Source organism: Aquarana catesbeiana, linkage group LG07 (assembly GCF_042186555.1).
Source record: "Aquarana catesbeiana isolate 2022-GZ linkage group LG07, ASM4218655v1, whole genome shotgun sequence".
NCBI classification, from domain to species: domain Eukaryota; kingdom Metazoa; phylum Chordata; class Amphibia; order Anura; family Ranidae; genus Aquarana; species Aquarana catesbeiana.
In genome coordinates, this window is record NC_133330.1 from 203,103,213 (window position 1) to 203,247,391 (window position 144,179).

Here is a 144,179-nt window from a genome sequence, read left to right on the forward strand (position 1 = left end):
GAAGTGTATAGTCGGTAATAGAAGCCTGCCGGCTCTACTATTGTCAAATTTGACCCATCGGAAGTTAATTCATAAGCCTTTCCCATCCATAGACACCACACTACTAGCGTGGAACAACCTGCATGCTGTGGTACCTCAAGATACTAAAGATAAATGCACAAACTTTCCACTGCAGATATTCGAACACGTTATACCGAATTTTAATGTTCAGCCATGGATAAGAGAAGAGATACAGACCTATAGAGAACTGGGTACCAAATACCCCAAACCCACTTAATTCCCCTAAATCCAACTCACCTACTTTCATAAAAACAACCCCAATATACACTATAATATCCACAGGGAAACATGGACACGCTTGAATTCTGACCGAGACAGCACAAAAGGACTGTCGTAGTTTTATGACAGGCTACAATATCCACTTCAGCCCCGGAAGGATTTACCCCCTTCCTGACCAGAGCACTTTTTACAATTTGGCACTGCGTCGCTTTAACTGCTAATTGCGCGGTCATGAAATGCTGTACCCAAACAAAATTTGCGTCCTTTTCTTCCCACAAATAGAGCTTTCTTTTGATGGTATTTGATCACCTCTGTCATTTTTATTTTTTGCGCTATAAACGGAAAAAGACCGAAAATTTTGAAAAAAAATGATATTTTCTACTTTTTGTTATAAAAAAATCCAATAAACTCAATTTTAGTCATACATTTAGGCCAAAATCTATTCGGCCACATGTCTTTGGTAAAAAAAATGTCAATAAGCGTATATTTATTGGTTTGCGCAAAAGTTATAGCGTCTACAAACTAGGGTACATTTTCTGGAATTTACACAGCTTTTAGTTTATGACTGCCTATGTCAATTCTTGGGGTGCTAAAATGGCAGGGCAGTACAAACCCCCCCCAAATGACCCCATTTTGGAAAGTAAACACCCCAAGGAAATTGCTGAGAGGCATGTTGAACCCATTGAATATTTATTTTTTTTGTCCCAAGTGATTGAATAATGACAAAAAAAAAAAAAATTAAAAAAAAAAAAAAAATTTACAAAAAGTTGTCACTAAATGATATATTGCTCACACAGGCCATGGGAATATGTGGAATTGCACCCCAAATTACATTCAGCTGCTTTCCTGAGTACAGGGATACCACATGTGTGGGACTTTTTGGGAGCCTAGCCGCGTACGGGGCCCCGAAAACCAAGCACCGCCTTCAGGATTTCTAAGGGCATACATTTTTGATTTCACTCCTCACTACCTATCACAGTTTTGAAGGCCATAAAATGCCAAGATGGCACAAAACCCCCCAAAATGACCCCATTTTGGAAAGTAGACACCCCAAGCTATTTGCTGAGAGGCATGTTGAGTCCATGGAATATTTTATTTTTTGACACAAGTTGCGGGAATGTGACAATTTTTTTTTTTTTGCACAAAGTTGTCACTAAATGATATATTGCTCACACAGACCATGGGCATATGTGGAATTGCACCCCAAAATACATTTAGCTGCTTCTCCTGAGTATGGGGATACCACATGTGTGGGACTTTTTGGGAGCTTAGCCGCGTACGGGGCCCCAAAAACCAAGCACCGCCTTCAGGATTTCTAAGGGCATAAATTTTTGATTTCACTCCTCACTACCTATCACAGTTTTGAAGGCCATGAAATGCCAAGATGGCACAAAACCCCCCAAATGACCCCATTTTGGAAAGTAGACACCCCAAGCTATTTGCTGAGAGGCATGTTGAGTCCATGGAATATTTTATATTTTGACACAAGTTGCGGGAAAGTGACAATTTTTTTATTTTTTTTTGCACAAAGTTGTCACTAAATGATATATTGCTCAAACATGCCATGGGCATATGTGGAATTACACCCCAAAATACATTCTGCTGCTTCTCCTGAGTACGGGGATACCACATGTGTGGGACTTTTTGGGAGCCTAGCTGCGTACGGGGCCCTGAAAACCAAGCACCGCCTTCAGGATTTCTAAGGGCATACATTTTTGATTTCACTCCTCACTACCTATCACAGTTTTGAAGGCCATAAAATGCCAAGATGGCACAAACCCCCCCCAAATGACCCCATTTTGGAAAGTAGACACCCCAAGCTATTTGCTGAGAGGCATGTTGAGTCCATGGAATATTTTATTTTTTGACACAAGTTGTGGGAAAGTGACAATTTTTTTTTTTTTTTTGCACAAAGTTGTCACTAAATGATATATTGCTCAAACATGCCATGGGCATACGTGGAATTACACCCCAAAATACATTTAGCTGCTTCTCCTGAGTATGGGGATACCACATGTGTGGGACTTTTTGGGAGCCTAGCTTCATACGGGGCCCTGAAATCCAATCACCGCCTTCAGGATTTCTAAGGGCGTAAATTTTTGATTTCACTCCTCACTACCCATCACAGTTTCGAAGGCCATAAAATGCCAAGATAGCACAAAACCCCCAAAATGACCCCATTTTGGAAAGTAGATACCCCAAGCTATTTGCTGAGAGGCATGGTGAGTATTTTGCAGCTCCCATTTGTTTTTGAAAATGAAGAAGGACAAGAAAAACGTATTTTTTTTTCTTTTTTCAATTTTCAAAAGTTTGTGACAAAAAGTGAGGTCTGCAAAATACTCACTATACCTCTCAGCAAATATCTTTGGGTGTCTATTTTCCAAAATGGGGTCATTTGGGGGGGGGGGTTTGTGCCATCTGGGCATTCCATGGCCTCCGAAACTGTGATAGGCAGTGAAGAGTGAAATCAAAAATTTACGCCCTTAGAAAGCCTGAAGGCGGTGCTTGGTTTTCGGGGTCCCGTACGCGGCTAGGCTCCCAAAAAGTCTCACACATATGGTATCCCCGTACTCAGGAGAAGCAACAGAATGTATTTTGGGGTGTAATTTCACATATTCCCATGGCATGTTTGAGCAATATATCATTTAGTGACAACTTTGTGCAAAAAAAAAAAAAAAAAAAATGTGTCTTTTTCCCGCAACTTGTGTCACAATATAAAATATTCCATGGACTCGACATGCCTCTCAGCAAATAGCTTGGGGTGTCTACTTTCCAAAATGGGGTCATTTGGGGGGGGGTTTTGAACTGTCCTGGCATTTTATGCACAACATTTAGAAGCTTATGTCACACATCACCCACTCTTCTAACCACTTGAATACAAAGCCCTTTCTGTACATGAAAAAATTATTTTTTTGCAAAAAAATTACTTTGAACCCCCAAACATTATATATTTTTTTAAAGCAAATGCCCTACAGATTAAAATGGTGGGTGTTTCATTTTTTTTTTCACACAGTATTTGCGCAGCGATTTTTCAAACGCATTTTTTGGGGAAAAAAACACACTTTTTAAAATTTTAATACAGTAAAACACACTATATTGCCCAAATGTTTGATGAAATAAAAAAGATGATCTTAGGCCGAGTACATGGATACCAAACATGACATGCTTTAAAATTGCGCACAAACGTGCAGTGGCGACAAACTAAATACATTTTTAAAAGCCTTTAAAAGCCTTTACAGGTTACCACTTTAGATTTACAGAGGTCTACTGCTAAAATTACTGCCCTCGATCTGACCTTCGCGGTGATACCTCACATGCATGGTGCAATTGCTGTTTACATTTGACGCCAGACCGACGCTTGCGTTCACCTTTGTGCGAGAGCAGGGGTGGACAGGGGTGCTTTTTTTTTTTTTTTCTTTATTTTTTTTTGCTTTTTTATATTATTTTTAAACTGTTCCTTTCATTTTTATTTTTTTTTTAATCATTTTTATTGTTATCTCAGGGAATGTAAATATCCCCTATGATAGCAATAGGTAGTGACAGGTACTCTTTTTAGAAAAAATTGGGGTCTATTAGACCCTAGATCTCTCCTCTGCCCTCAAAGCATCTGACCACACCAAGATCGGTGTGATAAAATGCTTTCCCAATTTCCCAATGGCGCTGTTTACATCCGGCGAAATCTAAGTCATGAAATGCTCGTAGCTATCAGTTTCTTAGGCCATAGAGATGTTTGGAGCCATTCTGGTTTCTGATCAGCTCTATGGTCAGCTGGCTGAATCACTGGCTGCATTCTCAGGTTCCCTGTTGGGACAGGAGAGCCAGAGAAAAACATGGAAGACGGTGGGGGGGGGCATTCCCTCCCACTGCTTGTAAAAGCAGTCTAGAGGCTAATTAGCCACTAGGATTGCTTTTACATGAAAGCCGATCGCTGGCTGAAAAGAATGATACCAAGATGATACCTAAACTTGCAGGCATCATTCTGGTATAACCACTCAAAGTCCAGCAACATACCAGTACGTTGCTGGTCCTTGTTGGGCATACATTGTAAACTTTTTTTTCATGCAGCCTGTGGGCTGAACGAAAAAAAGATATTGATCGGTGGGTATGCCCACCATTAGAATACCTCCCTTCATCCACCCACTTCTAATGATGGGCATACATGCACTGTATATATATGCTGAAGCATGGGGGCATCCTCCCGCAAAAGGCAGGAGCAAATCGCTCCTCCACCCACTGCTGCCCCCACGCTTCGGCATATATGCTGAAGTATGTAACTGTGGTGGTGAAATCACCTCCGACAGCGCTGGAGTCACGGCTTTATGTATCGTGGGAGCAAACGCTGTTGCTGTCAAGATAAATAAATCCGTGCTGCAACTGAATGGCGTACCTGCTAAGCAAACGATGGTTAACAAAAAAACAAAGTAACATTACAGTATAACAGTAATACTTACCATACCTGCAAAGCAAAATACAAAAAAAAACATAGTAAAAAATAAAACATTTAACGCAACCTGTGCCTACCTAAAATATATATATGCCGAAGCATTGGAGCATCCTCCCGCAAAAGGCAGGAGCAAATCGCTCCTCCACCCACTGCTGCCCCCACGCTTCAGCATATATGCTGAAGTATGTAACTGTGGAGGTGAAATCACCTCCGACAGCGCTGGAGTCACGGCTTTATGTATCGTGGGAGCAAACGCTGTTGCTGTCAAGATAAATAAATCCGCTCTGCAGCTGAATGGCGTACCTGAAAACAAAAAAGTGGTTAACAATAAAAAAACAAAGTATAAAAAAATTGCATACCTATAAAGCAAACATGAAAAAAACATAACAATAAAACATTGCAGTATAGAATGCAGAACAATAGAGAGAGAATAGAGAGAGAACAATAAAACAACAACTATTTTTGGTTTTTTTATTTTAAATATTTTTTTGAGTTTTTTTCTTTTTTTTTTAACTTTTTTTTGTTTTTTTTACACTTTTTTTTGTAACTTTAACTTTTTTAACTGGTACCAGGTTTGGGTCTCTCGAAATGCGACAGCATCTTGGGAGACCCTGTGAAAGTGTGTCCTAGTCTGTGCAGTGCTGTACCCTACGCTAATACTCCACTAATGTATGGTAGCGTTCAAAACATTCACCAATGCAAAGACCAGGATTGCCAGGACAGAGGGGACAATAATACCGGGTGTCACGCCTAAATCCGCGCTTGCTGCAGACACGACATCTTCTTTGGGGGGTTCGTTGGGTAGGGGTACTCGGGAGGGCATAAAGAAAATGCCTCTCATGCAGCCGGCTTACTGCATTTGGTTGGGGAAGGTGAGGTAGAGCACCGTCTGGAAACAGAAGGGCTCTGACGATCTCTTCCTGGAATTTAAGGAAGGATCCAGTCTGTCCTGAAGCTCTGTATAGCACATGAGCGTTCAGCAAAGCCAATTGAAATAAATAAACAGACACTTTTTTGTACCAGCGTCTGGCCTTACGGGCAATTAGGTACGGCGCCAACAACTGGTCGTTGAGGTCCACCCCTCCCATATTAAGGTTATATTCGTGGACACAGAGGGGTTTCTCCACAACACCAGTCGCCGTAGGAATTTGGACCGTCGTGTCTGCATGAAGGGAGGTAAGAACGAAAACATTCTTATTGTCCCTCCACTTCATAGCGAGCAAGTTATTACACTGCAAGCAGGCTCTCTCCCCCAGCCTAAGACGGGAATCTACAAGCTGCTGGGGAAAGCCCCGGCGATTAGGTCGCACGGTGCCACATGCTCCAATCTGATGATCAAAAAGGTGGCTAAAAAGTGTGTAATAATTGTCCACGTACAAGTGGTACCCCTTTCCGAATAAGGGTGACACTAAGTCCCACACTATCTTGCCAGCACTTCCTATGCAGTCAGGGCAGTTTGTCGGCTCTACGTGACTATCTTTGCCCTCGTAAACCATAAAACTACATGTATAGCCTGTGGCCCTGTCACAGAGCTTATACATCTTGACCCCGTATCTGGCACGCTTGCTGGAAAGGTACTGTTTGAATGACAAGCGGCCAGAAAACTTAACCAGGGACTCATCAATGCAGACAACTTGATGGGGAGTAAACAAGTCTGCAAAACGTTGGTTGAAGTGGTTTACGAGGGGCCGAATTTTGTAGAGCTGATCGTATCCAGGGTCTCCACGAGGATGACAGAGTTCATTGTCGTTGAAGTGCATGAACCGCAAAATCTGCTCGTATCGTGCCCTGGCCATGGAAGCAGAGAACAAGGGCGAATGGTAAATTGGGTCAGTGGACCAATATGACCGCAACTCACTCTTTTTATTCAAGCCCATGAGGAGGGAAAGGCCCAGAAAGATCTTAAATTCGGAAACCGTAATTGGTTTCCAATCTCTGGCAAGGGAGGACTGGGGATTAGTGGCGATGTGTTGACCAGCGTATAAATTGCTTTGGTCCACAATAGATCTATAGAGATCTTTGGTAAAAAACAGCAAATAAAAAATCCAGTGGCATAAAGTCAACTGTTTCCACCTGAATTCCGGGTTGGCCAGTGAAAGGGGGAAGTACGGGTGCTGCAGAAGTGGTGGGTACCCAATTCGGATTGGCGAATGCAGCAGGAAGGGCACTATGGGCACGACGGGCCTGTGTTCGTCTTCTTGGTGGCAGCGGGACACTACTTGTGCTTGCCACCTCGCCAGCTTGAACTGCACTTATGGGACTCGCCACGTCACCAAGTGTTACTGCAGTGCTGGATGTACGACCAGGGTGTACTAGGCCGCTGGTGCTTGCCAGTTCACCAGAAGGAATAGCGGCACTAGTACTTCTCTGCTCCATACGAGAGCCCTGCGGTTCTTACACTTCAAGGACAGAAGAAGTTTGGGGTCTGGTACGCCTGACCTTAGCAGGGACCACAACTCCGTCATCAGAGCTATCTGTCATGGAGCCGCTGTCCTCATCAGGATCGTTTTCTGAGCCTGAATCTGACAGATGAGTGACTTCCTCTTCACTATCTGTCATGCTCAGAAACGTGTAGGCCTCTTCACTAGTGTACCTTCGATTTGCCATTTTGGGCTCTAAATTTAGGGGTACACTAGTGAGACTCACAGGCAAAAAAGCTCCTGACTGTTAGCGACTGATTCAAAACACTACCAAAAAACTGTTAGCGATCGCAGGGATCAGGCCTGACTCTGCGAACGCTGCAGTTATGTGTGCTTAGTGTTTTGTAAGTGACAGTTATCGATCGATACTGCACTTGGGTGGGCTGGGCTGGGCTGGGCCGAGGAGCAAAACGCAGGTGCTAGCAGGTATCTGGGCTGATCCCGCTAACACTGCGTTTCAGGGAACCCTAAACTGCTGGGGAGTATAGATCTGATCGGATCAGATATCGATCCGCTCAGATACTATAGCACTAAGGGAGGTGTATGCTGCGTGCATGGGTTTTAGCGGTACTGGCACTAACCTGACGCTGCCTGGGGCGACGCAGACCTTATCTGACCATAAAAACGTAACTTATATCACCGCCGGGCAATTAGGGGGTTAAACCTTTATAAGGTAATAAACGGCGGGTGCCCTAAAACTATAATAAACTATAATAAACTATAAAAAATAAACTAACCAGCGTCACCCGTAACAGTTATACGGTGATCGCTGGTGAAAGGGTTAACTAGGGGGCAATCAGGGGGTTAAAACCTTTAGCAGGTAGTATATGGGGGTCCCTGTCGCTCTAAAACACTGACAGCGAACCTATATACTTACCTCCCTAACTAGCGTCACCTGTGTCACTAATACAGCGATCAGAAAAATGATCGCTTAGCGACACTGGTGACGGGGGATGATCACGGGGTTAACCTTTATTAGGGGGGGTTAGGGGGGTACCCCAGACCTAAAGGGGGCTAACCTAACTGCCCTAACACTTATAACTGTCACAAACTGACACCAATGCAAACAAAAAAAAAACTGCTATTGGTGTCAGTGTGACAGGGGGTACAGGGGGGTGATCAGGGGGCGATCGGGGGGTGAAGGGGGGTGAAAAGTGTGCCTGCGTGTTCTACTGGAAGTGTAGTGTTGGTGCAACTTACTTGGATGTCTTCTCTCCTCGGCGCCGGATCGAAAAGACCGGCTGGAGGAGAGATGACATCACTTCCTCTCCCTCTTTTTACATTACAGAGGGAGAGGAAGCATTTGATTCGCTGGGAGCGATTGGGAGGGGGTGGCCATCAATGGATGGCCTCCCCCTGACCTCTCATCGCCCGCGAACAAGAGCCGACCGCCTATGGCACCGGGGGGGCCCGCCTGCGGGAAGGCATCACGTATCAGGTACGTGATTTTGCCTGCCCGTGCCATTCTGCTCACGTATATAGACGTGAGGCGGTCGGCAAGTGGATATAGTGGTGCTTTTCATAAATCCTCAAACATGCAAAACTGGGAAAGGGAGCTGGGTAATCTCTATACACAGAATAATTGGCAAATGGCCATCCATTCCCACTTTCGATACTCCCACTGTGTAAACCACTGGGAATTGCTACTGAAAATACTATATAGAACCTACTTAACTCCAGTAAGACTGGCACAGATTTACCCAGACTCCTCTCCCAATTGCTGGAGGGACTGCGGAGGAATGGGATGCATCCTACATATACTATGGAGCTGCAAGGAAGTCAGAACTTTTTGGAAGGAGGTGTTTTCCCTAATCAATAAAGTTACAGGAGAAGCTATTATACCCTCGCCACAGATGGCACTTCTTAACACAGGAATGCACTTAATCCTAAACAAATATAGATCTCTAATTACTCACATACTAATTGCAGCAAAACTAACCATAACTTCTAAATGGAAATCTAAAGAGACTCATCTGTTGTCAGAAGTTATAAATAGAGTTAAAACACAATACACATATGAAAAATTTTTCGCCATAAAAAGCCATAATATCCCAAAATTTAATATATCTTGGGAATCATGGGTAGCGCAATATCCTACCAATTAGGGATAGGTAAATTACTTGCATTATTAGATACACGTTTAGATGGTACATGTAACTTGTTAACGTTCTTTCTGTTAAACTGTTAAAGTGTTCTTTTTCTTCATTTTTGTATGAGCTTTGGGAGATATACCCAAATACATAATAGATCGATTAGGGAAATTATAACAAATAATTGAAATAGTAAGCAACAGTCATATGGAAGTGTGCATGACACTATTTGTCTGTGCGGGCCAGTGATCTGTGGCACAGTTAGAACCCATTAGGGGTGCCTGGATCGCAGGTGCGACGCCATTACTTAAGATGGTCACAAGGTAAACGCGATCATTTGACTCAGTTAAAGGAACAACTCCTTATTTTTCTTATTAACTTGATTTGGTACTGGATTCCCTGCTGATGAAGAGGTGCAACCTCTGCAGTATTGTACAACTCTCAGATGTATTATGTATTATTTTACTGTTGAATTTTCAATAAAAACTAATTGAAAAGAAAAAGCACTGTTGGGTGTTATTTACTAAAGGAAAATACACTTTGCATTACAAGTGCACTTGAGCCAGCACTGAAACTGCACTTGTAGTGCAAAGTGGATTTGCCCTTAGGAAATAACCCCCATTGTCACTGAAAACACCTATTTTACCTTAACAAAATTTTAGGAGCATTGAAACAATAATCCACACATTCTTGAGTATCAATCTTTTTAATACCAGCACAATCACATGTGCATTTCTAAAAGGTTTTTAAAACAAACCAACATGTTTGTTGTATAACATTTTTTGGGTCACATTAATAAAAGTAGAAATGTCCTTTTAAGGTAAAACAGGCATGTTTCAAACAAACAAGAAATACACAAATCTGGAACTTACAAAGTTCAACTTTTGTATAAATTGAAGGCAATATCAGACATGAGTATTTATAAACTGTGTTTGATATTGCGTTCAGATGGGGTGAAGTCACCCCTGGAAAAGCCAAATTTTGAAGATGCACACAAATTGTCGAATGTCAACATATGCTAGCTGCCATCACGGGGGGATCAAGGGCATGTTTTGTGGGTGCAACCCCTTCCTCTCAGCTACTTTATTATTGAGGAAGGGGTTGCACCCACAAAACACCTACATTGATATCCTGTGATGGCAGATAGCACATGTTGACACACTGTGTGCATCTTCAAAATTTGGCTTTTCTATAAAATGGCAAAAAATGTTAAAAATGTTTACATTACAAATACCAAAAAAAAAGGAATGGATTTGGAGGTGTTTTAAACTCTCCCTAAAACATCAATGATGTTCTTCATCTTTTTTTTTAACATCATTGATGTTTTTCTGGATGTTTTCCAAGTCCCTATTATGCCCCATGATCTCCCAGATCAGGATCTGTGCACTTTCACTGGTGAAATGCCCTGGATCCACAACATCACAATCACCTAAAAATATAGAAACAAAAACATATCATGTATTATAAATCTGCCGGCATCCATCTCTTACCTGAGCCTGTGGTCGCAGACACTCATCTGTTGTGGTGACAATTTCCACCACGTCTCCCTCGTCCCCCTCCTGGCTTTTGGGGATTTCACCTTCTTCATGAAGTGGGGGGTCTGTTGTCTCTTCTGCTGAGTGGTGTCCTCCGAGTCTTTTCTCCCCTATGTAAAAAAAAATAGGTATACTTAGCACACAGATATTTGATGACAGAAATAGGAATATGAAACATATGTGGGGTACAATTGTCTGTTATGGCAGAGTTCCAAGATGAAGAAATATTTTTTTCCTTTGTCAAGCTTGAATACTTACCTGTTTTGTACAAGCTTCACAGATGCAGACACCCCTATAGTATACACTGGAGCACCTGTGTGGGACCCCCTAGTAAAAAGGGTGTTCTGTTGTCCCACACTAGTGCTCCAGTGTCCAGATGTGTAAACTGCTGCTGAGTATCCTCTCCTTACACAGAATCTAGTTTGCATTACATTCTAGTTACAAACCCATCTAGACAACAAAATTATTTTAAGAGAAGTAGGCTAGAAAAAATGTATTCAAATGCATATGGCCAAAACAATGGTGTTTTCCTATTTAAAAGCCAAAATTGGTGGCCTGAGGAGCACTTATCTTAGGGAGCGCAAGAAGGTCATGGATTCCCAGAGATCCGGAGCTGCAGCAGATGACGTTTATGTCCCCAGGCTGTGGTACTATGAGAAACTGCGATTTCTGTCAGACCAGACTGAAGTCAGGGAATCCCTCTCCACTCTTCCTTCCACCCTATCTTCCACCCCAGCTGAGGCTTCCGATGTCCAACCTGGGCTTTCCAGCCAGGAAGAAGTGGAGGAGCCCAGCTGGAGCGAGGTAAAGCATTGTTCTACAGATTTCTGGTCAATAAATAAATGATGTTTACTAGATGTTATTATTGATCATTAATTGCTGATTTAATAAAGTGTTTTACATACCAATAGACAGTAGTGGGCAAAAATAATTGGGACAAGAATGAAAAATGCTGGGCTCAGAATGATAGTCTGTTATATTTGTTAACATTCAATTTGCAACAGTCATGTGATGAAAATTGTGTGTGATTGATGAATAAAAAACTAAAACGATTTCCCTTTTTCATACACAGGAAGACCTCAGCCAGGACGAGGAGGCTCTGGAATGTGGCACACAGGAGGAGGCTGTGGAATGTGGCAGCCAGGAGGAGGCAGGGATTAGTGGCAGCCAGGAGGAGGCGGGGCTAAGTGGCAGCCAGGAGAAGGCCAGGCCCAGTAGGAGCCTGACAGAATCGCAGGTTCCTCCCCTCCGCCTTCCAACCAAAAGACCTAGGAAGGGGAGTAACATGCAGGATTCAGCACTCAGGCTGATACAGGAGGCTTCTGCGTCCCTCAGTGCCACCCCCACTCCTGAAGAGGCCTTTGCCTGCATGGCTGCCACAAAACTGCAGGGCATGCAGGAGGGTCAACGCCTCCTGTTTGAGGACCTTCTTTACAAAACACTAACTAAGGGGGTGAGGGGCAAAATCACACACAAAACCCACCTGTGTGAGTTGGACCATCCTCCTCCTCCTTCTCCTGCCACAACTCCATCACCACAGACACAGCGTGGAAGGAAGCGTGGAAGGAAGACCAGAGAGTGATGACCTGGGTTCAGTCTGGTCTGACAAAAGATGCAGGCTTTTGTATGACCACATCCTGGGAACATACATGTCATCTGCTGCTGTTCATCATCTCTTGGACTTCTGGACTAGACTGCACTCCCTTTAGATATGGACTCCTCAGGCCACCAATTTTGCAGTAAAATAATTGATGTGTGCCCTGGGGGCCAAAGGCTTTGTCAATTTCTGCTGTTTCTCCAGCGTTGCCTCCCTCTTTGTTTGGTTCTGATCCCTTAATAAAGGATTTTGTGTTTCAATTATAATTGCCTATGTGTGTTTTCATCAAAAAGGACAGTTTGTTTGTGAGGAGGCGGGTACATTTTAAAAATACAATGTCAAATTAACAAGAGACACCAACACCAAGCAACCTCCTTGGGATTAAATAATACAAGATAATAATGGTGTTAACTTGACACACAAAACACACACAAAAATATTCAGGATGTAAAATAAAAAAATAAAAAAAAATAACAACACGATCAGGCTTAAAAACAATACAAACCAAAAAAAAAAACATATATCTTTTTTGTCAGATGTGACAAATCAAAATACATTGATGAAATCACGATAAATAATAAAGAAAGAAGTTTGTGAGAAGTCTGTGTGAATATCAGCAGCAAAACTACTTAATTCTTCTAGCATTATAAAGTAGAAGAGAGTGCGCTGTATTAAACAATTTTAAACATTGCAGCCTGACGAAAGTGCTATATCCATTCCAAACGCTAATTTTACCAGACCGAGCTGTTCCGCCTCAGAATTTCTTCTGAGCATGCATGGCACTTTGTGCATCGGGCTCAGGGTGCAGTGCTCCTAACCCCACCCGTTTTAAAACAAATTACAGCCCCAGGCTCTAATCATGTGCTTCTAAAAAAAAAAAGAAAATCCACTGAAATGCATGCGTACAGTGCCCTGCATGTAGATTAGGGGGCTGGACATTTGGATTAGGGGGGGCGGCACCCATGCACCCCTAATGAGTGGCCACCACTGCTCAGATTACATACATTTGTACTTTATAATACAGAATTTATATAGCCATCAACAGTCTGTGCAGCACAAAAAAAAGAGACAGTACAATTCAATACAAGAGAGATTAGAGGGCCCTGCTTGTGAGAACATATAATCTAAAGGGGGGGGGGGCAAGTGATATAAGAGTTAATTAATGTGAGGGATAAGTTGATGGAGAAAATGAAAGTACAATTTATTGGGTGGAAGCAGGATAGGCCTTCCTGAATTGATGAATCTTTAGGGATTACCTAAAGGAAGACAGAAGATGGCCAGAAAGATGAGTAAGGAGTTACAGAGAATGGGACAGCCTCAAGAGAAAATCTTAAGGCGAGCATAGGAGGAGGTGATGAGGGAGCGAAAAAGCAGGAGGTCTTGGGAGGAGCGGAGAGGACGGTTTGGTTTATATTTTGAGACGAGGTTGGCAATGTAGTTGGGGCAGAGTTGTGGATGACTCTTTATGTTTTTGTTAAAATTATGAATTTTATTTGTTGGGAGAGCAGAAGTCAGTGATGGGATTGGGAGCCAAAGGTAGCGGAAACTGAGAGGTTGGTAAGGTGGATGCATCTGGCAGCAGCATTTATGATAAACTATAGGAGGGATAATCCATGTAAAAGTTAGGCAAACATGTAAAACATGTGGAGGTGGGAGATTACCAGGGAGTGAAGTGTGTGGTGTTGTTGATTAATAAGATGTGTATTTTAGAGATGTTACTAAGGTTGAGGCAGTAAGATTTGGACAGCTATTGGATGTGGGGCTGAAAGGAGAGTTCAGGATTACACCTAGCCCCCAGGGGAGGGAATGATACCCTGTTTCCCCGAAAATAAGACATAGCGCGATTGTCGGTGATGGCTGCAATATAAGCCCTACCCCCCAAATAAGCCCTAGTTAAAGTCCTTGAAGGTCTTATTTTCAGGGTAGAGCTTATTTTCGGGGAAACAGGGTAGGGCTTATTTGGGGGTAGGGCTTATATTGCAGCCATCACTGACAATCACGCTAGGTCTTATTTTCGGGGAAACAGGGTAGTTGTGCCAATGACCTCGATAGACAAGTCAGGGGAGGGGGCACATGAATGGATAATTGAAGTGAATACTCACAGAATTTATTCTTATTTGGAAAATGGAACAATCTTTCTATTGCATGTGCACTGTTGGTGGGATAGGAATGAGGTTATGTGCTCAAGGAAAGAAAGATGTCTCACTTCTCTATGTTCTCAATGAGATATCTGCCTGTCCATGGCCCTATTCAGTAACAAGGTTAGCTGTCTGTTTCCTAGCTCTGTTTTATTTGTTTTATTCCTATGTGTACATTTTAGTGTATTTGTAAGAAACTGTATGTATAAGGGGCTAAGTTTATTCACAGCACAATTGAACATTCACTTTAAAACAGCTAAATATATTCCAGGTACAGTTGTGCTCATAAGTTTACATACCCTGGCAGAATTTATGATTTCTCATTTTTCAGAGAATGTGAATGATAACATGAAAACGTTTCTTTCACTCATGGTTAGTGTTTGGCTGAAGCTATTTATTATCAATCAACTGTGTTTACTCTTTTTAAATCATAATGAAAACAGAAATTACCCAAATGACCCTGATCAAAAGTTTACATACCCTGGTGATTTTGGCCTGATAACATGCACACAAGTTGACACAAAGGGGTTTGAATAGCTATTAAAGGTAACCATCCTCACCTGTGATCTGTTTGCATGTAATTAGTGTGTGTGTGTATAAAAGGTCAAAGAGTTTCTGGACTCCTGACAGACCCTTGCATCTTTCATCCAGTGCTGCACTGACGTTTCTGGATTCTGAGTCATGGGGAAAGTAAAAGAATTGTCAAAGGATCTGCGGGAAAGGGTAGTTTAACTGTATAAAACAGGAAAGGGATATAAAAAGATATCCAAGGAATTGAGAATGCCAATCAGGAGTGTTCAAACTCTAATCAAGAAGTGGAAAATGAGGTCAGGTAGACCAAATAAAATTTCAGTCACAACTGCCAGGAAAATTGTTCGGGATGCAAAGAAAAACCCACAAATAACTTCACGTGAAATGCAAAACTCTCTGAAAACATGTGATGTGGCTATTTCAAGATGCACATTTAGGAGGCACTTGAAAAAAGATGGGCTGCATGGTCGAGTTGCCAGAAGAAAGCAATTACTACACAAATGCCACAAAGTATCCCGCTTACAACACCCCAAACAGCACAGAGACAAGCCTCAAACCTTCTCCTACAAAGTCATTTGGAGTGATAAGACCAAAATTGAGCTTTTTGGCCACAACCATAAACGTTACATTTGGAGAGGAGTCAACAAGGCCTATAATGAAAGGTACACCATTCCTAATGTGAAACATGGAGGTAGATCGCTGATGTTTTGGAAAGTGAGAGCTACAAAGGCACATGAAATGTGGTCAAAATTGATGGCAAGATGAATGCAGTATGTTATCAAAACATACTGGAGGAACATTTGCATCCATCAGCCAGGAAGCTGCGCATGGAATGTACTTGGACATTCCAACATGACAATGATCCAAACCACAAGGCAAAGTAGACTTGTCAATGGCTACAGCAGAATAAAGTGAAGGTTCTGGAGTGACGATCTCAGTCTCCTGACCTCAATATCATTGAACCACTCTGGGGAGATCTCAAATGTGCAGTTCATGAAAGACAGCCTAAGAATTTACAGGAACGGGAGGCTTTTTGCCAAAAGTAAGGGGCAGCTTTACCATCTGAGAAGATAAAGAGCCTCATCCTCAAAAAAAAAAAGACTTCAAGCTGCCATTGATGTTAAAGGGGGCAATACATGGTATTAAGAACTGGAGTGTGTACACTTTTGATCAGGGTCATTTGGGTGTTTTCTGTTATCATTATGATTTAACAAGAGTAAACACAGTTTATTGATAATAAATGGATTCAGCCAAACACTAACCATGAGTAAAAGAAAAGTTTTGTGTTATCATTCATATTCTCTGAAAAATGGCCAAGAAATCATAAATTCTGCCAGGGTATGTAAACCTATGAGCACAACTGTATGTTCAAGCAAAAGATGTGCATATTCTTAAAGTGGTTTTCTTTGTAATGCTGCCACAGCCTGGAGAAAAGCCTGTCCCCTGCTGACAGCTGCAAAATGGGACCCCAGCTCTCTGTGGAGAAGCAGTGCAAAGGCCTTTTATTTACAGTGCCTATCTAAGTACCAAGTAAGGGATTCCAGAAATGGATTTATGAAATATTACATGACGCATAGTAATGTATTCTCACTTTGAGTCTTCTATGTGGTTCTGTTTGATGCCAACTATGGCAACTTTATCTTTAAACAATGGAATACAACCCATGAAAAATGATATATACAACTGTGATACAAGTGTTCATGTCTATATTTTATCAACCTTTGCTTTCTGTCCAGGAGATTCACTGGTGACAGTATGACGCCTATCACTTGGATATCTTCTATGTGCTTCTTCTATGTTATCTTACGCAAGAATGTTTTATATTCTCTGCGTATTAAGTATCTATGCAGCATTCATTTATACAGTAAGGTCCTTCTTTTGTTTTACCTGCTCATATATAACTGTGTTTGAAACAATGCTCCATCTGTCATTTTGCCTACAATCCCCATAATTCAGTCTGTCTGATATCCGAATGGCACATGCGCAGACCGGGCGGAGGCCCACCCTGCGAGATCTACAATTTCTTATATCTTAGTAACGACAGCCCGATGTGACTAAGTCACACTGTGCTATTTCTATCATGCTAAGTTATGCCGCACAGTGCAATGTCCAGGTATTTTTACATTTGTGCAGATCAAACGGAGGTCCACTCTGCGCTGCCTACAACCCACAGAATCCATCTTACCACTGATGGCCGAACGTGACCGCGTCATATGATGCTGTCTCATCTGATTACATGATTAGGCATTATAAATAGCCTGTGTGTTCACTGGGACGCTGTGTACAGCACCCGGCTGTCTCCCAGGGGCACACCTATCTACTGCAAATTTAAAGTAAGTACGTGTTCACATATTTCTGTAATTACTATCCACTTTATAAAGTGTACTAATGGCACTACTCTCCTATATTCTATATATATAGGTAGTATGTGCCAGTTCTACTACATATCATTGCTGCTATTTTGAACATTATCAAGCTCTCTCTTGTTGGACTTTGGACCCCTCTATATCCATCTTTTTATCTGGTTACTTCTACTCTTGGATATCTGACGTATGCCTGCCCCTGATAGAGCTATATATATAAAATGAAACAGTAGGTATTTTACTTTTCATACCCCATTTGTGTTTCACTGCTATATGTATTGCTATTTAAAACCAACAGGACGCTGTTTTTTCACAGTTTGTTATAAGCATTGCTATGAATTTGTACATGAGGCTCACTGTCTTGAAGGTGTCTTGCTTTGTCTCTGACGACGTCTTTCTGTTCCAGTGCTCTCTTGGCCAGTTTAGCATAGGTTTTTAATGATATAACATGTCTGTGTAATATATTTGATTTTTTTTATTTTAATTGTAATATATCTCATTTGCAGATAGTGAGATTCGCTTTTGTCTTTTCTTTGTTACAATTTTGAACCTCATCTGTGTCCTGTAGAAGCCTCATGTCGAAACGCGTAGACACATGATGCATAAGGGCTCAATGTACAAATTGTATCATTTTATTCATGTTTTTATCTCCTTTTTTGAACATTGTCCATTAATTAATGTACTTTCTTCAATAAATATTTTGAACAATATTAGTTGTGTTACTTTCCCCATTGTTTTCAATGCCTATAAAGTCCGATTTTTTGGTTACTATTTAGTATCCCCTTTTTCTCATGTTTATGGATGTGGCAATCTGAGTGCTCCTCCTTTTTTTATTTTCCAGTGCAAAGGCCTGACACATTGCAGCTATTCAAGCATCAGGGTTCATTTGGATAGGTGTTGACAGCCATTCTGAGTGTAGACTATGTTTTTTTTTTGCACCTGCATCCACCCAGGCTGTACGCAGGCACCCTGTAATAGCAGATGCAGATGCAATGGCTGCATGGACACAGCTAGACACATCTGCATGTCAAATTTTGTGCAGGAGTGAGTGCATGGATCTGAATGCACACTGTGTGTCAATTTTTTAAATGTAATTTTGTTGTATCGAGTGTGCTGACAGTACCACCCATGGTTTGAATTTTAGTCGATTCAGAAAATCTGCAAAAATTCAAATCATGTATGGCCAGCCCAGGTTTCCCATTTTGCAGAATGCTGGCAGAGGACAGGCATTTCTAATCAAGCCATGGTTGCTTTCTAGAGAAAACAAATTGGAAGATTTGTCACACTGTTTGCTTTAATATACCTGAAATGTACAGTATTTAGCTAACTTAGGCTGAAAGTTCAATTATATGAATGATAAGGATATGACAAAGAGATGTCTCCAAAAGAATAGCCATTAATAGGATCAGCCACAGTGTATCAAAAAATAAGAAAAAACTTTATTTAAAAAATTCAGCCACACAAATTTTCCACCATACTAGTGAGACCAAACCCCCCAGTGCACCTGGTTAAAATTTCAATTACAAATTGACAACGTTGTCACAATATGGCGCCAAACTCAACACTCCACACACACTCATGCATATCCACTAAGAAAGGACTGGAATTACAAAGGTAACTCTTATTTGATTATACAATCTGCACCTGGCATGTCCTATACATGACTTGTGCAGTAGTTCTGTAGATACATTCAGGTGAACAGATATATAAGTCACGCTATGATGGAAAAGCACTAATATAGGTAGTCTTAGACCGGTAAAGCAATTTCATGTGTCAGCGTATAGCATATAGACTGAGGACTAGATGGACTAGGACTAGGTGTGCCAGAGTTGCTGAGGCCATTCTTGGAGTTGCGGCGGAGATCAGAGAACCCAAATTCACCAAGTTGCTCCTTAGGGGGTGGCGCTACATTAGTATATACCCAGTCCAAAGACACCCTCTTCTGGGTCTTCAGACATTTGCTTTGATTTAGTAAAAATCCAGTTCAAGTCAGACATGTATAGAAGTTTCTGATGATCTCTTTATTCAACCCTGCTGAGACAGTCCCTGTTTTCCTTCCTTACAAGTAGGGATGGGTGAACCATTCGGCCCGAGCATAAGTTTGGGCTGAACTTTAATTGTTCGGTCGTTCGGCGAACATCCGAACAAACGGGTCGATCGACCCTTTGTTTGGCTCCCCGAACTAACCACAATGCATTGCAATGCAGAACAGTGCATTGCAAGCCCCGAAGCAGTGAAAGATTCAGCCAATCACGGCACAGAGCACTGTCAGAGTCATGATTGGACACTGTCATCATGATTTTATCCAATCATGGCTCATTCCCACCCCCCAGGATAAAAGTATTATTTCAATGGCAGCCATTTTCAGTGTGATTTTGGTGTGGAGAGAGATAGAACATTGCTCTGTTCAGTGCTATTAGTTAGTTAATGTGGTATACTTTGCTTAAATTGTCAGTGTAGAATATTAGTTTAGTGTCAGTCTAGGGATTGTGTGAGTGTAGTGAGGAGGACCATCATTCAGCTTTGCATAGTGTGCAGCTAGAGTAGGGACAGCTCAGATAGTATCACTGTAGTGTAGTGTGACCGTGTCATTCATACATACATTAGTGTAGAGTAGGGACAGCTCAGATAATTACAGTGTAGTGTAGTGAGACCATGTTAGTAATCTTTACATTAGTGTATAGCTAGAGTAGGGACAGTTCAGATAGTGTCAGTTTAGTGATGGTTGAACACCGTCTATTTGATTGAGTTACTGCCAGTTTAACGCCATTTATTTCTGTGTGCATTACTACCAGTTTAATGCCATGTAGTTCTGTGTGCGTTACTGCCAGTTTAAGGCCATGTAGTTCTGTGTGCGTTACTGCCAGTTTAATGCCATATAGTTCTGTGTGCGTTACTGCCAGTTTAAAGCCATTTATTTCTGTGTGTGTTACTGCCAGTTTAACGCCATATAGTTTTTTGTGCGTTACTGCCAGTTTAACGTCATATAGTTCTGTGTGCGTTACTACCAGTTTAACACCATATAGTTTTGTGTGCATTACTGCCAGTTTAACGCCATATAGTTCTGTGTGCGTTACTGCCAGTTTAACGCCATATAATTTTGTGTGCGTTACTGACAGTTTAACGCCATATAGTTCTGTGTGCGTTACTGCCAGTTTAACGCCATATAGTTCTGTATGTCACTGTATGTTTGGCGCATTATATTGCAGTATATTATAGTGTATCCATGGAGTGTGTCTGTGTAGTGTGAGTACTCAAATTAAAGTGCACCAAACCCCACTTTACATTGATTAAAGTGCATCTACATACAGATTTCCACTTCTTCTTTACATTTGCTTATAAGCACCGCCCCCTCCCTCCCAATAATGTCTGGGAGGACAACAAGGAGAGGCAGATGTTCCCCTGGCACTGTAAGGAGGCCAGCAACAAATGTGTCTAGATGTCAGAAACCTTGAATCAGACTGAGACAGAAGTACAGTTAAATTACACTTGTTTAATAATAATAAAAAATAGGTAAAGAGAGTAAAAGTAGTCAAACCATAGCCAGAGTTCAGGAACTGAAACAGATAGTCAGACAAGCCAAAATGTCAGGGAGCCAGAGATGAGCGTAGTAGAACAGCAAGCAGGATCTGGATCCAGAAGGAATGTCAGCCAAGCAAGTCTGTAACAGGAACACAGGGGAGCGTCTCTAGAGATTTGACCAAGGCAAAGGCAGAGATCCTCTGGAGTGGACGGCTTAAGTAGGCAGGACTGACGAGCAGGATATCATCAACATGTGAGTCACAGTAGAGAGCTGGCAACTAGTCGACAGCTGAGCAGCCAGCTCAGAGAAAGAAGGGCTGAGCCCAGCCCTGACAGTACCCCCTACTCAATGACCCCTACCCCTCAGAGGACCACCAGGCTTGAGGGGAAAACGTCTATGGAAATCACGGAGGAGGACAGGGGCATGTACGTCTGAGGATGAGACCCAAGAGCACTCCTCCAGACCATACCCTTTCCAATGCATCATGTACTGTATGCGCCCACAGAACTTACGGGAGTCAATAATGGACTGTACTTCATACTCCTCATGGTTTTCAACCTGTACAGGGTGAGGACGAGACACAGAGGTGGTAAACCGGTTGCAGACTAAAGGTTTTAATAAGGAGACATGAAATTCATTTGAGATACGCATATAAGAAGGAAGGTCTAATGCATTAACCTTTGGGTTAATCCTGCAAAGAATACAGAAAGGCCCCAAAAAAATGGGATGCAAACTTCAGAGAGGGAACACGAAGTCGGAGGTTGCGAGATGACAGCCAGACCCTGTCCCCAACCTGGTAGGAAGGCACAGGCAGGCGTCTGCGGTCAGCATGGAGTCTGTACCTATCATTAACATGTCGCAAAGCCTCCTGGGCTTGTGTCCAAGTGGAAGAAAGACCATACAGATGCTCCTCTAACGCAGGAATACTCTGCGGAAAAAAATGAGTCAGGCAACATAGAAGGTTGGAAACCATTGCTCGCCCTAAACGGGAAAATTGGGAAGCAGAATTCAAGGCACTATTGTGAGCAAACTCCGCCCTCCGCCTCCCAAGCAAAAATCAAAGCCAATTCCTTAGAAGTGGGCAACTTCTTATGTGGAATACAATGGAACATATTTGAAAACTGGTCGAATATGAAGGAAAAAATGAAGCAACACTAGTGTCGTTTAAATGTTAGAAAGAATTTAACAGAATATGTAAAAAGGAAATCAAGGATGCAAAAATTCAAAACGAACAACAGATTGCAAAAGATAGTAGGACAAACCCCCAAAAATTCTTCAAATACATTAATAGTAAAAAGGTCAGGTCTGAGCATGTAGGCCCTTTACAAAATAATCTAGAGTGGGTGACTGGGGACAAAGAGAAGGCAAATTTATTAAATACTTTCTTCAGCTCTGTGTATACAAAAGAGCATGGCGGAGCTCATGTCCATAATGGGGGTGGTAGTGACACAGCCCCGAATGATTCACAATGGCTCAAAAGTGATATGGTCCAGAATTATTTAGACAGAATAAAGGTGGATAAAGCACCTGGACCTGATGGCATCCACCCACGGATCCTAAAAGAATTGAGCTCTGTAATTTCAAATCCATTGTATCTAATTTTTAGGGACTCATTAATGACGGGAATAGTACCACTGGATTGGCGCAGGGCGAACGTGGTACCTATATTTCAATAGGGATCAAAGTCTTTACTAAGTAACTATAGACCTGTTAGTTTAACTTCTATAGTCGGGAAGATACTGGAGCGTTTAATAAAAGACCACATAGACGAGTTCTTGCTGGAAAAAAACATTTTAAGCAACAGACAGCATGGATTCATGAAAGACAGAAGTTGTCAGACAAACCTGGACAGAGGGGTGGCTGTGGACATGGTATACTTGGATTTTGCCAAAGCGTTCGACACAGTTCCCCACCTGCGGCTCATGTGTAAGGTAAAGTCTACAAGCTTGGAAATATCAGTCTGTAAATGGATTGAAAACTGGCTAAAAGACAGAAATCAGAGAGTAGTGGTTAATGATTCTTACTCTGAATGGGTTATCAGTGGTGTACCCCAAGGTTCAGTGCTGGGACCCTTACTTTTTAATATCTTTATAAATGATATTGGGGCTGGGATCGAAAGTAACTTTTCTGTCTTTGCAGATGACACCAAGCTATGCAGTGGAATAACGTCCTTACAGGATGTCTCCAATTTACAAGCCGACCTCAATGCACTGCCTAATTGGGCAACTATGTGGCAGATGAGGTTTAATGTTGAGAAATGTAAAGTTATGCACTCGGGGGGTAAGAATATGCATGCATCATACATGCTAGGGGGAGTACAACTGGGGGAATCCGTGGTGGAGAAGGATCTAGGGGTTTTGGTAGATCATATGCTCAATAATAGCATGCAATGCCAAGCTGCGGTTTCCAAAGCGAGCAAAGTCCTTTCTTGTATTAAGAGAGGTATAGAATCTAGAGAGAGAGATATAATTTTGCCCCTGTTCAAATCATTAGTAAGACCTGATTTGGAATATGCAGTTCAGTTTTGGGCACCAGTTCTCAAAAAGGATATCGGGGAACTGGAGAAAGTGCAGAGAAGGGCAACCAAACTGATAAAAGGCATGGAGGAGCTCAGCTATGGGGAAAGATTAGAGGAACTGAATTTATTCACTCTTGAGAAGAGGAGAATAAGGGAGGATATGATCAACATGTTTAACTATATAAGTGGTCCATATAGTGAACTTGGTGTTGAGTTATTCTCTCTGCGGTCAACCCAGAGAACAAGGGGGCACTCTTTACGTCTAGAGGAAAAGAGATTTCATCTCCAAATACGGAAAGGTTTCTTCACAGTAAGAGCGGTGAAAATGTGGAATAGACTCCCGCCAGAGGTGGTTCTGGCCAGCTCAGTAGATTGCTTTAAGAAAGGCCTGGATACTTTCCTAAATGTACATAATATAACTGAGCACTAACATTTATAGGTAAAGTTGATCCAGGGAAAATCCGATTGCCTCTTGGGGGATCAGGAAGGATTTTTTTCCCCTGCTGTAGCAAATTGGAACATACTCTGCTGGGGTTTTTGCCTTCCTCTGGATCAACTGAGGGTATACAATTGGGTATATTGGATTGTACGATTTTAAAAAAAAAATTTTTATTTATTGTTTTTAAGGTTGAACTGGATGGATTTGTGTTTTTTTTCAACCTGACTAACCATTTAACTATGTAACTATGTAACTGGTCCACCACCGTAAGGATAACTGTGTTGCCCTGCGAGTTGGGTAACTCCACAATGAAATCCATAGACAGGTGGGTCCAGAGCCTCTCTCCACTGGGTATGGGCTGTAGGAGGCCCACTTGAAGATTTTGTGGAGTCTTACTCTGAGCACACACGGAACAGGAAGCTACGAAGGCAGTTACATCAGCGCGTAGACTAGGCCACCAGAATTGTTGGAAAATGGCCCAAAAGAGTTGATTCTTCCCAGGGTGGCCAGCAGCCTTGGGATAATGGTAAGTCTGGAGCACGGCAGTATGGAGACTATCTGGGACAAAGCAGCGGTCACAAGGTTTCTCAGGAGGATCATGGACCTGAGCAGCAAGAATTTTGTCACCCAACGGAGAAGTGAGACTGGTGTGAACCGTAGCCAGAATACGATCAGGAGGAATCACAGGAACCAGAACAAACTCCATCTTGGAAGTGGAGGAAAATTGTTGTGACAAAGCCTCAACCCTTACACTCTTAGTACCAGGTAAGAATGATACAATGTTGAAAACTGGAGATAACCAGGTGCAAATTACGCCACCTCTGACCTGTATTACCACCTCTGCGCTATGTTAATAAATATCAAAACCCTACCAAAGCTGCCACTTAACAATAAAATGTATATAAACTGAATTCACCAAAGGAAAATTATAGATGAAATAGTGGCGCTTATCCCCAGGTGGGGAGATGCCAGACACTCTTATCCAGCCAGTGAGCTGAATACAGACGTGACTAGAGAAAAAGTGAAAAAACATATATTGCTAAATATCCCAAAAAGTAAAAATTAATATTAAATAAAATAAATTATTCAATAAATTCAATATGAGCTAATATAAATTATAACACTCAGTGAAAGTGATATATAAATATATAAATCTAAGAAAAAATATATAATGAAAATTGAACACAGTAAATATCTATAAAGTCCAAAAACCAATCAATCATAAAAAATAATCGTGAAAATATTTGAAGAAAGTCCAAAAAAAGAGTGAGGGTGACTCCAAAACTGCTCAGATGTGTTTTCAAACATCCACCACACCACTGTGACGTGAATCCACTCCCTGCTGAAATTCAAACTCACCAGCTGTTAAGGCCTCTCACTCTCGTGTTTGGCTTGACAGAGCCTCTAACCCACTTACATGGGGGTTAACATGCAAGCATACACCTCCACTGCTCCATAGGAACACCGCTTTTCTCAGGTTGGTAGTATGACATAAAAATAAAAGAAGCTCCAATAGTGTAATCTCGTTTAAAAGATTTAATCACATATAAAACAACTTGTAATGAACTCACATTTAAAATAAAATAACAGGCAAGTCACTTCACGGCAAATGGAGAACTCCCACAGCACAGCAAACAATAGCAACTGAAATAACAACAGGCAGGCCACGGCGGACCCAGGAGGTGTGTGCTCACGTTCGTCTCACCTGTCCGCAGCACTCGTCCCTTCACTGGAGCTCTTTTAAATGAGATTACACTATTGGAGCTTCTTTTATTTTTATGTCATACTACCAACCTGAGAAAAGCGGTGTTCCTATGGAGCAGTGGAGGTGTATGGTCGCATGTTAACCCCCATGTAAGTGGGTTAGAGGCTCTGTCAGGCCAAACACGAGAGTGAGAGGCCTTAACAGCTGGTGAGTTTGAATTCCAGCAGGGAGTGGATTCACGTCACAGAGGTGTGGTGGATGTTTGAAAACACAGCTGAGCAGTTTTGGAGTCACCCTCACTCTTTTTTTGGACTTTCTTCAAATATTTTCACGATTATTTTTCACGATTGATTGGTTTTTGGACTTTATAGATATTTACTGTGTTCAATTTTCATTATATATTTTTTATTGGATTTATATATTTATATATCACTTTCACTGAGTGTTATAATTTATATTAGCTCATATTGAATTTATTGAATAATTTATTTTATTTAATATTAATTTTTACTTTTTGGGATATTTAGCAATATATGTTTTTTCACTTTTTCTCTAGTCACGTCTGTATTCAGCTCACTGGCTGGATAAGAGTGTCTGGCATCTCCCCACCTGGGGATAAGCGCCACTATTTCATCTATAATTTTCCTTTGGTGAATTCGGCTTATATAAGAATGATACAATGTAATTGAAGCTAGACAAGAAAAGAGCCCATCGCGCCCTTCTGGGAGAGAGGCTGTAACAGGACGTCCCACGCTCCACTTGAGTGCTTTCGTCATATACCACTTCCTCCCAGTCTGAATATAGATATCAGATATTCCAACCGTTAACAAGCACAAAACAAGATGATACTTGTTTACTTGCTGAACATGGACTCTTTATTAGAACCAAAATACAAGTCTTATATACAGAAGAAGAGGAGGTTTCCCCTCCTGCTCATATTACTCTAACAATACACCTGTAACCAGAAACCTAATTAACATGAGTTAATTAACTAATCCCTTAAAGCAGCCGATGTGACTCCGTAACTACACTACACATTATCATACATCTCAACACAGAACTCCTTCATACAATTGCAGGTTTAATTAGCACAAACAACAATGGGTGAAAGACTCTTAGAAGCTGTGGCAAGCCAGACTAGACTCATTTACATTATAGAAGACAACAGACAGGTGGCTGGAGTTGATGACATTAGCATCTAACAGTATGTCAGAAGAAGCCCTCGTTCCGGTCCGGTCATTTCTCACGCATTCCCGGCAGAACGGCGTTTCGGCGCATGCACGTTCGTGGGTTGGCGCTACGGCGCTCGTGCACGCGCATTGGTGCACACCCAACGTGATTCCCTGGGCAGCCTATAAAAGGCGCTCAGAGAATCACACAAGTTGCTGGTTTGTCTCAGCTTCCTGTGTTATCTGAACCTGTATCCTGTATCTCTGCTTGACTACCCGTTGTGACCCGGATTTGCCTTTGGACTTCTCTTTGCCTCTCTCCTGGACCTGACCTCAGCCTGTTTATCGGATTCCCACCAAATCTCCTGTGTTTGACCCTCGGCCTGTTACCTGGACTATCTCCTGTCTCCTAGCCTGACCTTATTACTTGTACCTGGACTCTCCTTATCTTGTCATCCTACCTTGCAGATCCTGCAGTGCCATAGCACCATCCCGTTGTTTGATCCCCAGCCTGGTTCTGGACTTCCCGCCTGTGGTCTCCAGCTGCACCTTGCCTACCAGTACCTGCACAGCGGCTCTTCTCTGCCAAAGACTCCACAAACAAGTCATCCACAGTCCATTGGGGAGCCTGTGCCTCTTCGTGCTGTTCCCTCCCTGTACCAACTCCAGGGGGCGAGCTGCGCTTAGGCGCAAAGGCGAAACCGATCTCGGCATCTTGGCCTCAGTAAGTACTATCAGTGACAGTGGTGACAGTACAAACCAGCCATGTCAGAGGCTGACAGAGCGCGTTCCCCACTGGAGATCCTGTGTCAGCAGGTCTCAGCTCTCACTGAGGCCGTCCAAAAATTGCAAGATGGCTACGCCCAAACTGACAGCCGCCTTCAACAACTTTCCGGACCATCTCCAGCTTCTGCCGCAGCTTCTGTACCTCCCAGTGGAGGTTCCTCTTCTCAGTTACCAACTAATCCCACCGTGGTCATGGCCGCTCCAGAACCCCGGGTTCCCACACCAGAGCGATTCTCCGGCAATCATAAAAAGTTCAGGGCTTTTAAAAATGCTTGCTCCCTGTATTTGGCTCTGCAACCCAGGACCTTTTCTTCGGATGTGGTAAAAGTTGGCTTCATCATTTCTCTCTTGGCTGATGAACCGCAAGCTTGGGCTCATAGCCTAATGGAACAGAGGAACCCCATACTGAATTCAGTAGACACCTTCTTCGAAGGTATGGCACAACTTTACGACGACCCCCAGCGCACGGCCACGGCCGAAGCCTTATTGCATAACCTAAGCCAAGGACGAAGACCAGTAGAAGACTATATCGTAGAGTTTCGGAAGTGTTCAGCTGATACTGGCTGGAATGAACCTGCTCTCAAATACCAGTTCCATCAAGGGCTTTCTGAAGCATTGAAGGATGAGCTGGCCAGGATCGAGACCCCTGATTCCCTGGAAGACCTCATCCAAATCACCACTAAACTGGATCGTCGCATGCGGGAGCGACGTGCAGAGCGCTTCCAGACTCCTCGCCCTACCTGGATGATGCCTAAACCGACTTCTATCCATCCACCTTACACGGCTCCACCAGTCCCTACCACTCCCGAAGCTGAGTCGATGCAGCTTGGTCTAGTCCGTGCCCCACTCACTTCAGAGGAGAGACTACATAGGCGCCAGGGCAATCTGTGCCTTTATTGTGGGGGTTCTGGACATTTCCTCCATTCCTGTCCCGTGAGACCCAGTAAGTCCTACCTACGGTCTGCTATTAACCAACAAGTTTCCGGTTCTTCTCAGCCTTATGTTACTCTTTTTGTTTCCTTGCAGCTTCCGGAAAAGGAGGTTCACCTACCCGCTATAGTTGACTCCGGAGCGTGTAGCTGTTTTTTGGATGCCTCACTAGCCGCAAGCTTGCACGTTCCTTTAACCACCAAGAACCAAAGTCTACAGATCCACCTAGCCGATGGGTCTCTGCCTCGCTCTGGGCCTGTCACTCAGGAAACCAGACCCATCCTCACCACCACTGATACAGGCCACCAAGAATACCTGCGCTTTGATATCATCTCTTCTCAGATGTTCCCCATTATCTTGGGACTCCCATGGCTCCAAGCCCATGAACCACAGATTAATTGGAATAAAAAAGAAGTCTCTTTCTCATCCCAATATTGCTCCAGACATTGCCTTCTCCCGGCCCCAGCCTCTATTTCTACCATTGCAACCATATCCGATAGTCTTCAACATGTACCCACAAGCTACCTGGAATTCAGAGATGTATTTGATAAACAACAGGCTGACTGTCTACCACCCCATCGGCCTTATGATTGCCCCATAGACCTTTTGCCGGGCGCTGAAATCCCTTTTGGTCACATTTTTCCTTTGTCCGAAACAAAATTAAAGACTCTCGAAACATACATTGATGAAAATCTTGAGAAAGGGTTCATTCGCTCCTCCTCATCACCGTCCGGAGCTGGTATTTTCTTTGTGGAGAAAAAAGATGGATCCCTCCGACCTTGCACTGATTACAGGGAATTAAACAAAATCACCATCAAGAATCGGTACCCGCTTCTTCTCATTCCGGAACTATTCCAACGTTTCAGATCCGCCCGCATCTTTTCCAAACTAGACTTGCGTGGCGTATACAATCTCATCCGGATCCGAGCGGGTGATAAATGGAAGACTGCCTTTAGATCCAGGTTTGGACACTATGAATACCTGGTAATGCCATTTGGATTTTGCAATGCCCCGGCCACGTTCCAACACCTTGTGAACGATATCTTTCGCGAATATCTTGACAACTTCCTAGTAGTCTACCTAGATGACATTCTCATTTTCTCAGCTACCATGGAACTTCATCATTTGGACTTTGCAATGCCCCGGCCACGTTCCAACACCTTGTGAACGATATCTTTCGGGAATATCTTGACAACTTCCTAGTAGTCTACCTAGATGACATTCTCATTTTCTCAGCTACCATGGAACTTCATCGGGCACATGTCAAACTGGTTCTCTTGATCCTCAGAAAACACAAACTATACCTTAAGGCGGAGAAATGCAAATTCGAAAAGACTGCAGTGCAATTTTTAGGATTCATAATCTCAATTGACTGCGTCCCAATGGACCCCCAGAAGGTCAAAGCAATCCAAGAATGGACAGCCCCTGTAGATAGAAAAGGGATACAACGGTTCTTAGGTTTCTCAAACTTTTACTGAGGATTTATTGTAGGATTCTCAGCCATCGTAGCCCCCATCACTCAACTAACACGCCAGCATACTCGTTTTCAATGGTCTCTGGAGGCTCAGGAAGCGTTCTTAAAATTGAAAGCACTATTCTCGTCTGCACCAGTCTTACGACACCCGGATCCAGCCTTGCCTTTCATTCTGGAAGTCGATGCCTCAGAGACCGCTACTGGTGCCATTCTCTCACAAAGACAAGGGCCCAAGGCTCTACTGCATCCCGTGGCTTTTGCGTCCCGGAAATTAAGCGTCTCCGAAAGAAACTATGATGTAGGCGATAGAGAGTTATTGGCCATCAAATTCGCCTTGGAGGAGTGGAGGTATTTGCTTGAAGGGGCGTCCAATCCTATCATGATATTTACTGACCACAAGAACCTGGAATACCTGCGAACAGCTAAACGTCTAAGACCCAGGCAAGCCCGATGGGCCCTCTTCTTTTCCCGATTTAACTTCCACATCTCTTATAGACCAGGGTCAAAGAACGGAAAAGCGGACGCACTCTCAAGGATGTTCCATGAAACTTCCCAGGTAACAGAGCCAAGCACCATCCTGTCTCCGCAAAATTTCCTCCTAGTTACTTAAGGGGACCTAATGTCCGCAATAAAATCCGCATCCGCTCAATACCATAGAAGATACCCCACGTATCTTCTATGGAAAAACGCAATGATCTATTTTGGTCTCATGGAAAAATCTTCGTCCCGCTGGAATCTAGGCTCCTAACCTTACAGTCCTTTCATGACCACAAGCTAGCAGGCCATTTTGGGTCACAAAAAAACATGGAACTGGTCTCATGTTCCTTCTGGTGGCCGGGCTGGAGACAAGACTGCAAGAACTATGTTTCTTCCTGCATTCCCTGCCAGCACAGCAAGGGCTCAAATACAAAGTCGTGGGGCCTGCTTAAACCCTTGTCCATCCCTGAACGCCCATGGGTGGAAATCTCCATGGACTTTATTGTGGATTTGCCTCCATCAGGGGGGTTCACGACTATTTTTGTCGTAATTGATCGACTTTCAAAAATGGCACACTTCCTGCCCATGGTGGGTACTCCCTCTGCCTCCGCTACTGCTAACTTGTTTTTTAAGGAAATTATCAGGCTTCATGGTACCCCAGTGAGCATTACCTCTGACAGAGGGGTTCAATTCACTTCAAAATTCTGGAGAGAATTATGCAAGACCTTGGAAATAAGGATTTGTCTGTCCTCCGCCTATCATCCTCAAAGTAACGGCCAGATGGAGAGGACAAACCAAGCCCTGGAACAATACCTCCGATGCTTCTGTTCCGATTCCCAGGATGAATGGTCCTCTCTCCTGCCATATGCAGAATTCGCATATAACAACTCCATCCATTCCGCTACCAACCAGACACCTTTCTGGTCTAATTTTGGATTCCACCCTTCCTTTCTCCCAGTTTCCATCCCTGAATTATCTGTCCCTGCTGTGCAGGACCGAGTAAACTCTATCCAGGCAAATTTCCAAAGGATCAAAGCAGCAATGCAAAAGGCTCAGGATGACTATCAAAAGTACTACAACAGGGGAAAGAAGGAGAACCCGGCTTTTAAAGTAGGCGAGGAAGTGTGGCTATCAACTATCCATCTCAGACTGCCAATTCCCTCCCGGAAACTGGGGCCAAAGTTTATAGGTCCTTTTAAAATAAAAAGGATATTCAACCCAGTGGCCTTTGAATTAGCTCTTCCATGCATCTCTCTTAAAACCTATTGTTCCCAGCCCTTTTTCTAACAGAGAGAAACCTCCACCGCCACCGGTCCTAATCGACGGAGAAGACGAGTTTGAGGTAGAAAAAATTCTAAATTGCAGAAAAAATAGTAGACAACTTCAGTACTTGATCAAATGGAAGGGGTATCCTCCTGAGGATAACTCCTGGGAACCAGCCAGGAATCTACATGCTCCACGGCTTCTCCAGGCATTTCACCGAGAGCATCCAGAACTGATGTCAACCATGGGTGTCCAGAGACGACCCCTCGGGGGGGGGGGGCACTGTCAGAAGAAGCCCTCGTTCCGGTCCGGTCGTTTCTCACGCATTCCCGGCGGAACGGCGTTTTGGCGCATATGCGTTCGCGGCTCGGTGCTACGGCGCTCGCGCACGCGCATTGGTGCACACCCAACGTGATTCCCTGGGCAGCCTATAAAAGGCGCTCAGAGAATCACACAGGTTGCTGGTTTGTCTCAGCTTCCTGTGTTATCTGAACCTGTATCCTGTATCTCTGCTTGACTACCCGTTGTGACCCAGATTTGCCTATGGACTTCTCTTTGCCTCTCTCCTGGACCTGACCTCGGCCTGTTTATCGGATTCCCACCAAATCTCCTGTGTTTGACCCTCGGCCTGTTACCTGGACTATCTCCTGTCTCCTAGCCTGACCTTATTGCTTGTACCTGGACTCTCCTTATCTTGTCATCCTACCTTGCAGATCCTGCAGTGCCATAGCACCATCCCGTTGTTTGATCCCCAGCCTGGTTCTGGACTTCCCGCCTGTGGTCTCCAGCTGCACCTTGCCTACCAGTACCTGCACAGCGGCTCTTCTCTGCCAAAGACTCCACAAACAAGTCATCCGCAGTCCATTGGGGAGCCTGTGCCTCTTCGTGCCGTTCCCTCCCTGTACCCACTCCAGGGGGCGAGCTGCGCTTAGTCACAAAGGCGAAACCGCTCTCGGCATCTCGGCCTCGGTGAGTACTATCAGTGACAGTGGTGACACAGTATGTGTCCCAGCAGTATGAATCAGTCACTATTTCTAATATGGCATATACAGGGTTCCCAGAATCTATGTGTCTTGGGGGGATATGGACCTGAATCCAAAGTAACACCACCTCAAGGGTCCCCAGTCATACAGCTCACAAAGAGCACCATTCCCCCCCAGATGCCAGGGCCCATGATCGGTAGGCAAGAGGCTAGCATTTAGTCCCCTCCAAAAGCCTCTGTCCTGGCTAGTCTGTCACAGAGGCGTTTAGCCTCAGACAAGAATGTGAGATTCTTATGGTCAGTAAGAATGAGAACCGGCACAGTGGTACCTTTCGAGCAGATGTCTCCATTCTTTCAGGTCCAAAAATGATCGTTAACAGCTCTCTGTCACCAATCTCGCAATTGCACACCGCAGGTGACAATTTCTTGGAAAAGTAGCCACAAGGATACATAGCACTCTCAGAGGTAGGACGTTGAGACAGAAGGGCGCCAACTCCAGTCTCAGAAGCATCAACCTCAAGGTTAAAAGGTAACGTAGGATCAGGATGTGCCAACACAGGAGAAGAAACAAAGGCAGCCTTGAGACTCTCAAAGGCCTTAATGGACTCTGGAGACCAACTCTGTGGGTTACCTTCCTTTCTGGTCATATCAGTCAGGGGCTTGACTAGAGATGAGAAGTTTCGAACAAATTTCCGATATTAGTTGGCAAAGCCAAAAAAACGCTGCAGAAGACGTAACCCCGCGGGTCGGGGCCACTGTAGGACTGCTGAAAGTTTCTTTGGGTCCATCAAAAAACCAGCAGTGGAAATGACATTACCCAGCAATTTAACCCGTTCACAATGAAATTTGCACTTCTCCAATTCACAACAGAGATTGTTCTCTCTTATTTTCTGAAGCACACAACAGACATCTGTGTGGTGGCTCTCCAGGGACTTGGAAAATATGAGGATATCATTGAGATAAACCACCACACAACTGCAACAAATCTCAGAGGACATAGTTAATAAATTCCTGGAAAACTGCCGGAGCCTTACAAAGGCCAAAAGGCATTACGAGGTACTCATAATGGCCTGTTACCTTGAAGTGGTCAAATAACATCGTGATCAACGGAATCAGATAGGCATTCTTAATCGTGAAAGGATTAAGACCCCTATAATCAATACAAGGTCTCAGTTCACCACTCTTCTTCTTCACAATGAAGGAACCACCACCAGCAGGAGACGAGGATTTGCGGATGAAAACTCGAGAAAGTGTGTCTGCAACATACTTCTCCATGGCCTTATCCTCCAAGACCGACAAAGGGTAAACCTGGCCACGAGGTGGTATGTCACCAGGTTGAAGGTCAATTGTGCAACCATACGACCAGCGTGGAGGCAAACTACCGGCTTGACCTTTGTCAAAGATATCGCTAGTCGGGGTACTCCTCCAGCAGGGAGGAAATTGAAGAGGTGCACATGTCTTACTGCATTGTGGCACCAGGAGAGAACCTCAGCACGGAGCCAATCAAAAGAGGGGTTGTGCCTCTGTAACCGAGGATAACCAATAACCAGTGGAAACTTAGGTGAGAAAATAACTTGGAATTGGATTATCTCATGGTGAAGAGCCCCTACGGCCATGGACAATAGAACAGTCTCATGAGTCAAATGGGCAGGCTGTAGAGGTCTTCTATCAAGAACCTCAATGGCAAGTGGAGTGTCACTCAGCTGCAGCAGAATCGAGTGCGTCAATACAAAGGCAGTATCAATGAACAGGCCTGCAGCCCCAGAGTCGATTAGAGCCTGTATCTCGACGGATGACTCAGCCCAAGAAAGGGTAACTAAAACCAGAGGCTTATCCTTTTGGATAGCTGGGGACGAAACAATGGTCCTGTGACAGGACCTCAAGGTTCCGGCGTTCCCTCAACGGGTAGGAAAAGACTTCAAAAAGTGACCTGCCTGGCCACAATAAAGGCACAATCTCTCCCTCCTCCTAAGGGTTCTTTCATCCGCAGAGACACGTGAAGCCCAAGTGCATGGGTTCATCTTCACAGACGGACTCGGTACCAGGAGGCATGGAAGGTGAGGGACTGCAAAGTTCGGAGACAAATGTACAGGAGGCTTCTGCAAGCGCTCCTTAAAAGGGAGTCTTTCTTTGAGTCTGGAGTCAACGAGGATGGCAAACGTGATCAACTTCCCCAGCTCAGTAGGTTTATCTTGGGCTGTTATCTCATCCTTGATGGTATCTGAGAGACCATGAGAAAAAGCAGCCACGAGGGCATCGTTGTTCCAATCAACCTCTGCTGCCAGAGTACGGAATTCAATGGCGTAATCGGTAACAGTTCTTGTACTCTGAAGGACATAAGGCACTTGGCAGCGTACGTCAAATACCCTTTTAAAAGAAGCCACAAAATCAGGGTAACTCAAGACAACAGTTCTCCCATAGAGGGTTTGCCCAGGCCAAGGCTCTCTCAGAAAGCAGATATCATGAAACCTAGTTTGCTTCTGTATGTGAGAAAAACGCCTGGGGCAGCATCTCAAAGTACATCTCAACCTGGTTGAGAAACCCTCTGCATTGGACTGAATCGCCCCCAAATTGCTGGGGAAGCGGTGATCCTGCTCTTCCAATCTGGAAAGAATATTACCAACAAGTGGATTGACTACATCTTCTGAATTCATGGCCTTCACCTACTGTCAGAAACCATGAATCAAACTGAGACAGAAGTACAGTTAAATCTCACTTGTTTAATAATAATAAAAAAGGTAAACAGAGTAAACATAGTCAAAACATAGCCAGAGTTCAGGAACCGGAACGGATAGTCAGACAAGCCAAAACGTCAGGTAGCCAGAGATGAGCGTAGTAGAACAGCAAGAAGGATCTGGAGCCAGAAGGAATGTCAGCCAAGCAAGTCTTTAACAAGAACACAGGAGAGCATCTCTAGAGATTTGACCAAGGCTAAGGCAGAGATCATCTGGAGTGGATGGCTTAAGTAGGCAGGACTGACGAGCAGGATATCATCAACAGGTGAGTCACTGTGGAGAGATAGGAGCTGGCAATTAGCCGACAGCTGAGCAGCCAGCTTTGAGAAGGAGGGGTTGAGCCCAGCCCTGACACCAGAGGCAAAAGTTGACATGGTGGCAGGGCATAATTTCATCTGTTTAGTGAGTTTCCCGGGCTATCCAGCCACAGCATGCAGAGGAGGTGGTGGACTGGCTTACTAAACCTTCTTCATCCTCTGTCACGCAAGCAGAGACAAGTGTGCCATCCTCTGCAGTTGCCAGAGTGGATAAACCTACCTCCTTGTCCACATCTATTCCTTCCACAAGCCCAAAATCAGCCATGGAGGAGTCAGCTGAGTTATTTGACCAAAGCATCAGCCACTTGCTCCTTGATGATGCCCAGCCATTACTGTATTCAGATGTTGGTTCTGAGGTTGAGGATGACAGGAACATGAGCCTAGAGAGAGGGGAGAATACGGGTAGACAAATTGGCATTCATGTTCCCCCAGCTGCAGCGTATTGCCACGTTGTCTCCAGTGGTAATGATGATGATGAAAATGGAGGAGATGGAGATGATGATGATGATGATGATGTCATTGATGTGACTTGGGTGCCAGATAGAGCAGAGGAGGAAACTGAAGGTGAGGCGACACAACCCCAAGGAGGCCGACATCAAGAAAGATTAGAGAGCAGCCAACTTATTCCATCACATTCTGCAGCTGTTATCTTCCAGCCCACTCCCCAAAGCTCAGCTGTCTGGGCCTTTTTCAGCACATCTGCAGCAGATTGCACTATCAGCAAACTGTGTCTCAGGCACATAAAACGTGGCAAAAACACCAGCCATTTGGGTACCACATGCTTAACAAGGCATTTAACGTCCAGCCACTCAGCCCGATGGCAAGAGCACCTAAAAACCACACAAAAGGGGCACAAATCTGTCCCTCCTCCTCCTCCTTACCCACTTCATCCTGCCCCTGCTATACCGAGACCATTACCTCTCAGCAGCCTCCACTGACAGGGATGATGGTATAGCACAGGGTGTCCCAGGTCCTAGCAGCACATCTGCCAGCAGCACATCACCAGCTGTAGACTGTAGCCGGAAAATTTCTCTGCCCCATCTGCTGCAGCAGAAAAAAAATACAGTCCCTGCCACCTACATGCCCAGTATCTAAATGCAAGCTTGTCAAAGCTGTTTGCTCTCCAACTTCTAACTTTCAGCCTGGTGGATTCTGCCCCCTTCTGTGAATTTGCACAATGTGCTGTACCACAATGGCAGGTTCCCAGTCGCTACTACTTTTCACATAAGGCCATTCCATCTCTCTACAATCATGTGGAAGGGAATGTTCTGGCATCGTTGGGCAAGGCAGTCAGCTGTAAAATCCACTTTACTGCTGACACGTGGTCCAGCAAGCATGGGCAGGGACAATATATTTTGTTCACAGCACACTGGGTAATGCTGCTTGCAACTTGAAAGGATGCAGTACAGGGCTCGGTGCTGCAGCTTTTTGTGCCCCCACATCTCCATACAGCTGGTGGTGATGATGCCAGACCTGTGATCTCTACCCCCTCCTCCTCCTCCACTTCCATGCCCTCCTCTGCAGAATTGTCTTATGAACATTAGCTACCCCCTAAGCGTTCAAAGGGCTGTTCCCAAAGTCAGGCTAAAAGGTGCCATGCAGCGCTTTAGCTGGTGTGTTTAGAGGACAGGAACCACACCGGAGCAGAGATTCTTGCAGTTCTGCAGGGACAGGCCCAGAGGTGGTTCACACCACGCCAGCTGGAGCCAGGAATTGTGGTGTGCGATAATGGCTCAAACCTCCTGTCCACCCTTAGACAGGGAAAGTTGACACATGTGCCATGCCTGGCACATGTCCTCAATTTGGTGGTGCAGTATTTCCTAAATATGTACCCAGGGTTGCAAGATGTGCTAAAGCTGGTCAGAAGAGTCTGTAGCCATTTCAGGCAGTCATACACAGCCAGTTCTTGGTTGGTTGAAATTCAGCGGGAAATCCACCTGCCCCTAAACGCCTGATTTGTAACATGCCCACCAGGTGGAACTTGACTTTGTCAATGCTGCAGTGGCTATACATGCAGCAGAGGGCTGCCAGCGAGTACCTGTGCAAATATGGCACGACAACAGGCTCAGGCCGCCTCAGCTTTTTTTTCCCTACGCCAATGGCTCATCATAAAGAATGCATGCACCGTATTGTTACCATTTGAGGAGGCCACAAGGATGGTGAGCTGTGACAGTGCATGCATCAGTGACACAATCCCTGTTGTGTTCCTGCTGGAGCAGACTCTGCATGGCACTATGGACAGGGCACTGGAGGCAGAGCAGCAGGAGGAAGAGGAGGACTTCCTTTCTTCTCAAGACCCACTTTATCCAGACACCATTATTCCTATGTCAAAGAACACACAGGAGGAGAGAGGGGAGGAGGATGAGGAGGAGGAGGATTCTGGCACTTTCATAGGCTTCAAAGAAGAGGAAGACATGCGTAAATCTGTAAGCGACGGCTTTCCAACCCCAGGACCCTTGGGAGTAGTACGTGGCTGGGAGGAGGAAGTTCTAGATGCTGTCATTCTGACTGACCCTGAGGAGTCTGCTTCTCAAGCTTTGGCAAATTTGAGGCGCATGGGCAACCTCATGCTTCAAAGCCTCCTGAAAGGACCCAAGAATACATGGCATAAAGGAGGATGATTACTGGTTGGCAACCGTCCTTTACCACTGTTCAAAGGGAAAGGTCTCAGAACTCATCCCGTCCCCACAGAGAGTGCAGAAGATAACATCTCTTGAGGACACGTTAAAGAGGATTTTATTGAACGTTTTTCCTCCACTCCAATAGGTTACAGTGTTGGGGAAAACGTCATTTTGAGTCTTCTGTTGGTCAAGAGAGGAGCGTTGGAGAAGTCATCCACCTAAATGAGGCATTTCAGAATTTTTTTAGTCCTCGCCGCCCAGGGCTGTCAGCTTCCACATCCCATCAGCAGTATCTGCATCACATGGTGGACAATTAGCTTGGAGGCCAAAACAGAGATGGAGAGCTTTCCAGCTGACGATCCACTGACTTACTAGGTAATGAGAATAGACCACTGGCCAGAACTTGAATAGTATGCAATTGAGCTGTTGGGCTGCCCTGCATCCAGCATGCTTTCAGAAAGCACATTCAGTGCTACAGGAGGTTTTGTTACTGATCATAGAACGCGTCTGTCCACAGGCTCCATGGACCGTTTGACTTTTATAAAAAATGAATCAGTTTTTTTGGTATAGGTTTTATGGGCACAATTAACACCCAAAGACCATTTTTTCTGCACCTGTTTGACAGGTGTATATCATTGCAATTTTTTGCAGCAAGGCCAATTCTTGCTTTCATCAAGAATACCTCTATAGGGTTACGGTTGGAAGGTGCCACCAACACCCAAAGACCAATTTTTCTGCATCTGTTTGACAGGTGCATATCATTGCAATTTTTTACAGCAAGGCCAATTCTTGCTTTCATCAAGATTACCTCTATAGGGTTACGGTGGGAAGGCCCCACCGACACCCAAAAAATTTTTACATACCCGTTACTTCTATACAAAGTCAAAGTGACACCAGAATGCATCCAGAAAATCTCTAATCTTGTTCCCAGTGCACTCCATTTTGGCCTCATCATAAACACTGACTCCCCAGCTGTTGCTGAGAAAAATAAAGGCAGCTTGCAGGGAAAATTTCATTTTTTTTTTGGCTTTATAAATGCAATTATTGCTGCAGCCGATTCTAGACATGGTACAGATCTGCCACTTTACAGGTAGACTAAGGGGACCCCCCAGGCACTATATTGGAAGGAAATTTTCATTTTTATGCTTTCACTTTAAAAATCAAAAATTCAATGCTCATTTAAAAATGACGTTTTTCATAAACTTTTTTTTTTTTATTGATACATGTCCCCCAGGGCAGGACCCGGACCCATATAACCATTGTATGCCCAATTACTTGCATATAAGCCTTCAAAATGGGCACTTTGGATTTTTGATGTTCAGGTCCCATTGACTTGGGCAATGGGGTTCGTTATTCGGGTCCAAACTTTTGCGGTGTTCGAAAGTTCTGGTGCGAACCGAACAGGGGTCCGTTCGGCCCATTCCTACTTACAAGTAGTGAGAATGCTCTCTAGTACAATCTGATTTCACCAGGATCCAAATCACACCCTCCCAGGGAGGGTGCTCAGTCTCTTTGTTTCTCTGAGTTCTCACCTGCTTGTGTTTAGCTATGGCAGGGATCCATCCAGCAGCAGCAGCTCCATCCCTTTCCCACACACCTGCTTGCTTGCAGGACCAGCCCCTCACATACAGACATACAGTATAGCATTGCACAGTGCATGATGGCAGAAGCCTCTGATCAGCCCTTTTTTCCTGGACAGCTCATGTAAACTTTGGCACACGCACCACTCCCCTCCACTTTAACCTTGTGGTGCTCTCTCTCAGCTACTTAGCACAGGGAAATGGTTGCAGTAGCACATGGTCCCCACAGTTGCTTCCTCCCTGCATTCTGCAGGCTGGTGGCACAATTGAGCTCCCTTTATCCAGCAGCCTAGTTCACTGTTTCCTTCCTCTGTTGCATCAGCCAATCACCGTCCTCCAGACCCAGGCAAGAAGGCTGCCCTGCACTGAAAATGCTCCATAGAAGAGCATTACAAAGTTGTATCCTTAAAGATGGCTGCTGTATTTCTGCATTAATGAATATTCAGCATAAGCCCGGGCACACTGCGGATAATACCATACTTGCCAACGGTCACAGATTTGCCATGACAGTCCTGCTTGTTAGTAAGCTGTCCCACTATGGCTGTGTCCTGGGCTGTGTACTGAGATCACAGCTTTAGGCATAAATTATGCTATAAGCTGCACCTAAACATAGTCTGACCGTTTAAATTGTCATTGCAGCCAGATACCAGATGGGACAGAAAATGCTTGAGCTCAGTGATTGCAGGCACCGGAAGCAAGCTCAATGGCTCTCCAAGCAATGAATGAACAATGTCACACCACTGGGTGATGTTTAAGAAGTAGTGGGCAACGGAAATCTACTGCTTAAGCTCTGCCCACTGTTGTGACATCACTTATATTAGGAGAGAGGCGGAGCTCACTCCCTGTGCCTTCAATCAAAAAGCGGGACTCTCTCCTACTGCTGGGCTTTACACTGAGCTACAGTGTACCTGCAGATCCAACACCGAGACTTCAGTCCAGCACAGGTGGGGGAATATTTGTATTGCTCTAGAGGCAGTTTTATAAAGCAGTTTCTGCTCTGCTAGAAGAACAATTGACACTGTCAGACTGTTCAACATTCAGCAGAGCAAAATATATCTGTATAGAAGAGAATAGCTGTGTTTCCTTGTCAGTGGTCGAACATCTACAGTAAACAGTGACAATATTGTTACATTGTAAAACAAGTTTACTATAAAGAACGACTGAAAAGATGACATCTGCCTCTGATTTGTAGGGATTGCTTCAAGTGCAAAATGGTCCCTGGTAGGGCCCCTGTGTGTTTCAGTGGAACTTCACCCTTAAGGTGAACTTTGGAACTTTTTATGGGGGGGAGGTATCTACTGTTGACAGTTACGCAAACACCTAGACAACTGCACCAGAAGTTTGGCACCCCCTCCCTGCCCGCAGCCTTCTGGGACATGTTACAGGCCCCAGAAGGCTGTGGGGCCATTCACACATGCTCAGTGGGGAACAAGCTGTGGAGCTGCAAGGAGTCACAGCCAGCTTCCCACACTAAACATGCCTGCACCAGGGACCTGAAGACCAGCAGAGAAACTGGCCTGGATGAGGACGGTGCTTGATCCCTGGACAAGCAAGTGTCCTTTTTTTAAAGTTAACAGCTACAGTATTTGCAGCTGCTGACTGTTTTTTTTTTCAAGCAGGGTAAAGAACTATTAAGGGCTCGGTTCCCATTGCTGCAATGTCAGACGTCGCATGTGACTCACACCGCACTGCTGTGCAAATCACACACAATGTCTGTGCAGTTTGTATGGATGAATTTGCATCGCATTCAGACCAAACTTGTGCAGGACCCTTTCTTTGGTCTGCACCAGAATCGGATCTCATGGTTGTTTACACTCATGCGATCCCATTCCTGTCCTAATTGACAGTTCACACTGCGATATGCAAACTGATCTGGGGGGTGTCATTAACTTTGCATTGAAACTCCCAGCTGTTCGCATAGTGCAGTGTGAAGTGTCAGCAGGAGACATGCGATGCGGCTATCCATACTGGATTCGCAGGGTTCCCGCATGGCTGCAGTGTGAACCGAGCCTTAAGGTGTGTGCATACATGTACTGTAAATCAAAACAAAGAAATACAACACTAATTAAACATATAAATATAGTAAATCCCTACTTATCAACAGTGCACAAATATAAACATAAATATTTCACAAAGCAGACAACTGCAACATTGCTTTCCAAGAATCACAGTACTAAAAGGTGTCCATTGCTCCAAATCAGCAGCATAAACCAATAAAATATCATGTCCACCACTGATATAAAAAATTGTACAAAATGCTATGAACCCTATGAAGAGGTGGGCGTAAACTGACTTTTGTCCGTTTACACGCACCTATCTTTGGGTCCTATCAGGCTAGCTAAATAAACAGGCAAAGGATTTTTCCTTTTAAGTTGTGGCAGATCAGATTGGAGGTAGGCTGATGTAAACCAACAGTGAAGTCTGTTTACACACGGCTGCCCAAAGAGCTGACAGCTGTCCACCCGTGTCCACTCTGCAAAAAATGGCAAGTCCTGTTTTGCTCGGATCAACAGAGGATCTGTGAGCTGATCCCCTGTGATTGGAATCTGGCCTGTGTGAAAGGTGCCTCAAAGTATAAAATATTGCACTCACATGGAAATGTGCCTGTCCTGGCACTCAAATCAAGGCTCGGTCCTTGACCAGTGTAGATCAGATGTCTCATTCTTTGATGTTTGCCCAACCATTCGTACTCACTCCCCTTAAAATGACATAAATTAATGAGACCACACATGAACTGAAATACAAATGGCCATAGCAGCCTTTTATTAACAAAAACAACTTATTAAAATTAACATTATTTTTACCTCAACATCTGAAAAACAACTTACAGTCCTCAGCCTATTGGTCTTTGACGGCACCCAGAATTCAAAAAATGTTACACTTATACACTGCGGGACCTTTTACCATAATAGGCCCCCAGCCGTGACACACCATCGCAGAGACAACCCACACCTGCAGTGCAACCATTACCATACTCCAGCTAACCTTAGTTAACTGGAATACGCCACAGGGGCACATACCACTGATGAGTCACAACACTTCCATCTCTAACGTATTTTCTTCCACCGTCAAAAGACCAACCACCACCACCGCCAACAAGGATGACACCTTACCTTGAGGGCCCCTCCTCACCCACATTGCATGTTGAATTCCATTCTGTAACCCCAGGAACCATAAATCTATACCCACTGCGGATAAATGGACCCCATCTGGTTTACAGACTCTCCGGTACGTTCCCTGCCTTTTTTTAAAAGAACGGGACACGGGATGTGAACCTCCACACCCGGAGCATTTGTGTTTAAAATGACAGGAGTTCCTAAACTTGTAAGAGCCCTCATTGTACTGCCAACAGAAACCCTACTTCTTAGTGGCCAGTTGTCCAGGGAAAGCTGCACTAGCAGCCCCTTCTGGAAAAAACTGGTTCAGAGGCCGCGCCGAGGACATGAGCCACATCCAGAGGCTGATGTCCTTGTGGACAGACGTCCCTCCACTGCTGAAACTGTTCATCATATTGCAGCCAAGCAGATCCCCGTATACTCTATGGGCCTCATCGACAGCATCCATATAACAAAAGAGCACTAAACAGTGCTCTGGGTTCTTTTCCCCTATGACACTCGCCATAATGGCAAATGCCTGTAGCCAATTGATGAAAGTCTTTGCAATCAATCTGTACCACCACTTTTCCTCATCCTCCTTCTTATTTGAGTTATCATGCTTAACCCTTTCCAGGTTTAATTAATCAAGAGGTAGCAGGGAGAAGATCTCTACGTACTCACCCTTGCAAATCTTATACCTGTTTCAAGTGTGCCCCTAACAGCCCTTCAAAGCACACATAAGCCTCGCACTTTGCTGCGTCGCCAATCCATACCACGTCCACCTTTCCTGGAACCTCATGTGACGTTCCGGCCTTCTCCGCCAATGCCGCAACTGCAGCCACTGGAGCTGGGGGAGATACTATGGGCCCCATGGTAGAGGGCGCTACCACCGTAACCAGGGGTAGGGGGGTACCCCACTGGGCCCCGTCCCTATCCCACCCGAAACTACTCTGCCACCCGGCTGGACCCATGGCGCCACCTGTGGGTCATTACCCCTGTTTCCCCCTGCAAACCATTGCATTAAATCCCACAGCCCCCCCTAACAAATCTCGTAGCTGCGAGGTGGAACATCCACCACCTGTGGGCCTGACGCAGAACCTGACGCTACTTGCGACGTGGCTCCGTTAGGGACTACCACGCTCTCATCAACAACCCCCAACAGGCTACTCAATACATTGCTAACAGAGCTCTTAAGTAAATGAACAGACTTACCAGGCCGACCAGGGATGCCCCCAACAGCCACCGCTCCAGAATCCCTCAATGCTGGATGTCCCTGCGATTCCTCCTCTTCAGAGCAGGACAGCTCACCCTCTGACCTCACGTCTGGAATCTGTTGTTCTTCTCTTTTAAGCATCCCAGGAGAGGAGGGCCTGGATGCTGTGGATCCATACCGTATTTGGCTCCTCCTCCCAGTACTGGATTCACCCACCAATGTGCTGCTCAGACTGCCCACATGTCCAGGACCCGGGGCCTGCCTTTTCTCCACCTTTTTGTTGCACTTCCCACCCCTCTCTCTTCTGGCAGGGGCTGCTGCTGACACACTGGAGCCGCCGTCCACGTCAGGTAATTGCCCTGCGGCTGCGACATTGCTCCTCCCATGCCGAGACCCCCCACCCAAAGCATCAGAGGGGGAGGAGTCTGCTGGCTTCAGACAGTGACGCCTATGACGAGGATTCCATCCAGGCCCACCACCCACAGAAGCCGTTGGTCGCTTTGCCGTTGGTCCTGATGGGTCCCGCGCAGGGCTCCTGCATGGGCGCAAAGCTCAGGGGAGGATCCGGGGGAAAAACGATCCGGTGGCCGAGACCACCGAGCACATGGGATGTCCTGCCCCCCCACTGCCAACCTGGATGCCTAGAATGCTAATTTGTAGTCCTGTGAGCCTCCAGGTAATTGACCAAATCTGGTCTCCAAAATAGTGTATCTTTCCAAATGATCAGCTGCTAACGTTACGCATGTCTCATAACCATGCAAATAGTTAAACCAAATAGTACACACGCTGCGCTTATCAAAATAAAAATGTAAGAAATTTCTACTAAAATATTAATAAAGTAATATTGCGCTTAACATACAAAATATACAAAATCTATTAATACTATACATTAATGTGCAATAAACTTCAATGAATGAATAAATAGGTAAAAGTGCTCCAATCAGTCTGTGTATTGCAAATATTATATAAAGCTTGTGCAATTTTCAAACATTAATAGATAATTCAAAACAAACAACCAGGTGATTTAGTGTTGCATCCATGCATTTCAGTGCTGCATCTATGCAATATGGTGTTAGTGCAATGTTCAAACAATAAAAAGTTAAAAAATACAAAAAAACGCATCCATGCGATTTGGTGCTACATCCATGTGATTCTATGCAATTCAGTGCTGTGTTGCTGTGCAATAATCAAATTAATGGTCCGATTTAGTGTTGCATCCATGCATTTCAGTGCTGCATCTTTGCAATACAGTGTTGGTGCAACGTTCAAACAATAAAAAATTATAAAAAATTAAGAAATAAAAAAAAACACACCCATGCGATTTGGTGCTGCATCTATGTTATTCTATGCAATTCAGTGCTGTGTTGCTGTGCAATGATCACATTAACAGTCCACAGATCTTCCACAATCCATTCACGTGTTATTGTGAACACAAACTAAAGTGCTGTGCGCTCATACAAGTGCTCCCCCCCCAGGTGACAGCCCCTCACCTTAGGGCGTGTGACCTTGCAATTAAGCTTGGTCCAAATGCGCCTTAGAACCTCTATGGGTTCGATGTTATATGCAGGGTCCTGGATAGATTTGCACTGGTGCCTCTGTTCCTCACAGCAGTCCCGTTTGCACCTCAATATATCAACACAAAAAGGACTTCATGGCACAGTATGTACTAAATTTATTAAAATCATAAACAAATCCCGCAATGGGTACTCACAGTAACAAGGTGCTTAAGGGTGCCACACTAAAACAGCAGAAATGAACGGGCAAGAGCGGCCGGTATGGGGTGGCATGCTAATCTTTCCCAACAGGTTGTATAACGTTCCGTCCTGTCTCCTTCCCCTAGGAATATATGCACCATATTGCATAGATGCAGCACTGAAATGCATGGATGCAACATTAAATCGCATGGATGTTTGTTTTGAATTATCTACTAATGTTTGAAAATTGCATAAGCTTTGTGAAATATTTGCAATACACAGGCTGATTGGAGCACTTTTACCTATTTATTCATTCATTGAAGTTTATTGCACATTAATGTATAGTATTAATAGATTTTGTATATTTTGTATGTTAAGCACAATATCACTTTATTAATGTTTAGTAGAAATTTCTTACATTTTTATTTTGATAAGAGCAGTGTGTGTACTGTTTGGTTTAACCCGGATGCCTGGTCCTCCAAAAGGGCTGACATCTGGCTTTGCAGACACTCTGGACCCTTGGAAGCTGCAGCAGCTCTCAGCTGGGCCAGGATCCTATCCACATCAGCCATGTGTCTCGTTGTGACCAGCAGCAGCGTGGACTAAACTTTGTCACCTGTCCCTCCACTGCTGCCCGGGAGACTCCGCCTCCCCTTAAAATAAACTCCAAAGACCCCTCCTCATCATGTTGCTCCCTACCAATCCCCTACTCTCCACCTACATACATAGTTGCTTCCCCTTCTCATTCTGTCATACCGGCCCTTCACTATCTTTGCATTTTATTTCTCTCGCTCCAGGCCTTACTGTAATGCAGCCAGTTCCACCAGCCCCTTTGATCAACAAGAGCAACAGCCACAGCTCTCTTAATAAACAGTGACTGCACTGTAATATATCTGTCTGGATGCAGTCATTATTCAACTGATAATTTTCCATATGGCTCCTTCAATTTTGAAGCCAGCATTTGTTGAGCTGTGTGGTGATGATATGGCTACCCATGGCTCAAATTTCAGAAGAAGCCCTGTATCGCAAGCCTAAAAATTGTATCTAGCTAAACAAATACATAAATAATGTTCACTAATGAACAAAAAAAAACCAGAACATTCCATAGCTCAACTCACCAACTAGTCTGCTGACCAACCAAATCAACTTATCCAACAGTCTGCGTGAAAAACAGGGTTTTAGTTAGCACACATTTGCAAATGAATGTGTAAGCTGCAAGGCTACGCTACTGAATTTATGAGCTTCTCCACAGTGGGAGCACATGCATTCAATGGATAGATGAGGGCAGGTGGGCCTGGAGGCAGCCCAATCCCCCTTCGAGGAACAGGACCACACTGGATATCCAGCATGTAGCATAGTGGCAGCAAAGGTATTGGAATCGGATGTGTGTTCTCACCTATATGATCTGATTCCTGTGCGAGTTCACAGTTCGGATCTGGGGGTGTCATTAACATTGTAATGACAACCACAGCGGTTTGCAGAGGGCAGTGTGAACTGCCTGCGGGAGAGATGCGATGCAGGAACAGGCGTTGGAATTGTGCTGGTTCCCACATCGCACAAGTGTAAACCTAGGCTCAGGGCTTGTTTACACATGTGGTGCCCTCTGAAGAGCAATCCATGTTTGGATTGCTCTTCAGAGGGAATTTGACAGGCAGTGAGGAGGTGTTATATCACCTCCTCATCACCTGTTTAAACCCCACAGCAGCAACCCACAACTGAATGCATTGCACAGGAATACAGGAAACCCCCATTCACTTGGATGGGCCACATTCAGCAGGCATTACTGCTCGCTGAACCCAACAGTGCAGACAGTTTTTGCCACACTGTGATGCAAAGCATTTTGGCTATTGTGTGTGTACTTCCCCCCTCTGCTGCCTTTGCAGCTTAAGAGGAACAGTTGGGTAGCAGTAAAAACACAACTCAACCTTTATTTTTTACTGTCCCCCAACCACAAGTGTAACGAAGTCGCAGAGCACTCTGAAGAGTGATGCACAGTTGATCATTTTTAAAAAGTATTTGACAGGTGGTGAAGAAGCGTTAGGTTTTTGCCTCACCACCTGTTTTTAATCCCTAAAATCCCATGCCACTGTGCTGTAGCCATATGCATTGCACACACTTGCAGCACAGCCCCATTCAGTTGAATGGGTCGAGTTAAGGAGGGCACTGAAGCCGGGAGTGACAAAATGTCCCTGAAGAAAAGTTACGCTGCCACCACCCTCCACTCTTATCTAGCTCAGCAGCACAGGTACAGGCACAGAGTACAACGTGAAAGGCAGCACAGATCAGACAATATGAACTTCAGAAGTTCAGCCGCTGTTTCCAGTGGCGGAATTGCCAGGGTCGCACTTGCGCCCTGGCATTCCGCCAGTGTGGGGGCCCCCAAGACCCTGCACCTCCTCCTGTACCTCTGGGCCGGCTGGCATCTCTAACTATACAGGGGAGGGGGCAGGAGGGGGGCGATCGCCAGCTCTGTGATATCCCTCCAGCCAGCACAGTTCACCTCCCGAGTGTCAGTGTATACAATGAAGAGGGGGGGAGTCTCTGACCCGAGCAGGCAGCAGATTCAGTGCACAAGTTTGTCCCTCTGCCTGTACACTCTAATGCCCCGTACACACGATCGGACGTTGATCGGACATTCCGACAACAAAATCCATGGATTTTTTCCGACGGAAGTTGGCTCAAACTTGTTTTGCGTACACACGGTCGCACAAAGTTGTCGGAATTTCCGATCGCCAAGAACGCGGTGACGTACACCACGTACGACGAGACTAGAAAAGGCCAGTTCAGAACCAAGCGCGGCACCCTTTGGGCTCCTTTTGCTAATCTCGTGTTAGTAAAAGTTTGGTGAGAGACGATTCGCGCTGTTTCAAACTTGTGGTTTTCAGATCGTTTTCTGCAGTTCAGTTTGTGCTTGTGGGTTTCTATCTGCTCTTCAGTGCGTGCAGCAAGTGATGCGTGACTCTTGTCATTGTGTTCTTGTTCGTTCGTTACTGTTTTTCAAGTCGCTCTTCACAGGCCTTGCTGTTCTTTAGTGCGCTCTGTTACTTCGTTCTGAGCAGCCGACTGTTTTCTAGCCATGTTGTGTATACGTACTCCTCGTAGCGTTCATGCTGTGCGGGGGCTTGGTGTTGGGGTCCTTACCTTGACACAAGTCCAGTCCATGAACAGGGTGGGGAGGAGTTCATGGACCAAGAATTGGTTGCTTCAGCGTGACCAGTTCTGTCACATGCCTTTGCTCCGTGAGATCCGTGAGAATAATCCTGATGATTTCAGGAACTTTCTCCGGATGACGGACCCCGTATTTCACCGTTTGTTGGCTTTGCTGACCCCCTATATCAGCAGGCAGGATACCTGCATGAGGCAAGCTATCACTCCGGAGCAGAGGCTCGTCGCCACCCTGCGGTACTTGGCGATGGGGAGAAGTCTGCAGGACTTGAAGTTCTCCACAGGCAGCTCCTCCCAGGCTCTGGGGATCATTATCCCAGAGACCTGTTCTGCCATCATACAGGTCCTGCAGAAGGAGTATATTAAGGTAAGATTTTTGTATCCTTTAATATCACATTTTATTATATTTAATGTTTGATAATATATTGTATTTCTTTCCTCATTCCCTAATTACCATGATTGTAATATGCTGTGAATGTCCCCTTTGTCCACGTGCATGCTGGATTTTTCTTTAATTTTTTTTTGTCCTTCATACATATTTGCCTTCACTAACCTCCCCAGCATGGTCTCCTGGCCCTTTATTCACCTCATGTAGTCACTTAACAATGTATTTTATCAGCTCCCTAAAATGTTTTTAAATGTGATTTGTGCTTTAAATTCAGGCAGAGTGCCAGAGGCTTTTTTTGGGGGTCCCCAAATCATTTGGAACCCTCCCTCCCCCCAACTGCTAAGTCAGCTGATACCAATTCTCTATCTATCCTCAATTATCTATCTGCTGACTTTGCCAAACCCATACACACTTTACCCATCTCTTTTGTGGTCATATTTATGGATGAATTCCCCAAAGCATGTAGTGCAAGGGCCTGCCTGTATACTTTCAAATGGTACTGTTAAAAGTTTTGGTATACTATTATTATCTTGATAGGTAATAGCAGAATGTCCAAATGTGCTCAAATGTGTACAATGTGTATTTATATCTTTGTATTATGACACTTCTTACCTGTCCACCTTATACTTTGGTCTTTAAAATCCCTCTCAAATAAATGTTATCTTGATGTTGGCCATGAATGTTTGTGTCTAATCTGCTTTCCCTGTTTATGTGCAAATTGACTAATTTTTTTTTTCTTGTTTGACTCCACGCCACAGGAATGGCAGACTTTGGCCTCCCACTTTGCCCAGCGGTGGGACTTTCCTAACTGCGGAGGTGCAATTGATGGGAAACACGTCCACATTGTCCCACCACCAAACTCGGGGTCATACTATTTCAACTATAAGGGGTTCAATAGTATTGTAATGTTGGCAGTGGTGTCGGCTACTTACAAGTTCCTGTATGTGGATGTGGGGAAGAATGGCCGGATGTCCGATGGTGGAGTCATCGCCCAGATGGAGTTCTACAGGAGTCTCCAGAATGGCAGCTTGGACTTGTCACCTCCAGAAGACAATGTGGAAGGACTCCCATTCGTCTTCGTTGCAGATGAAGCGTTTGCGCTGGGGGACCATCTTATGCGGCCATTCCCGATGAGGACCCTCACCCCGGACCAGAGGGTTTTTAATTACCGGCTGGCCAGAGCCAGAAGAGTGGTGGAGAACACGTTTGGAATGATGGCCAGCCGGTTCCGCCTATTTCTTACACCCATACACATGGCGGAGTACAAACTGAATCATATCATCCTGGCCTGCTGTGTTCTACACAACTTTTTACGGCAACATTCTGCCAACTATGCTGGCTCAGTTGGGCCTGAGGCTGGAATTGTCTGTGATGTCCGTCTAAGATACCTTGAATACTTTGCGGGTAGGGGGCTATCAATATGCCAGACAATGTCTGAAACCTTTTTCAAATAAAAAAAAAAAAATGTACTTACTAAAATCTTTGGTGACATTTATTGCTTGTGTTTCTTTTAGCTGACCCTGACAGAAATGTGGTGAGTCCTGAAAATGGCGTTATTGTGTAACATTACAAAGCATTGTTGGGTGTTATTTACTAAAGGCAAAAACACTTTGCACTACAAGTTTTCCCTTAGGAAATAACCCCCATTGTCAGTGAAAACACCAATTAGAGCACAACAAAAATGTTGGAGCGTTGAAACAATAATCCACACATTCTTGATTAACAATCTTTTTAATACCACCACAATCACATGTGCATTTAGAAAAGGTTTTTAAAACAAACCAACATGTTTGTTGTATAACAATTTTTGTGGTCACATTAGAAAAAGTAGAAATGTCCATTTAAGATAAAACAGGCATGTTTAAAACCAAAAAGAAAGACACAAATCTTGAACTTACAAAATTCACATTTGGTAGAACTTGAAGGCAATATCAGACATGAGTATTTACAAACTGTGTTTGATATTGCGTTCAGATGGGATGAAGTCACCCCTAGAAAAGGCAAATTTTGAAGATGCTCACCAATTGCCGAATGTCAACATGTGCTAGCTGCCATCATGGGGGATCAAGGGACGTGTTTTTGGGGTGCAACCCCTTCCTCACAGCTACTGGATGTTTTCCAAGTCCCTATTACACCCCATGATCTCCCCGATCAGGATGTGTGCACTTTCCGAGGTGAAATGCCCTGGATCCATAACATCACGATCACCTAAAAAGATAGAAACAAAAACACAGCATGTAATATAAATATGCCGGCATCCATCTCTTACCTGAGACTGTGGTCGCAGGCACTCACCTGTTGTGGTGCCAATTTCCACCACATCTTCCTCCTCCTGCTCTGCTTGGCTTGGGTGGATTTCCCCTTGTTCCAGAGGTGGGGGTTCTGTGGTCTCCTTGGATGAGGGGTGTCCTCCGAGTCTTTTATCCCCTATGTAAAAAAAAATAAGTATACTTAGCACACAGATATTTGATGGCAGAAATAGGAATATGAAACATTGCTTGGAAGTGGGGTACAATTGTCTGTTTTGGCAGAGTTCCAAGATGTAGAATTTTTAGTGTCCTTTGTTAAGCTTGAATACTTACCTGTTTTGTACAAGCTTCACAGATGGAGACACCCCTATAGTATACACTGGAGCACCTGTGTGGGCCCCCTAATAAAAAGGGTGTTCATGTGTCCCACACTAGTGCTCCAGCGTCCAGATGTGAAAACTGCTGCTGAGTGTCCTCTCTATACACAGAATCTAGTTTGCATTTCATTCTAGTTACAAACCCATCTACACAACCAAATTATTTGCAGACAAGTAGGCCATAAAAAATGTGGGCAAATGCATATGGGCAAAACAATGGTGTTTTCTAAGCCGAACGAACAATGTTTTATACGAACGAATAATGTGCCCATGAACATGAAAGTTGCCATTTTAAACTGGATAACAGTTAAAAAAAGCACATGGAGCAGCACGATTGTAATAAACATAAAGAATAGGAACACAGCACAACTACTTACTTTTTTGCAGCACTCTCCAGATCTTTCTGTACTGCTCATGCTCTCTTAATTTGAGGTCCGACAACACCGCTTCCTGAGCTGATCTTTTGAACGTCGTACCCAGAAATTCCGGTGCAGGCTCTTGACCACTTTCGCCATGAACTTGGCCTTTCTGACATTGGGGTTGGGGTAAGGTCCATACTTCCCGTCATAGTCGGCCTTCTTCAGGATGTCCACCATCTCCTACATCTCCCCAAAGGACATATTTGAGGCCTTAAATCATCTCTTCTGGGATCGGGACGTTTCTGGCTCTGGGCTTTCCTCCTCCTCCTCCTCGTTGCTGTAATTAGCACGCACCTGCTGTGTCTCCGCCAGGTGTTCTTCCCCCACTGCACCGAATGAGAAGGGGCGGGGAATAGAATAGAAAGAACATCAAGGGCGGGCGGAGTTTCACGCATGCGCAGTGTGTATAAAGTGTAACACGCGTGCGTAGTACGTAAGATCTGTGAGCGGAGGAAGGAGTATCGGAAGATCTAAACTTGGGCCTATATTGCTTCTACATTGAGGACTATATTGTAACAAGATTAGGAGAGTTTGGCCTGACATTAGGGTTTGTCTTGTGTTGTGTCTTGCAGAGAAAATGGATGGCTTCAATGACCACAACTCCCCCCCCCCGTTCATAGATAAGTACAGGGAGCTGCCCTGTCTGTGGCAGGTGAAACATCCACATTATAATCATAAACAAAAGAGGCAGACAGCGCTGGAGAAACTGCTGGAGTTGGTGAAGCCGGTGGTCCCCATGGCAACCATCCCTTATTTAAAAGCCAAAATTGGTGGCCTGAAGAGCACATATCTTAGGGAGTGCAAGAAGGTCATGGATTCCCAGAGATCAGGAGCTGGAGCAGAGGACATTTATGTCCCCAGGCTCTGGTACTATGAGAGACTTTGTTTTCTGTCAGACCAGACTGAAGTCAGGGAATCCCTCTCAGCTCTTCCTTCCACCCTATCTTCCACCCCAGCTGAGGCTTCCGATGTCCAACCTGGGACTTCCAGCCAGGAAGAAGTGGAGGAGCCCAGCTTGGGCCAGGTATAGCATTGTTCTACAGATTTCTGGTCAATAAAGAAATTATGTTTACTAGACGTTATTATTCATCACTAATTGCTGATTTAATAAAGTGTTTTACATATCAATAGACAGTAGTGGGCAAAAATAATTGGGACAAGATTGAAAAATGCTGGGCTTAGAATGATAGTCTTTTATATTTGCAACAGTAAAATGAGATGAAAAGTGTGTGATTGATGACGTAAAAACTAAAACTATGTCCCTTTTTCATACACAGGAAGACCTCAACCAGGACGAGGCTCTGGAATGTGGCATCCAGGAGGAGGCTGTGGAATGTGGCAGCCAGGAGGAGGTGGGGGTTAGTGGCAGCCAGGAGGAGGTGGGGCTAAGTGGCAGCCAGGAGAAGCCTGGGCCCAGTAGGAGCCTGACAGAATCGCAGGTTCCTCCCCTTCGCCTTCCTAACAAAATTCCCAGGAAGGGGAGTCACGTGCAGCATTCAGGACTCAGGCTCATTCAGGAGGCTTCTGCGTCCCTCAGAGCCACTCCCACTCCCACTCCTGAAGAGGCCTTTGCCTGCATGGCTACCATCAAACTGCAGGGCATGCAGGAGGGCCAACACCAGCTGTGTGAGGACCTTCTTTATAAAGTCTTAACTAAGGGGATGAGGGACAAAATCACACCCAATACCCATCTGAGTGAGTTGGAACATCCTCCTCCTCCTCCTGCCACAACTACACCACCGCAGCCACAGCATGGAAGGAAGCATGGAAGGAAGACCAGAGAGTGATGAACTGGGTTCAGTCTGGTCTGGCAAAAGATGCAGTCTCTTGTATGACCACAGCCTGGGGACACAGATGTCATCTGCTGCTTTCAGGATCTCTGGGACTTCTGGACCAGACTGCACTCCCTTAGATATGGACTCCTCAGGCCACTAATTTGGCAGTAAAATAATTGATGTCTGCCCTTGGGGTCAAAGGCTTCACCAATTTCTGCTGTTTCTCCAGCGTTGCCTCCCTCGTTGTTCGGTTATAGCCCTTAATAAAGGTTTTTTGGTTTCAATTATACTCGCCTATGTGTGTTTTCCATCAAAATGGACAGTTTGTTTGTGAGGATTCAGGTACATTTCAAAAATACAATGTGAAATTAACAAGGGACACCAACACCAAACAATCTCCTTGAGATTAAATAATACAATAATGTAGTGGTAACTTGACACACAAAACACACACAAAAATCTTCTGGATGTTAAATAACTAAAAAAAAAAAAAAAAAAAAAAAAACAAGATTAGCCTTGAAAAAAATACAAACAAAAAAAAAAATAAAAAAAATCACAACAGGGTTTAAAAAAAAAAAAAAACACAAAAAAAAAGATATAGCTTTTTGGTCAGATGTGACAAATCATAATTTATTGAGGGAATCACAATAAATAATAAAGAAAGAAGTTTGTGAGAACTCTGTGAATATCAACAGCAAAACTACTTTGTTCTTCCTGCATTATAAAGAAGAAGAGAGTGCGCTGTATTAAACAATTTTTAAAGATTGCAGCGTGACGAAAATGCTCTATCCATTCCGAACGCTAATTTTACCAGAACGAGCTGTTCCGTCTCGGAATTTCTTCTGAGCATGCGTGGCACTTTGTGCGTCGGAATTGTCCACACACGGTCGGAATTGACGCGATCGGATTTTGTTGTTGGAAAATTTTATAGCCTGCTCTCAAACTTTGTGTGTTGGAAAATCCGATGGAAAAAGTCCGATGGAGCCCACACACGGTCGGAATTTCCGACAAAACGCTCCGATCGCACATTTTCCGTCAGAAAATCCAACTGTGTGTACGGGCATAAGTCTTGCTCGGGTCAGAGGCTCCTCCCCTCTACATTGTATACACTGACACTCGGGAGGTGAACTGTGCTGGCTGGATGGACATCAGATATCACAGGGAAGAATGTACAGGGGCTACTGCTTGGACTTCTCATGTAAGGTAAGCCCAACACTGCCCCCCCACCTGTGACACTGCCCCCCCACCAGTACCATTCCCCCACCTGTGCCCCCACCAGTGACATACCCCCTATCTGTGACACTGCCCCACCAGTGACATCCCCCCACCTGTGCCCCCACCAGTGACATCCCCCCACCTGTGCCCCCACCTGTGACACTACCCCCCACCTGTGACACTGACACTGCCCCCCACCTGTGACACTGGTCCCCCCATCTGTGACACTGACACTGCCCCCCACCTGTGGCACTGCCCCCCACCTGTGACACTGACACTGTCCCCCACCTGTGACACTGACACTGCCCCCCACCTGTGACACTGCCGCCCCACCTGTGACACTGGCCCCCCCACCTGTGACACTGCCCCCCCACTGGTGACACTCTCCCCACCTGTGACACTGGCCCCCCACCTGTGACACTGCCCCCCACCTGTGACACTGGCCCCCCCACCTGTGACACTGACCCCCCACCTGTGACACTGGCCCCCCCACCGGTGACACTGGCCCCCCCACTGGTGACACTCCCCCCCACCTGTGACACTGGCCCCCCACCAGTGACATTCCCCCCACCTGTGCCCCCACCAGTGACATTCCCCCCCACCTGTGACACTGCCCCCCATCAGTGACATTCCCCCCACCTGTGCCCCCACCAGTGACATTCCCCCCACCTGTGCCCCCACCTGTGACACTCCCCCCTACCTGTGACACTGCCCCACCAGTGACATCCCCCCACCTGTGCCCCCACCAGTGACATTCCCCCCACCTGTGACACTGCCCCTCCATCAGTGACATTCCCCCCACCTGTGCCCCCACCAGTGACATTGCCCCCCACCTGTGCCCCCACCTGTCACACTCCCCCCCACCTGTGACACTGCCCCACCAGTGACATCCCCCCACCTGTGCCCCCACCAGTGACATTCCCCCCACCTGTGACACTGACACTGCCCCCCACCTGTGACACTGGCCCCCCACCTCTGACATTGGCCCCCCCACTGGTGACACTGGTCCCCCCACTGGTGACACTGGGTCCCCCACCTGTCACACTGTCCCCTTGCAACAATACCCCCCTGTCATACTGCCCCTCTATCATTCTGCCCTCTCATCACACTGCCCCCTTCTGTCATATTTACCCCCCTCCTGTCACACTACCCCGTCATACTGTCCCCTCTTGTTACACAACCCCCCTCCTTTCACAGTGCTCCCTCATTACAATGCCCCCTCCTGTCATACTTCCCAGGTATCCTTTTCCTGTCACACTGCCCCCCTCTTGTTACAATATCCCCTTGTCATACTGCCCCCTCCTGTCACACTGCCCCCATCATACTGCTCCTTCATTAACACTCCCCCCTCTGGTCACACTTTCCAGATACCCTTTTTTTGTCACACTGCCCTCCTCCTGTCAAAATACCCCATCACACTGCTCCCCCATCCTTTCACAATACCCCCCCATCATACTACGGTTCAGGGGCCCTTCATGGTTTCTTGTACTGGGATCCTGAAGGTTATAGTTACGCCTCTGCTACTGCACTTCTGGCTGCTACTCCTCCTCCCTCCCAGGTAACGGGCATAAGACTGCCTTTTTTTTCACTGCCTCGCACCCTCCAGACAGTAGGCACCAGCCCCCTACAATTAGCAAAGGTTCCCACCCACCAGTCCAGCACAAAGATGACAATCGCCTCTGAACTGGTGACATATGGGATGAGGGGGAGGAGCCAAGTAAGACCAGGGGGAGGTACCAGCAGGCACAATAGTGGGATCAGTGTGGTACCATTACCAAGACATACCATCTGCTTACCAAAAAATGTACCTCTTAGCCCCCCGTTCACACTGAATCTGATAAAGCATACTATAGTGCATTACCAAGATATTCAAGATATGCTTCATTAAAAGTAATGTACTGAAATCAAATTTTACTAGGCTAAAGCAACAAATTGTTTAATTGTCCAGGTAATGAACTATACCAGACTGGGCATGCGGAGTACCTGGTACCAGACTAGGTGGAGCTGTGTGCGGAGTACCTATACCTATTACCAGAGCAGACGGAGTGGTGAAAGGCCACTCTTGGGAGAAAGTGTTGCTATCTGCAGTGTTGCTCTTTGAGCAAAGTGGCTGCAAATATCCAGCAGATGACAAACGCATGTCACCTCATAAGTTTAAGTTGTCATGTTTCGTGGTAAGCAGATGGTATGTGCTCTGACTTGTTGATAGTACACTGAAGTCAATGCAAACAGCTTGCAGTGGATCTGCACAAGTTTATCATGGCACAATTTTATTGATTTTTTTTGTATGCAATGTATGTTTTATGCATATTATTTATTGTGCAAGGACTGTGGAAGGTACTTGTATTAACCACTTCAATACTGGGCACTTACACCCCCTTACTGCCCAGGTCAATTTTCAGATTTCAGCGATGTCACACTTTGACTGACAATAGCAACACTGTACCCATATGAAATTGTTAAACCTTTTTTTTTACACACAAATAGAGCTTTCTTTTGGTGGTATTTGATCACCTCTGTTTTTTTTTTTTTTTGCAAAACTAATGAAAAAAGACTGAATGTTTTTTTATAAAAAAAAAGTTTCTTGGTTTCTATTATAAAACTTAGCAAATAAGTAATTTTTCTCCTTCGCTGATGTGGCTGCACTGATGGGCACTGCTAGGCTGCACTGATGGGCACTGATAGTGATAGGTGGCATTGAAGGGGCGGCATTGATGGGTACTGATGGGGTGATTGAACACAGCTGATCACATGTGAAAGGGCTGCTGTGATTGGCCCTTTACTGCGATCTGTGAACTCTGCTGACTCTGATGTAAGAGGGGCACTGAGAACCTTGATTGTAAGGTGGAAATGTTGGGAACTTTGATGTAAAGGGGAATTTCATTGTGGAAGGGAGGGTGTGGTGGGAGTACAGTGGGGGGCAACAAAATACAGCCTAGCAGTGCCCATCTTTGCCTGTGTAAGCAAAAATCCTTGCACCAACCCTGGTCACACAGCACTGAGCTTTCCAAAATGCCCGGCAGCGCTGTAACAAAGTTCCGCCTCCTAGACTGGGCTCCTGTAATAGACGGCACACTGACCCAATGCCGTGAAATTGAATCAGTGTGTATCATAGGAGCTTGCGAGTTTGAACCCAAGCTCTGTGACAGCAGGAGATCGCTGCTCTGTGTGATCCATCTAAGGACACTGGTAGGCTGAAATTGGTGGGCACTAGTAGGCTGCAATTGGTGGGCACTGGTAGGCTGCAATTGGTGGGCACTAATAAGGCTGCAATTGGTGGGCACTGATGAGGCTGAAACTGGTGGGCACTGATGAGGCTGAAACTGGTGGGCACTAATGAGGCTGAAACTGATAGGCACTGATGAGGCTGAAATTGGTGGGCACTGATAAGGCTGCAATTGATGGGCACTAATAGGCTGCATTCTATGGGCACTGATAAGCTGCATTTGATGGGCACTGATGAGGATGCATTAATGCATTGATCTCTTGTATGATTTCCACAGTCTCTGGCCGTCACCTGTAGTATGTCTGCAGTATGTCTGGGGGCTTTTTCTAACAGACTCTAACAGAGGCCCTCTCTGTGTCCATTAGAGAGACCCCCCTCCAGGTCCCATTAGAGTACTTTGCTTCTCTTCCTGTATTTTGTTTATTGTTAAGAGATTTTGGGAGGATACCAGGATAACGAAGACTCCTTAGGGGAGCATCTCTGTGAGTCGTTGCCATAGAAACATTTGCAAAAGGGAGGAGTTGGCAAGATGACTACGCCCATGTGGGGGCGCCAGAAATATTTCTGGACCCAGGCGTCTGTGACCCTAGGATCGGCCCTGGCGGAGGGTGTCAGTGAACATGTCACCGCTAACATCTGCCGCTCCATAGAGGTGAATGGAGGCTACGATCAGGTCCGCCCGAAAAACTGACAGGCAGACCTGATCAGAAAGCCCGTGTGAAAGGGGCTTTAGTGTTCGGGTTTGGTTTGAAGAAAAGGTGGCAACCCTAAGTACTGGTTACATGTATTTCATGTAGGGTTTTTCACAAACATTTACCAAATTCCTATGGGTCAGAGATATTTCATGATTGAGCGTGTGTTCGTATGTCTCTGTATGTAGAGTCTTGCATTCCTCAAAGATTTCTCTGAAAAATGTTTATACATAATACTGAGATTTAGAAAGTATTTTCTAAAGTTTTTCTTTTCTTAAGCAGCTCTTTTGTGGGCATTTGATACTGGGAGTGTGGATTATTTGAATGTGTAATATTAGCTACCTGTTCTCTGTGAAATATAACACTACAAACAAGTGTAACACTGTAATATTATCATCTTTCCAGTCCCACCAAGCTGTGTGGGGAATAAAAAATGATGAGATAGGTGAAATCCTTGTGAGGCTTTTCTAGCACTCAGATATATACCCTCTGGGGCTAGGTCTGTCACATGTAAATATGTCTTGTGCACAGTTTTCCTAAGGCGCCTGGCTTTTTCTCATGCAATATAAATAAAGTGTAACACCTATTATACAGTGGTGCTAAAATGTCAACTCTGTAGCATTTGTAGGTTTTCTTGTTATGAATGTTAGCAAACTGTGCAACAGTCAAGTTTAACAATTATGGTAAGCAGACAAACTGAAATAATATATAGATATTCTATATTTTTTATTTCTAAACATAATTATTAACATATTTATTTTAAAAAATAGGCACAAGTTACAGCCAACAACAATGTACAAAATATAGTTACCCAGCCTATTCACTTTTTGGACCTCTACTGGGAAAAATATTGTATTCTAATATTGATTGATATATTGTTGAATGACATATACCATTAACTCTTCAATGTGTTAAAAATACAATGACACACCTCCACAGGAGGTTAATTCACATTTCATAAAAAATCTAAAGATGAACTAACACCCTACACTCTCTCCGACCCCCCTAGTCCCCACTGTGATCACCTCCCTGCTATTCTCCTCATTCTTTCTTTAGGGCTTTCGGGACAGCTCTAAATGATTCTCTGTGCCTGCGTTGACCATTCAGAATCATTCTGATCCTTCGAGGACTGTGTGTGTGTGTGTGTTTGGGGGAAGGGGGGGGTGTAGAGTGTTAGTTTACTTATTTAATTTTTTTTGAAAAAGGTGAACTTACAATAGAGCTAAAATCAGAATTCAAAATCGGATTTGTTGGACAAGGAATATGTTATCAGTTTCAAGTTTAACATTTTAAAATGGCTCCCTGTGTGCTGCTCCCCTGCTCCTCTGATCCCCTGTCCTTCTCTGCCTCCCCCCGTTCTCCTTTGCCCCCTCTGTGTCCCCCTCCACCCCCCGCTGCCTGTTCTACGCCTCTGCCTCCCCCCTCATCCCCCGCAGCCGGCTTTCCTCCTCTCCCGCCGGCTGAGGGTGATTTGTCAGGATGGAGAGCGGAGGAAGGAGCTGAATAAATCTGTCATTTACCGGCCCCTTCCTTGTCTGAATTGGACACAGTGAGCGACATCGCTCCTATGTCCTGTGATAACTGAGCAGAGTAAACTGTGTGTTACTCTGCTTCAGTTTATGAATGAACAGGAGCCTCTGTCTCCTCTTCATTTATCTTCAATGCTGAGAAAGGAACGGGGGAATGTGTCCTCGGCCCTTTCTCTGTCTCAAACGGGAGATGTCAGGGGTCTGAGTTGACCTACCAACACTGTCCATTGCCTCAACCCCATCCCCCTAAAAAGAATTGTGAACAAAAATTAAAAACAAATTTAATTGTAAAAAAAATCAATACGTAAAAATAAAAAACTAGTGACACCATCCACCCCCCACCCCCTTCTCCAGAAGCACTGTAAAAAAATATTGAAAAACTGATCAAAAAAAAAATTTTGCCACAGGGGTGGGGGTATTGGGGAATAAGGGTGGAGGGGGTGGGGTATGCGGGCGCAGAGCGTCACCTCCCTGAAATGATTTTGCCACCTCCCTGAAATGAGTTTTTGCAGGTTGGGATGTCTGCAATCCTGGGTCTAAGTTTTCAGAACCACCAGCACACTAATTGTCTAGGGGTATGCTAGGCTATTAGTAGTGACCTGACCATGGTTCTGGGCTCCACTCCGGCTGACAGAGAAGGTCTTTGCTTAGGAGTCAGGAGGGTTCCACCTAGGAGAGAGGTGGGAGCCAGAGAGGCTGCCAAGTGTGTGGACGAAGCTGTTGAGAGAGGTCCTGAGTGGTCTGTAGGAGACAGACTAGGGCCTGACCTGTAAGGAGGTTTGTTGTTTTAATGAAAGATATATGCTGAAAAACCCTGTGAGCCTGAAATTGTATTAAATCCATCCTTTAAAAAATTGGGCATGAAAAGCCCTTAAAAGAAAAAAGAAAGCGAGCAGCTGAGTCCTTAATGCTTTACATTTGATGCGAGTTCTTATAGCTGGTAAAAATTCAACAATGCAGTGAAACTGCTTAATGGAATAAAGGTTTGCTTCATCTAGGGGGTAATGAATAAGGTAAAATACCCTTTCTTACTCTTCACTCTCTGATGCTCCCCAGATGTGGACCGACCCTTGCAATCCTCATGTACAATGCAGGACCAGTGTCATTGGCATGATGTTGTCAGAAAGCCTGTGACCAGTGGAGCAGTGAGGGGAAGCAACTTCAGGGGACCAGCCATGCAGTAGGGGTCAGTCTGTGGCAGAGAGGAAAAAGTTAAGTATTTTAAATTTTCTTTAACTTTATATAACTACGCCAATGATAAAGGGAGGCCCGGAATGATAATGGAAGTATGGAATGGTAATGAAGGGCTGAGCATGACAAGGTGGAACAGGAGACAACTGAGGGTTAAAAGTAAAAGGAAGTAATAAGGAGGAGATTGAAGTTAACTTGGGGGGGCGGAGAGATATAAAAGGAATAGGCGGGGTTTGGGCAGGAGCAGTGTGGAGGAGACAGACAAAGGGGAAGTTGGACACAGACACAGTGAGAGCTAGGAGCAGTGTTGCAGCAGCATGGCAGACATAGATGTGCTTCTAGCACGGCTGCGAACGGCGGCGGCCATGAAAGGGCGGGACTGGCTACAGGCACAGGTAGCGGCATTGAATTCGGATGAGGTGGGGGGGTCCGGCGCGGGGGGGGGAGCGATGCCACGCACCAGGCAGTCTCAGCCGCCTGAGCGTTTTTCACCAGGCCCCTCAAGCAGAACAGCTCACCCCAATAGGAGCCCAGGAACGGACCCGTCGGTTCCCCCAGCAAAACGGGTGGCCGCTGCTACCCCTGGGGGGGCCGAGCAGAATCCTCAGCAGCGGCGGAGCTCGGGGGGCGGGGCTTCGGGCCGTAATGGCGCCCGAGCATCACCACCCAGGATGCAGGACAGGAGGAGAATGATCCCCCCCGCAGCAAAGGCATCTGCAAGGGGGGAGATCCAACGGGGGAGGAGCGGGGGCACGGCTGGAGGTCAGCTACCTGACGCTGCTGGCAGCCCTTCAGTGTCATGCAGAAGTTTGGAGCCAGGAGAGAACAGAAGGAGAGGACCAGGGGCTAGCAGAGGAGACAGCAGTGGGGGACAGCAGGGCACGGCAGCCGGTGGATGCATGGAGAGGGGGAGAACAGCCACAGGACGAGAATCCACGGCCTCCAGGCAGGCTTCGCCTGGGAGGTTCATCACGCTGATGCTCCAGGCCACGGAGGTAAGGTCAGAAGGAGAATTGTCGGGATCAGATGAGGAAGTGCGCCAGGATATCACGCCATCTGGAGGGTCCAGTGCAGCGGCGATGGGGAGCAGACCCAGTCAGCCTGGTGAGTCACATGTTTTACCTGATCTTGCTATTAATGATAATGGTGGTAATTTGTTAGGTATGGGGGACAGGGGGGCTACGAGTTCACCTGGGGGAGCTGTGGGGGACCGCCTGGCCTAGGGGGGACGGGCGTTCAGCCTGTCGCCTCCGGGACAGGGGGACTGTTGCAGGAGTTATTGGGGGGTTTAAGGGATTTGGTTCAGCGATTTGCAAACAACCAGACGGCGCCAGCACAAGTGGCACCGTGGGTTGAAGGACAGGTTGAGAAGTCGGGTACTGGTGGGACCCAGGGGACAGGGGGTGAAGAGGTTGCCACACCAGACGCAGGGGTGTTGGAAAATACCACCACGGGGGAATCTGCGGTAGTGGTCAGGAAGGATGTGGTCAGGATAGCAGATGCAGCAAAATGCGAAGTCTATGTATGCTATGAGGGCCCGCTGGGAGCACATTTAAAACAAGAAGTTCGGGAAAAAATCGTAAAAGGTGAGTATGTTGAAATTTTCTCCTTGTTACCGCTGGAGAAGTTCAACTTAGACGGGGTGAAGCCGGACGATTCAAAAAAAGAGGACGAGGAGAAGCGGAGGTATCGGTTGATCCCTAGAACTTTTGGGAACTGGTTACAGGCATTCGCCATTATGGCGAGTGTAATAGGTGAGAAGAACCCGGAGCATTGCTCGGCGTTGTTTTGCTATATGGATGCTATAGGGGAGGCACATAGGGTGTATGGGGGAACTGCGTGGCTTCGTTATGACGAGCAATTTCGGCAACAAAGGGCGGTTAGGCTGGCTCTTAGGTGGGACTATAAGGATATCAGCTTATGGATGCGTTTGATGTCTTTCGCCAGGGTACCAAATCAGCCTTTTCATGGGGGGGCCTGGGGATCATCCACCTCTGGACTCCCGGCCGGGAAAAAATTTGGGGTGTGTTGGCAGTTTAACGAAGGATCCTGCAAGTTTGGGGGATCCTGTCGTTTTAAACATGAATGTTCAGGATGTGGGGGGAACCACGCTTTGTCACGCTGCTTCAAAAAAGGAAAGAAGCCAGGGGAGCCTACTCAGAAGAGGGACAACACCGGTGATGGAGGTAAGGATGCGGCCTTTCTTAAATAGGTATCCGGATAAAGAGGCAGCGAAGGTGTTGGGGGAGGGTTCTTCAGTGGGTTTCAGAAATCCATGCTCCCTAGCAGCTATACCTCCGATGGCCAAGAATTTATGGTCAGCATTGCAGAATCCTGGGGTGGTTTCAGAGAACTTGGCCAAGAAGGTTGCATTGGGGCGCATGAGTGGGCCTTTTGCAACTAGTCCGCTACAGGATTTGGTGGTGTCACCGTTGGGATTGGTGCCTAAGAAGGAACCGAATAAGTTTCGCCTTATTCACCACCTCTCGTTTCCAAAAGGGGCATCTGTGAGCGATGGTATCAATCCCGTTCGATGCAGCGGTGGGATGGGTGCGGCATTACGGTCAGGGGGCTCTCATGGCAAAATCGGACATTGAGTCGGCATTCCGTTTGCTCCCAGTACATCCGGACAGTTTTTGGCTGTTGGGTTGCTGTTGGCAGGGGGAATTTTACGTCGATCAGTGTCTGCCAATGGGTTGCTCTATATCTTGTGCCAAGTTTGAATTGTTTAGTTCGTTTCTCGAATGGGTGATTAGGGATGTGTCAGGGCTGGATTCCGTGATACATTACCTTGATGACTTCCTCTGCTTGGGGCCTCATTCGTCTAAGGGGTGTGAGATTCTTTTGGCAACCCTGCATCACATTGCGGGTAAGTTTGGGGTACCATTGGCAGCAGATAAAACGGAGGGCCCGACAACAGTGTTGAGTTTTTTGGGCATCGAAATAGATACCGGAGCGATGGAGTGTAGGTTGCCAGGGGATAAGGTGGCTGGGCTAAAAATGGATGTCAGGGAAACGATGGAGAAAAGCAAAGTGCAGCTGCGGCAATTACAATCCCTATTAGGTAAGTTGAATTTTGCGTGTCGCATTATTCCAATGGGTAAGGTTTTTTGACGATGGTTGTCTGCTGCTACAGCATGGATACATTCTCCAACCCATTTTATCAGGCTTACCAGGGAACATAGGGAGGACTTGAAGGTGTGGTACACATTCCTGGAAAGCTACAATGGGCGTTCGGTGTGGATGGAAGGACTGGTAAGTAATTGTGACATGGATTTGGTGACAGACGCGGCGGGATCGACGGGTACAGGGCTTTTTTCCAAGGGCAGTTGAGTGCGGAGGCATGGCCAGAATTTTGGGTGGAGGCGGGATTTACTCGGAATTTGGTGCTATTGGAATTACTCCCGGTGGTATTGGCAGTGGAATTGTGGGGGGAGAGGTGGCGGAACTTGAAAATACGCTTGAATTGTGACAATATGGGGGTGGTTCAGGTCGTCAATTGGCTATCGGCATCATCCCAGCCGGTAATACGGTTGTTGCACCACCTGGTGTTGAGGTGTTTACAACTTAATGTTTTTCTATATGCTGTTCATATCCCGGGCGTTGATAATACATTGGCTGACTCCTTGTCTCAGTTCCAGTGGGACAGATTCAGGGAGCTGGCACCCGCTGCGGAGGCAGAGGGGATTCCTTGTCCGGGGTGGCTTTGGGAGACGGTATAGGAATCGCCGCAGGATGGATCAGGAAATCGGGTGGGGCGACATGGGCGGCATATAGTAAAGTGTGGACAGAATGGGCTGCATTTACACGGCTGGCGGATGCCGGGCTGGGAGGGCCGGACTTGAGGCTGTTGGTAGTGTATTTTGTGTCACAACACATGGGGGAAGGTGGTTCAGTGTCTGCAATTGAGCGGAAGTTGGCAGGGTTGGCCTTTTTATTTAAGCTGCAGGGCTTGACTGATTTAACCAAGGATTTCTGGGTAAAACAGGCCCTAAAAGGTTATAGGAAGAGTCATGCAAAGAAGGATTCGAGGAGGCCGGTGTCCTTTTCAATTTTGCAGGTAACGTGTAATAAACTAGGTGGGGTATGTAAGTCGGGTTATGAGGTAATTTTTTTAAAGCAGTTTTTCTATTGCGTTTTTTGGAGCATTTCGGGTAGGTGAACTGGTGAGTCCGGCAAAACAAGTAGCAGGGGGTTTGAGGATACAGGATGTGGAAGTAAAATGGGATAGGGTGTTGATAAAATTATGCAGGTCCAAGACAGATCAGGCAGGAAAAGGGGTAAAAGTGCAGCTGTTCAGGTTGCCAGGGTCGGGAATTTGCCCACTTAAAGTGGTTGAGGAATTTTTGCTAAGTCGTCTGGTTGGGGATGGGCTGTTGTTTGTGCATGAGGATGAGACTTTTTTATCCAGGTTTCAGTTCGTTGCAGTGTTTCGGAAATGCATTGGGGCGGCAGAGTTGGATAGTAGGCAATTTGCCTCACACTCCTTCCGCATCAGGGTGGCTACTGAGGCTGCCAGGGGTGGGTTGGATGAGGCAGCAATTAAGAAGATTGGGAGGTGGGAATCCAGGAGGTTTTGGTCTTATGTGCACCCTCATTTGTCATCTGATGATGTATAAAAAAAAAAAAAAAAAAAAAAGAAAATTAACTGGAATGAGGATATATTATAAGTACATGTATGTACTAAAGGGGTGGGGGAAGTTTCAGATGTTTCAATTTGTTTTTCTGTTGTGTTATGTCTTTGCAGATGGGGGTCAACCACGCCTCGTCTGGATCTTAGGGCACTCTTATGGGGGGAACGTCAGACCAGAAGGCAGGCAACTAGGGATTTCCAGGAGGGAGGCGAGTATTCGCTGGTTAGGCTTTCCAGGGATGGGGTGGGGTAGAGTTGTTCCGGAGGTTGAACGCTACGCTTGACTTGATCCGGCCCCCAGATGTTTTAGTTTTACATGCGGGAGACAATGATCTGGGGGTCCGATCCACCAGGGAACTGGTGTCGGCCGTTAAGTGCAATTTTTTGGCGCTTCGGGTGGCCTTCCCGGGAATGATAGTGGTATGGTCTGACATAGTGGCACGGACGTCATGGCGCATGGCATGATCGGTAACTAGGATCAACAAAGCATGAATCAAAGTGAACAAGGCAGTGGGGAAATTTGTTGTTAACAATGGGGGATTGGTAGTGGGGCACACGGAATTGGAGGTTAACATGAGGGTGTACCTAACGGGAGATGGGGTGCACCTTACCGCAGTAGGCATTGATCTTTGGACACTCGGCCTTCAAGATGGCATTGAGAGGGCATTGCAGGTGTGGAGGTGCCCTTAAGGCTAAGGGGTCATCCTTGCAGGCTGTGGCAGCATCTTTGGTCTCTGATGGCGGTACAAAATAAACAGAGGTGATGGTAAATGGTGGGGGGCTTTTCAGTATTACGTGCCTCTCTGGTGTGTTCTTACAGCGGAAGGCTAGGCTGGAAGACAAATGTGTACACTGCGGGAAGGGTGTTGTCACCGAGATGTTTAATAGGGCTGGAGCTCTGGTATGGTAAATTATGGTACCGCAGTGTACTGTGATGGAGAAGTTTTGAAATGGAGGATGTGAAGTTCGGAGTGCCATCAGAAGACCAAAGATTGGGAGGTGTCAGAACTGTCAGTTAAAAAGTTGTACATAGTTATACATATGTTGATTAAAAAGTTATTTAAAAGTTATTTAAAAGTTGGTTTTATAGTTTTATAATAAAGGAGGCTGCTATGGCCAGTTTTTTACTCCAAAACAACTCCTGTGTGTGTGGTCTAATTTATTATAGATAAGAAAGGGGGAAAAGGGGGATTAGTAATTAAAGAGTAGGTGATGGAAGTTGGGGATATTAGTTCCTACACTGGTGAAGGGAGGCCCGGAATGATAATGGAAGTATGGAATGGTAATGAAGGGCTGGGCATGACAAGGTGGAACAGGAGACAACTGAGGGTTAAAAGTAAAAGGAAGTAATAGGGAGGAGATTAAAGTTAACTTGGGGGGCGGAGAGATATAAAAGGAATAGGCGGGGTTTGGGCAGGAGCAGTGTGGAGGAGACAGACAAAGGGGAAGTTGCCCACCCACCCTCCCTTTGGTTTTTCTGTGGGTATTTTTTGGTTTGCTGTTTCTTTTTCCTTTTATTGCAGGTTGAATGGATCAAGGTCGTCATAGCAGTGATTTATCGGCGGCATCTTTGGTCTCTGATGGTGGTACAAAATAAACAGAGGTGATGGTAAATGGTGGGGGGCTTTTCAGTATTACGTGCCCCTCTTGTGTGTTCTTACAGCGGAAGTCTAGGCTGGAAGACAAATGTGTACACTACGGGAAGGGTGTTGTCACCGAGCTGTTTAATACGGCTGGAGGCCTGGTATGGTAAATTATGGTACCGCAGTGTACTGGTGATGGAGAAGTTTTTAAATGGAGGATGTGAAGTTCGGAGTGCCATCAGAAGACCAAAGATTGTGAGGTGTCAGAACTGTCAGTTAAAAAGTTGTACATAGTTACACATATGTTGATTAAAAAGTTATTTAAAAGTTATTTAAAAGTTGGTTTTATAGTTTTATAATAAAGGAGGCTGCTATGGCCAGTTTTTTACTCCAAAACAACTTCTGTGTGTGTGGTCTAATTTATTATAGATAAGAAAGGGGGAAAAGGGGGGATTAGTAAATAAAGAGTAGGTGATGGAAGTTGGGGATATTAGTTCCTACACTGGTCAAGACTTATTTAAGATACCACTACTGCTAAAACAAAGATGTGCGTGTGCAACACAACCTATAGTAAACTGTAATAAAATCCTCCCCCTTTAATAACAAAATACAAATTTACTCCTTGTGTGCAAATATAAAATATGAACAAAGCCAAATATGTTCTAAATAAAAATAACAAACAGTGTCCATTAATCCTATATCAATGAAAAAAGTCAACTGTAGTGCTCAGTGATATGAATCCATTTCCCAACTGTGCTCCAATCATGTATTAAAGTGTGTTGTGCCATGTATCTTCGTGATTCTGTCCATCTCTTATCACACAGACCAGACCTTAAGACCCAGTGGGGTTTATTTACTAAAAGCAAATCCACTTTGCATTACAAGTGCACGTGGAAATGCAGTCACTGTAGATCTGAGGGGGACATGCAAGGAAAATAAAAAACAGCATTTTGGCTTGTACATGATTGGATGATAAAATCAGCAGAGCTTCCACTCATTTCATATCTACCACTCAGATCTACAGCCACTGCTCTTTTAAGTGCACTTGTAGTGCAAAGTGGATTTGCCTTTAGTAAATCAACCCCAATGTGTGTGTGTCAGCTCGTGCTCAGACAAACATTGTGTATAAGCAGACTCCCGAGTCCCCTCTCCTACTTTCCTTGGTTCCAGTGTTGTATTCTGAAAAAGAGATCAAAACACACTCCTCATAGCGTAACCTTGTTTTAATAATAAAATGCTTAAAATACAAAGGTAAGAGTAAAACTCTGCTGACTGGCACCCAGCGATCTCAGCAATGTTTGTTATGGCTGCTGACCGCCTTTTCCTGCATGGGGTATCGGTATGGGTTCCAACCAGCGGAAACTCCGTCACCCGGATGTGACGTCAGAAACCATGTAACCCCACTTCTGCGCTTTTCACCATTATAGCGTCATCAGGAAGCTTTTAATTTTAAGTAGACCATTGTAAGCACTCCCACCAGTGTGCTGCTGCCTATTCCACTGGAGCTGACACTGTACACCTGTATACAGAGCCGACTGATTGTTTGGGTCTCTCTTTTTTCCCCCTCTCTCCCCGCACATTTGGCCCTCCACGGCTGTGCTGCATGGTTTATAGGGGGGATCCTTGCATGAAATATTTGAGGCCCCGGCTGTCTATTTGGGGGCATCTGAGACCCCTCAAGTTGTGGCACAGAAAATTTTTTTAGATGATTTACACGTGCTATTCATAGGGATGGATGCAATATTCTATGTGACCTTGTCTAAAAAAAACACCCCTGAAGAAAAGATTAAACCATTCCTGAAATGCGTTGGGTATACAGAGAAGACAGTGTCACTATATTGCTCACACTCTTTTAAAGGTAGCTGTTTCATCATTGATGACTTGGTTTTATTATATATTTTGGTTATGTATGCACCTTAATTTATGTATGTACAAATAAAAGCTATATGCTTTATACAATATAGTTTACCTCCTTTTGACCTAAGTTGCCTTTAAAGTCCCATCAGTACCTGGGGGTTACTTATCTACTTACTTTGTAACGTGTCTGTATTTTTGTACATGTGTGTGTATATGTGTGTGTCAGTGTATGTGTGTGTATGTGTTTGTGTGTGTTTTTTTGTATGTGTGTGTACATGTGTCTGTATGTGTGTGTTTGTACATGTGTTTGTATGTGTGTGTACGTGTGTGTGTCCTCAAGGGTGCCACAGGATCATGGTTGAGAAAGGCTGTCAGATGAGCCTGAGCTCCCGATACCCGGCAAAGCTCGTTCAGACTTGGCAAAGTAAAAGTAAAGGGAGGAGTGTGCTGTGTTCTCTGCTTCCTCCTACAGTGCAGTACACGGTGTGAAGGAAGGTACTGTACTAGAACTGTTTAAAGGGCTTTATACATGTGTTTGTGTGTGTACATGTGTCTGTATGTGTGTGCATGTGTCTGTATGTGTATGTGTGTACATGTTTCTGTATGTGTGTACATGTGTGCATATGTGTGAACATGTGTCTGTGTGTGTGTACGTGTGTGTGTATGTGTCTGTATGTGTGTACATGTGTCTGTATGTGTGTGTGTACATGTGTCTGTATGTGTGTGTGTACATGTGTCTGTGTGTACATGTGTGTGCGTGTGAATGTGTCTGTGTGTGTGCATGTGTATGTGTGTGTTTTTACATGTTTTGTACATGTCGGTGTGTGCACATGTGTCTGCATTTGAGTGTGTGAGTTTGTATATGTGTGTGTGTGTGTGTGTGTGTGTGTGTGCGTGTTTACTTTTAAGCCTAAAACCCCTATTCCTGTACTATCATAGGTGCTTTTTTAGAGCATGTTCGAAATAGCTATAAGGACTGCTGCTCCTCCTCCGAAAAGCAATCCATGCTCAGATCACTTTTCAGAGGCATCTGACAGACGGTAAAGAGGCCTGCTCACCACCTGTTTTAACCCCGTAAATGCAGCATTACCAGCAATGCACACAATTGCGGAGTGGTTTCAGTGTAGCCCTATTTACCTTGGGTATACCTCCAGCTGCAGCCACAGCATGTGTACACCCCCAACTCCTGCCTCTGCAGCTAAAAGGGGAGAAATTGGGGGTGGTAAAAACAGCTCAGCCACATGGTTTTACCACCCCTCCAACCTCAGAAACAATCACAATTTTGCACGTGTTCTGCGACACATATTATGTGAACCAAGCCTTGGACAGGGGCGCCTCAAGACTCAAAATACTTTTCAAGGGCGCACCTCCACTGACTGGAAAAAGGTTGTGAAACACTGCTCTAAGCAGTGTAGTCATTTTAGCAAATATGGAACTGTTTATGGGAAATTGTGCCATTATTATCACAAAGGCTCACCTAGATGAAGTGTTGGGTCATGTGTATACCTCAGCAGTAGTTTTGGTTTTCAAGCCCACTAGGCCTATATATAGCAGCTCACATATCAATTTCATAACATAATCAGGACTTTTTTGGACATCCAGAAGGTACTAGAAATCTTGGAAGCCTTTCCAAAAAGAATACATATTAAAAACTGAGATGTATTTATAAAAAAATGGTGAGTTTGAAGTTTTTGGAACAAATGCTACTGTTAACCTACTTGGTGAGGCCAGATGAGCCTTTCTGACATCAGTAGGACAATTTGGGCTAGTTAATATAAAGGTGATTAGAATAGTGTTCATTTGCTTTACCTAGGTACAAAGTCTGATTAAACTAGAGCCTCCAAATGTTTCTGACATCAGTAACAGTGATATCACTCTACTCCTTATTACAAAATGACTAAATGTTAAAAAATATTGCTCTTTATACATGCTTCAACCCAGTAGATAGTTTTGGTTGTCCTTTTGAGTGCCCTGATTTTCTGCTTTGGATCCACTGGCAGCAAACATTTTAGTGGAGTGCAGAAATAAATGAGAAAAAGACTTAGAAAACTTAAAATGTAGGGTACAGAACAGGAAACAGCCTCACCCACTTTTTGTTAAAGCGTTTGTAACCCTAAAAAAAAAAAAAGAATTGATGCCCTGTTCATTTAAAGCATGCTAAACAGCACAGTGCTTGTGCTGTGTAATTTGTCCCTTTGTATGATGTAATATACCTGACTGACCTTGCCTGTTCCTGTGTCCCCCTGTCTCTGCTGACCACAATAATCATGGCTGCTGAGCCTCATTACCTTAGTCAGTTTACATGCCTCTGTCATCACGCTGTCTCTCCTCTCTGCTCTCTGTCTCTCTCCCTCCTTCTCTGCCTATCAGTTCAGATGCCTCCTCCCTGCACCTCCCCTCCCAATGCTCTTCCCTGTGGCTTGCAAATATTAATAAAAAATAACTTGCATCCCCTCTTTTATCAGGATCTAAAATAGTAGGTGTCCTTTTTTTTAAAATTCTAATTCGAAATTCCTTATATCACAGAGGTCAGGTGACATTCCTCTGATGTCAGAGGGTTATCTCAGATCACTTTTCAGAGGCATCTGACAGACGGTAAAGAGGCCTGCTCACCACCTGTTTTAACCCTGTAAATGCAGCATTACCAGCAATGCACACAATTGCGGAGTGGTTTCAACCTGGGCCTTCCAGCCAGGAAGAAGTGGAGGAGCCCAGCTTGAGCCAGGTATAGCATTCTTCTACAGATTTCTGGTCAATAAATAAATGATGTTTACTAGATGTTATTATTGATAACTAATTGCTGATTTAATAAAGTGTTTTACATATCAATAGACAGTAGTGGGCAAAAATAATTGGGACAAGAATGAAAAATGCTGGGCTCAGAATGATAATCTTTTATATTTGTTAACATTCAATTTGTAACAGTCATGAGATGAAAATTGTGTGTGATTGATGAAGAAAAAACTAAAACTATGTCCCTTTTTCATACACAGGAAGACCTCAGCCAGGAGGAGGCTGTGGAATGTGGCACACAGTCTCAATCTCAGGTTCCTCCCCTCCACCTTCCAAACAAAAGACCCAGGAAGGGGAGTAACGTGGAGTATTCAGCACTCAGGCTGATTCAGGAGGCTTCTGCGTCCCTTAGAGCCACCCCCACTCGTGAAGAGGCCTTTGCCTGCATGGCTGCCACAAAACTGCAGGACATGCAGGAGGGCCAACACCTCATGTGTGAGGAAATCATTTATAAAACATTAACTAAGGGGGTGAAAGGCAAAATCACACCCAATACCCATCTGTGTGAGTTGCATCATCCTCCTCCTGCCACAACTCCACCACCACAGACACAGCGTGGAAGGAAGCGTGGAAGGAAAACAAGAGAGTGATGACCTGGGTTCAGTCTGGTCTGACATGTATGTCATCTGCTGCTGTTCATGATCTCTTGGACTTCTGGACCAGATTGTACTCCCTTATATATGGACTCCTCAGGCCACCAATTTTGCTTTAAAATAGTTGATGTGTGCCCTGGGGGCCAAAGGCTTTGCCAAATTCTGCTGTTTCTCCAGCGTTACCTCCCTCTTTCTTTGGTTATGACCCCTTAATAAATTTTTGTTTTGATTTATTATACTCGCCTATGTGTGTTTTCCTTCAAAATGGACAGTTTGTTTGTGAGGAGGCAGGTACATTTCAAAAATACAATGTGAAATTAACAAGGGACAACAACACCAAACAATCTCCTTGAGATTAAATAATACAAGAAAATAATGGTGTTGTGGTAACTTGACACACAAAACACACCCAAAACTATTCTGGAGTTAAAAAAAATAAAGAAAAATAAAACACAAGATCAGGCTTAAAAAAAAAAAAATTATCTAAAAACATCAAAAAAATAATATTTTTTTGGTAGATGTGACAAATAAAAATATTATATTGATGAAATCACGATAAATAATAAAGAAAGAAGTTTGTGAGAAGTCTGTGTGAATATGAGCAGCAAAACTACTTCATTCTTCTAGCATTATAAAGAAGAAGAGAGTGTGCTGCATTAAACAATTTAAAACATTGCAGCCTGACGAAAGTGCTATATCCATTCCGAACGCTAATTTTACCAGACCGAGCAGTTCTGTCTCGGAATTTATTCTGAGCATGCGTGGCACTTTGTGCATCGGAATTGTCCACACATGGTCGGAATTGACGCGATCGGATTTTGTTGTTGGAAAATTTTATAGCCTGCTCTCAAACTTTGTGTGTTGGAAAATCCGATGGAAAAAGTCCGATGGAGCCCACACACGGTCGGAATATCCAACAACAAGCTCCGATCGCACATTTTCTGTCGGAAAATCCGACCGTGTGTACAGGGCATTAGTGTTTGTTGGTTTGTGTAAAAGTTATAGCGTCTACAAACTATGGTATACTGTATATATTTGAAAAATGATCAATCCTGGTGCACTGACAGCATTTCTTGAGGCACAAAATTGCCAGAACAGTACAAAATCTCCTCAAATGACTCCTTTTTAGAAAGTAGACAGCCTGAGGCATGGTGAGTTTTTTGAAGTTGTATTTTTTTTTTTTTTTACATACTATCACTAGTGCAGCACAGCATAATCATATGACTGGTGTGGTGGCGATTGTAGTAATATGAGCAAACCAAAGTGGCTCCATCTTGAATTATTATAAGTTCATGTAACTTTAACTTGGGTCTCAGACTTAAGTTATGGCTTATTCTGTCATTTCAGCTTCTAACTGCATTTTCCTTTTATATATAAGCATTTTCCTTCTATATATAAATTGTGTCAGAATGCTAATTTGTAGTCCTGTGAGCCTCCAGGTAATTGACCAAATCTGGTCTCCAAAATAGTATATCTTTGCAAATGATCAGCTGCTAACGTTACGCATGTCTCATAACCATGCAAAATAATTAAACCAAATTGTACACACGCTGCGCTTATCAAAATAAAAAATAAGAAATTCCCACTAAAATATTAATAAAGTGATATTGTGCCTAACATATACAAAATCTATTAATAACTATTAATACTATACTATATGTTAATGTGCAATGTGATTTAATCACCCCCTGATGAAGATACGAAATACCCCTTGTATCGAACACGCATAGGGGAAGGGGACAGGACGGAATGTTATACATACAACCTGTTGGGACAGATTAGCACGCCACCCCATACCGGCCGCTGTTGCCCGTTCGTCTCTGCTGTTTTAGTGTGGCGCCCTTAAGCGCCTTGTTACTGTGAGTACCCATTGCGGGATTTGTTTATGATTTTAATAAATTTAGTACATACTGCACCATGAAGTCCTTTTTATGTTGATATATTGAGGTACAAACGGGACTGCTGTGAGGAACAGAGGCACCAGTGCAAATCTATCCAGGACCCTGCATATAACATCGAACCCAGAGAGGTTCTAAGGCGCATTCTGACCAAGCTTAATTGCAAGGTCGCACGCCCTAAGGTGAGGGGCTATCACCTGGGGGGGAGCACTTGTATGAGCGCACAGCACTTTAGTTTGTGTTCACCATAACACATGAATGGATTGTGGAAGATCTGTGGACTGTTAATTTGATCATTGCACAGCAACACAGCACTGAATTGCATAGAATCACATGGATGCAACACCAAATCGCATGGATGCGTTTTTTTGTATTTTTTAACTTTTTATTGTTTGAACATTGCACTAACACCATATTGCATAGATGCAGCACTGAAATGCATGGATGCAACACTAAATCGGACTGTTAATTTAATCATTGCACAGTAACACAGCACTGAATTGAATAGAATCACATGGATGTAACACCAAATCGTATGGATGCGTTTTTTTGCAATTTTTTACTTTTTATTGTTCGAACATTGCACTAACACCATATTGCATAGATGCAGTACTGATATGCTTGGATGCAACACTAAATCGCATGGATGTTTGTGTTGAATTATCTATTAATGTTTTAAAATTGCACAAGCTTTGTGGAATATTTGCAATACACAGGCTTATTGGAGCACTTTTACCTATTTATTCATTCATTGAAATTTATTGCACATTAACGTATAGTATAGTATTAATAGTTATTAATAGATTTTGTAAATGTTAGGCACAATATCACTTTATTAATATTTTAGTGGAAAATTATTTTTTTTTATTTTGATAAACGCAGCGTGTGTACAGTTTGATATATAAATTGTGGTTTGGCCTTTCTGTCTTTTGTTCCTTGTTTTATGGGACTTGGACCATGGGACAGGATGCATAACTTGTGAGTCATGGCCAGATGGCCTATTTACTTTTTGTTACTTTATGTTGACTATGTCTTTAGGGGTTATAGACTTGTATAACTATATATTGCTGAATTGTTTAATTATACATGATGTCATTATATTCCTTTACTAACCACTCCCCTATTGTGATTGGTAAGCTGAACCAAATATAAGCTGTATATACACCCAATAAAGGAGGCATTTTCTTTGAACTTACTTCTTGCATCTTGTGTTCATTTGAAAGTGTCTCACGGCACCGGGGGTCTTCGGTGGTCTGCAATATTAACCCTTGGGTGGTCTGTCATGTACCTGAAGTACCTTAAAACCCCTCCAAATGGGGGCACTGCTGAGATAAGGTGACAAATTGTTTTCTTGCCTCAGCTCTAATAAAACCTTAGTCTCTTAAATTTAGTTAAGAAGGGAGACGGACCATGCCTTATAAGTTTTGGTAGGCCCGGCTTTTGGTAAGCACGTCCTTTGGTAGGACTGTTAAGAAGTTTTAATAAGTACTACTACACTCCTTTTGGGAAGGAGGGAAAAGTGTTGGTGTTAATATTGACACATGGTGTTAAAAAGGAAATTACTACCGGGGCCCGCAAAATCTGTCTTGCTCTATCTGGCTTTTCTCATCTGTCACATTGCATAGATTAATGGAAAGAAAATACCACACTGTGAGTGAATTACAGATAAAAATCTAGATAAAAATCAAAAAATAAAAAAAATAAAAAAAGCCGCTGCTAGAAGTGAGATACACACAAACGTAAATAGAGCAATAAGTAGCAGCGCTAAATAACCTCTAAATTGAAAACTGCACACCAATTAATTTTACAATGTGCAATGTGAAAAATAAAAAATTAAAGAAATAATAATGAATAAATGTCCATCTTCCTAAATAAATATGTTCTATTGAACAGGATTGTGCATGTAGTTCAATTCATTGATTTCATCCTCCACCGCACCACCAGTGATAGACCACACAGATTGCTCGCTTACCGGACGGCAAGCTCTAAAAAGCTTGCGACCTCAGCCAGTCGGTACAGTCAGTACAGACTGCTGTGCAACAACAAGCACAGTTACAGCAGGTAGGGGGAACTGATTTCCAGGTGGCATCGGGACATGGTACTTCTAGTGCACCGGACATGTCTGATGCAGGGGAGGAGGACTGTGAGACTGAGGCTTCGGGGGAAGCACCAACTCCTGCTCATACAGTAAAAAGAGCCCAACAGAAAGTAAAAATAAGAGAAAGCCGTTAAGGAAGCTAAAGCTCCTGTTGTAAGCACCCCATCCCATACTAAGAGCGGAACAATATTTAACAAACCACAGAAAGCTCTGGAGACACACACAGCCCCCACCATAGCAAAATCTGTAGCAGAGTCATCGCCTCATTGTTCGTCTGATGAATCTGACACAGAGACGGGTGAATGGTGGGTTTCTGAGGAGGTCCCCTCACACCCACAGAATATGACAAGAAGATGAAGGAGGCTAGGAAATTGTACCTGAAATCTAAACAGATCGTTACTATGCTTGTTAAAACTCCCCGCAGTGCGAGACAGAGTAATGTTCTCCCTGTCAATAAGAATGAGTAAGCTGCAAGTTTCCCGTTCATGACCATAGGAGATGATATGCTAAAGAAACTAATAGACATACAGTGTATAAAGAGAATGAATATCAAACGGCCAGTCAGTTCAGTAAAAGTACAATAGTATATGAGGTGTCCCCTTTACTAATATTTGTAATTGTTTGAAGTACATGTTTAAATACATGTTTAACATATTTTGATGACTCTTTGAAGGTAAAAAGAATATACTGAAGGTTGAAAAAGAATGTGTTAGATGGGCTGGGGGGGGGGGGGTTGTGTAAAGAGAGGGAATGTTTTATTTTGTAAAACTTTTTTATTGAGTTCAGTCACAGCTTAACAATTAGGAAAGACTTGTTCTTAACAGTGACAAACATTTTATCTTTTACAACAATACAATGAAAAGGTAACTTATGGTAGCCAAAACAAATATAGCATAGGAAGGTTATTCTTGAGAGTAGAATGGGTGGCTAACATACCTTCACCAATTATCTAATCTCGGCACGGCCTGGGCCTAGTTATCTGCATGGGAGGGAACCACCATAGGCAGCTCCAGAGGCGGCCCCGCGCTGAAGGAGGGTTGCCAATCAAGGCCTCCATCTGACCTCCTCCGGCATGTTGCCCAGGCCCAGGCCCCCCTCTGTCTCCCCGGCTCTTGTTATGGAATGTCACAACGCTAGTGCCGTCATTCAGGTCACCTATGTGTGAGCAGTTGGCCTTGCCGTGTGTAGCCATCTTAGCAGTTCAAGGACAACTACCATCAATCTTGTCAACAGTAAAAATTTTGCAGTGCTTAACCATTAGTAAGAGATGAGAAAATTGAAGAGGGAGAAGAGAGAGGAAAAGAAAAAAGGGGTGGGTGGGGGGGAGACGCTGGATGTGGTTTCAGGGAAAAAGCATAATGGGGTGGGAAAGAGTTTGGAATAGTGGGGGGAAGAAGGTCAGAATCTCACCATGGGCATTTAAGGGACTCACCTTAGCCACACCGGACCGCCAGCCACCCGGTTATTGTGTAAAAAAGAAATGAGAAACGGTTATGCAATGTCCACGGTCTATGCTCCATTCCCCAGGATGTTAGTATTAATTACTATCTAGTGCCCTATTGTGGCCCAGGGTTGGATCTGCTGACTTTAGTAGAGACTCGTCTAAACTAGAGAGGATATGGTTGTGGTCAGAGAAATGATCTATCCAGAGAGTCCATCGGGCAGTGTGTTTATCTCTAGTACCTTTACAGGTTGCAATCCATTCTTCTGCTTCCCTGATCTCATTTATCTTGCGTATCCATTCCTCTTTGTTTGGTATCTGCTTTTTCTTCCAATAAATAGGAAGTAGCCACCTAGTGGCATCAAGTAGGTGAGGTAGTGCGTTCTTTTTGTAATGACTTATAGGCATGGGAGTAATGTGCAAGAGTAGGTGGACCGGAGAGAGGGGGGTATCTATCCCCAAAACTTCCTTAATCTGGTTTTTAATATCTTCCTAGTAAGGTGCAATTATTGGGCATTCCCACCATAAATGTAGAAGGGTTCCTCGGCCTCCGAATCCCTGCCAGCATAAATCAGAGCTGGTGGGGTACATCCGTGACAAATCCACGGGGACCCTGTACTGGCGCAACATCAATTTTTTTCAAGTTTGTCTCTTGCATTTTGGAGTCAGCCGAGCTGGAGTGGGTCATCTGATATAAGTGTGTCAGTTGAGGACCCGTGAGTTCCTGCCCAAGGTCTCTCTCCCATGCCCATATACAGATGGGTTTGGATGCCGAGGCTGAGGACCCCAACAGTTGGTATAATTCTGATACCATTCGTGGGATTGGTTGGTCCGCTATGAATAGGCCTTCAAAAGGTGTAAGTGATGTGATATCTCTTATTGAGCTACCATTTATCTAAAAAAAGTGGTTAACTGTCTATACCTCCAAAAGTTCATTTGTGGTCTCCCAGGTCTGTCCGTTAAAGAGTCATAGGGTATCATTTTGCGGTTTCTTAACAATTTCCCACAGCTAGCTTTCCTATCATCCACCCATGTGCCAAAGAAGTCTGCGCTTTCCCCAGGGGGGAACCAAAGGCACCCTCCCAGCGCTGCCATAGGGGGCACAGGGGAGCCAGACCTAGTGCTCGGTTGATTTTATCCCACGTTCTGAGCGACAGGTGCATCAGGGGGGACGTGGCCTCTGACAGCCCCCTGTGTTCCCTCGAGAGCCATGGGACATATGCCAAGTTTCTCCCAGCCATGTATTTTTCCATCGCGACCCACAGTTTAGACTGGTCAAGAAAACACCAGTTGAGGAGTCTCTGGAGGGCTATAGCCTGATAGTATTTTTGTAGGTCTGGAACGCCCAAGCCTCTGGAGCGCTTCGGGCGCTTCAGGACCCTCAGTACTATGAGTGGTTTCTGGGAATTCCATATGAACTTAATAAACATGTGGGATATGTGGGCAAAGAAGGTTCTGGGTAAGGTTATAGGGAGCATTTGCATATAGAACAAAATCCTAGGTAAGACATTCATTTTGATAAAATTCACTCTCTAGCCATGTGAAGGCAGTTTTCGTCCAGTGTTGCAAATCCTGTTTGACCGCAGATATCAACTTAGGGTAGTCCGTCATGTATAGTGTGTCAAAACTGTCTGTTAGTTGTATGCCTAGATAGTGGAGAGAGGTTGCAGCCCACGTAAAGGGGAATGCTGTTTTCAGTCTATCTGTCATGTTTGGGGATAATTGTATGAGCAGAATGTCGGACTTTGTGTAGTTGATTTTAAAGTTTGAACTTGTCCAGAAATGTTGAAGCTCCTTCAGCAGGACTGGCAGTGAGATCGGGGTTTGTTAGATGGAATAATACATCATCTGCATATGCAGAAAGCTTATGCTCTACGGTACCTACTGTCAGGCCCGTTATGTCTGTGTTTGCTCTTACTTTACGTAACAGAGGCTCTAAGGCTAATGCAAAGAGGATGGGTGAAAGTGGACACCCCTGTCTCGTGCCATCTATCTCATGCCATTCCTGATCGGGAACTTGGATGAAAGAGTGCCATTTACTTTGACCAGTGCACTAGGGTCTGTGTATAGGGCCTGTATCCAGGTTAACATATTGGAGCCTAAACCCAATGTGACGAGTACTGAATGCAGATAGGACCAGTCAATGCAGTTGAATGCTTTCTCTGCATCATTAGAAAGTACTAAGTAGGGAAGGGGGTCTTCCTGTTTCTTGGCCCAGTGAATGAGTTGAATCGTTCGTATGGAGTTGTCTCTGGCTTCCCTTCCTGTGATGAAACCTGTTTGGTCTAGGTGGACTACTTGGGATATAAGATATTTTAGTTGGTTCGCCAGAATTTTTGCCAATATTTTAACGTCAGTGTTCAGTAGGGAAAAGGGGCGGTAGCTTTGTGGAGTGGTGGGGTCTTTCCCTTCATTCGGTGTAACTGAATTGTGTACTAATAGGGCCTCTGGGGAATACAGTTACCTTTTGTCAGGGAGTTGAAGTACACATCTGGTTGGCTAGTATCTGGGAGAATTTCTTATAGTAAGCCTTAGTGTATCCATCTGGGCTTGGGCTTTTCCCATTGGGCAGTGATTTGATGGTGGATTTGATCTCTTCAATTGTTATGGGGGAGTCTAAATCAATCTTTTGGTCCTCAGTCAGGGGTGGTAATCCATTCATGGTTAGATATTCGCGGATTCTACACATTTTGTCAGTCTTATCTTCTGGGGTTATATCAGCGTCAAGGTTATATAGGGTAGCATAGTAGTCACGAAATCCCTCATCTATTTGGGAGGATTTAAACATAAAGTCTCCTGAGGGGGAGCAAAGTTTGTGTATTTGTGTCTGGGCCTTCTTTTCCGTAGTGCTCTCGCCAGCATACGGCCACATTTATTACCATGTTTGTAATATCTGTGTGACAGGTACCTCAACTGCTAGGAAGGTCAGTTGATTTGAGTTAGGAGCAAAAATGTTGGCAAAAGTGTATTTTATGCCTGCAGTGGATTCCTTTAAGAAAACATATCGTCCCTGTGGATCGATGAGATTACTTTCATGTTGTAAGGGGCAGTTTTTATGGACATCTATCACTGTACCTCTGGATTTGCTAACTGGGGATGTGCTGATGTACCACTGATTGTATAGGTGTGTGGGCAGTTTAGGTATGGATTGATGAGTAAAATGCGTCTCCTGCAAGAAAACTACCTGAGCTCTCAGCTTCTTCGGTTCCCACCATAGTTTGCTACGCTTACTAGGGGAGCAGAGACCGCGGACATTATATGAAATTACCTTGATTTCTGCCATGATATCACCGTGTGTCTGACTGACCTTGTTACTGGCGGTGCGGTCCAGTGCAGGCTGTGGCGGTCTGAGTAGATCCCATCTGAGGAGAAGGTGAGAGAGAAAGAAGACGGGGAAGAAAGGAAAGGATGGGAAGGAAAAAGACAGACATTAGCATCAATAATCACAGTGTCAAAGTAAACTGTTGCAAAGAACCAACCAACTGTTGGAAATAACTGCAGGCCAGGGCCTGGGGTGTCCCTGATACAGGGGACCTGCCTGGTCCAGACCTGTTGTCCCAAATGGGACCAATACCTGTATGTGGGTGGCCTACATGGGGGTCGTGGGCCAGCATAGAGGTAGGTACGAGGGGGGTCTTCTCTGCCTCCACCTCTTGGAAGTTGTTCTGGGACACCAGGTGTCTGGGTATGAGTGCTGAGGGGAGTTCAGGGGGGGTGGGTGCCACCTGTGTGGTCCAGGCTATAGGGACTAGGGCCAGGGTCTAAGCCTGATCAAACTGTTCTCAATGCGGGTCCATGTCAGTCCTTCTGGGCAGTCTTATTTCCCACCATAAAGCAAGTTCTGCTGGGGGGACTTAGTGAAAATGTCCAGCTTCCATCCAGCCGGGGAGGCGGATGACAGGATTTGAGTTGGTCCCAAATGGTCAGGTTAAGTGGTTAGGTAAAGTTAAAATCTGGAGAGGGCCGTCAGTCCCTCAGGGCTGGGGGGCCAGGCGATTAATCCATTTCTTGATGGTGGCGACTGCGTCTCCTGCTGCGTCTTTGTGGCATCTGCATCCAGGGTTGGGGAGGTCTAATGGCCGAAAAGCCCGCCATTTCTATGTCTCCACGCCAGTCCGGGAAGTCTACTGGGCTCAGTCCAAGTGCCGAAAGGAAGTGTGGGAGGTCATCCTTGGTGCATAAAGTTACTGAGCGGCCATCTTTAGTCGCTTGCGAGTAAAATGGCAAACCCCAGTGATAGGGTAGGCCTGCTTCTTGTAGGGCTGCCAGCACAGGTTTAATGGCCCTGCGTTGCATGAGAGTGCATCTAGAGATGTCCTTGTAAAAAATTAGGTGTGCGCCATCAAAGTCAAAGAAGGGTTTATTCACATTTTCTGCATGATACGCTCTTTAAGGGTATATTTGTGCAATTTGCATATGATGTCCCTGGGGTTGTCTGTGTCTTGAGAGGGGGGCCTCAGAGCTCGATGGGCACAATCGATTTCGACAGGCACTGTGCTAGGGAGTTCCAGAATTTCCCTGAATATCCCAACTAGAGATGTTGAGATATATCTTTGGGGGCAGTAGCTTCAGGCAGGCCGCGAATGTGGATGTTTGCGCATCTGCTGCAATTCTCAAAGTCATCTAGTTGTGACAAAAGTGCTTCTAGCTTGTGATCCTGTGCCGCACATCGCATCTGCAGTTCTGATATGGTGGGAAGGGTCTCATCCAGCCTTTGCTCTAGTGTCTCTACCCTGTTTCCCAAATGTGTAGTGTCCTCTTTAAGCCAGGCAAAATCTTCTTTAAAGGCCTTTTCAACTCTGAATGTGAACCTTTCCAGGTCCTTTCTGGTGGGAAGTGACCATATGTGCCTTTTAATGTCCCCATCCTCCATAAAATGTCAGATCCCCCTGCTCTGGAGACCGTGGATCCCGGGGATGCCAGGGGTGCAAAGTCACTCACCAGTTCTGGGGATGGTTGTGGTGATGCTGGCTGCGGTGAGGCTGCTGACTGTGCAGACTGTGTCTGTGGTGCCGCATGTGCCTTGGAAGATTTCACGGCCGGCGCCATCTTGGATTTTTCGGGTGCCTTGCCGCGGGTCCCGGTAAAGTATGTTTCCAGCTGCCCTTGCCTAGTTTTATCAGCCCCTGGGTCCTGGCTAGTGTTCCGTTTTCAGGCTCAGGATCGTTGGTGTGCTGCTGTGTTTGCTGCGGTGGATGCGGAGCAGGGAACAGACACGTCCTCACAGCTCCATGTCCAGGACAAGCGAGAGAGAGGGAATGTTTTGATGCAAACACCCTACTGGTAAGGGTAAAGTAAGTGAGTTTAAAGGTGTTTTTAATAAAAACATCCTACATTGTAGAGGGTAAAGCAAGTTAAGTTTTGAAGGTAGAGTTGGAGAGGAGTTATTTATTAATGAAAGTATTAAGGTCTTGGGATTGCAGTGGAAAAGATAATAGAACTCACCACTCCTGGGGCCAGGTAGAGCTCACATCTAGAAACAGGAGGGATAGGTGTCTGCAGTTAAAATCCATTTAGTTTTAAAAACAGGAAGTAACATTACAGAGCTTTTAAAGGTTTAAAGAGACATTGGAAAACATTAATGGCGAGGCATACCAATCCTGGCAAAGTGTCCATGTTTTATGTAGCATCACAGGAAAATTAATTTTCATGTATTTATTGATTATGAAAATATTTGAACCAAAAGATGGTTAGGCATTAAACTAGAAATGACAAAAGAAGGGGGCGTTATTGCACATTCAAAGAAGATCCCAATCTGCCCTGTAATGCTAAATATAGAAGCAGATCTTAAGAGAGTGTGGTCAGAAAGCACACTCGATGTGGGACTCATCTCCTGCACCCCCTACTAAGCCATTCTAAAAGAGGGGGAATAGCCTGTCTATCACAAACAATATCCCCTGTCAAAAGAGAAAGAGGAAGGAATTGCACCGATGGTGAAGCACTTTCATAAATAGGGAATTTTTGAAAGAGACAGTCTCACCCTTTAACACACCTATAAATCCAGTGAAAAAGCTGGATGGCAGTTATAGGTTTGTACAGGATCTTAGGGCTGTAAACAACTTGGTTGTGCCCATCGCACCTATAGTGCCTGATGTGCCATCACTCCTAACCTCCATCCCCTCCGATGCTGAATATTTTTCTGTGATTGATTTAACAAACGCATATTTTTCAGTCCCAGTGGACCAGGAGATACAGCCACTACTCGCATTTTGTTTTAGAAATCGCCAAATGACATGGTGTAGACTGCCCCAGGGTTATGTGGACTCCCCAGTAGTCTACTCGGTGGTCCTCCAGGCAACCTTGCGGTCCTGGACTCCCTGCCATGGTTCAGTCTTGTTACAGTATGTTGATGATTTATTGTTGTCTAGTCCAAGCCAGGTTGCATGCAAAGAGGATGGTGTAGATCTGTTACATTGGTTAGCAAATAATAGTCATAAGGTCTCTAAGAAAAAGCTACAATGGTGTCGGGAAACTGTAGAGTACCTTGGCTTTGTGCTCACCAAAGGAGTGAGGAAAATCAGTCACAAGAGAGCTACGGCTCTAGTGGATCTGCCCCTCCCACTTACTAAGAAAGATATGCTGTCTTTTCTTGGTATAATTGGTTACTGCCGCCAATGGATATCTGATTCTGCCTACTATGATAACCTCCTGAGACAAGCCACAAATGTTGATATGCCAGACTGTATAAAATGGAATGATGAAATGTGTAATGCTTTTGTGTACCTTAAAACTGAAATGGTTACTGTCCCTGGACTTGGATTACCTGACTATGGAAAAATGTTTCATTTATTTGCAAGAGACAATTGTAAAACAATGGAGGGAGTCCTAGAGCAAGAGCATGGGGGTAAACTTCGCCCTGTTACCTTGTTCGCAAGGGTTGTGCCTATGCCGGTACAGGGCATGCCGGCGTGTCTCCTAGCTTTAGCATCCTGTGCAATGGTTGTGGAAATGGCTACTTCACTAACTCTAGATCATGCAACGACATTACACACTACCCACAATGTTTCCATTCTACTAAAGAACATTCACACTCAATACATGTCAGCTCAAAGGCTGAGAGGCTATGAGATGATTTTGTTGTCCAACCCAAAGCTTGAGATAAAATATGCATCGCCCAACTCTGGTCCCGCTCCTATCCTGAATACCTTACTAGGGCTGAAAGGTGAAGAGTATGAGGTAGTGTCTCAGCATGAGTGCATGGACCTCATACACCCACCGGGTGACCCCGCCCCCTCTGACAACATGGAGAAAGCCACAGGGAACTCCTGTGAATTCCCTGTGCGTCAGAGGAGGACGGGGTCACCGGGTGGCCCTGCCCTCCGTTATATAAGAAGTGTCAGAGGAAGCGAAGCGTCACACGGCTGAAGACTCCCACTGAGGCAGATCGTGCGGACAGAGCAGAGAAGAAGCCTGGAGGAAGATGCGGGATGATAAGTGTGGAGGAAGAAGAAGATGAAGAAGAAGAAGATGAAGAAGAAGAAGATGGAGGAAGAAAGACCAGCAGAAAGAAGATGGAAGAAGAAACGGAAAGAAGAAGTTATTAATAAAGGACTTGACAAAAACCGTCTCTTGTGTTTTTTAACCATTTTGACACTTTTTTTGTGAAATGGTAGTGGTATATTTGTACCCCATTACCAATTCACACAGGGGAGGGCTGGGATCTGGGGGTCCCCTTGTTAAAGGGGGCTTCCAGATACCGATAAGTCCACCGCCCGCAGACCCCCACAACCACTGGCCAAGGGTTGTGGGGATGAGGCCCTTGTCCTCATCAACATGGGGACAAGGTGCTTTGGGGGGCCACCTCAAAGCACCCTCCCAATGTTGAGGGCATGTGGCCTGGTACGGTTCAGGAGGGGGGCGCTCTCTCGTCCCCCCTTTTCCTGTGGCCTGCCAGGTTGCGTGCTCGGATAAGGGTCTGGTATGGATTTTTGGGGGGGACCCCACGCCATTTTTTTTTATTTTGGTGCGGGGTTTCCCTTAATATTCATACCAGACCTTTAGGGTCTGGTATGAATTTTGAGGGGGACCCCCACGCCATTTTTTTTTTTAATTTTGGCGTGGGGTTCCCCTTAATATCCATACCAGACCTGAAGGACCTGGTATGGAATTAGGGGGACCTCCATGCCATTTTTCTTTAAATTTTGGTTCGGGGTTTCCCTGTGGGGAAATCCCATGCTGTTTTTATCAATTTATGCGTATTGTCGGACCAACAATTCATTATAGCCGCGAGTAATTTTAAATGACTTTTTTCCTTTGAAATGTCATTTTGCTGTCAGACTGTTCTAAACACAGGAAACATGCGCCACTTTACAGGCATACTATAGACACCCCCCAGGTACGAAATTTAAAGGAATATTACACTTTTATTGTTTCACTTTAAGCTTTATTAAAATCACTGCTCCCGAAAAACGGACGTTTTTAAAAATTCTTTTTGCATTGATACATGTCCCCTGGGGCAGGACCCAGGTCCCTAAACACTTTTTATGAAAATACCATGCATATAAGCCTTTAAAATTAGCACTTTTGATTTATCCCATAGACTTTTAAAGGGTATTCCGTGGCTTTCGAATTTGCCACAAACACCGCAAATTGTTCGCTGTTCAGCAAACTGGCGAACAGCCGATGTTCGAGTCGAACATGAGTTCAACTCGAACTTGAAGCTCATCCCTACTGTTCTTGTTCAAGACCAAATGACACCACATATCATGCAGGCTATGTAATAGTTTAACTGCCTGATGTAATATTAGAAGCAAACCCAGTTTTTTTTCAGTCACCAAATTTTACACACCTGCTCCCCATTCACACCTGAGACATTGTAACACTAATGAGTCACATGACACAGAGGGGAGAAAATGGCTAATTGGGCCCAATTTGGACATTTTCACTTAGGGGTGTACTCACTTTTGTTGCCAGCGGTTTAGACATTAATGGCTGTATGCTGAGTTATTTTGAGGGGACAGCAAATTTACACTGTTATACAAGCTGTACACTCACTACTTTACATTGTAGCAAAGTGTCACTTCTTCAGTGTTGTCACATGAAAAGACTGAATAAAATATTTATAAAAAATGTGAGGGGCGTAATCACTTTTGTGAGATACTGTATATTTTATATATTAAATCATTTTTATTGATATTCAATAAAGGACAACGTTGTCAGACTTACAACAGTGTATACTCGTATGGTACAATGTTCATTGTACAGATGATGATTACACAAGGTACACATATTTATTTCTAATACAGCAATGTAGGTTATATGCCTTCTCAATAACAATTGGCATAGTTCTCCGACACAAGCACTTTTGAGTCATGACATAAAATGGACTTATACAGATTATTTAAATAAAAAAACTTAGAAACAACAAAGGAAAATCATTGAAAACACTCCCGTTATGTATGTTCAATTTAAGTATGCTTCCCAAATCGCCCAAGAATTGTGGAACGTATCTGCTTGAAACTGTATTTATGCCAAATGTTTTTCACATTCGTAGCTGAAGGCTATTTGTCTTTTCACTTCCATAATACTTGAAATCTCATTAGTTTTCCATCTCTTAGTTATTGAGAGCCTAGCTGCAAATAAAACGTGCAAAGTGTTAGACCTTAAGTCAGCATGTATTTTCTCAACTCCAGTGCTGAGGAGATCAAGTTCAGAACTAGGTTTTAAAATTAGCCCTGTAATTGCTGTAAGCAGTCTACCGCTCTCCAAAAATTATGAAGATGAGGACAGGACCAAAGCATATGTGTTAAGGTTCCAAGTAAGCCACAACCTTCTCAACAAGTGTTGTGCAGCAAATTTGGCCACTGTATTAGGAATCCTATACCGTCTCAAGTGCATCTGGAATATACCATATGTAGCTATAGAGGTGTGGTCAACATCACCCGATGACCATGCCCTCTTATGACGGCACAGTCCCAGCATGCCCCAGGACTGTGACCTCATAAGGGGGCGGGGTCACCACCTATATAAGTAATCGCGTGGCTCGCACACAGCATTCCAGCGGGAGATGGAAGCTGCCTAATAACTTACTTTTAAAACCTGCGTAGTGTTTTTTATTGACATATTTTTCCCTAGGTGAATGGGTAGGGGTACCATGTACCCCATACTCATTCACATAGGGTGAGGGGCTGGGATCTGGGGGCCCCCTTTTTAACGGGGGCTCCTGGATTCTGATAAGCCCTCTGCCTGCAGACCCCGACAACCAATGGCCAGGGTTGTCAGGAAGAGGCCCTTGTCCTCATCAACATGGGGACAAGGTGCTTTGGGGTGGGGGGGCCCGCAGGGGGCCCCCCTGCCCCAAAGCACTCACCCCCCCATGTTGAGGGCATGCGGCCTGGTAAGGTTCAGGGGGGGCGCTCGCTCGTCCCCACCCCCTTTCCTGACCGGCTGTGCTGCATGCTCGGATAAGGGTCTGGAATGGATTTTGGGGGGACCCCTAAGCCAATTTTTCAGTGTAGGGGGGTTCTCCTTACAATCCATACCAGACCTAAAGGCCTGGTATGCCCCTGGGGGTGAATCCACGCCCGTTTTTTATTTAAAATTTGGCACGGAGTTCCCCCTCATGATTCATACCAACTACTGTGTTTTCATTTGTTAATGCAAAAGTTGTGGCCAAGTAGTACAAAGTAGTACTGTTCCCAAATCGCGGTAAAATTGCGCGACTTTGAAGTCGTATAAGTGTGAAAGGGGCCTTACCAAGATAAGCAGGGAGGCATAATTCACATGAAATAGTTTACACAAAGGGCTGGCAAGTTTTACTCCCAGATATTGTAAAGGCTCTTCAGTTCATGTATAGGGCCTTCTGTAGCGAGAAAGCTAGAATTGAGTATATACCAACACTAATAATGTTAGATTTAGAGTCATTGATTTTATAAAGGACACTGTATTAAATATTTGTAAGGCGGTATGCACATTGATAACAGAAGGAGCCAGATTAGATGTTAAGATGACATGTTTGCAAAAAGAGAAACAGTATGTGCTTGACCATTGACATCTATACCTTTACCATACGGGGGGAGGGTTTAATTTTTTCCACCAGGGGCTTCAAGGCAAAGATTAAAGGTGATAGAGGACACTCCTGATGTGTGCCATTGGTAATATGAAAGCTTTGTGACAACATATCCTCCGTGTAGAAACAAGCAGAAAGGGAAGTGTACAGAGCCATAATGGCAGGTTGAATGTAACCAGAAAGGCCATGCTTCATAGGAACTTGTGGGAGATACCCACAATGAATACGGTCCAAGGCCTTCTCTGTGTCCAAAGTTATCAACGGAGAAGGTACTTCTTGATGTTCAACAAAATTTAGCAAATTCATAAGGCATCTTGTTGTATTGGGGGCCTGTCTCCTAGACACAAAGCCTACTTTTGTAAGATTTTATCAATGTAGGAAGACATTTTGAAATCCTGTTGGCAATAATTGTGGCATAAATTTTCAGGTCTATATTTAACAGAGAGATTGGGTGAAAGTTTTGAGCTTGAACTGGCTCCTTCCATGGTTTTGACAATGTGATTATAGTAGCACTCAAATCTTTTGGAAGCTGATGGTGCAGCAGCATTATACAACTTTTCTAGATAGGGACACAACTGAGAAGAGTGTAGGCAATAATATTCAGCTAAAAGTCCATCAAGGCCAGATGTATTAGAAAGCATTTGGCCAGATGTAGTTGGTGTGGGTTGGAACATTTTTGATAGACTGCCCACTGGATGGCTCTTCCTTTTCTATACACACACACACACCCACACACACAGGAGATGCAAATCGCACCGCAAAGTATCAGTTTCGGTATCGGGGGCATTTGCAAAAGTACGAGTACTCATGAAAATGCTCGGTATCAGCACCGATACCGGTATTGGTATTCATATTCTTTTGTTAGCTGTTTGCATTCAAACATGAGGCATGCCACCTGACACTGCACAGGCTAATGCTTGACCTCTGTCTGTAGTCTAAGAACTGACTCTTTCTGTTGAATAAACTCAGGGATGTACCTAAAGGCGGAACCTATATCTGACACCCCCCCAACTTTAAAATGTAAAAACACTCACAAAGATTTGTAATGTTTTCAAGAATATTTATTGCACAAATTCATCAGTTCAAAAGTGCAGCCTCATCAGTGCCCATCAGTGCAGGCTCACCAGTGCCAATCAGTGCAGGCTGACCAGTGCCAATCAGTGCAGGCTGACCAGTGCCAATCAGTGCAGGCTGACCAGTGCCAATCAGTGCAGGCTGACCAGTGCCAATCAGTGCAGCCTCACCAGTGCCCATCAGTGCAGTCTCACCAGTGCCTGCTCACCAGTGTCAATCAGTGCCCATCAGTGCAGGCTGACCAGTGCCAATCAGTGCAGGCTGACCAGTGCCAATCAGTGCAGGCTCACCAGTACCAATCAGTGCAGGCTCACCAGTGCCAATCAGTGCAGGCTGACCAGTACCAATCAGTGCAGTCTGTCCAGTGCCAGTGGGTGCAGGCTGACCAGTGCCAATGGGTGCAGGCTCACCAGTGCAGAACGGTGCAGGCTTACCAGTGCCAATCAGTGCAGGCTGACCAGTACCAATCAGTGCAGGCTGACCAGTGTCAATGGGTGCAGGCTCACCAGTGCCAATGGGTACAGGCTCCACAGTGCCTATCGGTGCAGGCTTACCAGTGCCAATCGGTGCAGGCTTACCAGTGCCAATTGGTGCAGGCTGACCAGTGCCAATCAGTACCAATCAATGCAGACTCAGCAGACCAACTCAGGGTGGCAGACACAAACACCCCCCACCACAATGCCAATCCACCCCCACCCCCTTACCAAAAAGCTCACCTCAGGAGGTGGAGGACACTGCCATCGCAATCCACAACCCCCTATTCCCCAGGGAAGGTCACTGGCTCAGCCTAAGGTACACCCAGGTGGCAGCTAGGGAGGTCCGGACTCCAGAGGACACAGTAGCAGTCGCACCACCCAGGCGCAGAATAGTGACAGGCCTGACTCGGCAGCACAGCAGTGGTGGGAGGAGCGAGGAGGAAAAGACAGACCAGGATCGTGCGGCCCAGATGCCAGGGATGTTCTGGCCAAAAGAAAACTGCCAAAGGAAGCAGCCAGAGCTCTCGCCGCTCTTGGAATGGTGTTGTCACCTCTGGCAGGTGTCCTCCCAACCCGGGTGCGGAGCGCACCCTCATAGCGATGCCACCAACACCCCCCCACAGTGTGGCACCCTGGGCGGCCCGCCCCCCCATTGTTACGCCCATAAATAAGTTACATATCCCCACAAAAAAAAGAAAGCATGGATTTAATAATGTCTTCAATTACTTTATGGGAGATAGACATATTGAGCAAATCTAGTTGAGCAGTGCACGATTTTGGTATGGAAACAAAATAAAAAAATTCTGAAATAACTGCTAAGTTCAGGCTGCGGAAATAATTGGTTTTCTTTTAAAGTGGAACTTTAGTCAGAAAATTAAGTCCTGCTATATCACTTAATGCTTTACCTTGTTGCAGGTATAGCTATGTAAAACATTAAAAATAAGTGCCTATACTGTTTAAAATCCTGTAATACACTGTCTAATCCTGCTCTGCACATGCTCAGTTGCTCTCTATTTTTCAGCACTGTGCTGCAAATGTAGAGGCCGATCTGCTGACAGCCTAAAGATTTACTGCTGCTCAATGGGTTCTGGGCTTCAGCAAAATGGCATCAGAAGAGACAGGAACAATGCTGGAGGCAATTTACAGAATGCACTCATTTTGATAGCATAATATTAATATTAATGTGGAATTTATGTTCCTTGCTAAAGAGCATTATTTTGTATCAAGTTAGTATGAGTAAAGTTCTGCTTTAAATTGTAGAGTGTGCTCTAATAAGTGCTAAATGCGTCAGGTATTTCTTGTGGATTATATAGCTTTGTTCCTGTAAGGAGGTGCAGTAACTATGGTATTTTTTGTTTAAACGTTTTCTCTTTAACCACATCACACAAACTGCTGCACCCGTACATCAGTACTTTGATGCTAAATACCGGCGTTATGGCAGCAGCTAGTTGGTATTTTCGGGAATGCCATGTGTTTTTCTTTCAGATAAAAGTGGTCTCCGCAGCAGAATTGCCACAAGATCACTTTTATCGGCAGCGGGAGAGGTGGCCACCCCCCTCCCGCCACGCTCCGGTCGTCTCAGCCACCTACCGGACCCACCGGTATCAGCGAGGACAATTGCATCCTCTCCCATGGATGCCTGGCTGCCGACTGAGGGGAAGATGGCCCCTCAAGGAGTAAAAGTGACCCAATTTTTTTTATTTTTAAAAACGTGTCAAAATAAAAAGTTAAACAAAATAAATAAGAAAAAAAATATATATATATATTTTAAAGCGCCCCGTCCCAACGAGCTTGCACGCAGAAGTGAACGCATACGTAAGTAGAGCCTGCAAATGAAAACGGTGTTCAAACCACACATGTGAGGTACCGCTGCAATTGTTAGAGCACAATAATTCTGTCCCTAGACCTCCTCTGTAACTTAAAACTGGTAACCTGTAGAACTTTTTAAACATCGCCTATGGAGATTTTTAAGGGTAAAAGTTTGTCGCCATTCCACGAGCGGCTGCAATTTTGAAGCATGACATGTTAGGTATCAGTTTACTCAGTGTAACATTATCTTTCAGAATATAAAAAAAAAGATGGGCTAACTTTACTGTTGTCTTACTTTTTAATTCAAATTTTTTTTCCAAAAAAGTGCGCTTGTTAGACCGCTGCGCAAATACGGTGTGACAGAAAGTATTGCAACAACTGCCATTTTATTCTCTAGGGTGTTAGAAAATAATATATAATGTTTGTGGGTTCTGAGTAATTTTCCAGCAAAAAAAAAAAATGATTTTAACTTGTAAACAACAAGTGTTTGGTCCTTAAGTGGTTAAAGTGTTTGTTACCCCAGCATTTCAAAATCTTGATATGTGCCTGCTGTACCATGTACTTGTATGAAAAAGTATCCTGTTTTCTTTTTTGCTTCCTTTTCTTCCTAGCTCTTATGCAACTGAGAACAGAGGGAACAGAGGGAATGTGATCACTTATAAAAAAGGGAAAAAAAGGTATTTATAATGTTTTTTTATATCTATACACAAATGTTGGCCTTTCATTTCAATTTTAAACTGAATGGGTCGTTTTACAAGGTGATCGTTTACAATCACTTTAACTTAAGCTGATAGCAGCTCACTAGCTTTAATACTAAATTGTGTGATCGCACTGCCTCTAAATCAAGATAAAATAATAACTAGAAAGCGACAGATGAAGCCACATGCGTTGGTGCCGTAACATGTAAAGGTTGAGCCTGGCGGTGGGTGTTTTCACTGGATTACGTGAGATGCTGGATTTTACTATATGCTTGTTTTTTAACCTCATAAATGTGAGTGCATTTTAGGAAGTGGGTTCTGTGTGGCGTGTTGAGCCTAATAACCCAGGTACTGCACTATTGGAGGCTATTTTTCCAGTTTTTTGCCTATGACCTATGTTAGTCAAATACAACCTATATCTGATGGGGCTATACAGTCATAGACATGAAAAAGCCAACTAGCTAAATAAATAAAAAAAAAAAAGATAAAATAACAAAATAAACCAATCATACTACTATAATGGCATAAACCTAGATTGTCATAGTTAACATTAGGAGACCCACGTATCAAGGGAACATGCACAAATTAATACCCAGGGGAGGTAGCCAGTGATGGATTACTGTATGCCCAAAAGAACTGGGTAGGAACTGTATCTATATGTGTGCATCCCACAATATGAAACGATCAGCAATGGAGGGTTAATCAATGGCAAAATACTCCTATAAGGCTTTAAATATTTAGGATACATTTTTCTGGTAATGAGAGCAAGTGAGTGTTGCTGCGCCACATTAGTGGTAAATTTGCCACCATTGCTTACCCCCCCCCCCCCCCCACAGTGAGCGATATTTGTTTGGACCAAAATAAAATGCGCAATTCAGACTTATATTTCAGATGAATAATGTAGCAGAATTTGTCAGCTAACATTAAATCAATTCTAGAATTTGTGAAATGCGAGTGTGAAAAAAAGTAAAGTCCTTGGAATGCCCACATCTACAAACGTCATAAAGATCTGAAGAAGATAAGAAGTGTTGTAATGTGTTCCTGTGGTGATTCCAAAAGTCTGTATTGGAAACATCCAAAGACTTATCTAGAAATGCGTTAAAGTCTCCACACATAATCACATATCCCTGGTGTTCCTTGTTGACCTTTTTCCGTATTATTTTCAAGAAAGAAAGCTGTTTCACATTAGGTAGGTAGGTGTTCACCTGTATGTATTTATTTGGTGTACATAGTAGTATGGGATATCTGCCAGAGTCACCTGTGAAGGTTGATATACAAGTGAACGCCATAGAGTTCTTCACAGCAGTTAATACCCTTCTTTTTTGATGATGTATTAGACATAAAGACATGTTAAAAATGTCTGTGGGGTTTCTGACTGAAAATGTGAAAATGTGTCTCCTTGAGGCAAAAAATTTATTGTAGGGCTCGTGCCTCTCTCCAGATCATATATGTCGTTGCAGGATTGTTGAGCCCTTTCACATTCATAGAATACATTTTTAAATGCAAAGGGGATATTGAAGTAAAGCTCATAGCATGTAGCTCTCCCTACAGTAGGGAATCTATTTGGCATAAGATAACATTGAACGCGATTACCTTGAGATGTCTTCAGTGGCCTGGTTGTAATCGTAGATAAACAGAAGATGAAGGCTTGATGGTGTACTTGTGGGGAACTCTTTTTAATAGATTTATGCTGCGTACACACGCTCAGACATTCCGACAACAAAATCCTGGATTTTTTTCCGACGGATGTTGGCTCAAACTTGTCTTGCATACACACGGTCGCACAAATGTTGTCGGTAATTCAGGACTTCAAGAACGAGGTGACGTACAACGCGTATGATGAGCTGAGAAAAATAAGGTTCAATAGCCAGTGCGGCTCTTCTGCTTGATTCCGAGCATGCGTGGAATTTTGTGCGCCGGAATTGTCTACACATGCTCAAAATTAGCAACAACGGATTTTGTTGTCGGAAAATTTGAGATCCAGCTCTAAAATTTTTGTTGTCGGAAATTCCTACAACAAATGTCTGATGGAGCCTGCACACGGTTGAATTTTCCGACAAGCTCCCATCGAACATTTGTTGCGTGTGTTCACGGCAATAGACTTTTTAATGGAAATAGAATGACTTTTTGATCAAATTAATTCAAAGGATGCAGGCAGTCTACCTTTATGAACAAACCCAAAAAGTGAGAGAATCGTGGACTTTATAGGCACCACACTGATCACAATGGAATTATAAAAGGTACAAATGTTATTGTGAAAACATGTAAAAACAAAATACATCACAAGATGACTTCACAGATTATGGAAAGAACACCCCTTCTCTTTCTGAAGTATTAGATCAATGCTAATAGTACTTATTTAAAGTAATATTCCACCAGGGGGGGTTCACCATATTCTACCATCCTTGTATAGCTGCTCTATGTTTGGCAGTTACCCGCTTCTTCAGGAGAATGTGAAGATCAGAAAAACATTTCTTATTAAGATTATGTAGCACTACCCCCATAGGAGTTGCAGATCCCCCGCTCTTGCACAGCCAGGCACACCAAATCTTCACAAGCACTTACAAGCAGAAAACATTTTTTGGCTTTGTTTTTGTTCTTTATTAGAGGATTAATAACTTTAATGGGGATGGGAGGTTATGGAATGCCCACTTGACTTCAACAACTTCAGGGACAACTCCCTATATACATCTATATATATATAGTCTCTACTCCTCTTTTTCCTCCTGCACAAACACTTACTTGCTCCAGCTGAATCACTCTTGAGATGATCTAACAGGCTCCCAATCAGATTTAGCAACAGCCAATTATAGGCAGGAACTCTCAGCCCCTTTGAGTGTGTAGCTCAGATATATTGAAACAGCATGTAACTTCTCCTCTGTGACCACTGATCCCAGCACCACCTCTTCAGGCACTGCCAACCCAACAGCCAATTACAGGCAGGAACTCGCAGCCTCTTTGAGTGTAGCTCAGATATATTGAAATAGCATGTAACTTCTCCTCTGTGGCCACTGATCCCAGCACCACCTCTTCAGGCACTGCCAACCCACCTGGCCGCAGCTGCACCTTTCACCAGCCCTCCTGGCTATCTTTCTACACCAGTCCACCGACTGACTCTTCACCAGCTCACCCGGCTGACCCTCAGGATTTCTAATTTTTAAAAGACTTAAGCACATCGCTGTCTTCAAGGGAGACTGGCTACATGTGGCAGTCTCCCCCCCCCGTTAGTCCTCAACAGTGTTGACTACTCACTCTGACCTCTCTTGCTCCCATGCCTCCATGAAGACCTCCTCCTGTGTGTTTTAGCAGGATTATTCCAGCACCCAAGCCCCGGCTCTGAGGGCCGCTGCCAGCCTCCTCAACACTGCATCTCCATCTTCCCCCCGACTGCCCCTGCTGGCATGACTCATCAATATTTAAAATCTCCCAGGCTCCCTGGCAGGCCCACTCCCAAAGATTGGCCAGAGACCTCTACATATGCTGAGCAGCCCCTCCTAGTCTCCACCCACTATCTTCCAGATGGAAACAGGGGGAGGCCTCAGAGAGCTGCTGAGATGAGTCATCAAACCCTGGCCTCTAATAAACCCTGACCCAATTAAGACTCGGCAGCTTAAATGTGAGTCAGAGTATGGTTTTCCTTCACTCACTTCTAGCACACTAGAGGGTGCTGCACTTACGTAATATAGTCTCAATTGTATGGATAGCATCCAGCATCCAAAAGCATCCCTGAGTGGGCATGAAGGTGTACAGTAGAGAGAGAAAAGGGGAAGAAGCCAAACCCTCAAAATAACTTTAATAATATCAAAGACACTTGGGATCTGGGGTATGCTCAGTTAATTATCCACAATATACCTAGGTAACCAGCTGAGTAGTATTATGTTTATATAAGGAATGCTCTCGTTGCCCAGGGTACAATGTACAGCTGCATATTTCTCTCTGACTAATGTTGGTTTCTCTGTCAAAAATAAGCAAATTGAATACCCCAATTTGCCTTCAGCTATGAGACCAATGCTTCATGACAATCTGCCAGTACTGAAGCCACCAGAGAAATGGAACTGAGAAGGAACAGATGAAGATTCTGCAATGCACTACCAGGCCTGGACAGTGAAAATCATCAGGATTTTACTCTGTGTATTTCTAATGAGACCCTCTCATAACACAGAATTAAATGATCTAGTCGGGATATTAGGTTTGTCAAAAGCAAAAGCAGAACTACTAAGTTCAAGGCTGCAAGGATGGTGTTTGCCATCACCTGGTACAAAAATGTCTGTCTTTTGAAGCTGCCAAGATGATATAACAAATTTCTTTGCACAGCTTGGTAACCCCATATTTTGTATTGACATTGATGGTTTGTTCACAGCTTTGGATTGTGAGCATGACCCACTAGAAAGGTGTCTCTTTATTGATTCATCAGTGTTAAGCTGGCCATAGACGGTTCAAATCTCAACTTGTTCATCAGGAAAGACGTATGGCCAGGCTGAATGTACCCAAGTTGATCGATTGACCAATTTGGGTACAACCAGTGTTCTGCTCTGAAAACACTGACTATGTGTGGTTCTAAACGGACAGCTAAACACTTGTCAGAGACTCCAGTAAACGGAAGCCCAATGCTTGATTTGTCTACCAAAGTAATCCAACTTTATTTTACTTCTTTTATATTTATTTTAATTTTTTTTGAAAAGGTGATGATGTTTCAAGCCCCTTGAGAGAGAAACAGACATGCTGCATCCATGTAGAATGACAATCTAAAATGGTTGAAGAACTTCCTAAAACCAAAGGTCACTTCCTTTTCGAGAATATTTACTAACTAAAGATAAAACTGCTACAGACTTTGGCCACTAGATGGCAGTGGTAAACTACACATTCTATATAAATAGGGATGAGCTTCGCATTCGAGTTGAACCCATGTTCGACTCGAACATCGGCTGTTCGATCGTTCGCCGAATTGCGAACGATATGGGCCGTTCGCGCCAAATTCGTGTGGCGCATCACGGCCCATAATTCACTCCGGCATCGCAGTGCATTGTTGGCTGATGATTGGCCAAGCATGCACTATGACCCGCATGCTTGGCCAATCACAGCGCCGTCATAGAGAGAGCTGTAATTGGCCAAAGCCAGGGGCATGCTTAGAGAGAGAGAGAGAGAGAGAGAGAGAGAGAGTGTCACTTCATTTGAGTTAGCTAGATTAGGCAGAACAGTCAGTGAGTTAGCTGCACTTACAGTGTATTGTGTGTATATATGCATCCCAGGTGTTGTATATATATATATATATATATATATATATATATATATATATATATATATATATACTGTATTCAGTTTAGCTAGATCCGTTCCTGTTATCTTCCTACTGACAGGCAGGCTTGTTACAGTATTTACAGCTACCTGAAGAAAATTGCTGGTGTTCTTTTGATCCTATTAATACCACAGTCAGGCAGCTAGACTATTTACAGTTAGTGTAGTGCATCCTCCTCACAGTGTTCAGTTAAAGCTACAAGTTAGTTTAGTGTGACCTCTGCACAGTGTTCAGCTAAAGCTACAAGTTAGTTTAGTGTGACCTCTGCACAGTGTTCAGCTAAAGCTACAAGTTAGGGTAGTGCATCCTCCTCACAGTGTTCAGCTAAAGCTACAAGTTAGTTTAGTGTGACCTCTGCACAGTGTTCAGCTAAAGCTACAAGTTAGTTTAGTGTGACCTCTGCACAGTGTTCAGCTAAAGCTACAAGTTAGGGTAGTGTGTCCTCCTCACAGTGTTCAGCTAAAGCTACAAGTTAGTTTAGTGTGACCTGTGCACAGTGTTCAGCTAAAGCTACAAGTTAGGGTAGTGCGTCCTCCTCACAGTGTTCAGGTAAAGCTACAAGTTGGTGTAGTGTGTCCTCCTCACAGTGTTCAGCTAAAGCTACAAGTAAGTGTAGTGCATCCTCCTCACAGTGTTCAGCTAGAACTACAAGTTAGTGTAGTGCGTCCTCCTCACAGTGTTTAGCTAAAACTACAAGTTAGTGTAGTGCGTCCTCCTCACAGTGTTCAGCTAAAGCTACAAGTTAGTTTAGTGTGACCTCTGCACAGTGTTCAGCTAAAGCTACAAGTTAGGGTAGTGCGTCCTCCTCACAGTGTTCAGCTAAAGCTACAAGTTGGTGTAGTGCGTCCTCCTCACAGTGTTCAGCTAAAGCTACAAGTTAGTTTAGTGTGACCTCTGCACAGTGTTCAGCTAAAGCTACAAGTTAGGGTAGTGCGTCCTCCTCACAGTGTTCAGCTAAAGCTACAAGTTGGTGTAGTGCGTCCTCCTCACAGTGTTCAGCTAAAGCTACAAGTTAGTGTAGTGCATCCTCCTCACAGTGTTCAGCTAAAACTACAAGTTAGTGTAGTGCGTCCTCCTCACAGTGTTTAGCTAAAACTACAAGTTAGTGTAGTACGTCCTCTGAACAGTGTTCAGCTAAAGCTACAAGTTAGTGTAGTGCGTCCTCCTCACAGTGTTCAGCTAAAGCTACAAGTTAGTTTAGTGTGACCTCTGCATAGTGTTCAGCTAAAGCTACAAGTTAGGGTAGTGCGTCCTCCTCACAGTGTTCAGCTAAAGCTACAAGTTGGTGTAGTGCGTCCTCCTCACAGTGTTCAACTAAAGCTACAAGTTAGGGTAGTGCGTCCTCCTCACAGTGTTCAGCTAAAACTACAAGTTAGTGTAGTGTGACCTCTGCACAGTGTTCAGCTAAAGCTACAAGTTAGTGTAGTGCATCCTCCTCACAGTGTTCAGCTAAAACTACAAGTTAGTGTAGTGTGACCTCTGCACAGTGTTCAGCTAAAGCTACAAGTTAGTGTGGTGCGTCCTCCTCACAGTGTTCAGCTAAAACTACAAGTTAGTGTAGTGCATCCTCTGAACAGTGTTCAGCTAAAACTACAAGTTAGTGTAGTGCGACCTCTGCACAGTGTTCAGCTAAAGCTATAAGTTAGTGTAGTGCGTCCTCTGAACAGTGTTCAGCTAAAGCTACAAGTTAAACACCAAAACATTGGCAGATACCAGTGTTCTTTACCTTCGTCCAGTGATGGTGCTACTTCAGCAAGATTGTTGTCAAGCATCCTTTTGATAAATTCTGTAAAGTCTTTTTTCACTTCAGGTTTTCTTTGCAAAGTTTTACATAGTGCGTTCAGGCGCTTCATGGCTTGCTCTCTGTTACTAGGTAAATAACACCTGGGTGTGCAAAAAGGTAAAGGAGCTACCCAATTGTTGTTTTCATCTTGGAAAGTCTCTTTATCCATGATATTGAAAAAGGCTTGATCATCTATGGACATTGCTTGTTTGTCATCATCTTTTGTTCTCTGGAACACTGAGTTCCCTAAAGTATCAGTCTTCATGCCACTACTATTGTCTCTATTGTAATTAGGAGAGTTACAGTATGGTTTTAGGGTTTCTTTGACGACAAAGCTCTTCTGACATGGACTAAGAAGGGATGTGTGCCCATTTACTAGCACAGATGTCCTTGAAGTGTTATCAGGCCGATGTGTTGCTCCTAGACAAACTTCTCCTACTATAACCCACCCTAGGTCAAGTCTTTGAGCATAGGGGACATTAAAGGGCCCATTAATTTGTTGGCGTACCTTATGTACCTGTAGAATGTCTCTTCCAAGAAGTAGAATAATAGAGGCATCTTTCTGGATAGCTGGAATAAGGTGTGATATCGAATTGAGATGAGGATGATGAAGGGCCACTTCTGGTGAAGGGATCTCTGCTTTATCATCTGGTAACATATCACACTTTATCAAGGTGGGAAGTGAGAGATGGACTCTCTTGTCAAGAAATAAACAGGAGGGAACCCTGGGATGGTACGGGTGAAGGGGTAAGGAGTAATGAATGGGTAAACCTGAGTAGAGTAGAGTAATTAAATGACTCTCTTGTCAAGAGACTCAATAGTAAAGTCGGTAGCTCTTCTTCCTGAAGTTTCCATCACTCCTGCACATGTCTTTAGGGTGTATGGAACTGCACTCGATGTAATGTTGAAAGCCTCAAAAAAGTCTGACCTTGCCAGTGACCTGTTACTCTGTTCATCCAGAACCACATACATCTTAACTGCTTTTTGCTTTTCCCCTGTGGGGTACACTGTTGCTAGGCAGATCTTGGAACATGAATGTGGAGTTATACTGTCACCACAGATTTTCGTGCATTTGGACATTACTGAGTAGATGAATTATCTTTTTTGCTCCCTGTCCCCACCTTTCGGGGCTTCAGTGACCTCTAATGGTTGATGCAAAGTATCAGGGTGTAAAGCTGTGATGTGTCTGTTACTGCCACATTCTGAGCAATTTGCTTGTATTTTGCAGTCTTTGGCTACATATTTAGTGGATCCACAACACTTGAAGAAGATGCCGTTTTGTCTAAGAAAGGCTATCCTTTCCTTGACAGGTTTACTTTTGAACCCTTACACTTGTTTAGGGGGTGGGGCTTTTTATGAAGTGGGCAAAGTCTGTCAGGGTCTTCAAAGGTGTTTACCTTGTAGCTGCTTAGACAGTCTGGATCCTCAGAGGGTACAGTTGTCTTATGGGCAATCACTGAAGTCCTATGGAAGGCTCTAGGTGGCTTTTCTGCTTTCGGCAGTTGACTGTTGGTGATAAAGGAAAAGCTAGCATCACACCTGATCTTAGCTTGCTGCTGCACAAACCTAGAAAACACAAAGAAATGGGGAAAAGGGACATCATGATCTTCTTTGTATTTGGCTCCAACACTCAACCATTTTTCTTGTAGGTTGTGAGTTAGTTTCTCCACTATAGGCTTAGTACCGCTAGCGGTATCTAAATGTGCAAGTCCTCTCAAATAGCCTTCTTGTTTGGCACACTGGACTTTCCAAAGAATATCACCCAGCTCTTGCCGTTTCAAATTGTCTCTGCTGTTTAGCTTAGGGAAAAACTCCAGTCTTTTCATTAGAGCACCTTCAATTGCTTCTGGTGATCCATATCTTTCCTCTAGCCTTTGCCAGGCCATATCAAATCCTGCTGAAGGGTTAAATATGTGTATCCTGTGCATCCTTCTTGCGTATTCTCCTGACTCAGTACCAAGCCATTTTATCATCAGGTCTAGCATCTCAGCTGCTGGTAATTCTAATGCCCCGTACACACGGTCGGACTTTGTTTGGACATTCCGACAACAAAATCCTAGGATTTTTTCCAACGGATGTTGGCTCAAACTTGTCTTGCATACACACGGTCACACAAAGTTGTCAGAAAATCCGATCGTTCTAAACGCGGTGATGTAAAACACATACGTCGGGACTATAAACGGGGCAGTGGCCAATAGCTTTCATCTCTTTATTTATTCTGAGCATGCGTGGCACTTTGTCCGTCGGATTTGTGTACACACAATCGGAATTTCCGACAACGGATTTTGTTGTCGGAAAATTTTATCTCCTGCTCTCCAACTTTGTGTGTCGGAAAATCCGATGGAAAATGTCCGATGGAGCCCACACACGGTCGGAATTTCCGACAACACGCTCCGATCGGACATTTTCCATCGGAAAATCCGACCGTGTGTACGGGGCATAAGTCTTTGACTGCATTCAGAAAAGAAGACTTCCATGCCCAGTAATTCTCGGGGGAGTCATCAAACTTGAGAAAGCCTGAATTAACCATTTCTTTATGGATAAGATATTTAGTGACATCTTGTGCGCTCTGGTGTTTGGGTTGCTGTAGTAAGGATTCACTTGGCCCGTTCCTATATGTCTCTAATGGTTCATCTTTTTTTTTTTAACCAAAAAAGTCAGTTTATTGAGGTATGAACCAGTTATACATATACAATTGCATTTGAGTCAAGTTGAGGCAAATATATACATTCCAGCATGAGAATTACAAACATTAGAAGTCACATCAAACTTCATATCTATGTATAGATGTGTACATATTTATATTTAAGCAGAATAAGTCTCATATTGATCAGTTTCCAAAAGCAACATCATATATTGCAAGTTTCACCATCCTCCAGCCAACGATCCCATATATTGAAAAATTTTTGCGGGCGACTTCTGTGGGTATATATCATTTTTCTATAGGGAAGGGTATCATTTATTTCTTTTTTACAATTTTGTATTGTTGGGGGCACTGCCTGCATCCAAACCTTAGCAATTACTTTCCTTGCAAGGAATAATGTTTCATATATAAATATAGCTAGATATTTATCTACATCAGTGTCAGGTAGTAGTCCTAGGAGCCATAGTTTCAGATCAAGACAGACTGGTGAGCCCATAATGTCATGTAGAAACTGTATTACCTGTAACCAGTAGGTTTGTATGTTCAGGCAGCTCCATATTAAATGGTAGAATGAACCCGGGACCAATAAAGACATAGGGCACATGGGACTTCTATTATGTTGAAACGTCACCAGTTTTATAGGTGTAATGTATGTGCGATGCACAATATTCAGTTGTGTAAGCCTATCCAATAATTTAGGGGAGGCCGTCTTAACTCCTTCCAAGATTTCTACCCAGTCTGTGTTATCAATTGGGCCTATGTCTTGTTCCCATTTTTTTTTAGCTGATTGGGAGACTTTATGTGATCTATGGAGTCTAAGGGTATAATACAGATTTGATATAAGCTTAGTTGAGTTTGCCCCAAGTATAATGCCGACAACCGGCGGGGTGTCAAGAGTAATATTAGTGTAAGCCATCTGCGCTCTAAGCGCATGCCTGAGCTGTAACTATCTAAACAATAGTTGATTTGGAAGCGAAAATCTTTCCTTGAGTGATTGAAAACTTATAGGCCCATTTTCTGTTAAGACATGCGACAGATAAAGGATACCATACGCTGCCCAGAGCTGGGGATCAGGTACCGTTCTCAGCGCAGGTAAGTGATCATTAAACCACAACGGGGTGTGCGAATGTATATTGGACTGATTTTGTTTCTTGGTTGCTATTTCCCAAATTTTCTGATGATGTTTCAACATGCCCGTGTTGAAACGTGAAGTATTATATTGATATTGTCCCTTCTAAAAATTGCCTGTATAGGGGTAAGTAATAGATTTCCCGGCCCATCACACACCAAAGACCTATATCGCTGAGATTCAGAAGTGTTAAAGTAGTATATGTGCGACAGTTGTGAGGCCACATAGTAATCTTGGATATCAGGAAGAGAACATCCTCCTTCAAGAGCGGGATTTTTAAGAAATATGCCATGCTAACTTATGCCTCCCTGGACCCCATACAAAGGAGTTCAATATGGCTTCCATTTGTTTGAATACTTTAAGTGGGATGTACAAGGGAGCATGCCATAACCTATATAAAATTTTGGGCAGCAGGATCATTTTTATTAAGTTGATTCTGCCCATTAACCCCAATGGTAGTCTTGACCAGGTTTGTGTTTTGGATTTAAGCACCGAGAATAAGGGTTCTACATTTAGGGCTACATACTCTCTAAGATTTCTGGTAACTGTAATCCCCAGATATTTAATCTCCACTACTCTCTGTAAAGGAAGTTCTGGCGCAGCTGCTGTAGGGAGGAATTGATCTATGGGGAGAATTTGTGATTTCTCCCAATTAATTCGCAGGCCAGAGTATTTCCCCATTTTCTCTATAATTCTCAGTGCTGCTTGTAATGATGGACCCTGATCAGCCAGGTACAGTATTGTGTCATCTGCACAAAGACCTATCTTTTCCCAAGAGTCTCCACGCCTAAGGCCCACTACTTCCGGGCTCGCCCTAATTACCATGGCCAGGAGATCAGCAGCAAGGGCATAAAACAAAGGTGACAGAGGGCAGCCCTGCCTCGTGTCCCTCTCCAGGGAAATTTGGTCGGATAGCCACCCATTTACAAACACCCTCGCCTTTGGTGTCTGGTAAAGAAGCTGTACCCATTTTATAAATGTGGGGCCAAATCCATAAAAACATAGACATTCCCACAGGTAGGCCCATTCGACAGAATCAAACGCCTTAGTTGTGTCGAGTGCCACCACCACTCTAGATCCTGCATTATCATGTTGGGCCTGTAGGTTCATGAATAATCTCCGGATGTTCATTGCCGCGTTCTTCCCCGGCATGAACCCGGTTTTGTCCGGGTGGATCAAGGAAAGAATAACTGAATTTAATCTAGAGGATAGAATCTTAGCTAATATCTTAATATCTACTGGCAATAAGGAAATGGGGCGGTATGACTCTGGGCATTGAGGGTCTTTACCGGGCTTGGGGAGGACTATAATTTGGGCTTCCTGCATTGATGGGAGGAGCACACCTATTTCAAATATTGAACGGAAAAGGGTCTTCAACTTTGGAGTAAGTGTTTCCGAGTATGTGGTATAAAACTCTAGAGGTAAACCATCTAACCCTGGGGCTTTGGATTTGGCCAATTGGGAAATTGCTGTATCAATGTCCTGGGTAGTTATGGGGGCCTCCAATGCCTGGAATTATTCTAAATTTAGACTTGGAAATTGTATCGTGTGCAGGTATGCTCAAATCTCTTGGGGAGTGTAGTTACATTTGAACTATAGAGTTCCCCATAAAAACGTAAGAACTTTGTGGCCACCAGTGTGGAGTCTGTGACAATCGTGCCGTCTGGCTCACACAAGGATACTACTATTGGCGGCTTGTCCTCTAGGTGTGCAAGATAGGCCAGCATTTTCCCTGCCCTTTCTCCATGTTCGTATATTCTAGTCTTACAGAAAAACAAGCGCTGCTTGGCTTTTTCCATCTGTAATTGTGACACCACCCGTTCTTGCATTTTGACTCTGTTGAGATTGTCAGGAGAAGGATGAGTGTTATACGCCTCTTCCAAGTCCCGTAGTGTGTTTTTCGTCATATGTACTATCATTTTAGAGGACGTTTTAAGTCTATTAATCCTACCATCCAACACTCATCTTGCATGCATTTTAAAATCATCCCATTACGTGTTGAATGATAAGAGGCTTTGATCAGCTGGGAAAAAAAACTTCAGTTCTCTTTCTATAGAAATGGATTACATCTCCATATATATAGAGGAGCCGTACCAAGCATAAACATCTGTAGCCAACATGGGGAGTGGTCTGACAAGGCCCTAGGTGCAAATCTTGCTCCTGTAATCTTAGGGAGTAACGTTTTAGAGACTAGTACATAATCTATCCTGGACATGGTGGCATAGCTAGTGGAATGACACGTATATGCCCTTGCAGTGGGATTCCTATACCTCCAAACATCAATTAACGCAAATTCCTCCATAATGCGACTTAGTCTAGTCTGTCGAGTTGCATTTGCCATATCCCCAGGCTGTGCAGGACGATCTAAGTAAGGATTCATTGTCATATTGAAATCCCCCATCCAGACAGCTGGGACCGTCGGACACTGGGCCATAAAAGATAGACCTGCCCTGACCACCTCCAAGCTGTAAGGGGGGGGGGAATATAACACGCAATCAGTAACACAGGCAGCCCTCCTATGGTAGCATGTAAAAATAAATACCTGCCCTGGTGGTCCGACTCCATGGATATGAGCTCAAATGGGGTATTTTTAGTTACTATTAAGGTGACCCCTCTAGAAATTTGGTGTGTGTGCTATGGTACGCCCAACCAATCCAAGGCTGCTTTAGAGCAGATTGTAAGTGACCAGTGACATGAGTTTCAGTTAGATCTATCACATTTGCTTTCTGTGATTTTAGATATGTAAGGGCCTCCGAGCGTTTGATTTTATCTCTCAGTCCCCTCACATTCCAAGTCAGGAATTTAATCATAGTCATCTAATCATTTGGTGGGAAATCATGGAGCAGACCGCCAGGGCCATCATGACTAAAAACATTGCATATCCTCAATTGTGTAGCATACCTCTCATTGTATATGCAATATCCATATCTATGCATGCGTGTATCTGGTAAACAAATCCAACATTTATAAAGACAGTTTGGTTCATAACTCAGGCCCTGTACATGGGCAACATCCCTTCCTCCCAGCTCCACACCTCCCCAACATGGTGAGAGCATCTGATACCCTAAAAAAATTGTCAAAATAACAAACATCCAGCAGGAAAAACTGGCTGGAGGTACAGGACTTAATATTGGTACTTGGTACATTGCAACAAATAACATTATTCCTATGGGGACGATTGTTCACTGAACAAAGTGTGGTAGAGCAATATAGGGAAATTATTGCATCCTCTTGCTTATATAAGAATTTTCTTCTGCCCTCTGGCAACTCAATCCCAGGGTTTGAATAGTGCTACAGGAGATCCGTGATCGGGAGAAAAAAAAAAGGGGGAGGGGTAACATATATATACTTCTCCGGCCTTGTGGGTCTTCCCATCCCATATAACCTTTCAAATTCCGGCTGACATGATTCCTATGATTTATCCAGCAGCCAGGTACAAAGAAATACTGCATGCTGAGCATGTGTAAAGGAAAAAGAGTCAGCTTGGGTTCCAATGTAGTAAGGGGGTTGGACAAACGTACTTACAGTGGCAGTTTTCCAGTATAACAGTTAAGTCAGTCTGTCTCGGTGGTCCAGCCATGTCATTGCCGCGGCGGGAGTCTCAAAAAATTGCACCCGATCATCTTCTTCCACCCTGAGCCTAGCTGGAAAGAGCATGGCATATTTAAGGTGCAGTACCCTTAGGTGACGCTTGACATCTTGGAATTGTGATCTCTTCCACTGCACCTCGCTGGAGAAATCTGGATATACTGCCACGTGACCATTTACTATCTGTATGTTTCCTCTCTCTCTCGTAAGTCGCATAATCTTATCCCGGTCCTTAAAGTTCAGAAATTTAGCAATGAGAGTGTGGGGAGGCGCTCCTGTAGGTGGGGGCTTAGCTGGTATACGATACGGTGCGCCCTTTTCACTGCAAACATCACTGAAAAAGCCTCCTGACCATATGTGGCAATGAGGAAATTCTCCAGATACTCTGCTGGATCTTTACCTTCAGCCCTTTCAGGCAATCCAACGAATCTGAGGTTACACCTGCAAATCCTGTTCTCCATGTCATCCTGATGAGAATGGAGCTGTTGGACCTGTCGCTTCATGTCCTCTATAGTATGCTGTAGTGGATGTAGGCTGTCCTCCACAATACATATGCGGGCTTCTGTTTCAGTGACCCTGCCTTTCACTTTAGACAGATCTTGTCTCAGAAGTGAGATATCTGTTTTTACCTCGTCAATCTTAGTTGGGAGAGTAATTTGGAGAGCCGCTATTGCATCCAGTACTTTGGCTGTTTCAGCAGTCGGACGGTCGTCTCCCGGACATGTGGCGGCGCCATCTTTGGCCTGCCCTTCCTCTCCTTCGTGTCGGTATTTTGCAAGTTTACCCGCCGTCGTTGTTGTTTTTTTCGGTGGCGACATAGCGGATCCCGATCCCGGGTTGAAGCAGTGTCTGTATGGGCACTTGTGCAGAGTAATCCGCAGTCAGGCTGGTGTACAGGAGATTTTAGCAAGAGGAGCTCCCGCTATCTGCATCCTACACCATCTCTTGCCAGGCCACGCCCCCCTAATGGTTCATCTTTAAATGTTCTGGCATTGCTAGCTTCATGGGTTTGTTTTCGTAAACTCAAGGGTTCTGCTGGTTCTGGTTTAAATTCAGCTGACTCTGCATTGGGAAACTGTTTTGTTGCATTGCTGTTTAAAAGTTCTTGGACATACTCCTTTGTACATTCTGCTGAGGAACGGGGTTTCTCAGGCACATCTGGGCCTTTGTGGATAGAGCCACTTCCAGACCGCCCAATATCAGCATAAGCTGTGGCCTCTGCTGCTGCAGCAGCGGCTGCACACTGACACTGAAGTATACACAACTTTGCTTCCTTTCTTTTATAATGGCAGCCTCTTTCTCGGCAAATTCTAGCTTGACCCGAGCTGCCTCTGCTTTGGCACAAGCTCTGACTAAAAGGGCACTTGCTGATGAAATCTGACTGGACCTTGTTGATTTAGACGAGTGTGAGCGTGTATCATCTTGCTGGACACTTGTCATGCTCTCCCTGCCTCGATGTGTCCCGGGTAGCTGATCTTCAGCCTTATACTGCCTTCCTGATCTTAGACTCATTCTGTCTGAGCAGGGACTAATATCTCCAATCTTGTTGCGCTATCACCTTTTCATTGTTCCGCTCTCAAAACACTGACTATGTATGTTTCTAAACGGACAGCTAAACACTTGTCAGAGACTCCAGTAAACGGAAGCCCAATGCTTGAATTGTCTACCAAAGTAATCCAACTTTATTTTACTTCTTTTATATTTATTTTTATTTTTTTAAAAGGTGATGATGTCTTAAGCCCCTTGAGAGAGAAACAGACATGCTGCATCCATGTAGAATGACAATCTAAAATGGTTGAAGAACTTCCTAAAACCAAAGGTCACTTCCTGTCTGAGAATATTTAATAACTAAAGATAAAACTGCTACAAACTTTGGCCACTAGATGGCAGTGGTAAACTACACATTCTATATAAATAACTATAACTAAATTAGCCTGCAAAGGCAAGCACAACCAGCCTGCTGGATTTTTCATGCCATTTTTGTTAACAGTGTTCTCTCGGCAGGGGCGGCTCACCACCCCCACCCCAGGAGAACACAAGGGCTCCGCAGGAGGAATTCCTCTGTGAACACTGTCTGTGGTTACTGGCAAGAAATTCACTCCATCTATGGCCAGTAAAGTTGGGTGAATGGTTCGGTTTGAGCAAAAGTTTGGCCTGAACATAGCCTGTTCGACCATTTGGCGAACACCCATTTGGCAGGGCGTTCGGCGGGTGTTCGCTCCCCTGGATGCCCTGGAATGCCTGCATGCTGCACAGTGAATTCTAGGCCCTGATTGGGCAAAGATTTACCCAATCAGGGTGCAGTGAATAGCTGATTGTTAAGGAGAGGTGCGGGGAAGCCAGCTTCGGCGTCCTTAACAACCAATGAGTCTTCAGCTGTCAATGGGCTTCCCCGCTGACAGCTGAATAAAAAAAAACATTGCCGGCAATAAAAAAGTGTAAAAAAACCTCATATCAGGCCCTTTGGGGCCGCCAATGACCCACTCCCACTGTGATGACAGTGGGAGCCAATCAGCGGGTCTGGCAGACCCAATGTCCACCGGGACCCACTGAACATTCCAGACAGAGGCAGAACGGCGGTCTGCCTATGTATGTAAACAAGGCAGATCATCGTTCTGTTAGTAGGGAAGACAGAGATCCTGTGTTTCTGCTAAGCACCCCCCACACAGTTAGAAAGCACTTCCTAGGAACACATTTAACCCTTTGATCACCTCTGATGTTAACCCTTTCACTACCAGTGTCATTAGTATAGTGGCAGTGCATATTTTTTAGCACTGATCATGGTATTGTGTCACTGGTCCCCAAAATTGTCACTTAGTGTCCAATTTGTCCGCCGCAATGTTGCAGTCCTGCTATAAGTCGCTGATCGCTGCCATTACTGGTAAAATAAATAAATAAATAAAATTCTATAATTCCATAAAAATATACCATAGTTTCTAGACACTATAACTTTTGCTCAAACGAATGAATATATGCTTATTCAGATTTTTTTTTACGAAACATATGTAGCAGAATACATTATAGCCCAAACTGATGAAGAAATTAGATTTTTACATTTTTTTATTGGATATATTTTATAGAAGAAAGTAAAAAATATTGTTTTATTTTTCACAATTGTCAGTCTTTTTATGTTTATAGCGCAAAAAAATAAAAACTGCAGAGGTGATTAAATACCACCAAAAGAAAGCTCTATTTGTGTGAAAAAAATTACATCAATTTTATTTTTTTATTTGGGTACAGTGTCGCACCACTGCGCAATTGTCAGGTGAAGTACCGCAGTGCTATATCACAAAAAATGGCCTGGTAATGAAGAGGGGGGGGTGGTAAACCTTTCCGGAGGGCAAGGTGGTTAAGCATCGTTCTGTTTGGGAGTTCTGGTGCGAACCGAACAGGGGGGTGTTCAGCCCATCTCTAAGGCTGGATTCACACCTATGCATTTTTAGTGCTTTTTGCATTTTGCAGATTTGCACTACAGAACGTGTTCCATAGGAAACCATGTTAAATGGACTGTAGTGCAAACCTGCAAAATGCAAAAAGCACTAAAACTGTATAGGTGTGAATCCAGCCTAATGGCCAGCCTTAAGCCTCAAGGCTGTCTTCTTACACAATGGCAACGTACACCCTTCAATACCTGCTGGCTATGTTGCACACATAAAAGAAACATATGAAAACTTAGAACTGTTGTTGAAGCACATTCAGTACACCAAGTATAACTGGATTATCTGTGGAGATCTGAAAGTAGTGGCTCTGCTGCTTGGAATACAGCTTGGATATACCAAGTACTGTTGTTACATATGTGAAGGGGACAACTGAGTCGCATTTCAAAAAAAGAAATGACCATTCCAAAAGAATTTGTTCCAGGGAAGAAAAACACATGAACCATTTGTTGACCTGACTAAAAGATGTTTTTGTCTCTGCTTCACATTAAACTTGGACTGCTGAAAAATTTTGTGAAAGAGGTGAAAAAGGAAGGTGAAGGTTTTCGTTTTATGAGACAGATATTTCCTAGAATAATTGTTATCATTGATATTACTGTTAAAAACAGGTTACAAGGTAGGGTTGCCACCTCATCCCTTTAAAACCGAACACATATTAATTACACAGGTTGTGTGACTGATTAAGGTGGTAATTAAACTCACTTGGTGTCTTATCTGAATTAAATTGGCCTCAGAACCTGTGTAATTAATATGTGTTCTGCACAGGTGTGCGCAGCCTATTGCATTAGGGTGTGCACCCCAAAGCTCAAACACACGTGTGTGTCTACATGTATATAACACTGGTACAATAATCTCCTTGCTGGAACAGTGAAAGAGAAGTGAGTAAGCAATTCTCTTATGGCAGAGTAGGTAAAAGGGAGATCTTTCCCATCTCTCCGCTGACACACAGAGCTACAATGCTAATGTGCACTTGATGATTAAGGTGTGCCCAGGCACACCCGGCACACTCTGTGCGCACGCCTATGGTGTTCGGGTTTAAAGGGATGAGGTGGCAACCCTATAAGGCCATGGTGTTGTGGAGGATTTATTTCTCCTATTTCATAGTAATGATCCATATCAGAGGTCAGCCATACAACTACATACTTCTTGGATACATACTTACACTACATACATGAATTATCAGAAGGAGAAAGCTAAAAGAGAAGCCAGCTGTCGGGACAGCTTAAAGTGGAACTTTAGTTATTTTTTTCATCTTTCCTTCAATTGAACCTTCTGCCCTTGCTGTGTAATCCTTGGAAATCAAAACTATAATTTGGTGGAAGTAAATGCCTTATTCTCTGTACTTCCTCTTTCATTGCTGAAAAAACGCCTAGGCATTTGATGCTGTTTCCTGCATTGCAATGACTCCCGGGAGAGAAACGTCAGATCTCCCAGCAGTGCTCGTTTCTTCTAATCTGTTTGTTTACTGAGAGGTAGCTGGCAGAGGAGGGGGCAGGGACGAGGGGAGGAAAGGGGTGGAGATGAGGGGAAGAGGGGGGCGGGGAGACGCAGGAGAGCTGAATACAACTGAGCATGGCTACAGGGATGGAGGGGGTTGGATAAGGGCAGGGATAAGAGGAGACAGAAAGGATTCATGTGCTTTCATAGAGAAGTAGAATTTTGTCTACTGTAGTGAAAGGAAGATTGCTCTCTCTTTTTTATGAGGAGATTTCAGCCCTGTACATTTATTACACCCCTAGGCCATCTGAGCAATCTTCCCTGGATAAGTTCAAACTCCTTATCTCATCTGCATGTGTGAGAAAAGATCATGTTACAGGACTCAGAACACAGGACTTAGCTGCAGCTAAGGCTTGTCTACTCAGTGTTTGCAGTTTGGATGAGAAATACAGAACATCATGGTAAAATAGAAAAGGTTTTAGTTTGCTGCTTTCCTGTTAGAACAAGCATAGTATGTACTCTTTCCTCAGCTGTTTCTGTGTTCCACGCTGTTGATACTTTTCAATAACAGGACATGAACTTCTACAGAAGCTGCCATTCCTATTGCAACTTAAAAACAACAATGTGCACCACAGTTTGCTTACTGCACAGGCACGAGACTGGGAAGTGCATACTGAGTAGCCAGCAGCACAGAAATCCAGGAAGTGAACAGGCAGCAGCTTCAGCTGCCCACAGTTAAAATGGATGCACCCAGACTCAGTGGCAGGAGATTTCTGCAGCATATTTGGCAAGTATAGAATTACAGTATATATAAAATACAGGGGGTCCCCGGGTTACAAACAAGATAGGGACTGTAGGTTTGTTCTTAAGTTGAATCTGTTTGTAAGTCGGAACGGGTACATTTTTAAAGTGTAGCTCCAGCCAAAAAATCTATTTTTAAGCTTTTTGGATAACATAGGGAAGGGTTAACACCCCTGTAACATTTGTTTTGCTCTGTGTGTCCCTCTTCAGAAGATTTCACCTCACTTTCTGTCCCAATGACAATTAGATTTTGAAAATTTTGGGCTGTTGTAGAAACAAGCCTTGGTGATAAAGCATCAGTGGAGGTACCTTTTCCCCATAATAGCTCTTACAGGAGTGAATTTCCCTTCCTAGGCGTAGATTTCCTCTCACTTCCTGTTGTCTCCTTCCGTTTGTAAGTAGGAGTCGTTTGTAAGTCGGATGTTTGTAACTAGGGGACCCCCTGTAATATGCAAACTGGTTGGAGGGAAGCTTCTGAATGGCAAAAATGTTTCATTACAAATTATGTGAGCAGACTGCAGTTCCTCTTTAACCCATGTATAGTCATATGACGTCCGCAGGTGGGATTTCCCATCCTGGGCGTCATATGATGTTCTCGGCTTCCCGGTGGTATAGGAAGGCGTGCGCGCACCCGCAGTGTCACTCGGGAGCCGATGCGTGTGCCCGGCAGGCCGCAATGCTCACCTGGCACCCGCGGTTGCTCGTCACAGAGCAGGAACATGGATCTGTGTGTGTAAACACACAGATCGACGTCCTGTCAGGGGAGAGGAGAAAGATCGTGTGTTCCTAGTTTATAGGAACACAGATCGGTCTCCTCCCCAAGTCAGTCTCATCCCCCCACAGTTAGAATCACTCCCTAGGTAACACAGTTAAGCCCTTGATCTCCCCCTAGTGTTAGCCCCTTCCCTGCCATTGTCATTTATACAGTAATCAATTTGGAGAAGGAGATAGCCACAGTAATCAGTGCATATTTATAGCACTGATCACTGTATGAATGTCAATGGTCCCAAAATAGTGTCAAAAGTGTCTGATCTGTCTGCCGCAATGTCACAGTCATGATAAAAATCGCAGATCACCACCATTACTAGTAAAAAAAAAATAATAATAAAAACGCCATAAATCTTTCTCCTGTTTTGTAGACGCTATAACTTTTGCACAAACCAATCAATATACGCTTATTGCGTTTTTTTTTTTTTTTACCAAAAATATGTAGAAGAATACATATCGGCCTAAACTGAGGACTTTTATATTTAAAATTGGGATATTTATTATAGCAAAAAGTAAAACATATTGTGTTTTTCACAAACTTGTCACTCTTTTTTTGTTTATTGCGCAAAAAATAAAAACCGCAGAGGTGATCAAATACCACTAAAAGAAAATTCTATGTCCAGGTGACAGATGCACCCCATTGGGGTCTGGAGTGCATTGCAAAGTAGTGGACCTTATGGCTGACTGCTGCGGATGGAACACTGGGTGGTTCAGGAAGGCAGGTCCACTAGAGAAACAACACAGATCCCACTGGGAGCTGGAGCATAAGATTCCCCAGGGCGTGGAGTCTAAGAGCCAGCAGGTGCTCACCAGAGCCTCTAGTGTTGAGGATGGACTGCGCTACAACTGGCTCCAGGTCACGGCCCCCAGAGTCTCACAGGTCACGCTCACAGTAGGCTACAGGAGGACATTGAGGAAGCAGCAGTCCAGGATAACAAAGGATAATAAGGAGATAAGCCAAAGGTCAGGGCGACTAGCAGACAGGAAAAGATAGAGAACATGCCAAAAGGTCAGGGTCACAAGCAAGCAGGAATGTAAGAACAAGTCAAGATCGGTAAACAGTATCAGACGTAGGACACAGAGCAATGAGAGCACGGAAGCCAAATCACAATATTGATCAGCGAGGTTGGCTTGCAATGCACAGGTTAATATAGTGTTCCTAATTAGAGGCTGGGGTGGAGCTATGCTGAGGGAAGATTATTTAAGCAGCCAGGTGAGAGTGGCTGGCCTCTGAAGGTGAACACATGGAGGAGAGGTAAGCTGGCAGACAAACATTACTGCATAACCATGACACTGTATTTGTGGGGAAAAATGATAACAATTTAATTTGGGTACAGTGTTGCATGACCGCGCAAATGTCATTCAAAATGATACAGCGCTGAAAGCTGAAAATTGGTCTGGGCAGGAAGGGGGTGAAAATGTCCTGTATTGAAGTGGTTAAGTAGAAGATGTGCCCGTGTGCCAATATGCAGAACAAGGATCTTTCAAGGGCATGCTGATTTGCAGGAAAATGTGTGTGGGCACAATGCGCCATTGTCTCTGCCTACTGGTGCCCGGGTATGTATGTCTGATTCCAGACTTGCCACCAGGTGACCTATTTAAAGAAGAATGCTGAAACAAGAGATTGCTGCATGATCATCCACTGTTCCCTTTGTTTTAAAATTGTGTTTTATCAGGATTTTCTATTGTTGTCCTGGCCTGTCTCTGGATTCTTCTCTGCTCTGATGTTCTGCTGTGATCCAGCATTATTCTGCCCTTGACTCATCTGTCCACTCACTGCTGACCTTGGCTTGCTTCCTGACCAAGATCCTGCTGATTACCCATTGCTGAAATCAGCTTGCCTCCTGACAATGATCCTGTTGATTACCTGTTGCTGACCTCAGATTACTTCCTGACCATAATGCTTCTATCTAGCGGTTGCATTATGCTGTAAGTCTGTTCTACATCAGAACTGTTTATCTTAGTACAAGGAAATACTGCAACAGAGACTGTTTCAACCTTCAAAAAATGCCATGTTTGGGCAGAAGTTTATTTTTCAGCAGTATATTTCTAAGTACTAGTCAAATATAACATTGGAATGGTCCAAGAAAAAAAAGTGCATGTTTTAGAATGCCCTTACAAAGCCCTTATGCTTATCCAATTGAGAGTTTAAGTGTATGATAGATTTGCTGCACAAATATAATCTGAATAACCCAAACAACCTGCCTGACTTAAACAAAGGGTCAAATAGTTACATAATTCCCCAAAATGATTAGCATTTCTTCTCCGTTAAAGAGTTTCAGTATCACAGAAAACAAAATTTCAGAAATTGTAGAATTTGTTATTCCATAGAATGGGAAAATTAATCAAGGGTTTCAACAGTTTTACAAGGCACTGCATATTATTTCAGTGAACTGAAGAGCTAGAGCATAAAGGTGAGAGATTATTATAGCTACTTGTTATAACAGAGTGAATAGAGGCAACAGTTTACTTCATTAGTTCAATGGACAGAGAGATAGACTGTTGCATATCGTATTTAATCACCACTAGGCTACAACATGAGCCTTTCCATATAGTGTTGATTTGCATCATTCCAATAAGAGGATTTTTCTGTACAGACAGTTACAGATGAGGCGATATACTGTACAACAAACAAAAACAAAAACTGCCATCCTTGATGAACATGGCCACAGGCACCATGGGTTTGCCGATCGGTGAGTTTGGGGTCTTTTCTTTCTCTGTAAGGCCCCTCTTACCGTTTGTCCATTATTTATTCATGTGTTACATTACCTTTTTGATCATTCATTTTCAGATATATCCTACGTGCATCTACCCCTGTAGAGCGAGTCACATCCCACGAAAAGCGTCGGGTGTATTAGATGTTATGTATACTCATGTATTTCATATGTAATGCAATCTTTAACCATGTGCAAAATTGATTGCATAAAATGCACTCACATTCGCTATAACATAAAACCGCCTTATACAGTAAGTAATGGCCTGTTCCAAAGCTCCTCACACCTTCCAGTAATTTGTGTTAGCTAGCCGGATGTGACGTCATGTTATATGAGGACTTTATTTTTTGCTTATTGAATATATTTTATGCATGTGCACATTAACACGTGTTTATTTATGACACTTTTGAGTATACTGTAATTATATATATTTAAATTCTGAGTCACCATATATTTATTATAGAATTTGGTATAGTCATTGAGATATAATTTTTAAAGAGTTTTGTAAAAAAGGGGTGAATATGGGTATGATATTTATAAAAAGAGGCTGCGGCTAAGATTAAAGTATATCTAAACCCTACAATATAATGTGATGAATTGTAGCTTACCAATCCTGTTCTGCTTCAGCAATCTAAGCACTGAAAGTGTGATCTCTATACCTAATCCAGTTGTGATGAGACAGCTTAATTTACAGTCTAGTAGTTGGCAGACAGTGACTTAATCTAAATTACATCCTGCATATCATTGAAAGCTTTAATCCAAATATTTGTGAAGATCAAAAGAGATGAATATCAGATAGACACACTATGTTTTTTTGACCTATCTCCAGCAGAATACAGTACATGTAGTAAATGAAGTCTAAGCATGAAAATAAGGGTGGGACTAACTACGCAGAGCATCCCCTAGCTATGGAGTGTGGAAAGAACAAAATTTGGTAAAAGTAAACAAACAACAATGTATGTGTAACATGATACTCCCCGTCAAAATCTATGATTTCAAATATTATATGATTGAGAATCTAGTCCAAACATTAAGCGAACACCTGAAAGAGATAAAAAAGGAAGAACAAGAAAATAATAATGTAAACATTAACATACTGTAAAACTTGAAAGTCACTACTGGTGTCTGTAAAATGACACAGAAGACAATCCATGAGTCTTTAGAGGGGAAGACAACAAAATGCATGAGTCCTTTTACCACCCTTTGAATAAAGTCATTGGTTAAAAGATGAATCCTCTTCCTTTGTTGATAGGTCTGAAGTATGATTGCTCTGATGCCTCCTTAATTACCTTGATCTCTACTTTCCAAACCTTTACATCATTACTTTGTACAGTCTTTGTAATAAGACCCACAGGCCAATGAGTTTGTGGTGGGCATCCTTTTGTTTCAGTAGGACTATGTCACCGACTTGTAGGTTGGGTTTGCTAGTTTGCCATTTGCCACGGTACTCCTTCGTCTAACAACTTCAGAAGACATTTGCAAGATGCTGAACCTGCTTGTGGTGATGCTGAACCAGCAGCAAAGTGATGTGATGTTGACCTGGAATAATAAGGGGATTCTCTTCCTCACTGAACAGATTGGACTTCCCTATGTGACTTCCAACTCAAAGTAACTTGTTTGGATTAATCATTAGGTTCAATTTGTAGAGTGGGCTATCCTTAGAAAGGATGAGTTACCTTAATATGTTATCAATCACTTGTGAATACACTTTATGTTGAACACTTCGAATAATGACTTTTTCTGCTTGTGAGTTTTCCTTGATGATCGGAGGTCTTTTACAGATGTGCCATCTGCAACACTGTTTATGGTCCTCAGTATTGATTGCAAATCATGAGCAACATGGGCAAGTCATGTGATAGCTTTTACAACAGAAGACCACTTTGAAAAGTGTTCAAAACGGTGAGAATTCAGTCTCATCTTTGATCACACAGAGGTGTTGAATGTAATGCTATTAGCTCTGCTTTCCTTATCAGACTCAGGATTAACCAGTTCAATTGTAAAATCAGTGTGAATTGTGATGGGTTCATCTTTCTTGCGATACCAGCTGAAACTGAGGAAGTTTCTGTTGTCTTCTGAAATGATGAAACAGTGGATCATTTGCTGAATGTCACAGCAACTAGTTCATGTCTGAAGCAGAGCAAAACTCTGATAAGGTTGTTGTTTAGATTTGGTCGGGTGAGAAGGACATCACTGAGGGAAACATTTTCATATTGAGCACTTTCTTTCTTCCCTTTTCTTTTTTCCTTTTTCTTTTTTTTGAGCTTCAGCCAGCCAATATTCTGCAGAGAATTCCATTTACTCTGTAACTAGAAACCAGCAAAATGTTATCAATGTTTCTAGATTTCAATCTTTTTATTAAGTTTTTACAGATAGACAATTCAAACATACATTGGTGTTATATCCACACCATCAAAAAAAAACATCTTACAATAACATTATACAGACTATCATAGCTATAACATCAAACAAACTTGAGCACTTGAGTCAAAGACCACTATGATCTGATCTGGCTTGTGAGGATGGTACACCCCAAAGCATGGGAGGTACCAACATTCCTCTCCTTTCTTGAGAGGTGGTCCAGACCCAGCATGATCTCTCTCCAGCTCCTTGTGCATAAAGTCAACAAAGTGGCTTTCTGTTCAGGCTACATTGTAAAGAAGGAAATCATGTTTCTGTATACTGAACATTATTTGGTAGTTTATTTTCGGAGGCACAAAATGGTAGTGGTGCCACCCAGCTGGTGAAATTGTCCTAAATGTACTCCTTATAGTTTTTAAGTAACTCCTTGTCTTTTATTGTGGTTTCCAGCTCATTCTTTAGTCATTACATCAAACATTGTGATGGCAATATTATCACCCAAGAAATAAAAGGCCTTGTTATTGCCTTGTGTGAAGAACTGTTGCATGCCTCTACTGTAAAGTTTTTATTTGACATGGTAGTGATGCGGCACTGTTCGAAATAAGTAATGTGACCAATGACCATTTGGTAGGACAAGTGTGCTGAAAAAAAATTCTGTGGAAGACCTCCTGACGTTACTCAGACAGATGTTGCCTATGATGACCCAGCCTAGATTCAGGTACTGGGCATTAGACATGTGCACTGCCAAAAAATGGCAATATAATTTAATAGTTAGTTATTACTAGTTAGTTTTCGTTCTCATTTTCGTTTCTTTCATTCTTTCGAATTTTGGGATTTTCTTTCTTATTTTTAGATTTTTTAATTTTGGGATTTTTGAATCTTCAGATTTTCGAATTTCTAAATTTACAAATTTATGAATTTTCGTTTCATTTGCTTTTATTTTTTCGTTTCATTCATTTTTTTTTTTCATTTTTTGGGTCATTTGTTATGATCGAAATTTGTTATTTCGAATACATTTGTAAAATTCGTAAATTCGTATATTCAAAAGTTCAGAAATGTGGAAATTTGAAAATTCAGAAATTCAAAAACTGAAAATTGGAACATTGGAAAACCCGAAAATCCGAAAAATTCATAAGTTCATTAATTTGGAAATTTGGAAATTCAAAAATCCGAAAATGCAAAAATCCAAAAATTCAAAAATTCGTAAATTTGGAAATGTGAAAATCCAAAAATAAGAAAGAAAATTCGAAAATTCAAAAGAATGAAAAAAACAAAAAAAGGAACAAAAATTCAAAAATCCAAAAAAATACCTAACTAACTAGTAATAACTAACTATTAAATTATAGACATTGGAGTTACCTTTCAAATTTGGCTGTCAGTGAACATAACGAATACAAATTTATCTGAAGTTATGAATTATCCAAAATAACTAATGCCACATCTAAACAAATGGAACGTAACAAATTAATAATAATAAATAATAATAATAAAAAGTTTTTTTATTATTTTTATTAATTTGTTACGTTCCATTCATTTAGATTCGGCATTCCTTATTTAGGATAATGCGTAACTTCTGATAAATTCCTATTCATTATATTCACTAACTGCCAAATTTGAAAGGAGATTCCAATTATTAATTAGTATTATTTCAGATTTCTCGAGTTTTCAAGTTTTCAAATTTTCAGATTTTCGTTCTTATTTTCGGATTTTCATTCTTTTGAATTTTTGGATTTTCATTCTTTTGAATTTTTGGATTTTCATTCTTTTGAATTTTTGGATTTTCATTCTTATTTTTGGATTTTCGAGTTTTTAGATTTTTTAATTTCCAAATTTCAGAATTTTCGAATTTTTTCACATTTTTGCATTTTTGAATTTCTGAATTTCCGAATCTTCGAATTTCTGAATTTTCGAATTTCTGAATTTTCAAATTTCTGAATTGTCGAATTCCTGAATTGTCGAATTTTTGATTTTTGAATTTCTGAATTTCGAAATTTCAGAATCTTCGAATTTCTGAATTTTCAAATTTATGAATTTTCGGATGTTTAAATTTCCGAATTTTCAAATTTTCAGGTTTTAGAAAAATTTGTTAAACGGGTTTTCGTCAATTCCAATATTTCTGAATTAACAAATTTGTAGAATTTTGTCAAAAAACAAATTTGTAACAAAACTAATTGCACGTGTCTACAGGGTAAATGGTGTGCCACTTGGACCGTTGATTTGTTGGCAAGCCTTGTGTACTGAGATGTCTCTGCCAAGAAGCAGGAGAATATCAGCATATCAGTCAAGAGGTGGTATTTGATCAGATATGCCTCTCAAGTGAGAGTGGTGAGAGGCAGTTGCAGAAGTAGGGAACTCCTCTCTGTTGGTTGGAATCTGGTTGTACTTGATGAGAGTGGACAATGGTATTTCTATGCTGCTATGCAGAAGAACTACTACAAGACTGCAAGTGCTTGCATGTGATTATCACGGTCACATTCCATGCACTTATTATTAGCCTTAGGCAGGCCATACATTATGCAATTTTCAGCTGTTTAATTTATTTATAAATGATTTAGAGGTTGGCATAAATATCTCAATCTCAGTGTTTGCTGATGATACAGAGATAAACAGGACAATAACTTCACAACAGGATATAGAAACTTTACAAGCACACTTAAAAAAAAAGAAACGGGTGGGCAAATACATTGCAAATGAGGTTTAATGTTAAAAAACGTAAAATAATGCACTTGAGGGCTAAATATATTAATGAAAGTTACTCTCTGGGGAAAACTTTTTGGACGATCCAGGATGGAAAAAGATTTCGGGGTTCTAGTGAATGGCAGGCTCAGCAATGCCATGCAATGCCAAGTTCCATCAAGCAAAGCAAGCAGATTGATAACATGCATTAAAAAGGGTATTTACACAAGAGATAAAACTATAATTCTACTACTTTACTAAACTCTGGTCCAGCCCATTTCTGGCCACAAGTCCTTTAAGAGGGATGTGCTGGAACTGGAGAGTGTACAGAGAAGGGCAACAAAGTTAATAAGGGTACTGGAGGACCTTAATTATGAGGAATGACTACAAGCATTAAACTTATTCTACCTGGAGAGGAGATATGATAGCGATATACAAAAACCTCAATGATGATTCTAACATAAGGAAAAAACTATTCAACTTAAGGGAACTTCTCAGATAGCAAGGATAACTTGCCACACATTTGGGGCAGTGTTGAATCTTGTTAACTTGCTGCGCATTTTCACTGGCAAGTTGTACACTTACAGAGCCCTTGAAACACAAGTTCTAGTTGACACGTTTCCAACTTGTAGCAAATTTGCATGACAAGTCTCTAGCAAGAGCAAGGTTGCACATGGTGAGTCTACAGCAAGAGCTCTGCAAGTCACAGTGATTCCTGTGGTGGGATGACTATTGCACAACATAACTGAACCAGAACTTGCAGCAGACTTGCAGAATGTTTGCAAAGAAAGTTGATCTGGAGTCATACAATATCTTGCTGTAATTGTGCAACAAACATGGGAAGCCTGGCAAGTCTAGCAATAGCTTAGCAAGTCATTTTCAAACTTGCAGCTCAATTGCTTGCTATCTGGGTTAAGAAGACATGCCACCACTCAATGAAAATGGAGGTAAAGCAGTTTAACCTTAAGCTGTGTAGGGGGTTCTTTACTGTCAGAGTGGTAAGCATGTGGAACTCCCTTCCACAATTGGTGTTGTCAGTGGGATGTGTCTATAGTTTCAAAAAACTCTTAGATGGGCATCTTAGCGAGCACATTATACAGGGATATGGGAATTGGTATTGACATAAACATACACACCCACACCCACACAGGTTGAACTGGATGGACTGGTGTCTTTATTTAACCTTATCAATTATGTAATTTTAGAAGCTTCAGCATTGACACAGGCTTTAATAAGTTGTTGGCCGAGAGTGAAAGATCTTGATTGTAGAAACTTGGTGGATCTGGAGGTGTGTCTTGCAGAGGCAGAGCATTGAGTTTTAGATTCGGGGAGTTGTGCGATTCTCACCTCTGCCTTTGTTTTTGTTTGTAGTACTAAACCGTTTTTCTCTAGATTAAGCTCATCAAATCTGTGTGTGACTCTTTAGTGTGCTACCGTTTTAAGAGGTTAGTATATTTAAAGCCAGCCATAGATGGTTTAAATCTTGATCGGTTCAGCAGGGACTGGACGAAAATCAAACCATCTAAGGGCAGGTTAATCATACCCATGTCAATCAATGGATCAACTTAGGTACAACCAGCATGTCAGATTTTTACATGGGATTATTTCCAGCAGCTATAGCCATTAGCAATAACCACTGTGATCTCCTGGCAGGGACAGTTCCCTCTGCCCCCCTCCCCCCTTCTGGAAGAATGCAATAGCTCCACGGGAGGGAGCCAATGTTGATGGGGAAATCAAACCATTTTTCTTTCCTGCAGATTTCAGGAAAGATAATCACATCATCTATGGCCTGCCTAAGGCACAGTCACTGTCTCATAGGTAGCAATGAATTGTTTGAGAGCACCCTCTAGTTGCAGTACCCCATGAGAAGGCTGAGAAAGTCATCATATGCAATCAATAGTTTTAGACCATAACTGACATTAACCAGCAGTTCTTCTTTATCAGTTTTCTTATTCTCTTGTACCTTCCAAGTGTTTACCTTGTCTGCTTACTTTCTGATCTTGAAAAACTAATCTTGCTGTGTTTCAGCCTTCACAGAAAAAATAATGTTTTGCAGTGCATTGTGTTGACAACAAAAGAGTTAACTGGTAGTATCTGAGAAATGTATCAGTTGCTTAGCATTTTGTGTGTTTGTGGAACATTGGCTGCTTTCTGTCTCACATCTAAGGATGAGCTTGATGTTCAGGTCGAACATAAGTTCCCATAAGGATCACAGGGGGCATGGCCTCTAACTTATGACATCGGGTGGCCCCGCCCCATGCCATATAAGTCATTGCACACGGCGCACCCAGCATTACACCGGGAGATTGCGTTGAGTCAACATCAGAAGAATAACAGAGGGAGAAGACCCAGCAAAAGAGCAGAAGATAGCGGAGAGAGAGGACAGCGCAGAGAGAAGATCTGGAGAGGGGAGAAGAACCGGAGAAGGAGCGGAGAGGAGAGAACACATCGTCAGAAGAAGGAGAAGAGCTGGAGCTGCCTTAATAAAATACTTTAAAAACCTGTGTAGTGTGTTTATTTTTGACACTTTTTTTTTTAGGTGAATGGGTAGGGGTACGATGTAGCATAGAGAAACGCGGCTGAAATCTAGCGTGGCTAAATGTGCATTGACACCAATGCAGAATGCAAAAAATATTGCGTTTTTTAATGCCGCTTTTTTCCTGGCTTTGGTACTAGCTTTGCAGCTCATTTTTTAAAACGTCCGTGGGCATGAGGCCCTACAGTGCAATTAACTAATTTTTATTTAGCCATTGTTCTACAGGTATATGTACTTTCTGACTTTACCCACAGAGCGCTGCCTTTTTGTTTGTTGTCTCCTGTTATCCATTTTTCAGTGGTAGGCAGCTGCACTGGGTTGTAGTCTATTTTACACATTTCCGGGTCCAATATCCACATACTGACTGACAGCTCTTAGCGCTTAAGGAACTTGGTGTTTGTTTTACAATATTTCTCTCTCCCAAGAAAGATTCAAACTCAGATGAAACAAATTGTGGTCCATTGTAAGACTAGGCTATATTCTTGGTTACCTTTCCCTCTGAAGACTGTGGAGAAAAATATAATTACAGTAGCAGATGTTATATTTGAGACAAATGCAATTTCTGTCCATTTACTATAATAATACAATAATGTTATAGCAATTTGGCAGTCCACAGATGCCTCTGTGAAAGGACCTACAATATCAATAGCAAACAGTATCAGGAAATAGCACTGGGTGGAGTGGTGAAGTGTGTACAAAAGCATATTTGTCATGACTTTGACAAGTAACATAAGATTGAATGGCAGTTAGTACTTGGGCATCCATGTCTGGCCACAAGTAAAGTTCACATAGACTTTGCTTTATTTTTTCAATTCCTTAGTGACTCTCATCTGCAAGTTGTATGAGGCACACTCTCGAGATTTTTGGTACTGGTAAGTGCTGAGATCCACAGCCAATATATCTATTAACCACTTACCCACCGCTGGCCACCATATGATATCCTTGACTTTGTGGGGGTATATCTGAATGATGCCTGTAGCTACAGGCATCATTCAAATATCGGCTTTTTTCAGCAATTCCCTACACCATAAGCACGATCGAAGCGGCTGTTCTGTCCCCCTCCCGCCGCCCTCCGGTGCTTCTACCGATTTACCGATGGAAGCGGTGAGTCGGAGACAGGATCTGCCGGCCCTGGATGGTGACCATAGAGATTTGGTCAGCCGGAGTCTCTATGATCGTTTGGAGGCCAGATGCGATGTTATGACATCACGCCCGGCCTCTGCATTCAAACAAATGGCTCCGCCTCGGCTGGGAAGCCTTGATCTTTTTTTTTTATTTCAGGCTTTCTTTCCAGCATACAGGTGAGATGTGGGGTGTTATTGACCCCATATCTCACTGTAAAGAGGACCAATCATGCCATACATTTTTACATTGCTTGTAATAGGAATAAAAGTAATCAAAAAAAAAGAAAATTTTTTTAAAAGTGTCAAACAAAAAAAAAGTAAAGTTAGCAATAAAAAAAAAAAATGAAAGTGCCCCTGTTCCCGTGTGCTCGCACACAGAAGCGAACGCATATGTAAGTCCCGCCCACATATGAAAACGGTGTTCAAACCACACATGTGAGGTATCACCGCAAACATTAGAACGAGAGCAATAATTCTAGCCCTAGACCTCCTCTGTAACTCTAAACTGGTAACCAGTAAAAAATGTTAAAGCGTCGCCTATGGGGATTTTTAAGTACCGAAATTTGGCGCCATTCCACGAGCGTATGCAATTTTGAAGCTTGACATTGGACTAACTTTACTGTTTTTTTTTTTTAAAGCACAAAACTGTTTTTTTTCCCCAAAAAACGCGTTTGAAAAATTGCTGCGCAAATACCGTGTGAGATAAAAAGTTGCAATGACAGCCATTGTATTCTCTAGGGCAGTGGTTCTCAACCTGGGGGTCAGGACCCACTCGGGGGTTGAATGACGATTTGCCAGGGGTCACTGAATCCTGGGCTGTTCCTGAAGCCCGCACCGCTCTCCCAGCCTTTTCGTGACCAACCAGGACCCTGGAGCCTGTGGCCACCCAGCTGTGCTGTTCCTGGAGCCCGTGGCCGCCCACTCAGCCTCTTCACAGCTGCCCATTCAGTTCACGGCTGGGGGGCAGAGACTAGAGGTCAGCTGACTGGTGAGGAATGTGAAGTGGGAGGGGCTGGAGGAGACCCCAGCTCCTGATTTCTGCATAGGTGTCACTGCTACAAGACACCACACAGTCGGAGACACAGTGAAGCCGGAGACACAGTGAGTAACACTACCTGTGATTATAGTTGCCATTAAAAGTCCCCACTACAGTTCTCAGATCAGCAGATGACCTTGATCAAGAGCACCTAAGTTGGCTGATCAGAACTCCCCCCAGCACTGGAAGGGAGAGGAAAAGAGAGGGAGGAACAAAGAAAAAGGAAGAGAAAGAATAAGAGAAAGAACAAGAAACACGGCTAGAGAGAGAGAGGGATGGTGGGAAAAAAACAAGACATTAGGATAGAGAGGGAGATAAAAGGGAAAGAAAGGAGAATAAAGAGAGAGTGGTACATCCTAAAATTTACCATGAGGGGTTTTAATACTGTACGAGTGGAAGGGACTCAGGGAGCGCTAAATGTCTGTGGGTTAGGGGCGCAAATTACTTGTCTTGCCTTGGGTGCTGACAACCCACACTACGAAAATAATTTTACTGTTAGGGGTCCCCACAACTTGGGAAATTTTATCGAGGGGTCACGGCACTAGTAGGGTTGAGAACCACTGCTCTAGGGTCTTTGCTAAAAAAACATATATAATGTTTGGGGGTTCTATGTAATTTTCTAGCAAAAAAATTATAATTTTTACATATAGGAGAGAAATGTCAGAATTGGCCTGGTTGACAAGTGGTTAACTAAGGACAGTTCATGTCTAATACTGCAATAGGGTCACAGAACAAAGCTCAATATATTATGAGTTTGTCCATTTTCTTTGTGGAATGTTCAATAATTGTAATTTTACTGGGCCAGCAAGACAAGCTTGTTTGAACTCAGATGCCATACCTCAATCTGTATCAGTAAATGCAATAACTTCAGCACCCTCATCTTGTGTACTAGAAGTTGCAGGTAAGGGTAGCTGTAACAAACAATCACCAGTAACATGTTTCATACCAGGTCTTACACATTTCTGTTAGTCCAGTCCAGAAAGAGGAATTCTAGGGCACTTGTAGCAATTCACTCATCTCTAGCGTACCAATGCAAAGGAAATAGTTTTCTCTACCTGGTATGCGTAGCACTGGGAACCTCACCAAGGCCATAATCCGAATAACATTAGTAGGCAGAGAAGGATCAAATAATGCTACTTCTGGGTTGCCTAAGATGAGCTTTTTAACTGTTTCAAAGCTATTCTGGGTGGTCACTGATCAGACCATGATTGCATTTCCACATAGGAACACTCTCAATGGCTCCACAACTGAGGCACAATTGGGAATAAATATGGAATAAAATGAAGTAAGACCTAAGAAAGCATGTAATTTCAAAATTTCAAAGTCAGTGACCACTAAACACAAAATTTAATAACTCCTGATTTCTTCATTGCCACCACCATAAGCCATTCAGATGCATCATTGTTTTAATCACACCTTGTTTTAGTAGTTTCTTAAAGTGTATTCCCACCTTAGTCGATTTTGGGAACCCTCTCTATATGTGGGGAATGCTAAGTAAGATTTTTCAGCAAGCAAAAATATAAGTGGTGTTTTTTCTTTATCTTTTGTTTAAGTTATGTGATGTGATCGGGAACATAAAAAAGATTTATAATATAACAATTCGGCTGCGAAGTGGAAATACACTGTTTATGGGAAACAGCTTCTCTTACAGAGAAGGGTAAGCATCTCAGTTTCTGATATACTATTTTCACATGATATTACACAGTATGTACAAAGTTCATTGACTGAGGTGTAGCTGAGTGGTGAAACGTTGGACAGTGGTAGCATAGAGGAAACTGGTGCTGTCTGCTAACTATAGATTTAGTGCACCAAAAAATTCCTGTCCATTATACCGGTAGTAGTGCATATTATCTGAAATTGAAGTGTCATATTAAGGGATGTAACTATAAATCATGGGGCTCCATTTCAAAATTTTGATGGCTGCTCCCTGGCTATCTCTTATTGATATTTCATAGTATAACAAAATTATTAATGTTTTCACACACAATTATTCTAAAAACCCTAATAAAACTTTTTTTATTAAACTCAAGCTTCTTAATTTTTTATTTTTTTTTTGAACTACAAACCTCAGCTCCCCTCTGAGGTTTTAGTTCAGGAGAAGTTCTGACTGTATTAGACATACAGGGTTAGTTTCAGGTTGTAGTAGAAGTTAGGAGGACAATTCATCTACTCTGCTAAGACAGATAGGCAAAGGCTTTTTACTGCACAGAGAGGGATCTGTAACTAATGATATTCCCGAGGTCTAAACTGGAAAGTTTACAGTTTATTTTTCTTTAACACCCAATAGGGCCCCCTTCCTATCCTGGGACCCATAGCAGCACACACAGCTACACCATTGGTCATATTTATTTGCTATGTGGGCACTAGTCAGTGAGAGATTCCTGGCGAGCCGAGGAGCTGCTTTCTCATGCGACCATCTTCTTTGGCGGTCACCACACCCCCTCTCCATGCCTTTTTTGGTAATCTTGTGTCTATTTTTTTTGCCAGAACTATTATTATTATCAACACATCAGTATAGACATCAATGAGTTTTGATTTTAATTCCAGAATTTTTGGATTACATGCAGGGTTCAACAAAGCCCTTGTAAACTGAACCCAGACACATTCACTAATCCCTAATGTCTGGCATATTGATCTTGGAAACTATTGCATTACCATAAATCCGGGTCCAAAATAACAATAAGCAAATAAATGCTGAAAACTGATAAAATTAAGTGAATACAAAAAGAAAACCAGGACAGAAATGTTATCACTTGTACAAAGCGAATGCTAAATCTGCTTTATTTGAGATGAATTGTTATTTTCTTTGATAGCAACATCAAAGCTGTCCATTTCAATTAAAAGAACTAAGATTGCTTTTAATCAAATCTGCTGATTATCTTTGTCTGTAGAATACATTTACTTATTGCAATTCTCTGGAGTTTTGCTGTCTGCCTGGATGGAACTGTGGTGTACATAGTGGTGGCTTGGAACAAAAGCTAAACAGTTTAACTACTTAAATTGTTTTTCCTAATTTATGAATTATAATCCAAAAGTTAAGGACCACTAAAAGCATTAGTGAATGTCTTTCCTCTAACTGAAAAGCTTACTGTTAAATAGACTCAACTAAGTTGCGTGTGCATCTCAGCTGATCAGGTAGTGAAATGTGGCTTGGGTTCAATGCCACCAGGGGTTTGAGTTGAATCTTGCAGATTTGAAATTTGCAATGTCAGAAAATGTATGTAAAGATTTGCCTGGGAAAATGTTTTCCTATAATGGACTGCATGGCCTTTGAAAATGGCATATTAATTGCTTTGGTCCACAATAGATCTGTACAGATCTTCTGTTAAAAACAGGTCATAAAAAGTGCTTCCAATGAGCAAAAAGGAAGAACGTCCACTAATCCAAAAGGGAAAACCCCAGAGAGAAAAACATCCCAGAAGTTCAGTGAGGGTGAACTTGAAAAGGCAATAGCACTTTAGGGGATTAACCTGAAATAGATCCACGATGGATGATGGAACATCATTCGGACTCATAGCTCCGCTCTAACTTCACTTCCAATCCATGGGGACATATAAAATACAAATTGTCATAGTGCAGTAGATCCTTATATAAAATGTATTAAAAATTAAGAAATAACACTCACATTTTAAATAATAAAAAAAAACAGGCATCATAATCTCCTAAGCTGCAGCAATCCTAATGTCGACAAAGGGTTCCTTCTGGCCGGTGGCTGCTATGTGTGGTGGCGTCACATTAGGCACTCCCTATGCGTTTTGACATACGTTTGACATTGCCAGGGGTGTAGCTAGATGACATGCACCATGCTGAAGGTATGCATACAACAAGAAGCGGAAGAGGAATTCCCCTACACACATGGCCAGCAGGAAGTAATTGAACAGGTGAGAGAGAGAGTTTTGTTTATTTGATTTTCATGCAACCTTTTAAAAATAAAACTGTCTATAAGTCGGATTTTAAAAAAACCTGCCGTTTGGACTACCCTTTCTCCCAAGGAATGTTATCCCCATTGAGCTAACCCCCCACATATGGTGGATTTTGTGGGCATCTTCCTGAATAAGTGGAAAAATGGAGGATGTGTTAAAAGCCCTGCTGCATGCCACTGCAACCCAGCAGGAAACCAAACACCAGCAGCAGGAAACCAACCACCAACAGCAGGAGATGAATCGCCAGGACACTGCAGCCCAACAGGAAACCAATCGCCAGCAGTAAGAAACCAACCAGGAAGTCACAGATGCCACTGCAGTGCAGAAGGAGACGAATCGCCAGGCCATTGCAACCCAAGAGGAAATCATCCGCCAGGTCACTGCAGCCCACCAGGAAACCAACCACCAGTTTGCGGAGGCCCTGGTGGAGTTAACCAGTTGCCGACCACCGCACGCTGATGTACATCGGCACAATGGCACGGGCAGGCATAAGGGCTTACCTGTACGTCTCTCCCAGCCCACGTGCGCGGGGTCCGATCAGACTCCCCCGGTGCCTGTGGCGGTCGGATTACCGTCAGGAGCGATCCGAGGTGAGGGGGAGAACACTGATTCATGGCCACCCCCTCACGATCGCTCCTGGCGAATGAGAATCTTCCTCTGCTGCTGTAATATAAACAGCGGCAGAGGAAGTGATGTCATCGCTCCTCGTGAAGCCTTTTCGTTATGGCTTCCGAGGAGAGAAGACATCAAGTAAGCGCACCAAACACTACACGTACAGTAGAACACTCTAGGCACACTTTTCACCCTCCGATCACCTACCTGTACCCCCTGTCACAGTGACACCAATAGCAGTTTTTTTTTCTGATTATTGCATTGGTGTCATTTTGTGACAGTTATAAGTGGTAGGGCAGTTAGTGGTAGGCCCCTTTAGGTCTAGAGTACCCCCCTAACCCCCCTAATAAAGTTTTAACCCCTTGATCACCCCCTGTCGCCAGTGTTATGAAGCGATTGTTTATCTGATCGCTGTATTAGTGTCACAGGTGACACTAGTTAGGCAGGTAAGTATTTAGGTTCGCCGTCAGGTGTTTATAGCGTCAGGTACCCCCATATACTACCTAGTAAAGGTTTTAACCCCCTGATTGCCCCCTAGTTAACCCTTTCACCAGTGATCACCGTATAACTGTTATGGGTGATGCTGGTTAGTTAGTTTTTTATAGTGTCAGGGCACTCGCCGTTTATTACCTAATAAAGGTTTAACCCCCTAATCACCCGGCAGTTAGGTTTTAGGGTCAGATAGGGTCTGCATTGCCCCAGGCAGGGTCAGGTTAGTGCCAGTACCGCTAACACCCATGCACACAGCATACACCTCCCTTAGTGGTATAGTATCTGAACGGATCAATATCTGATCCGATCAGATCTATACTAGCGTCCCCAGCAGTTTAGGGTTCCCAAAAATGCAGTGTTAGCAGGATCAGCCCAGATACCTGCTAGCACCTGCGTTTTGCCCCTCCGCCCAGCCTAGCCCAGCCCAGCCCACCCAAGTGCAGTATCGATTGATCACTGTCACTTACAAAACACTAAACACATAACTGCAGCATTTGCAGAGTCAGGCCTGATCCCTGCGATCGCTAACAGTTTTTTGGTAGCGTTTTGATACATTCGCTAACAGTCAGGAGCTTTTTTACCTGTGAGTCTCACTAGTGTCCCACTAAATTTAGAGCCCAAAATGGCAAATCGAAGGTACACTAGTGAAGAGGCCTACACGTTTCTGAGCATGACAGATAGTGAAGAGGAAGTCACTCATCTGTCAGATTCAGGCTCAGAATACGAACCTGTAGACAGCAGCAGCTCCATGACAGATAGCTCTGACAACGGAGTTGTGGTCCCTGCCAAGGTCAGGCGTACCAGACCCCAATCATCTTCTGCTGTTGAGGTGCAAGAACCGCAGGGCTCTCGTATAGAGCAGAGAAGTACTAGCACCGTTATTCCTTCTAGTGAACTGGCAAGCACCAGCGGCCTAGTACACCCTGGTCGTACATCCAGCACTGCAGTAACACTGACGTGGTGAGTCCCATAAGTGCAGTTCAAGCTGGCGAGGTGGAAACAGGTGGAAACGTTGATTTTACGTCACTTGATTTTTATTTGCTGTTTTTCACTGAAGATCTCTATAGATCTATTGTGGACCAAAGCAATTTGTACGCTGGTCAACACATCGCCACTATTCCCCAGTCCTCCCTTGCCAGAGATTGGAAATCAATTACGGTTTCCAAATTTAAGATCTTTCTGGGCCTATCCCTCCTCATGTGCATAACCAAAAAGAGTGAGTTGCGGTCATATTGGTCCACTGACCCAATTCACCATATGCCCGTGTTCTCTGCTTCCATGGCCAGGGCACGATACGAGCAGATTTTGCGGTTCATGCACTTCAACAACAATGAACTCTGTTGTCCTCGTGGAGACCCTGGATACGATCGGCTCTACAAAATTCGGCCCCTCGTAAACCACTTCAACCAACGTTTTGCAGACTTGTTTACTCCCCATCAAGTTGTCTGCGTTGATGAGTCCCTGATCAAGTTTTCTGGCTGCTTGTCATTCAAATAGTACCTTCCCAGCAAGCATGCCAGATACGGGGTCAAGATGTATAAGCTCTGTGACAGGGCCACAGGCTATACATGTAGTTTTATGGTTTACGAGGGAAGAGATAGTCACGTAGAGCCGACAAACTACCCTGACTACATAGGAAGCGCTGGCAAGAGTGTGTGGTACTTAGTGTCACCCTTACTCAGAAAGGGGTACCACTTGTATGTGGACAATTATTACACGAGCGTGCCACTTTTTAGTCACTTGTTTGATCATCAGATTGGAGCATGTGGCAACGTGCGATCTAATCGCTGGGGCTTTCCCCAGCAGCTTGTAGATTCCCATCTTAGGCTGGGGGAGAGAGCCTGCTTGAAGTGTAATAATTTGCTCGCTATGAAGTGGAGGGATAATAAGAATGTTTTCGTTCTTACCTCCCTTCATGCAGACACGACTGTCCAAATTACTACGGCGACTGGTGTTGTGGAAAAACCCCTCTGTGTCCACGAATATAACCTCAATATGGGAGGGGTGGACCTCAACGACCAGTTGTTGGCGCCGTACCTAGTTGCTGGTAAGGCCAGATGCTGGTATAAAAAAGTGTCTGTATACTTATTTCAATTGGCTTTGCTGAACGCTCATGTGCTATACAGAGCTTCAGGATGGACTGGATCCTTCCTTAAATTCCAGGAAGAGATCGTCAGAGCCCTTCTGTTTCCAGACGGTGCTCCACCTCACCTTCCCCAACCAAGTAAGCCGGCTGCATGAGAGGCATTTTCCTTATGTCCTCCCGGAAACCCCTACCCTATGAGCCCCCCAAAGAAAATGCCGTGTCTGTAGAAAGCATGGATATAGGCGTGACACCCTCTATTATTGTCCCTCCTGTCCTGACAATCCTGGTCTTTGCATTGGTGAATGTTTTGAGTGCTACCATACACTAGTTGAGTTTTAGTGTAGGGTACAGCATTGCACAGACTAGGCACACTTTCACAGGGTCTTCCAAGATGCCATCGCATTTTCAGAGACCCGAAACTGGAACCGGTTGCAGTTACAAAAGTTACAGTTATAAAAAAAATGTAAAAAAAAAAAAATACACAAAAAAATTAAATAAAAAAACAAAAATAGTTGTCTTTTTATTGTTCTCTCTCTTTCTATCCTCTCTCTATTGTTCTGCTCTTTTTACTGTATTCTATTCTGCAATGTTTTATTGTTATTACCTTTTATCATGTTTGCTTTGCAGGTATGTAATTTTTTTATACTTTACTGTTTACTGTGTTTTATTGTTAACCATTTTTTTGTTTTCAGGTACGCCATTCAGCTGCAGCACAGATTTATTTATCTTAACAGCAACAGCGTTTGCTCCCACGATACATAAAGCCGTGACTCCAGCGCTGTCGGAGGTGATTTCACCACCACAGTTAAAAAAAATAGCATATATGCCGAAGCATGAGGGCAGCAGGGGCAGAGGAGCGATTTGCTCCTACCGGGTGGATGCCCCCATGCTTTGGGATATATATATTTTAGGCACAGGTTGCGCTAAAAATGTTTTGTTTTGTTTTTTTAATTTTTTTTTGTATTTGCTTTGCAGGTATGGTAAGTCTTATGCCCCGTACACATGGTCGGATTTTCCAATGGAAAATGTCCGATCGGAGCGTGTTGTCGGACATTCCAACCATGTGTGGGCTCCATTGGACATTTTCCATCGGATTTTCCGACACACAAAGTTTGAGAGCAGGCTATAAAATTTTCTGACAACAAAATCCGATCGCGTCAATTCCGACCGTGTGTGGCCAGTTCCGACGCACAAAGTGCCATGCATGCTCAGAAGAAATTCCGAGACGGAACAGCTCGGTCTGGTAAAATTAGCATTCGGAATGGATACAGCACTTTCGTCAGGCTGCAATGTTTGAAAAAGTTTAATACAGCGTACTCTCTTCTTTATAATGTGAGAAGAATTAAGTAGTTTTGCTGCTCATACTCACACAGACTTCTCACAAACCTCTTTCTTTATTATTTATTGTGATTCCCTCAATATATTTAGATTTGTCACATCTGACCAAATTTTTTTTTGTTGGTTTTTAAATATTTCTTTTTTTTTTTTTGGTCAAGGCATTTTTTTTTTGTGTTTTTTTATTTTTTCCAAGGCTGATGTTTTTTTTTTTGTATTTTACTCCATAATATTTTTGTGTGTGTTTTGTGTGTCAAGTTACCACAACACCATTATTATCTTGTATTATTTAATCTCAAGGAGATTGCTTGGTGTTGGTGTCCCTTGTTAATTTCACATTGTATTTTTAAATGTACCTGCCTCCTCACAAACAAACTGTCCTTTTTGAAGGAAAACACACATAGGCGAGTATAATTGAAACAAAAATTTCTTTATTAAGGGCTCACAACCAAACAAAGAGGAAGGCAACGCTGGAGAAACAGCTGAAATAGGTGAAGCCTTTGGCCCGCAGGGCAGACATCAACTATTTTCAAGCAAAATTGGTGGCCTGAGGAGTCCTTATCTAAGGTAATGCAGTCTGATCCAGAAGTCCAAGAGATCCTGAAAGCAGCAGATGACACACATGTCCCCAGGCTGTGGTCATACAAGAGACTGCATCTTTTGCCAGACCAGACTGAACCCAGGGTCATCACTCTCTGGTCTTCCTTCCACGCTTCGGCTGTGGTGGTGGAGTTGTGGCAGGAGGAGGAGGAGGATGGTCCAACTCAATCACGTCGGTATTGGGTGTGATTTCACCACTCACCCCCTTAGTTAGGACTTTATAAAGAAGTTTCTCACACATGAGGCGTTGACCCTCCTGCATGCCCTTCAGTTTGGTGGCAGAAATGCAGGCAAAGGCCTTTTCAGGAGTGGGTAAGGCTCTGAGGGATGCAGAAGCCTCCTGAATGAGCCTGAGCACTGAATCCTGCATGTGAGTCCCCTTCCTTTGTCTTTTGTATGGAAGGTGGAGGGGAGGGACCTGCGATTCTGTCAGGCTGCGACTGGTCCCAGGCTTCTCCTGGCTGCCACTTAGCCACTTAGCCCCGCCTCCTCCTGGCTGCCACTAACCCCTGCCTCCTCCTGACTGCCACAAATTGTCCGAATCGATTCCAAAATATTAAAAATATTAAAAATATAAAAAATAGCGTGGTATACAAATGACTGGGTACAGTCATTTGTATACCCCAGCAGAAGTTTTGTAAGACGAAATGCGTAGGGTCTCTTTGCTGTACCCAGTCATTTGTATACCACGCTATTTTTAATATTTTTAATATTTTGGAATCAATTCTATTTTGTGCTATGTGCTACGTTTTTTATTGATCTTTGGATGACCCAATTTTTTCAATAAATTCCAATTAAGTCTTGGATTTACACTACGTGGAGGCTTCCTTTTTTCTCCTTTTTTATGATCATGGCTTGTTCACATTGCTGAGTCGGACGATTGAACCACCGATCTGAAAAGGATATCTGGGCTCCACTCTTGATCGGGATGGATATCTGGATTCCACCCTAAGGGACATACCTCAGCTCTGCAGACCAGGTCCATACTGTCAGCCATCTTATGACAGTTTAAGCCGTTTTGACTCACCGCTCATGGCTTGTGAGTCTACCATGAAAAATAAAAAATAAATAAAGTGCGCTAATTATATGAAAATACACACATAGATGTGAATACATGTGGGTAGTAGTAAAAACCACAATCTACTGAGAGCAAGTAAATGACTCCATGAGTGGTAAAAATATATAAGTGCAAAACATAAAAACTCAAATAAAAAGAAGAAACAAAAAATGTGTACATGTGAAATACAATGATATTAATAGCATGAAAATCTGAAAATCAAACAAACTCAGTCCATGGGTTCAAATATAAAAAGTTCATCAGTGAAAAAAAGCTTCCATCCACTATACAGCTCAGCAGCAACTAATCCCCCTATGAGTGGATTGACAAGGGAGAGAGATGTGCAGGATGGTGCAAATCCACTGGCGGTGACTCCAATAAGTAAGAAAGTGATAAAGGTGGACTCTTACCCTCCGTGTTGGACCCCCTCCTTGGCAGGGTCTATCAGGCATGCAGATTTTTGCCCTCTGCAGGGACCATGTAATGAGAAGATCTCCCCAGCAGCTGTTAGGAATGTTGTCTCCGATCCGGGCTGGTCCAAGTGAAACGCCTGGAGAGGGGGGAAGGAAAGCTCTCTTGCTCCCAGTGTGGCAAAGGAAAAAACAAAAGAGCAGAGCTCCAATAGTGTAAAAAGTTTCGGAATGTATTAAATAAAAGTACAGACCGCAACGGAGAGTGCACGCTCCGTGAGGTGAAAATACAATTAAAAACAAGCCGGCATATAAAAATCGTAATAACCCGTGCATAACATGGGGCAATCGTGATGGCTTACAACGTAGCCACGCCCTACATGTTTCGTCATTAGTAGACGTCTTCAAAGGGGCACGGGCTATGTGTTAAGCCATCCCCTATATAGTATAACAGTGCACACCAAGCCTCATTTTCACCTCCACTCTCAGGGGAGGGAAAACCCAAGCCTCTACCTGGTGCTCCTCAGTGAATGGATGTTGCCAAGGTGACACATAGGACTGAAACTAAACAAAACTTCAGCCCCTCCCAGCAGAGCCAATCTCTCGCGCCATCTGGAGGAAGAAGCCCAGTATTACTGGACAATTAATATGTCTTACAGATGCTAATTTGGAACATAAAACTGACAGAGCAGAAAGGAGAAAATCACTGAATCTCACCAAGAGGCAAGATGTGGTGGAAAAAATTGTAAGTATATATGGAAACGTACGGAAAAGAAACAACGTTCATCTCCGTAAATAAAACCACATTAAAAAAATACACGTATGAAAAAAAAATATATGTATTAAAGTCACACCGTAATAAATGGAGGCCCATCCATGAACGTGAAGAGCACTCGGTATCACATTGATGCGACTAAATCATTATAATGTATAAAATCTAAACATATCACTATGCTCCCAAAAAAAAAAAAAAAAAATTGTGAATGGATGAAGAGATAAAAAAAAGTGAATGGATGAAGAAAAAAAAAAAAAAAAAATTGTCAATGGATGAAGAGATAAGAAAAGTGAATAGATGAGAAAAAAAAAAATTGTGAATGGATGAAAAAATAAAAGTGAATGGATGAGAAAAAAAAAAATTGTGAATGGATGAAGAGATAAAAAAGTGAATAGATGAGAAAAAAAAATTGTAAATGGATGAAGAGATAAAAAAAGTGAATGGATGAAGAAAAAAAAAAAAAAAAAAAATTGTGAATGGATGAAGAGATAAGAAAAGTGAATAGATGAGAAAAAAAAAAATTGTGAATGGATGAAAAAATAAAAGTGAATGGATGAGAAAAAAAAAAAATTGTGAATGGATGAAGAGATAAGAAAAGTGAATAGATGAGAAAAAAAAAATTGTGAATGGATGAAGAAAAAAAAAAAATTGTGAATGGATGAAGAGATAAGAAAAGTGAATAGATGAGAAAAAAAAATTGTGAATGGATGAAAAAATAAAAGTGAATGGATGAGAAAAAAAAAAAAAAAAAAATTGTGACTGGATAAAGAGATAAAAAAAGTGAATGGATGGAAAAAAAAAAATTGAAAAATAACAAAAATGAAAAACATGTATACAAAAGAAGGGAAGAAAGGAAAGGAAGCACAGGGCCCAAAGCATCACCTATGAGTTGTCAATGAACGCATTCAACTCAATATCAACATTTAGGCCTAAAGGTCTGAGGGAACGGATCTTATAAATCCACTCCATCTCGAGTTTAGAGATGGCCCGTCTTTTAGATCCCCCTCTCCATGGGAGTTTGAGTTTATCAATGCCCATGAACAAAGTGCCGCTAGGGTCTTTTTTGTGTTTGTCTAAATAATGTTTGGAGACTGGGTGGCCCAAAAAACCCCTTCTAATATTTCCAATATGTTCCCCCAGTCTAACTTTTAATGATCGGACCGTGTGGCCCACATAGTGGAGCCCACAAGGGCAAGTGAGTAGGTAAACCACATGGGTGGTTGAACATGTGATAAAAGATTTAATATGGAAATGAAGCGGGGAATTATTGGTAATGAATTGACACACCTTTCTCTCCGTTAAAGCATTAATAGCACAAACCTCGCAATTTTTACATTAGAAATAGCCTGTCATATGTTGAAAGAACATAGATTTATGAACCGGAGGGTCACATGCAGCAGATACCACCCGTGAACTGATTGAGGGGGCACCCCTAAAGACCAGCTGGGGTCTGTCAGGAAGGGATGGTCCAAGCACGGGATCATTCTTAATAATGTGCCAGTGTTTGTTCAACATCCTCCTGACAGAAAAGTGCTGGCAGGAGTATCTTATGATCAAGGGACAGACCAGCTGACAGTCCCTCTGTGCCCTGGTTTTATCAGCCAGAAGAGCGTCCCTGTCCAGTGATACAACCTGATTGAGTTTTTCAGTCAGAAACTGCGCTTCATACCCCTTCTCTATAAATCTGTCCGTCAAAACCTTAGACTGAGCAAGAAAGTCAGTATTGGTAGAACAATTCCTTTTCAGTCGGATGTACTGACTTTTAGGGACAGAGTCCAGCCAAGCTTTATGATGGCAGCTGTCCCTCGGAATAAACGAATTGCGGTCAGTGACCTTGAAATAGGTAGAGGTAAGTAGAGAGTTATTTTCACCTCGTATCTCCAGATCCAGAAAGTGTATTTTTTCCTGGCTGGCCTCATATTTAAAGGATATACCCCTCTCGTTGGAATTGAGTCCATCCATAAAGGAACAGAGAGAGTCATAGGAGCCGTCCCATAGGAGGAGGACGTCATCTATGTACCTGGCCCACAGGACAGACCCCAGCTGGTCTTTAGGGGTGCCCCCTCAATCAGTTCACGGGTGGTATTTGCTGCATGTGACCCTCCGGTTCATAAACCTATGTTCTTTCAACATATGACAGGCTATTTCAAATGTAAAAATTGCGAGGTTTGTGCTATTAATGCTTTAACGGAGAGAAAGGTGTGTCAATTCATTACCAATAATTCCCCGCTTCATTTCCATATTAAATCTTTTATCACATGTTCAACCACCCATGTGGTTTACCTACTCACTTGCCCTTGTGGGCTCCACTATGTGGGCCGCACGGTCCGATCATTAAAAGTTAGACTGGGGGAACATATTGGAAATATTAGAAGGGGTTTTTTGGGCCACCCAGTCTCCAAACATTATTTAGACAAACACAAAAAAGACCCTAGCGGCACTTTGTTCATGGGCATTGATAAACTCAAACTCCCATGGAGAGGGGGATCTAAAAGACGGGCCATCTCTAAACTCGAGATGGAGGGGATTTATAAGATCCGTTCCCTCAGACCTTTAGGCCTAAATGTTGATATTGAGTTGAATGCGTTCATTGACAACTCATAGGTGATGCTTTGGGCCCTGTGCTTCCTTTCCTTTCTTCCCTTCTTTTGTATACATGTTTTTCATTTTTGTTATTTTTCAAATTTTTTTTTTTTTTTTTTTATCCATTCACTTTTTTTATCTCTTTATCCAGTCACAATTTTTTTTTTTCTCATCCATTCACTTTTATTTTTTCATCCATTCACAATTTTTTTTTTCTCATCTATTCACTTTTCTTATCTCTTCATCCATTCACAATTTTTTTTTTCTTCATCCATTCACAATTTTTTTTTCTCATCTATTCACTTTTCTTATCTCTTCATCCATTCACAATTTTTTTTTTTTCTCATCCATTCACTTTTATTTTTTCATCCATTCACAATTTTTTTTTCTCATCTATTCACTTTTCTTATCTCTTCATCCATTCACAATTTTTTTTTTTTCTTCATCCATTCACAATTTTTTTTTCTCATCTATTCACTTTTCTTATCTCTTCATCCATTCACAATTTTTTTTTTTTCTCATCCATTCACTTTTATTTTTTCATCCATTCACAATTTTTTTTTCTCATCTATTCACTTTTCTTATCTCTTCATCCATTCACAATTTTTTTTTTTTCTTCATCCATTCACTTTTTTTATCTCTTCATCCATTCACAATTTTTTTTCTCATCTATTCACTTTTTTATCTCTTCATCCATTCACATTTTTTTTTTCTCATCCATTCACTTTTATTTTTTCATCCATTCACAATTTTTTTTTTTCTCATCTATTCACTTTTCTTATCTCTTCATCCATCAATTTTTTTTTTTCTTCATCCATTCACTTTTTTTATCTCTTCATCCATTCACAATTTTTTTTTTTTTTTTTTGGGAGCATAGTGATATGTTTAGATATTATACATTATAATGATTTAGTCGCATCATTGTGATACCGAGTGCTCTTCACGTTCATGGATGGGCCTCCATTTATTACGGTGTGACTTTAATACATATATATATTTTTTTCATACATGTATTTTTTTAATGTGGTTTTATTTACGGAGATGAACGTTGTTTCTTTTCCGTACGTTTCCATATATACTTACAATTTTTTCCACCACATCTTGCCTCTTGGTGAGATTCAGTGATTTTCTCCTTTCTGCTCTGTCAGTTTTATGTTCCAAATTAGCATCTGTAAGACATATTAATTGTCCAGTAATACTGGGCTTCTTCCTCCAGATGGCGCGAGAGATTGGCTCTGCTGGGAGGGACTGAAGTTTTGTTTAGTTTCAGTCCTATGTGTCACCTTGGCAACATCCATTCACTGAGGAGCACCAGGTAGAGGCTTGGGTTTTCCCTCCCCTGAGAGTGGAGGTGAAAATGAGGCTTGGTGTGCACTGTTATACTATATAGGGGATGGCTTAACACGTAGCCCGTGCCCCTTTGAAGACGTCTACTAATGACGAAACATGTAGGGCGTGGCTACGTTGTAAGCCGTCACGATTGCCCCATGTTATGCACGGGTTATTACGATTTTTATATGCCGGCTTGTTTTTAATTGTATTTTCACCTCACGGAGCGTGCACTCTCCGTTGCGGTCTGTACTTTTATTTAATAAATTCCGAAACTTTTTACACTATTGGAGCTCTGCTCTTTTGTTTTTTCCTTTGCCACACTGGGAGCAAGAGAGCTTTCCTTCCCCCCTCTCCAGGCGTTTCACTTGGACCAGCCCGGATCGGAGACAACATTCCTAACAGCTGCTGGGGAGATCTTCTCATTACATGGTCCCTGCAGAGGGCAAAAATCTGCATGCCTGATAGACCCTGCCAAGGAGGGGGTCCAACACGGAGGGTAAGAGTCCACCTTTATCACTTTCTTACTTATTGGAGTCACCGCCAGTGGATTTGCACCATCCTGCACATCTCTCTCCCTTGTCAATCCACTCATAGGGGGATTAGTTGCTGCTGAGCTGTATAGTGGATGGAAGCTTTTTTTCACTGATGAACTTTTTATATTTGAACCCATGGACTGAGTTTGTTTGATTTTCAGATTTTCATGCTATTAATATCATTGTATTTCACATGTACACATTTTTTGTTTCTTCTTTTTATTTGAGTTTTTATGTTTTGCACTTATATATTTTTACCACTCATGGAGTCATTTACTTGCTCTCAGTAGATTGTGGTTTTTACTACTACCCACATGTATTCACATCTATGTGTGTATTTTCATATAATTAGCGCACTTTATTTATTTTTTATTTTTCATGGTATACACAGATATTGGTGTATTTTGTGTGCAGCTTTTACCTTTGACCTTTTTTGCTCTGCAGCGCAGTTTTTATTTTTATTTTTGTGAGTCTACCAGTGCTGGTAAGAGTACCCCATTCTTTACACTGTTTGTTTGGGAAGAATATCATTTGGATCATCTCCTCACTTGATTGGGCGATTTGATGAATTCATGATAATTTTTGGGGCTGTCACTACATACTGTTTGTGAACTTTTCTTTGGTGTCTAACTACACCTTGTTCTTTATATGTTGAATTGCTGCCCTTGAGGCTAATAATATTCATGTGCACTTTTTTTTGTGTTTGTAGGTGAATGATTGTTCTTGCCACATTAACAGTGTTAGTTTCAATTTGTCTGGGGATATGTCTCCATAGCCTTATACAATGTCACAGTTTTTCAATTTAGTGTTCACATTTATTGTTGATCACCACTTTTATCGTATTTTCACAGTTGTGTATGAGGTTACATTCTTCACCTGTCTAGTGTGATTTTAGTTTCTAGTTTTTTTCACATAATCGCTTAGTGCGGTTTTTCATATTTCCATCACATGTTTTGGGCTTTTGTGAGTATCATTGCCTGATTGCCTTTCTCACTCATTGTATAATAAT